At 42.4% G+C, this 144,179-nt stretch overlaps 1 protein-coding gene across 1 annotated transcript; it reads right to left on the bottom strand.

Annotated features, from left to right (window-relative positions):
* Positions 1–24,548: 24,548 nt before the first annotated feature.
* On the bottom strand, positions 24,549–130,886 carry LOC124788659. The gene is made up of 4 exons (XM_047255934.1): positions 130,735–130,886; positions 54,769–55,001; positions 36,073–36,341; positions 24,549–24,734 (listed from the first exon to the last, which is right to left on the bottom strand). The coding sequence occupies exons 1-4, from the start codon at positions 130,884–130,886 to the stop codon at positions 24,549–24,551; spliced, it is 840 nt and encodes a 279-aa protein (XP_047111890.1).
* Positions 130,887–144,179: the final 13,293 nt, after the last annotated feature.

The raw sequence follows: 144,179 nt of genomic DNA, 5'->3' as shown, positions 1-144,179 counted from the left end.
CCTAAGATTCCGGCCCTAACGACCTTGAAAATTTTCTACACATCTTTATCCGTTTCCAAGACATAGAGCGTCGATGTTACCCTAATTGTACACGTAAAATTTGCACTTAAAACTCAGCGTGAGGCGAAAACGTAGTTTACAAAGTATAAAGTGACATAACATGGAGAAAGATAATGCAAATTGTTTCCGTTACCATTATAAGGGATCTGGGAACTACATATTGTAGCACTGAAGCACACGCAAAATTTTTGTGCAGGTAATATCCGGTCTGAGATGTAATATTAGTTTTGCGTTATTTCAGTTTCACATAAGTATCAAAATTATATTGCCCCATCAGTTTCTTTTGATATGAGTGACATGCCAGAATGTGCGGGGAAAGGAGGGAACCAATGGAAAAATTCTGTTGGAGCATAATAAAGACGAATATGTTCATCTTTATTAAAAGACTCAGACTGAGAAGTTGGGTACCAGCTGCCTTATACAACATTCCTCACTACCTTTAAAAATCTTTCCAAAAATACTGGCATATGGACTTATTCACACGTTTTTATTTTGAGAGGAGACAATGACAATGGGGAAGAGACAGAGAAGTAATAATTAACAGAAGATAGTAGACAGTGGTTGTCGTACGAACGACCGAAGAAGACAATGACAGTGTGAGACAAAGAGAGGGACACAGTGGCAGTGGAACATAGTAGTGAGAGAACAGTGCTAAGGAAAGAGTGAACGAGACAGTGACAGGAGGAGAGAAATGAAGAGAAGGAGGAAGTGGAAGAGGGTTAAAGCTAGCGATAGTGAGAAACAGTCAGGTGAGAACGAGGAAACGAGAGATAGTGACAAAAGGCAGCAGCAGGGAAGGAACGAATGAGATAGTAGCGGTTAAAGAGAACGAGATGGAGACTGTGACAGTAGTAGTAGTAGCAGTAGTAAGACAGAACGAAGCCGACTATGGCTGTGAGACAGAAGACATTAATAGCTGGAGAGCCGCAAAGAGATATTGACAGTGAGTTTGGGTGAATGAGTGAGTGAGTGAGGATGGGCAAGTGGGAGAGAGTGACCATGAGCAATCTGCAGCCGTGGACTACTGGGAGTGGGTGAGTTACAGTTAGGGCAGATTGTGGGAGTGACAGGTGGGTTGCACGGTAGAAAGAGGGCCAGTTTGTTCGCATGGGAATATTGTTGCAAAAATTCTTGAAATTTCTGAGGAAGGTAGAAGGAGACAGCTGATATCCAACTTTTTAGTCAGAGTCTCCTAATTTTAGAGAAGATTATTCGTTTCTTTTGTGCTCTGATAGGTGCACTTTTCCGCTGGTATTGTTATTATTATTGGATATTTTTGTTAATATGAAATAATGTAAAGAACTCTGACATGTTACACATTCATAAATATCTGCTGAGTTCGGATCCATAAAACGAAAGTTCATCATATAAAAAAAAGGGGGTGGTGGGTTCACCTTACTGATTTCAGTGTCCCCAAAGCTGGTAACTATGCTTATGGCACAGGTATCTGAACCAAAACGTTTGAGCAGGTCTACTAGACAGGGTGCCGACAATAACTGTTGATACCGCACCACAGTTTGATGCACTTGGGGTCCAGCATCAGGAAAACAGCCTGACACTGGCCAATAAAAACGCATGCGCATGCATGGCGATAGATTCTGAGTCTCCTCTCGCCCTCTTACGCCGCCGGCTCAGTCGGTCTGAACGGTTTGTAGCTCGCTTCTTTCTCTAGCTAAAAACGTTCTTGAACACTAAATATACATATTTCTTGTAAAATTTGCGTTTGTACAATTTTTTCTCGAAATTATTGACTTTTAATACGTTAAAATTAACAATTATATCGATCTGTGCCTTTTGTCGTCTTACTACGAGTCTATTGTACTTGTAAGGGGTAAGCTCTCACCATTTTCAAATTTTTGGGATGAAATTTGCACAAACATCAAGTTTGCAATTTTCATATTCATGCTGGTTTTAGCGAGAAAAAGAAATCAGCTTCACACTTCGAAGTACGACTAATATGGTGGCGGAAAAGACAAGAGGGTATTCGAACGGTCTCTCGGTGAGCGTGGGCTGTAACTTACGTGCTCCTTATAGGCTGATTTGGGGTAGTTTCCCGGGTTGGGAGACGAGTGTACTATATCAAATTATTCGCCTCGACTTAACCTACACTACCCCTTATATCTCTTTTTGTTGCAGTTGTTTGGGTTCCGTACCTCACTCGGTAAAAATGGAGCCCTAGTAGAATCAGTTTGTTATCCGTCCGTCCGTTTGTCTGTCCGCGCGACTGTTAAGACCACTTTTTCTCAGAAACGGCTGGAAGTGTCAAGTTGAAATTTATGTCATATGCTGAGGTATACGGTCCCTTGTTGGTGTAAAAAAAATTCAGTTTTTAGGTAAATGCAGTCAAAAGGTAATATATTTTATAATGGTAAACTGACTCATCACAACCTATACATGAACGTTCTGCAAAAATGTCGGTTCTAGAGGTCGTCTGGTGGTATAGGTCGTGCCTGAAAATAGAAAGATCGCAGGATCGAATCTTGGTCGGACCGCGGATTTTTCAGTCTTCGTGTTAACCAAGCCTTCCCCTCTCAATGATCTGAGAAATCGTCAGAAACAATCGGTGGTTCGGACTCCCCGTTAAACTGTAGATCCGCTTTCCCTGGCTGGATAACTGGAGGAGGTTAATGACATGCAAGTCACCGAAAGGACTGACTATGGAAAGCCTTGCGCCAGACTATTTAGAAAAACGAAATTATTATTATTATTACCTATGTATACAATTAAGTTTGTACCGAAGCCTCAGAGAGGAAGTCCTCACACCTGTATAGCTCTTTTTTTTCCCTTCAGAACTACGCACACCCAAGAACTTATGTTCTACTCTTTACATTACCTTTTGTTGGTAACCAACATTCATAGAATGTGGCTTTCCTTTACAGTATAAAAGTGGATGAACAATGTTTAAAATAAGTCCATTTGTGCAAAACAAAAACATCATTCCAATGGCTTTGCTTCATCGTATTGGGCATGTTAATTTGATGTGTTTGTGATGTTTACATAATTTTGTACACCCCTTATGTATTCATATAATACAGAACAGCATATTAGCTCAGGTCTTTACTTCTCATGATAGTAGCTCTGTCTCATATTGCAGCATACAGCTTACAAGCTGTGGCTAAACGAACCTTCTTTGATCGGCCTGACAATACTTACATCAACAAGAAAGGACTTATTTTAGATCCTCATTAAAACAGGGCTGAAATCGAAAACTGACCCGTGCCTTTTAGGGCAAAGCCCTAAATGCTGTAAGCTCTTCACGTGCCAATGTTTGGGCAAACATTCAGGACGGCACGTCGGAGACTGCAGCTGGGGCAATTTCGGTACACTCGCCTGCGTATTGAATTTCGAGCGGCCCCACATATTGCAGTAGCCTGAAAAAGACGGGGTAACTGCATTTCCCAGGGATCGAATCTGGGAACTCGGCGGGAGCACGGGAGCGCCGGCCGCGCCCTCCACATATAAAGATGTAAATGCGATTCCGGCGGACGTAGCAACAGGGCGAGTCCCGTAGCGCGCCCTCTGGCGTCCCGGCGCCGCTCAGTCCCTCCTCTTCCTCCCGCCTGCCGCCGCTTCCTTCCCGTCTCCCCTTCCTTCGCCCTCCTTCCTTTTTATTTTCTTATTCTTACCCTCGACAAGGCAGCCGGTGTTTATTGGAATTCATTCCTGCCCTCGCCCAAATTCTCCATGAATTATGTATCATATCAGTTTTCATCCACCCAATTTATCCTTATTTCTTTTGGAGTCGGGCCATTTATTTATGTTCAGTGCTCTTTCAACTGGCGTCAGACGTCAGCCACTGGTTAGAAACGTCCTTTAATCACTCGTTTTCGCGGCATGCATAATGCCTGTCACAGACACTGCGAAAATTTCGCATCTTTTATTTTTCCTTTATTGCTATGACAGTAGAACATCATTATTTATCCTCTGAAGAAATCTCAGATCAAGCGTAAACAAACGATCGTGATTGCTGAATAAATCTGTTCCTACAGACGTGGATGTAGCTGTCAATTCGAATAACTGCGGTTTTATATTCTTTGTTATACTTCTCAGCTCTTCAACAAACCAATGTTCAAAATACGACCATGAACTCTGATGTTTCCTGTTTAACAACCTTTTAAAACAGTCTTCTAAACCCAAAGTTTATTAGTATACAAAGAGAAACTATAATTAAATTCTTAATTAGTAATTATAGTAATAAATATTTTCAGCTGCTTTGCAGAGACCATGAAGTGTCTAAAGACGTATTCGTCGTTGATTTTTGCTTGTATTTGTTGCCAACACGCATTTTTTTACTCATGATCTGCCAGTTTCGCCTTTAAGACATTTTCAAGTGGTCAGAAAAACGTACGTCAAGCAACATAATTATGACGTTCTTTCTATGTGATAAGAGATTTTCTTGGCGTTTATATAACTAATTTAGTCACTGGAGTTCTGCTGAGGTGGATCGCTGGTCTTCTGCGAATATTTGCCAACGAAACTTTCTTTCTGTAATCTTCATGAGAATACAACTTGAAATGGCCAAGTCAATATTGAACTGAATCCTAATATCATCACGAAATATGAACGGTAATAAATAAAATAAGTAATAACAATCAATGAGGTTTTACCTGAAACCAACACAAATGTAAAAAATCAAAATAGTGACTTTACGGTTGTCCTTGTGTTCAGGGATGCGCAAAACGTAAGGACCAAAGTAACAACTTTGCTACGATGCAGCAAAGAAGGTAACTGAAAGAAACAAGCAATGAGACGAAAAGAAATGAGACTTTTATTCAGAGACAGTAATTATACTGAAAATGGAGTTTTGAACATTTTTCCTAGTAGGACGTGTGGTCACCACAGACGGAAAAGCATACTCATCGATGTGCTAACATGTTGGTCACGGATTTGGTAAGGAGTTCTTGTGACGGGGCGTTCCGTTCCGTTCCTCTGCCAGCCCTGTTAAAAACTGCTGAATTATCTTTGGTTCATGTGAATTTCCTGCAATACGTTTCCCCAATGCATCCCATACGTGATTGGTGTAACTTGAGGGAACAGGTAGGCTTGCAAGTTCGCCACATATTCTTCCACTCCAAGAGGTCCCACACCTGCGGTGTCCCATGCAATCACACATAGTCATCCATAAAAATGAAGTTAGGGGTGAATGCATTCCTGAAAAGATGCAGATGGGAAAGGAGTACGGCGTTGACCGGTGAGCGTAGTTCAACGATTTGGAGATCAATATGTCAAGGCCACATTACGCCTCCCCACAGCATAACATCCAGACTCACAAAACGATCGTGCTTCACAATGTCCCTGGGTGCATTACGTACCTTCATATAGCTTGAGGTGGCAACACATAATACACCCATGGACAGAGGGGTACTGACCCTCAAACCTTTGAGCACATTACATACACTATAAGTACGTAAAAATGTACGAAGTGACCTACAAAAACGTTATTCTCGAATAACTCGAAAACCCTGGCCTCTAGATAAAACGTATCCCAGTACAAAGTTTAATTACATTAAATGTCCTCCAAAAAGATCCTGTTCATTTTTTCTCTAGGGCTAATAGTTAGCGCATAGCAAGCGAAAGATTATGAAAATTTTGCGCTTGGTTTTCGAAGTCGTTACGAATTTCATACAACCGATACGTGGCAGCAGCTGAATCGCCCTGTATAGGTGGAGGCTATACTCGTACAATAATTATTGCTGTCCTGTTATCATATATCTCGCTTATAATGAGCACATATAGAGACTATTCAGTAACAAAATAGTTGGATTGTATTCAATATCTGGAAAGAAAACCTAGTCACCGTCGCAACATAGATGCTGAAATATATAAAATATTGTCTAAATAGGAGGATTATTCTAAGTTCATGATGTTAGGGAACCAGTCGCTCTTACAGTACAGAACAGTCAGATAGCAAGTATACTGGGTGATTACACTGAAACGTACAGGGAGACCAATTCAATCATTCTCGCAACAGGCGAAAGAGACATATAAACACTAATTAAGCGGTGAAATTTAGTAAGTTCATGAAGGGGCAGACAAAGCAGCAGTGAGGAGAAACATAATAACTAAAGTTATATCGAAACGGACTGCCTCCCTAGCCGATGTTACCTATTACGCTGCAGAATTTAAATGTCATATTTTTATTGCTGTTAATTTGTTTTTTACGTTATTCTGGTACTCTTCAGGATATTGCGGTCAGGAAGGCTCTACTCTATAAAGCTTAGAATGCAATAGTTTCACTCGCATAAGATTTACTTAAAGCCTAGCCTGAAAAATGTTATCTTTTCGCATGTTGCTTATGGTAGAAATAAATATAGGGGGTGCAACGAGTATAAGTGTACATGTTTTTTGGTGGCTGAGAACAGTGTACTGAACAACATTACATCGGCATTTATCTCATTTCCAGGCTAATAATTAAACCTATTAGGAGTAGTATGATTTTAGATTGGTTAGTACCTCCAGGTACATGTGACAAGAGCAACCGATTAATGCTGATTTTCCATTGGGCAGCAGGGCAGGTGGGGACGTGTGGGCGATAAACGGGTAGCCTGTACTGATAGGCGTACTCCACTTCGTATTGCAGTTACGACTGTTCTGAAAACAGCTGGTTCGCTGATCGATAAAGAGAAAAAACAGAAACAAGACACTGACGTCTGTACATTCTAATTTTCGACATATAAAATTATCTGCACTGATACCCATTACACCCTGCGTAATTATTGTTCTGGTAACTAAAACTCAAGCAGCCACCAATATCCTTTTATCCTACACTACTCGCCACTAAAATTTCTACAAAAAAAAAAAAATGCAGTTGAAAAACGGGTATTCACTGGACAGATATATTATACTAGAACTGACATGTGAGTACATTTTCACGCAATTTGGGTGCATAGATGCTGAGAAATCAGTACCCAGAATCAGTAGCCGTAATAATGGCCTTGATACGCTTGGGCATTGAGTCAAACAGAGCTTGGATGGCGTGTACAGGTACAGCTGCCCATGCAGCTTCAATACGATACCACCTTTCATCAAGAGTAGTGACTGGCGTATTGTGACGAGCCAGTTGCTAGGCCACCATTGACCAGACGTTTTCAATTGGTGAGAGATCTGGAGAATGTGCTGGTCAGGGCAACTGTCGAACATTTTCTGTATCCAGAAAGGCCCGTACAGGACCTGCAACATGCGGTCGTGCGTTATCCTGCTGAAATGTAGGGTTTCGGAGGTATCGAATGAAGGGTAGAGCCACGGGTCGTAACACATCTGAAATGTAACGGCCACTGTTCAAAGTGCCGTCAATGCGAACAAGAGGTGACCGAGACGTGTAACCAATGGCACCCCATACCATCACGCTGGGTGATACGACTGTATGGCGATGACGAATACACGCTTCCAATGTGCATTCATCGCGATGTCGTCAAACACGGATGCGGCCATCATGATGCTGTAAACAGAACCTGGATTCATCCGAAAAAATGACATTTTGCCATTTGTGCACCCATGTTCGTCGTTGAGTACACCATCGCAGACACTCCTGCCTGTGATGCAGCGTCAAGGGTAACCGCAGCCATGGTCTCCGAGCTGATATTCCATGCTGCTGCAAGCGTCGACGAACTGTTCGTGCAGATGGTTGTCTTGCAAACGTCCCCGTCAGTTGACTGGGATCGAGACGTTGTTGCACGATCCGTTACAGCCATGTGGATAAGATGGTTCAAAATGGCTCTGAGCACTTAGGTCATCAGTGCCCCAGAACTTAGATCTACTTAAACCTAACTGACCTAAGGACATCACACACATCCATGCCCGAGGCAGGATTCGAACCTGCGACCGTAGCAATCCCGCGGTTCCGGACTGCAGCGCCTAGAACCGCACGGCCACCGCGGCCGGCTGGATAAGATGCCGGTCACCTCGACTGCTAGTGATACGAGGTCGTTGGGATCCAGCACGGCGTTCAGTAGTACCCTCCTGAACCCACAGATTCCGTATTCTGCTAACAGTCATTGGATCTCGACTAACGCGAGCAGCAATGTCGCGATACGATAAACCTCAATCGCGATAGGCTACAATCCGACATTTATCAAAATCGGAAACATGATGGTACGCATTTCTCCTCCTTACACGAGACATCGCAACAACGTTTCACCAGGCAACGCCGGACAACTGCTGTTTGCGTATGAGAAATCGGTTGCAAACTTTCCCTATGTCAGCACGTTGTAGGTGTCGCCACCGCGCCAGCCTTGTGTGAATACTCTGAAAAGCTAATCATTTGCATATCAAAGCATCTACTTCCTGTCGGTTAAATTTCGCGTCTGTAGCACGTCATCTTCGTGGTGTAGCAATTTTAATGGTCAGTAGTGTAATTATGACGTTCTCTCTATGTGATTCGTGATTTTATTGGCAAATATGTAACTAATTTATTGGGTGTAGTTCTGCTAAGGTGGATCGCTGGTTTCCTGCGAATATTTGCCAACGAAACTTTCTGTAATCTTCATGAGAATTCGACTTGAAATGGCCAAATCAATACTGAACTGAATCCTAGTATCATCACGAAATGTGAGCGGCAATAAATAAAATAAGTAATTACAAGCAATGAGGTTTTACCTGAACCAAATACAAATTTTAAAAAAAATCAAAATACTAACTTTACGGTTGTTCTTATGTTCAGGGGCGCGCAAAACTTAAGGACCAAAGTAACGTCCTCATGATGTGTCACTGCCAAGTAACGCATACCGTCAAAACTTGGATCACAAGTACGAAGAACTGCTAAAATGCAGCAAAGGAGGTAACTGAAAGAAACACGCAATGAGACGAAAAGAAATCAGACTTTTATTCAGAGACAGTAATTATACAGAAAATGGAGTTTTGGACATTTTTCCTAATAGGACGTGTGGTCACCATAGACGGAAAAGCATACTCAGCGATGTGCTAACATGTTGGTGACAGGTTTGGTGGGGAGTTCTTGTGACGGGGCGTTCCATTCCTCTGCCAGCGCTGAATTATCGTTGCTGCATGTGGATTTCCTGCAATACGTTTCCCCAATGCGTCCCACACGTGATTGGTGTAACCTGAGGCAACAGTAGGCTTGCCCGTTCGCCACATATCCTTCCGCTCCAAGAGGTCTTTCACCTGCGGTGTCCCATGCAATCACACATTGTGATCCATAAAATGAAGTCAGGGGCGAATGCATTCCTGAAAAGACTCAAATGGGAAAGGAGTACAGTGCTGACCGGTGAGCATAGTTCAAAGATTTGGAGGTCAGTATGTCCAGACCACATTACGCCTCCCCACACCGTAACGCCCAGACTCACAAAACGATCGTGCTCCACAATGTCCCTGGGTGCATTACGTACCTTCATGTAGCTTGAGGTGCGAACACATAATATACCCAGGGACGGAGGCGTACTGATCCTCAAACCTTTGAGAACGATACATACAGTAGAAGTAAGTAAAATGTACAAAGTGACCTACAAAAGCGTTATTCTCGAATAACTCAAAAACCCCGGCCTCTAGATAGTACAAAATTTAACTGCATTAAATGTCCTCCAAAAAGAACCTGTTGATTTTTTCTCTGGGGCTAATAGTTAACGCCTAGCAAGTGAAAGATTATGAAAATTTTGCGCTTGGTTTTCGAAATCGTTACGAATTTCATACAATCGATAGGTGGGAGCAGCTGAATCGCCCAGTATAGGTGGAGGCCATAATCATACAATAATTATTGCTGACCTGTTACCATCTATCTCTCTAATAATGAGGAGCACATATACAGCCGATTCGGTAACTAAACAGTTGTATTCTATTCAATACCTGGAGAGAAAACGTAGTCACCTACACAACATAGATGCAGAAGTATATAAAATACTATCTAAACAAGAGGGTTATTCTAAGATTATGATGTTAGGGAGCCAGTCGCTCTTGCAGTACAGAACAGAGAGATAGCAAGTATACTGGGCGATTACATTGAAACGTACAGGGAGATCAATCAATTCAATCATTCTCGCAACAGGCGACATATATATATATATATATATATATATATATATATATATATAAACACTAATTAAGCGGTGAAATTTATTAAGTTCATGAAGGGACGGACAAAGCAGCAGTGAGAAGAAATATAATAACTGAAGTTATATATAACCGGACTGCCTCCCTAGCCGATGTTCCCTGTTACGCTCCAGATTTGAAATGTCATAATTTTATTGCTGTTAATTGGTTTTTTAAATTATTCTGGTACTGTTCAGGATTTTGTGGTCAGGAAGGCTCTGCTCTATAAAGCTTAGAATGCAATAGTTTTGCTCGTATCAGATCTACTTAAAGCCTAGCCTGAAAAATGTTATCTTTTCACATGTTGCTTATGGTAGAAATAAATATAGGGGGTGTAACGAGTGTAAGTATAAATGTTTTATTGGTGGCTGAAAATAGTGTACTGAATACATCAGCATTTATCTCATTTTCAGGCTAATGATTATACCTATTAGGAGTAGTATGATTTTAGGTTGGTTAGTACCTCCAGGTACATGTGACAAGAGCAAGCCATTAACGCTGATTTTCCCTTGGGCAGCAGAACAAGTGGGGACGTGTGGGCGCAAAACGTGTAGCCTACACTGATAGGCGTACTCCACTTCGTCGTGCAGTTACGACTGTACATAAAACAGCTGGTATCCTGTTCTATACAGAGAAAAAACAAAAACAAGACACTGACGTCTCTAAATTCTATTGTACGACGTATAAAATTATCTGCTCTTGTACCCACTACACTCTGCGTAATTAGTGTTCTGGTAACTAAAACTCAAGCAGCCACCCATATCCATCCATCCTATTCGTAAGTACTTCCGCACGAGGCCCGGTATGGGGCATATCATTGTCACTCTCGCAGCAAGTCGGCCACCGTTACCGTAAGACCAGCGCTTAAGCTAAGGCCTTATTTAAGGGTCATGGCGTAAGGCGACGGAGAGCGCCTAGATGTGCAGGAAACATCAGAGCAAGGCCTGCGAACTGACCACGAGGAGACGTGGTGTAAGAAAACCAAACGGCGTGCATCTCATCTTGCGTACATTACTAGCGAACCGATGCTAAAAAGTGGCGGTACAGTGTGTACGAAGAATAAATGCCACCAGACATCGAGTAGGGTCTCTAGAGGAAGCAGCTGTCTGCAAATCACATGAAAGGATTTTCGTCCTACGTCGGACGCTATTCGCGCCATTCTGCTCTGTCCTCATACACGCCAGAAGACGGGCTGCAGGTCACGGCCCTTATTTATAGATCACGGTGTAAGGCGACGGAGGACGGCCAGACGCGGAGATAGTATCGGAGGAAGGAGGCCCGTAAAACAAACAAGAAGAGCGGGCGGCCGCTCGCATCGGAGGATCGCCCGACGCCGGGCAGGCCAGCGCGGCAGCGATAAGCGCTCTCCGGGGCCGCGCGGGGCACGGAGAGGGCGGCGCGCGTGGAGTGGGCGGCATTTGCATAATGCGACACGCCGATATACGGGCGCGCTGCCCGCAGAAATAAACTGCCGGAAGAGGACGGCCAGGGATTTACCGTGACAGCGCGGCGCCGCGCCGCCGACTGCTAAGTGCGCCCAGAGATACGCATCCAGCGGCGGGCAATTTGCGTGCCGACGCCAAGGTATTCGGGGAGAAGGACTGCGGGCCGCGACAGCGCCGACGAGAAATGTACACCCGCCGGCGCGCACAGAAATGCAAAGTGGATTTGAATAAAATTATGCCCTAACAACCGGGCTCGAACGGCACCGCTAGCTCCCGCGCTTTACCGTCGATGGCAGAGCGGTCGTGAGCCCGGAAGGAGGGCGCGGCGACTTTACAAATATATCCATCTTCTCTTCCCTCCACAGGAGACTTACGAGGAAACGATTACAAACTTAAATTGCGGGCTGAATATACAACAAATTGTTCTCATGAAATCTGTTTCCGTAAACCTATTTACATGTCGGGGGAAGCCAACAGCAAATCGCCTCTTCCACCACTTTACCTAGAGCGGCGATTCAGGATTCATAGCTCTGCTCCACAGGCACATTCACTCGGGTATGCGACTACTGTGTCTTTTGAACTAGTACTGTTACTGAGGTGGTAATTCATGGGATACCTTCTAATATCGTGTCGGGCCCCCTTTTGCCCAGAGAGAGCAGCAGTTCGACGTCGCATGGACTCAACAGGTCGCTGGAAGTCCCATGCAGAAATATCGAGCCACGCTGCCTCTATAGCCGTACATCACTGCGGAAGTGTTACCGGTGCAAGATTTTGTGCACGAACTAACCTCTCGATCAGGTCTCATAAATGTTCGATTGGAGTAATGTCAGGCGATCTGGATGACCAAATTATTCACTCGAACTCTCCAGAATCTTCTTCAAGCCAATCGCAAACACTTGTGACGTGACGTGACGTATTATCACCCATAAAAATTCCATCCTTGTTTGGGAACACGACGTCCGTGAATGGGTGCAAATGGTCTCCAAGAAGCCGAAGGTAACCATGTGGAGCAAGTATTGGTCTCACCGCGGACTTCTGTTACTCAGCCACACACAACTGATATCATCAAAATGAACGGGCCTGAAGACGGCGTTGACGAAACGTCGAAACTAATAGCCAAATAAATATGAAGCTGGAGGAGTTTCATTTTTAATAAAAAAAAAGAAAAAACCATTTCCAATGAATGATCTTCATCTGGCTCAGAGGACCTAGTACGTTACATGTTAACACAGCTCACACCATTATGGAGCCACCTCAGCTTGGACAGTGCCTTGTTGACAACTTGGGACCATGGCTACGTGGGGCCCACACCACACTCGAACGCTACCATTAACTTTTACCAACTGAAATCTGAGTGGTCCGTCCAGCCCACAGTTTTCCAGTCGCCTAGGGTCCAACCGAGATTGTCACAAGTCCAGGAGAGACGCTGCAGGCGATGTTGTGCTGTTTGCAAAGGCACTCGTGTCGGTCGTCCGCTGCCCATTAACGCCAGATTTCACTACACTCTTCTAACTGATACGTCTGTCGTACGTCTCACATCGGTTTCTGCGGTTATTTGACGCAGTGTTGCTTATTTATTAGCACATAAACTCTACGCAAACGCCGCTGCTCTCGGTATTTAAGTGAAGGCTGTCGGCCACTGACTTGTCTCTCCTGAGAAGTAATGACTGAAATTCGGTACTCTTGGCACACTCTTGAGACTGTGGATCTCTGAATATTGAATTACCTAACGATTTACGAAATAGAATGTCCAATGTCTCTAGCTCCAAGTGCCACTCCGAAATTCTCATCGTGCGGCCATAATCGCGTCGGAAACTTTTTCACATGAATCACTTGAGTACAAATGACCGCGTCGCCAGTGCAGTGTCCATTCATAGGTTGTGCGGGCAATACTACCTCCATCTGCATATGTGCATGTCGCTATCCCATAAGTTTTGTCACAGTGTATTTTATGATGGCTAATCGGAGAGTAAGGTCCGATCGGTCGCGAAACGGAAAACACTGAAAATCACCAATGTTTTATTTACGACAGTTAGCTACACCTTTCAGCTACTTTTCTACATAGTCGAAGCTCCGATGTAGACATTTGTCTTATCGTTGTGCCAGCTTTCCAATACTCTCGATGTTTTTTTGTTGTTTTTTGTCACCTCAGTGGGGCAGTGGCTGTTGTGTATTTTACTAGCTGTATCTGTGAAGCAGCAGAACTGTGGCCCAGTTGCCACACAAACAGCGGGAGAACACGCTATCCTATGTGTCAAAAAAGTTTGGAGATAACCATCGCTTGCTCTTCCAAAGAAACATGGATTGCAGACATAACGGGAATAGCCTCGTATATGGCTTCCTAATTTCAGGGGACCTCTTATACCAGGCTATTGCTGCTCGCAGAAACTTGCGATATGTGAATCAGTTACTCACGTCATGAAGACAGAGCTGAAGTGACTGTTTTTTAGAAATGGGAAGGCGATTTGCAATAAGATAGGATTAGTTTTCTGATGCGTTGTTTTGACGGAATCCACATTACAGGGCCACCATGTACACTTTTTTAGCTGCTGACTGTCATATGAGGATTGGCAAGAAAATATTGCTGGGCATAGGAAGACGATAGAAAATAACGGAGGCCATGGAGAGAGTTTGAAGGGGCGTAGTTTGGAGGGGGAGGTCGGGATGCAGAAGTCGTGGTCCGGCGAGTGCATTTTAGCGAGCGACTGGGGTTTGGAGTTTCACCCACCATCCCCTACAGCACTGCCACCCACACATCAATGGCGCCTGGCACAGCTATACGAGAATAACTGCGGCGAGCGCACACAGCTCACAGATACTGCTTTATGACCATGATGATACAAACAGTCACTGTCTCCGAACCGTTCCTCTACTGCACGAAGTGCACCATTCTGCAAAATGTTTTCATAGGAGTTATGTGAGAAAAGTACTGAGACGGAAGCACTACGAGTGATCTGGCAACGCTGTGTTGTTCTACTTGTTTAGACCGGTACATTCATCCCTTCCAGATGCTCAGTCCGAATTTCAGCTCCTTCGAGGTGATTTTTGAGAGCACCATCAGACAAATTGTCTTTTTATTGTGTGTTATGTAAATGAAAGAGCATAATTGACAGCATCTTTATGCCATCAAGTTTTTTGTTAAATTTAGGAATACGTGAATGTGACCTCTGAAGAGAACAAATAGGCCTATGGAGAACATTCCTTATCAAGAGATCAAGTTTTTCGCTAGCAAAAATCACTTTCGAAAGACTGAAGACCCGTTGAAGACAGACCGGACTCAGAGAGACCTTAAACTTCAGAAACTGATGAAAACGTTGAATGTGTGCAGGCTCTGGTGAGATGCAATCGACGTTCAACAATAAGGATGATGAGTGACCTGTTAAACTCGAACATTCCACCTTTCATCAAATTATGACCGAAAGTTTTAACATACGAAAAGTTTGTGCCAAGATGGTGCCAGAGGACCTGAGAAACGCGTGTGGTAATCTTCTTCAGGGAACTGCCAACGACCACTAATGGTTCAGTAGTGTGATCAGTGTTGATGAATGCTGGATTGTCAGGATGATGCTGAGACAAAGTGGCAAGATAATAAGTGGCACACCGAAACGTCTCTTCGACCGAATAGCTCGAATGAACAAATCAAAACAATGTTGATTTGCTTTTTTGACAGTAGGGGTGTGGTGCATAAAGAATTTGCTCCTCCAGGACAAACTGTTAACCAAGTGTTTTACAAAGACATCCTTGAAAGGCTGGGGAAAAGGGTGAATCGAGTGAGGCTGGAAATTGGAGACAAGTGGATGCTGCATCATGACAACGTCTCGTGTCACACGGCCACTTCTATGAGGGAACTTTTGATCTTAAAAGGCATTCCTGTTGTTCCATAGGCTTCTTGTTCATCTGATCTGAGTCCTTGTGACTTTTTTCTTTTCCCAAATTTGAAAAATATCTTAAAAGGACGTAATTTTGGGACTCTGGAGATCATTCCAAAGACCCTACCAATTTAAGTCTTTCAGCGCTACAACAAAAAGTGGGAACAAAGAGCTGGTATCATTTTGCATACAGCGTTGCATATAGCGTGCAATAAGGGGACCACACTCTAACCGCGAGAAACACCCCCATATCGTAACCGCAACTCCTCTGTACTACACTGTTGGCTCTATAGACTGTGGCAGTTAACGTTCTCCAGGCATTTGCCAAACCCAAACCCTTCCATGAGTTTTGCCGCAGAGTGTAGTGTGATCCAAATCTCTCGTTTCCACTCATCTACTGCACAATGGCGTCACTCTTTACATCACCACAAGCGTGGCTTATCACCAACTATACTAAGTGTGGCTGCTCGACCATTGTACTCCATTTTTTTTTAAATTCTCAGCGCATAGTCATTGTTCTAGATGGGCTGCTGGTAACCCTTTGGAACTCACGAGTGATTCATTTCGCCTGATCAAGTTAAATAAATAAATAAATAAATATTTCGTGCAATTTTTGTACAACCACTCTCCGCAGTACTCGACTGTCTTTGTCCGTCAGTTCATGAATCTGTCTGGTCTTTTATTTTTTAGATGTGGTTGTTCCTCCACGTTTCCATTCCGCAGGCACATCACTATCGACTCCACATTACGTAGGAGTAGCCGGATACTTTTAATCAGATTGTTTGTTTATTTACGTACAAGCATTTTCGGCCAAACTTTTATCTTCACATCACGTACAGGCATTATATTAGATTAAAGGAAGGTTGTTAAATTTCAGTATCTTCAGATCTAATAAAAATAAACTTAAGACAAAACAAAATGACATAAGAAAAGGTACCGCAGGTTATTGCTCGTCGCCATCGGGCGGTATGGCGGGCGACATTTAGGGTTGTAGGCCACCGCTGTCTGAAGCATCTCCAGACACGTCTTGGCTGAAGTCGAAGCGGAACTCATCACTGAAGACAATACCATTCCAGTCAACAAGATTCCAGGTCGAAGACGTGTCTGGAGACGCACTGGACAGCGGTGGGATAACAGCATGAGTGTCATCTACCATACGGCCCGACAACCAGGAATAATGGTCTGGGGTGCCATTTCACTTCATAGCATGAACCATTTGGTTGTCACCTGTCGCACCCTTACAGCACAGCAGTACGTCGATGATGTTGTGACCCCCTTTTTGTTGCCCTTCATGGGAAGACATCCTGGGTTTACATTTCAGCAAGACAGTGCCCTCCCGCACAAGGCGAGAATGTCTACTGCCTGTCTTCGTGCTTGCAAAATCCTACCTTGGCCAGCAAGGTCGCCGGATCTCTCCCCAACAGAGAACGTGTGGACCATTATGGGTAGGGCCCTAAAACCAGCTAATGATTTTGATGATGTAACATGCCACTTGGACATAATTTGGGATGATATCCATCAGGAGAACATCTAGCGTCTCTATTAACCAATGCAAAGCCGAATAACAGCTTGCATAAGGGCCAGAGATGGATCAACGCGTTATTGACTTTTTCAGTTAGTGAAACTTTCTCTTTATTAAAACACGAAATTTTTCTGACATTGTTATTCGTTTTTCTGTACGTGCTCATCACATCTACTGATTTCCATCCCACTCGGGTCATGCTTACGTGCTGCGAGGCTTTGTTTCTTCTTTTTTTGTTGTAGAGTTTATTGAAACAACTTACGGGTATGCAGCCTTTGACGTCTTCTCCAACAGCCAATATTTCGACAAGAGAACACTCCTTCATTTTCAAGGCACAAATGTAGCTAGACAGCTCTGTGCAAGGAAATTTGAACACGTGACAGGCGGGACTACATCGACCGAGAATCATGAAACAGCAGATGAAAGTAGAAAACACAGACACACCGTAAACAAGTAATGCCACCACACAACCAAAGTTGACGAACGTCAGAAGTTACTGATAATACTCATTAACTACCAACGGGTGAGCCAGTAGCAGTAGCTCTATCCCTCTGTTGTTCCACCAAGAAGAGATCAGGATTCCAATACCTTCGTCCCCATTTGTAAGGTCACTTGCCACTTTAATCTCTACTGCTTCCCGAATGACAGTATCGTAGTAGGTGGAGGGGTACACCAAATCTCTACGTTGGTATACTCCATAGGATGACCCATAAATATCAATGTTTCGCAACAACTTATTTGTTCGGCTGTTGTAAGCATGCGCGACGCTTATGCTCTGCACATTGGTCCTGATGGTTCAAGTAATGTATCACATGATACAACTGCATGGGATACATAATCCTAAGGAATATAACACGGAAGCTTTCGCGTGCACTTACAGTTATTGTGAAAGTGTTATTGTGTATTGATGTTTGTTAGTACTCGTAACTTTTTCTCTACCGGTATATTAAGGCTACTAACGTAATCAGATTACTACGTATATTTTTATTTATAAGTTAGCGGCTTGATACGATGGCAAAAACATCGATGCGCATAATTTAGAAATAACACAAAAATAACACAAGGGATTTTCGACGAAAATCTGGACTGTAGAATTCCATCAATAACTACTGAATCAAAAGAAAATGACGAAAGAACTAAATCTCTCAGAAATGTACTAAGTATGGAGCAGTGTGCCAATTTAACGATTTCTATGAGTTTACAAAGATAAAAGAACTCTTTGTTAAGTTGGGACCCTGATAATTGGAAGTTTATTAGTGAAGGGAATTGCCGCTTTCTGTTCAAATAATACTTTTGAAATAGTCCAATGGTGACTTTACCAAAAGTTGGACTGTTTTATAATCGTCAGGAACTATTCGCTATACTTCTTTAGAATATGGACAACCATCAGGTGTATAATGGAATAAAGACAAAGAAAACGGGGCTCGAAGCCGCATTTCCCGCTTATCACGCGAGGTCGCCTTACCATTCTTTTTTTTTTTGTACAAAATAATTAAGTACGCATTCTCATGACAAATGAAAATAACTAACTTTCAACGTTATGCCAAATAAAAGAACTTCCGAATCTCAAGCTCTCAAACAGAGAAGGGTCAGTCGAAACCACTAGGCTATCCAAACACACCCCAGGACCAGACCCAATCTTCCGTATGTCGTCAACCATTTGTCTACAACCTGTACTGGTAAATTCATTATATATATTTCCATGCAGGGGAGAAATTTTAATCGAATGTCACTTGCCCGATGTTGACGAATAAATAAGATTTTCTAGCTGTACCTGTGTTGTTCAGAATTACGATGTAGCGTTCCTTCGGACATATATGCATGGCCGAAGTAACATTGCATCGTAATTCTGAACAACACAGGCACCACGGTATCGTATTTCGGGAAGACTGTGGACGGGGAACGGAACACAGATCGTCCAGTTCGTCGTCTTAAGCTCGACGCCACCTCGCTCCTACGGTGCCGACACAGGAATGTAGCGTAGCGAAGCACTGCGTCATGACAGTAATACGTTACAAACCACACTGTGCTGCTAACCTGATAGGTGTCACGGCGTGTTTTCGCGTTTGTGACTAAGAACTCATTTTGGAGCAGAAAATGACTGAATATCTGGATGATTCAGTAGGGGAGACCATCTGTCCGATGCCAGTAATATGCGAGCATATTTTTCAGAAGCTGCTTTTTGACCGCATTATTTAAATACATAACGTCTCTTCCATATTTATCCCGCTTAAGAGTATGGTAATGCCGCTTGTAGGCAGCGATATTCGTAACTGCTGTCACCAGAAGAAAATTATTAGCTCATATTTCGTAGTAAATGCACAGGACCAGAATGCGCTACACCTGATGCTGCATTTATTTTGTCTTCATTTGTGAGAGTCTGATAAAAATGTTCAGCGCACAACGAAAAATAACTGCAGCAACTTAGATGACCAGTGACGCTTCGTTGCTCAGTTTGCGATTCTATTGCTCAATGCATTTTTGATCAGAGTTCCAGAACGCTGTAATGTGAAAGTCTAAAAAATCCTGAGCTCTTTTAATGCACTAAATACACCTTGTGAAAGAAGTGATTTGCATCTGGTTTGTTTTTAATACCAAAATATCCTCAGTGGTTCTTGCAAAAGATCATATTTTATTTCGTGTTTGTAGTAAGATATTAAATAGTCCTAGGGCTTAGGTCGCCGATTTGTGTTCATTACAGATATTATTCTCTTACTTCGCCCAAGTAAGTTATTTCTCAATATAAGTTTCAGTTTTTCGTCTCACACTATACTGTATTAAAATTCTGTCATAGTGTTACGTTGTAAAAACTCCGTTCCACACAAAGATGTAAAACAGTCATTGCGATATTGCTGTGCCTCTCGCTTGATTTTCTTTTTGAACAGATGGCTTATGGTCGTTTTATTTGTGAAATATGACCGTGGAGTCGTGAAAAACACAAAATATCTTGGATGGGTTGTGATTATCTTGTGTGTGAACTATGCGTGTGGAGTCAAAACAAACACAAAATATCCATGGTTAGAAAATACATTGTCTCTTCCATTTTTGGGCGTAGATAAATTTGGCAACTAAAATTTAATTCAGTAAGATACTTTTTATCATCGTGCTTACATGCTTTATTTGTATGCGCTTATTCGATGCCATTACGTGCTTCAATATAATAAGCCTCGAAACATTTGATTGCGAAGTAGGCTTTCCATATCCATTAGTTGTATTAAGCTATATACGTCATTTCGATTTGGGAATGAAAAATTATTCGTCGAATTTTGTTGTACCATGTTTTAGGGCAACGTGGAGATTTATGAATCTCCCTAACGAAATGTAAGACTGCCTGACTCCTCTCTCATATAATACTTCCTTTAATAATTCGCTTAGCCTCAGTTAATAGAATGATGTATGCGCATAAATTTTTTGTGTCTCATAGTTGCATAATTATTGAACTAACCCACTCCTTCTATGGGGACGTGATTATTTCCAGAATTTTTCTCTTGAAAAACGCTAAAAGATCTCCTACGATACGTGCTTTAATTTTTCTCCTTTCTTGTTTAAATTATTCCAAATCCGGCACTTACAAAATTTCTTCGTTATCAATGAGTTGTCTGTTGTCACGAGTTACTGTTCTACGCAAGTAGAAGGGCTTTACTTGCTTTAGAGATATAGCTAACGTCTTATATGAGGGTTGGAACTTAAATATTGGCAACTACTTATTCACAATCGATACATAGAGTTGCATGTTTGCACCTGTTACTGTCCTTCAAAGAAGTCACCAGCGTTGTGTAGAACCCGTTGCCAGCGATTTGGAAGGCGTAGTATACCGTTAGCAGAGCCTGTTCTGTTGATGGTGCGAATGGAGCGGTCTACTGTCTGTCGAATCTCTGGAACAGTTCTGAAGCAAATGCCACGAAGTGGTTCCTTCATCTTCGGAATCAAATCAAACTCACAAGGACTTAAGTTCGGGGAATGGTGGATGGTACATTACTTCCCAGTCCCATCGAACGAAAAGAGTAGCCACAGCTTGCTCTGTATGCGCCCACGCATTGTCGTGCAAAATGATGGGTGGGTTGCGCAGGAAGTGTCGCCGCTTCTTTCGCAAAGCTGGTCACAGGTGATGGTGACTTTGATTTGATTCCGAAGATGAAGGAACCACTTCATGACATTCGCTTCAAGACTGTTGAGATTCGACAGGCAGTTGACCGCTCCATTCGCATCATCAACAGAACAGGCTCTGCTAACGGTATACTACGGCTTCCACATCTGTGGCAACGGGTTCTACACAACGCTGGTGACTACAATGATGGACAGTAACAGGTGTATACATGTAACTTTTTTGTATCGGTTGTGAATAAATAGTTGCCACTATTTAAGTTCCAACCCTCGTATTTCGCCCTTGCTTGCCGGTGAAATATTATCTACCAACATCGTTTTGTTTTTGTGTTTTTCCTTAGCTAAAGGTTTTGTACATATTTATGACAGTTGCTACTGATCTCTTCAGCGGGTATAAAATATGTCTTCAGTGGGTATAAAGTAGATAAAAGGATATTACAATAATTCCGCGTGCAGAAGGAATAATGTTCTAGCACCACGCTGTAGACTATTATCTTCCCATTGATTTTTCTAATTTTTATAGGTATCTTACCTGGGAATAGCCGTGTCGGTGATCAGATTCTTTTGCATATCGATCATTAGTTCTACTACGGATGAAGGACCTAATATTTTATTCCAGTACCATAGTAACACCGTGAATTTCTTTTCACTCGAGATAAACTAAAAATTGCGTCTTCCTGCATTCGCATTCTGATCTTCCATTAGCACTTTGCGCTCCAGTTCGATGTATCATCGTGTTTCATAATTCATCCGGTAAGTATCTGTTTTTAACGTTATGAGAGCCGATGAAATAGTAGAAAACTGGCACCACAAAGGCATGCATAAGAGAGAAAAAGTATAGTTACGCGCTTGCTATTCCAGGGAAGTAAAAAATACTCCTGGAGTGTTGTTGTTTTTGTGTTCGGCACGCAACTACGACAGAAAATTTGTACTTCCGTCAACGACTTGCGAATTCTACACTTTTTATGGCCGGACGTTTTTCAGCGCTGTGTGGCGTGCGATCTGGAGGGCAGCTGACAGCCGTTGATTGTTGGTGACAGATATAGGGGCCCGCTTTCGTCAAAGTAAACACAGGGACGACGTGTTAATTGGGCGTTGGCGTGATGGTGAGCGATAGCGGGTCACGAGTTTGAGTCCAAGTTGGACTATCAGCACGGAATATCGCGTCCACACCATGCGAGCATAGGGTCTCTGCTCAAAGCGCACGAGACGCTGTATTATTGGTGACCAACATCTCCAAACACAGCGTATCGGCATGGTCAAATGTTTTGAGACTTAGGTTCTCTTTTGTGAGAAATACATAACCTTGCTGGTTGGAACGCGATGGAATCTATCGTTACGAAGTAGAAGCCAATAGCCGTGTGCTTTACAGCTGCTGTTTCTTTTTTCTTTTGTTTTTGTTTATTCGTCCCCGTAGTCGCCCAAGAGACGTAGGGGAAGGGGGATCAAATGGCTCTGAGCACTATAGGACAACTTCTGAGGTGATCAGTCCCCTAGAATGTAGAACTACTTAAACCTAACTAACCTGAGGACATCACACACACCCAAACCCGAGGCAGGATTCGAACCTGTGACCGTAGAGGTCGCGCGATTCCAGACTGTAGCGCCTAGAACCGCTCGGCCACTCCGGCCGGCCCGGGATGGGGGGCCGGGTAGTATGTCAAGAGTAATACTTATACCCATTCTTTGGAAATGATTTAAAAACGTCAAAATGAAGTTAAAATACGTATAATTTATAAGTTAAAATAAAGATGAATTTGATCGCTCCCCTATATTTATGCTTCCTATATTTATGAGGCATCTTCAGTGGACTGCAATACATGTTTCTTTTAAGACATATATAATAAATGTATTATATAGTGATCACAAATATTTTACTATGTAATTTTTCTCATGATTTTCTCCTGCTTTTTAGATTACAAACAACTTTTGTACCTAGTTTCGTGACGTTTATCATTTTGCCTTATTTACGATTTCCAGTGTTGCTAGTCAATGTGTGTAGTCCTTGAGATGTGTTTATTCGATCCCTATCATCCAGTTAGCCGAGTTTTTCACCCACTAAGTACTGCCACTGTGATGTTAGATAGTAGTTTTTCTTCTACAATCAGATTTTCTATATAGAAACCCTTAGGCATTACAACACACACAGAAACATAAATCATTAACATTCATGACATGACGAACAGAAAAAATGCAACACTTTAACATACAAAAACAAATCAACACACGGGATGGCAAAACAAGCCGAATAAAGAGGGATTACACATTGCATACAGAACAAGAAACTCACTCCAATAACATTTACAAACAACAACAGAGAAACCAAATAAATACCAAGGAGCAGGTATATACAAATTAGAATGCCAAGAATGTGAATCAGTATGTCTGGGAATGACAGGCAGGAATTTCACTAGGTATAAAGCTCATATAAAAAGCTGGCAGTATGAAAAAAGCCATTCTACCTTTGCTGAACATCCGACAAAACATGGGCGTGTACCATCTGACATGAAACGAGGCATGAAAATTATTAGAGTGAACAATCACAACAAAAAATTCCTGACATTACAGGAAAACTTTCATTTAGATAGAGCTCTTGCAACGAAAAAGAAAGTAATTAATGACCTAATCAATACAAGCAGTAACTTAGTGATCAGGTTAGCCAACACTATAACAATAAGACACAGAGATCTGAAACATAAATAGAATAAATAATTAATGAAACTTGCCCTCTACCCGATTCTCTCTCTCTCTCTCTCTCTCTCTCTCTCTCTATCTATCTATCTATCTCCCCGCCCCTCCCACAAGCACAAAACAGATAAAAGCTACCATACCACATGTACAACAAGAAAAAAAGATGAAAAATAAACGTACAAAGCGACAGTTGGCAACACTACGCACAGCAAACACACAAGTTTTGTTCACACAATGGAAGTGCAAGGGATGTGTTGCAATAAATATGGGTTAAGAAGTTGGCCAACTGGATTATGGAAACCGAATGTGCGCATCTACAGGACCACACACATGGACTAGCAGCTCTGGAACTCGTAAGTAACACGAAAATGTTAATTTAACCTCACTAAACTAACGCTACAGAACTTGTTTGTAAACTGAAAAACAAGAGAAAGCATGAGAAAATTTCACGTAGTAACATATTTGTAACTAATACTTAATACATTTATTATATATATGTTAAAAGTGTATTACAGGCCCCTGAAAATGCTTTATAAATAACAGAAGCGAAACGCTTATGGCAAAAACAAACTACCTTTCCTTTAGTTGCAAAGACAGAGCATACCTCCACGATATTTGAAGCAACTGAGGAACGACGGAAAACGGAAAAAAACGCGAAAAAGACATATTCCCTGCTATTACTTCTATAATTTCGCTCCCAACGGCGAGGCGTAGGTGGTGACAGTATTTAACACTCTCGGAGTAGCAGGAAGAGCGGCAACACGAGCGGCAGCAGTGCTGCGCTGGTCGGCGCGGTAACGTTTCACGGATTGCCCTTTAGCGGTGCGCCCCGGGGAACAACAGGTCCCCGCGAGAATCGGCGGGTGCCCTAATCCCGGGTTTAGCGGACGAGTGTGGCCCGGCTCTGCCCTGCGCCTGCGCCTGCGCTGCCGGCATTAGGGCGGCACGTGTTGGCCGCCGGCCGTGCCCTCGAATGGAACTCAAAGCGCGCACCCAGCGCTCCTAGAGCAAACACGCGCTGTGTCCGGACAGGGAACTCTTTGCCTACTCTAGCCTACACTGATCTTCACTTTAAAAGCAATACAATATGTAAACACACTGCAGTACAACTACACAACTGGCCATTAAAATTACTATACCACGAAAATGACGTGCTACAGACGCGAAATTTAACCGACAGGAAGAAGATGCTGAGATATGCAAATGATTAGCTTTTCAGAACATTCACACAAGGTTGGCTCCGGTGGCGATACCTACAACGTGCTGACATGAGGAAAGTTTCCAACCGATTTCTCTTACTCAAACAGCAGTTGACCGGCGTTGCCTGGTGAAACGTTGTTGTGATGCCTCGTGTAAGGAGGAAAAATGCGTACCATCACGTTTCCGACTTTGATAAAGGTCGGATTGTAGCCTATTGCGATTGCGGTTTATCTTATAGCGACATTGCTGCTCGCGTTGATCGAGATCCAATGACTGTTAGCAGAATATGATATCGGTGGTTTCCGGAGGGTAATACGGAACGCCGTGGTGGATCCCAAAGGCCTGGTACCACTAGCAGGCGAGATGACAGGAATCTTATCCGCATGGCTGTAACGGATCGTGCAGTCACGTCTCGATCCCTGAGTCAACAGATGCGGACGTTGGCAAGACAACAACTATCTGCACGAACAGTTCGGCGCCGTTTGCAGCAGCATGGACTATCAGCTCGGAGACCGTGGCTCCGGTTACTCTTGACGCTGGATCACAGACAGGAGTGCCTGTGATGGTGTACTCAACGACGAACCTGGGTGCACAAATGGCAAAACGTCATTTTTTCGGATGAATCCAGGTTCTGTTTATAGCATCATGATGGTCGCATCCGTGTTTGGCGACATCGCGGATAACGCACATTGGAATCGTGTATTCGTCATCGCCATACTGGCATATCACCCGGGGTGATGGTATGGGGTGCCATTGGTTACACGTCACGGTCACCTCTTGTTCGCATTGACTGCACTTTGAACAGTGGACGTTACATTACAGATATGTTACGACCCGTGGCTCTACCCTTCATTCGATCCCTGCGAAACCCTACATTGCAGCAGGATAATGCACGACCGCATGTTGCAGGTCCTGTACGTGTCTTTCTGGATGCAAAAAATGTTTAACTGCCTGGCCAGCACATTCTCCAGATCTCTCCCCAATTGAAAACGTCTGGTCAATGGTGGCCGAGCAACGGGCTCGTCACAATACTCCAGTCACTACTCTTGATGAACTGTGGTATCGCGTTGAAGCTGCATGGGCAGCTGTACCTGTACACGCCATCCAAGCTCTCTCTGACTCAATGCCCAGGCGCATCAAGGCCGTTATTACGGCCAGAGGTGGTTTCTCTGGGTACTGATTTCTCAGGATCTATGAACCCAAATTGCGTGAAAATGTAATCACATGTCAGTTCTAGTATAATATATTTGTCCAATGAATACCAGTTTATCATCTGCATTTCTTCTTGGTGTAGCAATTTTAATGGCCAGTAGTGTATTTTATATAGAAGAGCCGGTTATAACATGTTAATAAAGTAAACGTCAGAGTTACGTTGAGATGTGTGCAACATCACGCACTTTTTTGGAAAATTTCATGATTGCTGCATTGCTTTATTGAACACCCAAAAAATGGCTCTGAGCACTATGGGACTCAACTGCTGTGGTCATAAGTCCCCTAGAACTTAGAACTACTTAAACCTAACCAACCTAAGGACATCACACTCATCCATGCCCGAGGCAGGATTCGAACCTGCGGTCGTGCGGTTCCAGACTGTAGCGCCTTTAACCGCTCGGCCACTCCTGCCCCCCGTTGAACACCCAGCTACGTTCGGCAGACACTAATTGTGTTACTACACTGATGCACCAAAGAGACTGGTACACCTGTCTAATGTCGCGAAGGGCCCCGCGAGCACGCAGAAGTGCCGCAACACGACGTGGCATGGACCCCACTAATGTCTGAAGTAGTGCTGGAGGGAACAGACACCATGAGTCCTGCAGGACTGTCCGTAAATCCGTAAAGGACGAGGGGTTGACGATCTCTTCAGGACAGCACAAGGTAAGGCATCCCAGATACGCTCAATGATGTTCATGCTCGGGGAGTTTGGTGGCTATCGGAGTGTTCCTGGAGCCACTCTGTAGCAACTCTGGATTTGTGGGGCGTCGCATTGTCCAACTGGAGTTGTCCAAGTCCTCGGAATGTGCAGTGCACAGGAACAGACACAGGTGTCAGATTCGTACCTAGACGTATCGGGGGTCGTTCCAACTGAATACGCCCTACACAATTACAGAGCCTCCACCAGCTTGAACAGTCCTCTGCTGATATTTAGGGTCGATGGATTGTTGATGTTGTCTTGTTGATGGACCGGTACTGAAATCTGCAACACTTTGCGGAATGGTTGCACTTCTGTCACTTCAACGATTCTCTTCAGTCGTCGTTGGTCTCATTCTTGCAGGATCTTTTTTTGTCAGCAGAGTGGGAGACTTGAAGTTCTACGGTATTTCTGATACTAACGTTACATTCGTGAAATGGTTGTATGGTAAAATCACCATCTCATCGCTACCTCGGAGATGCTGCGACCCATCGCTCGTGCGCCGACTATAGCACCACATTCAAGCCCATTTAAATATTGATAAACTGCCATTGTAGCTTTGTAGCATAAACAAAACAAAATTTCACTATTATGTAATTCTTTTTAACGCGCTGAAGACATCATACAATTTTTTTATCTGATATAAACTATCAGCACACCAAGAAATGCAGACAATTTCACAGATTTTCTAACGCAGATTGCCACGTAATCATCAGTCAACTAGTTTCATTATCGAAAAAAGTCTTTAACACAGATATGGTTATGTTCATAAAAATTCTGTAGCAGTTTGGCAACCTCGTTATGGATACGTGAAGGCATCGTGGACAGTTGTCTTTAAAATGGGAATTGCCTAAAAGATCAGTTGATTCTGCACATGCACGGGAGTGCTTTCAGTTGAAACGGCAAACGATATCGAAAGCAGCTCAAAAACGATTGACAGTGTCCTATCCTTGTAATTCTTTCAACGCCACGACGAATTCTTCAAATGTGTTTCCTTTCATGCTAAGAGAAATGGTTTGTCAGTGTCAAAATGTGTCCCTTCTACAAAGAGATTTTCCTTTTAAATGCACCCCTGTCAAATCACAAATAAGTTCTCACCTTACAATGTCTTACTGTGGACAGTGTGCAATGAATTGCAATTAAAATGTGAAATCCTCACTATATTTTGGATGTTCTGATTATCGTTTCTGTGTTACTTTCACCTTTATAAATTCTATAGTAGTGAGCTTTAAATCTAAAAATGGTTCCAGGCATGAATCTTGACTTAACCAAAGAAATTTACGGTCGTATATTCACTGAAGCGCCACAGAAACTGGTATAGGCATGTGTATTGGAATACAGAGATATGTTAACAGGCACGCCAATGTAAGACACCAAGTTGCAATTGTTAGATCGGTTCCTGCGGCTACAATGGCGGGTTATCAACATTTAAATGAGTTTGAACGTGGTGTTACAATCGGTGCACGAGCGATGGGACACACCATCTCCGAGGTAGCGATGAAGTGTAGTGTACAGTTAATATCAGGAATCCGGTAAAACATCAAATGTGCGACATCGCTGATGCCGGAAAAAGATCTTGCAAGAACGGGGCCAACGACGACTGAAGAGAATCGTTCAACATGACAGAAGTGCAACCCTTCCGCAAATTGTTGCAGATTTAAGTGCTGGGCCATCAACGTGTGTCAGCGTGTGAACCATCCAACTAAACCTTATCGATATGGGATTTCGTGTACCTTTGATGACTGCACAACACAAAGCTTTACGCATTGCCTGGGCCCGTAAACACCGGCATTGGACTGTTGATGACTGGAAATATGTTGCCTGGTCGGACGAGTCTCTTTTGAGATTGTATCGAGTGGATGGACGTGCACAGGTATGGAGACAACCTCATGAATCCATGGACCCTACACGTCATTAGGAGACTGTTCAAGCTGATGGAGGCTCTGTAATGATGTGGGCCGCGTGCAGTTGGAGTGATATGGACCCCTGATACGTCTAGGTACGACTCTGACAGGTAAGTAAGCATCCTCTCTGGTCCACTGCATCCATTCATCACCATTGTGGATTCCGGCGGACTTGGGCAGCAGAACAATGCGACGACATTCCACACGTTCAGAATTGCAACAGAGTGGCTCCAGGAACACTCTTCTGAGTTTAAACACTTCCGCTGGCAACCAAACTCCACAGACTTTATCATTATTTAGCATATTTTGGATGCCTTGCAACGTGGTGTTCAGAACAGATGTCCACCCCCTCGTACCCTTACAGCCCTGCTGGATTCATGGTACCAGTTCTCTCCAGCACTACTTCAGGAATTAGTCGAGTCCAGGCCACGTCGAGCTGCGGCAGTGCGTGCTCGCGGGTGCCCTACACGGTATTAGCCAGGTGTACCAGTTTCTTTGGCTCCTTAGTGTAAAGTCTCCATTCTGTTCCTTCAGTTCCACGGAAAGCTGTTGCAACTGAGAATAAATAATGCGTGCGACTTCAGAAATTTTACTATTCGTACCAAGAATTCTACCACGTGCTCCATGCCTGGCAATTTAGTACAAAGTGCTTCTTGGTGTATCAAATAATGAATCCTTTTTAGTGATCGTTGCAGTATTTTGATGTTTCATCAAAATCTAAATCTTTCATTTTTTCTGCATGCAATCATAATGTTTTCATAGCAAATTTGCATTACCCTTCGCTTATGCGAGAGTTCTCATACCTCTCTTTTGTTATTCACATTCATTTTTAGAATCTTATGACGATAGATAGCCAGACTCCTACTTTTTGTGCAAACAGCCACTGGACCTGTGAACGTCGCTCAAATGACAAAGAAACATCGAAGATTAAACTCCGCTGACCCTAGGATTCTGCCGAACTAAAGACTTGCGCCAACCCAAAAGTACCAAACAGCAATACTGAATCAAATGTCGCATTATGCATAGTGCTTCCGAGAAGGGTCGAGTAATGCTCAGCCCCGGACTGCACGCAGCGTGCACGCCAGCCATTTGTGAGATCTGGCACATCGTGGACGGCCCTGACGTAGAGCATTGTATTAGGCGAATATAAAATCGTTAACTTCAGATAACAGAACCGTTAATATGTCTCTTGTGTCACACTCACACCTCTCAGGCCACATAACGCAAATATAATGAAAAAATGCCTCTAACGTTGATAGTGGTTTCAATTCGGCGAGTAGGGAATCCACAAGTTTCCTCATCATGCCTTGTACAGCCGAAAAAATACATTCATGACTGGATCCCATAAAGCTAGTAAACTGCGTTGATACTGATTTTTGCGTTTCATGCTGTGTTCCAAATAGTCGCACACAGGTGACTTAGAGGGTCAGTGGAGGTGTGATTTCGTGCCTTTGTGTTCGTCAAACGCCGGCCGCGGTGGCCGAACGGTTCTAGGCGCTTCAGTCCGGAACCGCGTGACTGCTGAGGTCGCAGGTTCTAATCCTGCCTCGGGCATGGATGTGTGTGATGTCCTTAGGTTAGTTAGGTTTAACTAGTTCTAAGTTCTAGGGGACTGATGACCTCAGATGTTAAGTCCCACATTGCTCAGAGCCATTTCATTTGTTCATCAAACCTGGAGTGTGTGCAGTACCTCTCTCCTATGAAGTTCGAGTCCCGGATGGGCTCACATTTGTCAGGAATTTTCTGTTTAAGGGAAGACTACAACAAAAAATTTAACTTTTTTTCTCATTTTCATTTTTCAACCGGGTTTTCAAATCATGTCTCTCACGCAAAGGCTTAGCAATACCTAAATTTTTAAGCCCAGAACTTAAATGGTTTTTGAACTTAGAATTTTAATACGATTTTAACGGTATTTTTGAAAACCATATTTTGGCACACATACCTAAATTTTCAAATTACAAGATTTTGCTTACATTCACAAAGCATAATTCAATAGTTCTATGCTTCCATTTTGTGAAGAATGTTATTAATTTACTTTCTGTATTTTCTTAAAATTGCAAACTTAAAAATTCTTTAATTTTCGGTGTATAGACTTGATAAAATACACAGTCCACATCTACATAATATTAATATTGCAAATACCTCAACACTACTTTCTGCAACAATTCCTTTGAGGCTAGTTACTATTTAGGACAAAAAAGTTGGCACTGAACTTAGAAAAACAAACGGGAAAATGAATTTTGAAATTTCATTAAAAATGAATGCTAGTGCGAGACACATACGCACAAAAATTCACCAGCACAATACGTTTTCCCTTTCTGCTCTTGTAAGGCTTCTTCTTCTTCTTCTTTTTCTTGTAATTTCAAGAACAGGGCGCCACTCATCTTGAGTTTCTCCTTCTGTAGGAGGCATCTTGCGGACTGATTGATTTGTCGTTGATTTCTAGATTATCATATTTTCTTTTGGGAGGGTGATAAGGTAGTGCTGGAACTATTGCCTTCCTCTATCTTCAAAAATTTCATACTACACCAAGAAGCAGTTTCTGTAAGACAGATAAGCATTGTTTTTCTTTATTTCTTCTCCATTTACTTTGGAGCCCTTGGACGAAATACTGCTGTACAAACTTTCATTTCCATTTGTGTCCTGCCGTCAGCGTGCATCAGATGCAAGACTATGACAGATATATACTGTCTTGGCTACTTCGGCAGCTATCAGTGTGCCACGGCCCCTCGCGCAGTCGATATTTCAAATATTTCTTAGGCGTATTTGTAATTCTAATACAACCAAATCGTTTTGGGATATATGAGCAAACACTCAAAAGATGTGAAATAGCTATTAAAGTTTTATAGAAAAATATTAGTTTTGGGATGGAGTCCCCCTTAATTTAGAAATTAAGTGTGTAACTGTATAACGATCAACAATCTTGGAGATGAAGCGATGTGGTTCAGTGGTTACCACACTTGACTGATGTGCGGTAATAGCAGATTAAACTCCTTCGAAACCTTCTTGCGTTATGTTTTTGCGGTGTTTCTGAAGTATTATGTAAATCTTGTGATTACTCGTACTAAAAGCCTCCCTCTATCATTATCCAGTTGGGTTAGTTTTTCACGTTTGCGACAGGTCGAGATATCAGATCTTGTACTGTCTCATGTATCTCTTTCATTCTTTCATTTTCCGTAATTAAATCATAGGACATAGCTACGTCTGCTGCGCTTATTCACTCATTTCAAGTAGAGAAATAAAATATTTTCCTACACGGCTTGATCTGGTGTTCATTTGATGAACGCAGCCTCGAAAATTTGACATTTCATTCCATAACTTATGGAAATGAGTTTCGACAAAATACGTAATTTGAGAAGTTGTTTTTTGCTGCGCTTCCCTGTGATATTTATTCGTGTTTCGAATACATCTCTTTTGGATCGCGGGACCGTTCTCGTTAACTGCAGGCCGCCAAGTTTTATAAGTCATCGCAGAGCGCTGCGATTTATCACGCCAAAACTTGCAGCTACACGGTTTCCTCACATAACCAAATTTATATTTCGCAATTTGTAACTTCTAAGTATCTCGCACAATCGATCAACACGACTCTTAACTTTGCCCAACAGGAGAGAGAACTGTCAGAAGAATTTTAAATTAAGTGGAGACGATGATAACCCTGCGTAGTACGTATCTTTCACAGTCCGACGAACGTAAAATATGATGCACTTTTCGCTGGAGGCAACCATAAAACGTCTTTTAGATGCAATGCAGAGATTCGTCATGGAATCTGTTTGAAAGAAGATAGCGGCGTTACTACAAGACAAATAACTGTGGCAAATCAATCTGTTTCAGGTAGGGGAACGACTGCTTTGAATTTGTCTACAGGGACCAAAACTGGCAGAAACTGTCTGAATAATACAGGATGTTTCTGTAAAAGCGTGGAAAAATCTAACAGTTACAACTAATAAGCGTACATGTTCACAAGCACGGGGCTATTTATTTACATGTACGCTCTTTATTTCCTGCAAGAAAACAAGGAGTACGAGCCTGATTACAAGGAAGTCATGTTGTGGGCTTTGTTTACTTGTCCATAAGGCGGCTCTGTTGTACTGTATTTACATTGTCCAATGAGAGAAAGTGCTATGAATCAACGAGAGACGCCGGCCGGAATGACCGAGCGGTTCTAGGCGCTACAGTCTGGAATCGCGCGACCGCTACGGTCGCAGGTTCGAATAATGCCTCGGGCATGGATGTGTGTGATGTCCTTAGGTTAGTTAGGTTTAAGTAGTTCTATGTACTAGGGGACTGATGACCTCAGAAGTTAAGTCCCATAGTGCTCAGAGCCATTTGAACCATTTCAACGAGAGACTTATTCATTACTCATTGCTATTCAGAGACTTACAATACAATACGATGGAGCAGTGCCGGTACAGTTTCGGAGAACTCACGTGCATCTTGCGTACGTTGAAATGCTCTCGCTGCTGAAAGGCTGTACAGGGAACGGTTTCCCAACAGGCATCATCCGTCACAACGAGTGTTTATTTCTCTCTATCGAGGAATACGCGAGAGTGGTTCATTGGAAAGAAGAAAGGAGGGACCTGGCAACATGGGCACCATTGGCACACCCAATATTGAAGAGGAGGTGCTGGAACATGTTTCAGCGGTCCTCACTACATGTATTCTTAGTATTGCACATGACGTGGGTGCTGCACATACTAATGTGTGGCCAGTACTCGACGAACAGCAATTACACCCGTATCACCCACAACGAGTCTATGCAATGCTTGTGACTGACTTTGCATCGAGAGCCGAATTGTGTCAGTGGGTGCTCGAGCAATGGATTGTCGACCAGTTTTCCTCTTAATCGTGCTGTTTATTGACAAGGCCTCATTTGATCATGGTGATATTTCGAACAGGAGGAATAGCCATGTGTGAGATGAGGAAAACCCTCAAGCTGTGGTAGTCACACCATCAAGTACTTTTTGCTGTGAATATCTGGGCCTGCACTGTAGGCGACAGTCTAATTGGGCCGTATCTTCTACCGGTCCCTCTGAAAGGCCACCTGTACTTGAGATTCGTGCAAAGAGTTCAACCTGAGCTGTTGTAGAACGTACCATTGGTTGTTCTTGAAAGTATGTGGATACAACATGACGGTGCACACTACCATCTCAGTGCTGTATTTACAGGTCGCTGGATTGGAAGGGAAGATCCTATTCCATGGGCTGCGAGGTCACCTGAGCTGAATCCACTTGATTATTTCCTACGGGGATATTTAACGTCACTTGTATATGAGACCCCAGAGGATACGGAGATGGAATTACCTGCCAGAATTGTAGCTGTCTGTGGTATAATTCGAAACACGCCAGTGAAATTTATCAGGATCCGTCAGAATCTTGGTCGCCGATGTCCTGCTTGCATTGAGGTTGATGGCCGTCTGTTTCAGCACATTTTGTAAGATACATTAAAAATGGTACGTTCATCGTGCCAATGATGGTATTTACAATTAACAGTAACTAATGTAAATAGAAAAAGTACACAGTAATGTAATTTATTCCTATTATTTCCTTAACATGGCTTTTACGACCAGGTTCCCTGCTTCAAATTTCTCAGTGGAGGTCATCAGTCCCCTAGAACTTAGAACTACTTAAACCTAACTAACCTAAGGACATCACGCACATCCATGCCCGAGATAGGATTCGAACCTGCGACCGTAGCAGCAGCGCGTTTCTGAAGCGCCTAGAACCGCACGGCCACAGCGGCCTAGTGGAACCATTAACCGCAGTCTCGATTAAGCCAGAGACCTGACGCTGTCGGATTCCTATTTTTTCTTGTACCTGTTTCTCCTTTGTTACAAATAACATACCACGATATTCACACATACACTCAAAATTCAAATGACATATTGGAATGAGAAACCAGCTGCATCATCTTTCCTTCCATATCACAGACGGATGTCGGGGCTTCCACCTACATTGTGCGATTGCGCTGAAATGCGAATCATTTACTTATCAAACCTGACAATACATTTCATAGCAATTTGTTGGATGCTGCCTTCATGTTTTTGCATTTTTAACGTCCAGCAGTGTAGTTAATGAATAATTACGTGAATGGAAAACAATTTAAATATTGGACGCTTTTAAATCGCACTAAAAAGCATAATATAATTTCTTCTGGCCTAATACAGATTTCGGAACCCATATAGATAGTCCGGAAATTTTGTGCTTGTGAATCTGTAACAGCTCAGAGAATACTTGTGAGAATTGTGGTGAACAATGTGGGGCACTTTCATTACATAAATAAAGCATGGAAAGTTCATTCCCTATTATCTGTTGAATGTGATCCATGTTTTTCCTTACAAATCTAACATGCATTGTCATAATTCACAAACACAAATTTTCAGGGTTATCTGTTTGGTGTTAGGAATCAGTATGGGGTTAGGAGAAATTATTTTTAGTCTGATATTGTATTAAAAATTTATTCTCATTTGAATAACTATTTTCTCTTTTCTTTGTCTTAAAATTTCTCAATAGAATTTAAACATTTTTTTGATGAGATTATACATTTTTATCTAAATAAAATTAAATAGTAGTTTTCACCTGTTTGTTTGTGTGTGTGTGTGTGCGTGTGTGTGTGTGTGTGTGTGTGTGTGTGTGTGTGTGTGTGTGTGTCTGGTTGTGTGTACGCATTAGGCGTATTGAACACGTCTGTTCCTCCCCCATAGGGCCTGGAACACATTCTGATACTACCTGCGCAACATGCCAGTCATGCAGAATAGTCGTAATGTCAGGTGTCGCAAAAATTTTCAGTCTCTCCTGCATCCCTACCGAAAAGACTGGTGACAAAGCGAGTTAATATTGCATTGTCTCAACCTGATGTCAAGTCTCCAGTTCACTGGGAAGTTAGTTTCAAAACGCCCAAAATTTGTACCAAATAGACAGGCATGCACAATAGACATATAGACAAGAAACTGACCTGATAAAAGCGCGTTAAAATAAAGAAGTATTTGTAATTGTATTTCATAAGAGAGTTGGAGGAATGTACCCTTTTGACATTTGGCATTCAGTGGGTATCTGCTGCAGAACCTTAATTATCTCATCGCCTACTGTGTCATTCACGAAAGATATCTCAGGAGGATGTAGGCTTCCTTCCTTCAGCGTCGCCAGTAGTCGGAAGAACACCAGTCTCTACTCTCTCCTATCGGACGAAAAAATGTTTGGAGATGGCGGTGAAAGGGGACTCATCTCGGCGATGCTGAATGCCGATTCCCGATGGACGAAGCCAGTAAATGCGAGCACGGCGGCGACTCGAGGTGTAATTATGACGTCGGCCCTGGCGGAGGACAACAGACGAGGAGGCAGTCGGAGGCGGCGGCGGTGGCTTGATTAGTGGAGGCGCTGCGCAGCTGGCGCGGCCGGCAACCAGCAGCCGTGTCCGTCACGGCGCATTTCCGTCGCGGCGGAGGCGTCGGAGGGGGAGGAGGCTGCAGATGGCTCCGGGGCGTGGCCGGGGCGGAGGAGGGAAGAGCAGGGACCACACAGGGCGACGCCCGCGCCCACAGGCCCACATTGTTCCTGCCGCCAAGGCGCCCGCCGGATGCCGACGGCGAGAAAGGCTTACCTGCCCCACAACGGGCGCTACGGAGTGACAGGTCGCTTGTACGACCAGCGTGGGTTTCTTTGTGAACAGAGGTGACATGTGGCGGACAGAGAGACGTGGAAGTTGTCCGTAACGAATACTGGTACAAATGAGAGCCGGGTAGCCAGTATGCACCCTCTGGACCCCGAATATCTGAGTAGCTAAATAACTCTCCTGCACGTTGCACATCAAAAGGAGGCATCGTATAGGGAGTTCCCCTCACTTTTTTTACGTTGGCTACAATGCTCCTTAGACCACACCAGCAACAATACTCTTCATCTTGAGAGTTGGTTCTTAAACGGCAACTTCCACATTTAATTTTCTGTTCTACAGTTAAGAATTAAAATAGGATTTAGTGTACCATTATACTCTGTTATATGCTCATGACAAGATAATTAAAAAGGAAAAAGAAAATAATTTACCAAGAGCAGTATATAGTTACTTTACTTTACTTTACATGTGGCAAGGGCCTTATCGATCATACGCCTGCTCTATGAGCCTTTTCCACTTCTGCCTGTGCAATGCGCTGTTTGTCCAGTTGCTGTTGCTGTTCATCCTAGTTGTGTCCTCTCGAATGTTATCCCGCCATCTGATACTGGGTCTCCCTCTTCCTCTCGTTCCATCTATTGTTCAGCTGAATGCCATTCTAGGTAGTCTATTCTCTGTCATTGTTGCTATATGGCCTGCCCAATTCAACCTTCTCCTCTTGAGCACTTCGACGATGTTACGGTGTTTGTATAGCCCTCTTAATTCTTCATTTCTTCTTTTTCTCCATTCCACGTTATTTTCGTCGTATGCAAGTCCAAAAATTTTCCTTAGTACTTTTCTTTCAAATATTAACAGTTTCTCTTCATCTTTCTTTCTAAGCAAAAATGCAATATATTGTAACTTAACTATGACTGATTATATGAGTTTTAACTATGACAAAGATATTGAGAAGAAACTTAATATCAAACTATATGCGGAACAATTGGAAGAAATTCAGGATGGAAATCAAGGAAAGAAACAAAAATTATATACAGTTATAGCTATACCTATTCTTGATGGTTCCGAATCGTGGACAGTAATAAAAAAGGAAAAAAATTACATATAGAAGCAAATGAGATGAAGTCCATAAGATACGTAAGAGTCTGTAATAAAATGGATAAAACTAAGGAATGAAACAATAAGGTAAGGTTCAAAAATCTTTTCAGTTAAAGACAAGATAGAAGAAAATAGAATAAAAAGGAAGGTGTATGTTGATAGCATGACAGAAAAAGATACTGATGTATCGTTCTACGGGAAATAGAGAATTAGGTAGACTTCGTAAGAGGTGGATAGATGGATGGATGACTGAGACCGGAACAGCTGATTACAACACCTAACCCTTGGAAGAAGAAGAAGAAGAAGAAGAAGAAGAGGAAGAAGATGATGATCTATAATTCATTCATTTTCGAGTAGTGCTTACGCAGTTATGCACCTGGTATCCACTATAAAAGATTCAGTTACCTTTGGAGTTACTCTCTGAGGCTTTCAAGAAGTCACGTTTGTGATTCAGGCGTGCTGACCAACCAGGTCACGGCCCACGTGCCTTGAATAACGGGTCATGAGTTTGAATAGGCACTCTCGTTCCGTGCAGTTGAAGGAGGACATGCTTGCTATTGAATGCCGAGTTGTCGGATGGTGGACAGTGAAGTCAGCTGTAGCTGGGCTCCCTGCGGGAAGTGCGCACTTTCTATGCAATATCGTCATTCGTTTACGCCGTATATGTGATTCATGCTTAAATATCTCTTTATTCGCATCGTGAGATTTTCATACGCTGGACTGGTGTTGACATGTCGTGCGTAGAACAGGTTTCGAGTCTCGGTGCAGAATCTGAGTGCTATTAATTCACCCGAATGGTAACGCACTCAATTTAATGGAATTCTCTATCAGTCAACCTTTGCGAGTGCTTCGCGATTTAAATGGATCATAGTTTCTTTGCTGACACCGTTCCTCACAACAACCGATTTCTCACCAAATTGCATGGTTTCGGATTATTGTCTCAGTTGTGGGACTGGACTTACATGTCTGATCGTAACGGTCAGATTTCGGTGTAATAGACGGACGGTCATAGAATAAAACACAAATAATATCTGCCATTCTCCAGAGAAATTATATAAGAAATCTGCTACTCCTAATTTGTATTCACGATTTAGGAGACAATTCGAGCAGCTCTCTTAAATTGTATGCAATTTAACGTCTACCAAAACCGTCAGAATTGGAAAACGATTTAGACAAAATATCTTTGTGGTGTAAAACCTCACAATAGACTCTACATAACGAAAAGTGTGAAGTTTATCAATGTGAGTAGTAAAAGAAATACGTTAAATTTCGGTTATGTGATAAATAATATAAATCTAAAGGCTGTCAATAATTACGAACAACTTAAATTGGAACAGTCATATACATAATGTCGTGGGGAAGGTGAACCAAAGACTGCGTTTCCTCGGCAGAATACTTGGAAGATGCAGCAGGTCTACTAAAGAGACTGCCTACACTACTCTTGTCTGCCCTCGTCTGGAGTACTGTTAAACGGGATGGGATCTTTACCAGATACGACTGACCGAGGACATCGGAAAAGTTCAAAGCAGGGCAGCTTGTTTTGTATTATCGTAAAATATGGGAGAGGGTGTCACGGATATAATCGCGTATTGGGGTGGCAATAACTAAAATAAGATATTTTTCGTTCCGGAGAGAAATTTTTCAGGAAATTTCAGTCACCATCTTTCTCCTCCGAATATTAAAATATTTTGTGTACGGCCATCTAAATAGAGAGAAATCGTAATAAAATGAGAGAAGGCTTCGCACGGAAAGAATTTAAGTGTTCGTTCTTACAGCGCGCTGTTCGGGAGCGGAACGGTAGGAAAAAAATCTCTCAAAGTTGTTCGATGAACGCCCCTGCCAGATACTTATGTGTGAGCTGAAGGCTAGTCATATACAGGTATATGTAGTTATCGGTTGATTCTGTTACGTTTTGGACTCTATGTGCCATGCGTTACTGGGCGAGAGTGATATGTGATATAAGTGTTATTATGATCGACTTGCTTTTACATATCAGTTATAGGTATTTACATTCAAACATTCTTTACAAGCTTCGTCCTTGCCAAACATTTTCCTGCTTAGTTTAGGACGACTTGCGCTCAGTAGCTTGGTACATGATAAATTGATCTGAAACCTGTCACTTGCCCAGCTGGTAGAATTTTCCGATTTTCACTCTTCAGTTTACGTCAACAACAGTAGTAACGACAACGAATACTTTACTTCACAGTTATATGCATGTTTTTCAGCAGGCAAGGTAGGTTATGGTGCTGATGGTGGCAAAGAATCGGTGCTTTGTCATACATGAAGTGTGTCTATTCGATGCTTTATAGTTGAGCATTCTTATACAACTGGTCCCGCATATCATTTGAACTGTAGCTGGTTATAAGCCACGTTAACCACTTTTATACTTGGTGAGATATCATATTTATTTATGTTCAGTTTTCCTTTTGCTATGCCCAACGTAAAAAGTTGTAGTATAAAACGTAAGTGTTCACTGCCTAAATAAATTTCTACATAATCTTGCATTAAGATCACGTTGCTAAAACTGATTCATGGATGAAAATTTTGTATATGAGAGGAGATATTTTTCAAATAACGGCATATTAGGATTTAGTTTCGCGAGTAATCCATTTTATAAAACTAACTGGAACCTTACAAGCTCACACCAAGGATATTTCTAAGTGACGCATGAGAGCAGCCTCTTGGAGCCAGACGTTAATCACCTTTTCATACCTCGACAGCCATGTTTTCACTGACTTCTTCTGGGTGGGCACCAAAGGCTTGATGTTTTTTAAGAAAGACATCTTATCCACAAGGGTATTTTGAAATATTGCTCTATTAAGCTCTACTAGCTAGTCACGATCATTGCTTGTTATCAAGTGCATAGTAGTTGGAGATACATTAGCTTAGTAAAGTAGCAAAAATTAGCAGCGAGCGTGGCATGTGATTCGTTTTTTACTCCTTACGAGGATTATTTATCGCTATTCTCTACGCACAAAGAGAAACGCTCGAGACTAGGTAGCATCACTGTATTAAGATAACCCGGTGGTAGTTACATCGTTAGTCATTGTATGCACACACATATATGATATTTATGTACGTTGAACCATAAGTTAGAAGCAATAATTACGTAAGTCTGGAAGTCGTCTGGAGTAGAGACCATTCTTGCTATATGCTCTTGTGCATATGGATAGACACTTGTCTGTCTCAAGGCTAGAGTAACTTATCTTTGCATGGGAACACCAAAGGCATGTCTTAATCAATTCGCCTAAACTCTGAGGTGAGCAGATCAATATAATTGTTTGACGGGGAGAATCGGATAGCAAGGGTCGAATGGCCAATCGAGCTTGGGACTCACACTGCTCTTCTGCTTGTCGCTATCAACACACACTGTCCGCATATTGCTGTAAGTTTGTGTTTATCTGTTTAGTATAGACGCTTTGTCTTGTGTAAAGAAATGGTCTGACTGCAGATGACGTTGTTCTAGCTTATGGTGGGATAGTTGCCTGATTGCGCTGCCTTCAGCTTAATTTTACTTAGCGGCACATCAGATGCATTTATCGATGAAAGACTGCAGTCGTATTGAACGTGGACAATATTCCTCCTTTGCTCAAGTTTACAGTTTCGTTATAACACGCGGGATCAGTATCCAATTTCAATTCAGTCATCCGACATTACAAGTGACTTATTCCATCACTTTTTCACTCACTAATGTTAATGTATTATACGCTTACTATCTTTTGCAAATGTTTGATCAAGTAAAGTCACGTCGTCCGTTGAAAAGCACTTGTGTGTGAAAATTGAGATGCTATATTCATTTTCTAAATACTACAAGAATATATTATTCAGTAATCGTATAATTTGGAATTCTCACCTACTTATTTTTCACACCTATGACTCCATTCATCTCTTTCGATTGTCTGGCCCCGGAAGCTGAATGGTTAGCGTGACGGATTGTCAGTCCTCTGGACCCGGGTTCGATTCCAGGCTGGGTCGGGGACTTTTCTCCGCCCAGGGGCTGGGTGTTGTGCTATCCTCGTCATCATCCTATCATCCTCACTGACTGCAGGTCGCCGAAGTGGCGTCAAATCGAAAGACAGGCACCCGGCGAACGGCATGCTCGACTGGGGGCCCTAGCCATACGATTAAATAAATAAATCTCTTTAGATGTGTTCAGTTAATAAATACGATCTCAAATGAACTACGTTTCGACTGCACTACATTTCAAGCAGAGAGAGAGAACAAATTGCAGAACACAGCGTGAAAACACATTTTCATTGCACGAACTGCACCTGTAAGATGCATTTCTCATACACACATGTTGTGTAGCTGCATGATGTCTGTTGTAAGGATTTTACTTCCAGTTTTATCTTGATTTAACTAATGTTAAATCCCCCTTTAATCACTCCGTTGCAGTATGAGAAAGTTCTGCCTCTACGTAGTCCGAAATAAATTTAGTCAGATAGCGTTTGTTTCGCGTGTGGGTCATATTCTACATAAACGGGTGAACTTTCGGTGTTTTTAAAGCCGCGGGCCAACTCCCAGGTTAAAGATTACAGGAGTGACAGGCTTTCAAGTTAACGGATTTTGGGTTATTCCTGTCCCAGGGAGAAATATGATTTGATGGACAAATTGATACAACACCCGCAGCAGTAATGCTACATGTATTTCCTATAACGCACACATATACCTCTTTTACCATTGCAAATACTCATGTAAGAATTAAGATGTGTAAGAATCATGAAGGACCGTTGGTGCAATAAAAAAATGACTAACTACCAGCTTCGATCAACCGAACATCATACAGTTATTTGCATTATTCCGTACGGCATAATTCTTACCTAAAATAATAAAAAAAAACGCGCGACAAACTTCGGTCAACAGTAAAATACAAGGTGTTCATAAAGTCCCTTTACAACTTCAAAATTTTATTACAATGGCAGTTGCTGAAATATTTTAACAAAATTTCTTTTATTGTAATCACTGTTTACTAATGTTTTTATGTATACTAAACTTTTGTGTTTCAGATACTCTGTTGATGGAAGGAACTGAACCTCTATAAAAAGGCAATTCCTCAAGAGAAGGTAAAGTGTGTGTTCTGGTTTATTGAGACAAAATCGGATGTTTAGACTCAACAAAACTTGAAAACGAAGTATGGAAGAGATCCACCATCGCGCCCCTCAATCTGTTTGTGGCAGAAAAAAATTATGAATACAGAGACAGTATTGAATAAAGGGAGGAGCGGGCGATCAAGAACATTCAAGGAAAACATCGATCGCGTTTTAAACGTCTTCACTCGTTCACTCACGAAGTCATCCACACTGCTGCCAGACAGTTGCAACTACACGTTCAACCATGAGTAAGGTCCTCCACAAGAACTTAAGGTTGTACGCTTACAAAGTGAAACTGTTACAGACACTTGAGCCAAACGACAAGCCAAAACGGACAGAGTTTGCACGCAACATGCTGGAACGCCTTTCGGAGGATGAAGAATTACTCAAGCGACTTTGTTACAGTGACGAGTCAACTTTCTGTGTCATTAAACAGACACAATGTGAGAATCTGGTGATCTGAACACCCTCCATGTGACTAGGGAGTTCACCAGCATAGTCTAAAAGTGAACGTGTGGTGTGGAATCACGTGCAACCGAATAATTGGTCCATTTTTCTTCGACAAGTCAACAATTACTGCAGACGTTTACCTCGACCTTCTGACCAAATATGTAACACCGTAACTGATTGACTTACAACCAACTATCATTTTCCAGCAAGATGGTGCACCACCACATTGGGGACTGCATGTTCGTCGGTTCCTCAATGAAGAATTTCCAACCAGACGGATTGGTTGGGATGGGCTGATTCCTTGGCCACCGTGCTCGCCAGATATTATTGCCTTGGACTTTTTTTATGGGGGTATGTAAAAGATAACGTGTATCAAACTCAGGTACGCGACATTGCTGACTTGAAGCAAAGGATTCGTAATGCCATTGCCACCATTGATGACGCTATGCTACAGCGAACATACTAATAAATCGAGTACCCTCTTGACGTGCTTCGTGCAACTAAAGACGCCCATATAGAGGTCTATTAAACATTGTAAAAAACTTTTATAAACACCGATTACAATAAAAGAAATGTTGTTAAAATATTTCAATAACTGTTATTGTAATAAGATTATGAAGTTGTAATGGGACCTTATGGACACCCTGTACGCTAGGGCAGTTTAGTAATCTTAGTTCAGATTCCATCATCCTCTGGGGAGTGCCTTCTGCATGCTAAGATGGTTACGTCCCGCACAGTCCTATGGAAACTGAGTGCAAACGATATAATTTGCTTTATTTTTTCTTCCTATTAAGTCTTAATTAGTCTATTTATTTTAAGATCTTCTATCCATATCGAATTTTGTCGGAAAGTCTTCACAGCAAATTTGTGTTTGGAAATTCATCAGACATCTGACTGTTCTGACGCAGTTCTGACACCAGGTTACAATGCTGGTGCAGACAGAAGTGTTTCGGAGTAGAAGGGTTTCGTGTACATTGTTGAAAACTAGGCAAGGCAGAAAACGAACCATACACGTTCCCATGTTGACCCAACGAGATCGTCAATTAAAAACGCAGTGGCCATGGGGTAACCGAGATTGGACCATGGATCAGTGCAAACGTGTTGGCTCTGACGGACGAAGAACGTTTTTTGCTGCACTAGGACTATGATCGTGCTCTACTACATTGTCACTTAGGCGAATGGCTTCTCGAAACCACGGAAACAGTCTGTCGGAGGTAGTATTATGCCACAGGAGACATTCACATGGGCTTCCATGGAACCTTTGTTGGTAATCGAAGGAACCATTATATCTGTGGACTACTTAAAAAACATGGACCAACCGCAACCATTCACCGAATGAGGTGGTGCAGTGGTTAGCACACTGGACTCGAATTCTGGAGGAAGACGGTTCAAACCCGCGTCCGGCCATCCGGATTTAGGTTTTCTGTGATTTTGCTAAATCGCTCCAGGCAAATGCCGGGATGGTTCCTTTGAAAGGGAAAAGCCGAGTTCCTTCCCCATCCTTGACACAATCCGAGCTTGTGATCTATCTCTAATGACCGCGATATCTACGGGAGCTTAAACCTAATCTCCCTTCCTTCCTTACTGCAACCACTCATGATACACGTCTTCCCTTAGGGCGACGCCATCTTCCAGCAGAATAGCTGCACGTATCACGAGGCCACTACAGTGCTATTGTGGTTTGAGAAGCGTGATAGTTATCTCCCGTTGAAGTCCTAGCCACTGAATTCATCTTTTTGCTTAAACGTGTATGTTAATAAGAAGCCTGCACCCAAAAGTGTGGGACCTCTACCAGATTGGAGTAACTAGGAATACTGAGTGTGTACAGAGAAGGCCAATACAAAGCGTCACGTTTGTTTGCGGGAAAGCATCGCCGGAAACCGGAAAACCTTGAACGATAACTGTTAATAATGAATGTCAACTGACCTGTGGAAGCCAGCAAAGTTTTATAGAGCTGACTCGGGGAATATACTGTAATCTTTTACGTATCACTTGCGGATCCCGTCGATAAGATTAAACTAAGTGCAGTGCACAAAGCCGCGTTTAAGGTGTTATTCTTCCCGTGCTCCATATGGGTGTGGACAGGGAAGATGTGGTACAATGGGAGGGGCCGTCCTCCATACCCTTCATAATCGTTTTCACAGTGTGTAGCCTATGTAGATATAGGTGGAAAATACATTTTAATAATTCAGCACGGTCCAAAATGTGCAGGTGACAGAGGAAACAGTCAGAAAATTGGAAACGATATTGTGGGATGGTAATTCGCAGAATAGAGACGAAGAACCGCAAGCAGCACGGCAGGTGGACGAGCTGCATGCGCCATTGGGTCTGGCGGGTCGCTGCGGGCAGAGTACTGTGTGTGTGTGTGTGTGTGTGTGTGTGTGTGTGTGTGTGTCTCGCCGCGCTGTCGGCTCGCGACATTAGCGAAGCGCGCGTCGTGTTGGACAGCGGGCCGCGGTCTCGCAATTAACATCGGCGAGCCGGGGGACTGGTGCTGCGGTGGCGCGGCGTACCGTACGGTACGTCTGGATTAGCGACCGGCGTAGGGGCACGAGGTGAAGGGGGGGGGGGGGGGAGGTGGAGGGTGACACGTGCAGTGAGGCCGCGCACCACGTGACTAAGCTCCGCCTCCGTCGTTATTCCGAGGCCTTACACGTTGCGGCCACTACTGCACCTCGTCCCGCAGGGAAAATGCAGTACACAATGCCATATCAAACCGGTTACCTGCACCTTATTGTGACCGCCATCTTCAAATGATTGCCTTTGGGAACGAATATACCGATCCCAATGTAGCTGCCACTTTTGAAATACATTCTGGAAGCCGCCCTTTGTTTCGGTGTTTAGTACCCTATGCACCTCAGTACCCTCGGTATCATCCAGATAAGAGAAAGAAGTCTTGTCTTTACCGAAAAGATAGACGACTCCATACACATCTGTGACGTGTTCACACAAACTCTGATCAGTTTCATGATGATGTATAAATCGAAAAGCGTAATTAAAAAAAGACAGTTACCATACACCTGTGACTGTCACGTCTTTTATAGCGTTCGTTGTAGCACCGATACAACCTTCAAATTACGCAAAAATGGGCGCTTGCGTCGTCTGTGACTTCACATCTGTTACAATGGTTGCCACACGAACGTAAACAAAATCGCGTTACGTGATTTTTTTTTAACCTTTCATTTTCTTCGAAGTTGCTTGATTACATATTAAATAATATTAAAACTGCGATTAAATATGACAACTCAACAGATGTTAGAAGGTGCTCATTTAGAAAAGAAAGTGGAGTAGCTGCGATATGAACCGAGGGCATCCTGCGTGCGAAACAGACAATGAAAACACTTTATTTTTTATAACTTTAAGTCTGTCTGTGGAACTGCGGTGATTACAACAATCTGATTGTAAAATGGAAAAAAAATCTTAAACACGTTTGTTTACTGTTGTGGGTGCTTTCAGTCAGTAAGTCATAGACAAATTTGAAGGAACGTGGAAAGCAATACCAAATCATATCTCTCAATGGTGAGCAAGGCCGTTGTTCAGCATTTGACAGATGCTATTCGGAATCACTTCGATGCTCAAGTCACTCTTGCCTAAAATTTGTCTGATTACGGTGAACAGACCGAATGTCACAACAGTTAATTAATTTCGATTTTTTTCAAGCGTCTTTCATTCTGCAGAACAAATAACGAGAAGAAAGTTATTTGTTACTGATTTTGTATCACGTCCAACGCGGCGCACTTCTTAGTTCCTCTTTTGCGTGCGTCGGGAAGTTTGTGTTTTCTAAGCGTAAAATGTACCGTTTTTGTTGTTAGCCAGTTTATTAGCTTACGGCACATGCGCGAAGCTGTAGCACCCTATCTCATTTAGCTGTCAAGGATTTTCTCTGGCAGAACGGATTATAATAAACAGACACTCTACCAGGTGTAGAAGTATGAAACCCGTATTTCCCTATAGATGGTGCTAGCCGTGAGTGTAGGGCCCGTAAGACCGCGTCTGCAGCGTCGTCTGCTTCGTGTAACGGCTGACGTGGAAAGTCAACACACAGTAACCCCAAGTTCCATACATCGGTATGTGTTTCAAACCCGTAAACATATCGAGTTTTGTGCGTACGAGAAAGGATTTGCGGACAGCATAGGTTTTCCGTTATCATTTGAAGAAAATTGCGGCTGAATCGCATCGAATGCTTGTCGAAGCTTTCGGCGAACATGCTCTTGGGAAAACACAGTGTTTCGAGTGGATCAAAAAATTCAAAGGTTGTGATTTTGACGTGAGAAACGACGCGCGCGGATAACCACCGAAGAAAGTTCGAAGATAACGAACTGCAGGCCTTATTGGATGGAGATGATACTCAAACTCAACAGGAAATCGCGGAACAATTGAATGTAACACAGAAAGCCGTTTCTCTTCGGTTGAAAGCTACGGGAAAGTTGCAGAAGGGAGAGGAGGAGGAGAATGGGTCCCGCATGAACTGAATGAAGGACAGCAAGCACTTCAAGAGACCACTTGTGGAATTATGCTCGCCAGACACAAAAGAAAGTTGTTTCTCCATCGAATAGTGACAACGATGAAAAGTGGATATATTTTGAGAATCATAAGCGTCGTAAATCATGGATGAATCACGGCAAACCATCGATATCCACTGCCAGATCAAATCGCTTTGGAAGTAAGACAATAGTCTATGTTTGGTAGGATAAAAAGGCTGTCATCTATTATGAGCTGCTAAAACCTGGTGAAACCGTTAACACTGATCGCTACCAACAGCAAAAGATCGATTTAAATCGAGCATTACGTGAGAAATGACGGGAATATGGAAAAAGGCAACATTGCTCCAGGACAACACCCCATCACTCACAGCAAAATCGAGGAGATCAATACTAGGGCATGCGGCTGATTGTCAAATGTTCAAATGTGTGTGAAATCTTATGGGAGTTAGTTGCTAAGCTGTTCAGTCCCTAAGCTTACACACTACTCAACCTAAATTATCCTAAGGGCAAACACACACACCCATACCCGAGGGAGGACTCGAACCTCCGCCGGGACCAGCCGCACAGTCCATGATTGCAGCGCCACAGACCGCACGGCTAATCGCGCGCGGCTGCTTGTTGTCCAGACTTGGCAGCGTTCGATTATCATCTGCATCACTGAGACACGCTCTCGCTGTGCCACGCTTCAATTCGTATGAAAATGTACGAAAATGGCTCGCTGACTGGTTCGCTTCAAAAGAAGAACTTTTATTTTGGAGTGGCATTCACAGCCTTCCGGAGAGATTAGAGAAATACATAAATAGCAATGGAGATTATTTCGAATGAAATATTGCTTATCAGTTTCAAACAACAGTCGTGTAATTATTGCAACCAAATTCCTATTTCATACTTTTACATCTGGTATGGAGGTAGTATTCCACTACTCGCATATACGCAAATTTCACGAAAGTCACATGTCACACCAAGAGATGCTGATAAAATACGCTGTTAGACACTGTTTCGATCAGCTGATCGTCTTCAGGTACGACAAAATTATTTATATCATGCAGTATGGGTAGTTTCTTAGTGCAGCATTCTTACCATTGTCAGTAGTTTCTGTGACGCAAGGTGCCCTTTATTTTATGTGACGCCACAGTAACAACACATGCATACAGGATGATGTAAATAATTTTATGACACCTGATGATGATGGTCGATTGATTCAAACTAGCAGTTAATAAAGATTTATTGAAACTCTTGAGGACTTTGTCCAAAAAAGAACATACACATATCGCTTTTTTGTAGAACATGTGGATACAAAATTGAAAAGACGAGGATATTTATTTTGTGGCTGACTCGTGGGTCTGTGGCTCCTACAACCGTCGCAGAAGACCTTGTGCCATACAGGCCACCGCGGCGGTTATTGGCGCGCAGGCCAGCACGTCGCACTGCGCGCCGGATGCCGGCGCGCGACTCTCGGTTCGTCCGTTTTTTCTAGCGCAGCGCGTGGGAAGCCGTCTGGGATGCCGAGCGAGGGCGGGGTGTGGCGCGGAGCTGCGCTAATAGGCGTTGGATTCCATTCCGGCTGCGTGCCGCGCCGCGCCGTGCCAGCACCTGAATAGCACACATCGCCAGTCGCCGCGCGTCGGCAGCCGGCTGCGACGCCCGGACCTCGCGGCAGCTGCGACAGCGCGGGCTGGGCGTTTGTGGGGTGGGGAGGGGAGCGCGCGGTAGCTGCGCTGCCGTCGCCCCATACCGTCTATTCTCCTACTATTATGGATATACATGATGTTCCATTTATCTTCACCACCACAATAAGAAAATGTATCAAGCAAATGTTGTCAGCTTCCAGGGTGACATTAACAAGCATGATTGTCCTCCTCGTACCTTTGTCCGTTACGAATAGTAGTTCTTTTTTTAACAGTATCCTTTATATATTTTATTAGGTTTTTCACTTTTGTCTTCTCATGACCTTTTCGAAAACGTAGCCGCGACACTATTAACAACATATCACGAAAGTTCCTTTGACTCAAATGTACTGCCAATGACAAGAGCCGGCCGCAGTGGCCGAGCGGTTCTAGGCGCTTCAGTCTGGGGACTGATGACCTCAGTTGTTAAGTCCCATAGTGCTCAGAGCCACTTGAACCAATAACAAGAATGGATGCCAGAGCTAAATTTTGTACTAAATTATTATTAGTAAAATCTGCGAGGCGACATAATACTGTAGATACAGGCGTGAAAATAAATGAAGCATGGATCCTCGTACTGTGGCACAGTCTCATGAGGGTCTTCACCTTTCTCTTTTTCTTTGGAGGGGACTCTCGTAGAGACAAAACCTGGTTAGACATACGGCAAATGTTTTTTAAGTAATAGAGATTTTGGTCGGTTACAAAAATGTTCCGCTCAGATTATCTTGTAACAAACATCACGAGAAAAGTTTGTTACGTTACGAAAACTCGGTCTGAGTACAAAAAATCATCACAGTCCCAGACCGAATCTTACCATAAGCAGTCATCTCCATGAGCTGTTCACTGCCTCTGATAAGGCCCAAATCTGAGGGAGCTGACAACAGTCTGCTGTTATTATTATTGCGCAGTGATGACTGTTGATGGGCAGTAATCGATGTATTTAACACCATGAACCTCTTTACTACGTTCGCTAGTTGTCACATACACGGGAAGGCGAACTGTGATATGGAGAACAATATGGTACTAATCTGAAAGTGTTAAACATCTTCAGGAACATACTTCAGTTTGGCAGGTGCGTCGAATACCTCTTGCACGCTAATGTGTTTTAGGACGCTAACAATTGTTAGTTGATGATTAGCTAATAAGTCGAGAATCGGTTAGAATTAAATAAACATTTGTGGGAGAAAGAGCAGTAAATTTGAAGCTCAACTTTAAATACGCAGTTGGACCTAAAAACTACTTTTTTATCTTGAGAAAAAGTCGTCTCATGCCTCGTGTAACAACGAGAAACGTCTAACAGCGTGATACGGAATTCTATAGCGGAAATATCTTGTTATTTACGGAGAAGTTTATAGTTCCCATTACGAGATATTGCTATTTGTATTGGTTCACATCCCACGACATAAACTATGAATTCAGGAAGTCCAAATTCAAGTCCACAGCTCGTGGTCTCGCGGTCGTGTCCTCGCATCCCAAACACGGGGTCCTGGGTTCGTTTCCCGGCGGGGTCAGGAATTTTCACCTGCCTTGAGATGTCTGGGTGTTTGTATTGTGCTCATCATTTCATCATCATTCATGATAGTGGCGAGATTGGACTGATCAAAGGGTAATTTTTACGGGCGCTGATAACAGCGCAGTTGAGCGCCCCACAAACCAATCATCATCATCACCCATGTTCAACACCATGCATTATCTCAGCAGTGGAGAGCTCATCTATGACCATGGACACAGAAGCAGTGCCGCATCTTCTTTCCAAATAGGTACCATTTCTGTGAACAGCATCACGATGAACGTATCCATGTGTGGAGAAAAGGAGGAGAACGAAAGTTGTCAGATCGTATCAATCATCGCTGTAAGAGTCCAGCACCGGGATTGATGGTAGACAGTGCTGTTGGATGCACAATACTGTAACCTCTGGTTGGCCATGCCCTTAATTTGGACAGCAAGAGTTACATATCTGAACTGTTTAGAGCGGTAACCGAGCCCTATCTTCGAAGTCTGTATGACATTTTCTTTCAACAAGACAATACAATAACGGAGTTCTCTGTGCTGTCCTGACCTACCTTGATACAGAGAGCATTGACGTAATTCCCTGGTCATCGTGTCCTCCAGCTCTCTCACCCAGTGAAGATATCTGCTCGAGGACTGGCAAGACACAGGCCCGTCGCCATTCGCTAACCACTACGAGTGGCGGACTCTAGTATAAAGCTGAAGCTACAAGGAACGACGTAGCTGTACCAACTGTTATCCATGCTCATTTTGATTCATTTCTCAGCTAGATTAGAGCTATTGTTGTGGCCAGAGGTGTACTGAACGTTGCAGCCTGTATATTCCGCAAATTTATTAATATGCAGGATTATTCGTAAGCACATCCCGGGTTTAAAAGACTACTGCATAAAAACTTCAGACATACAGAAAATAGACGTAGATCAGTGATTAGCGTGTCTTTCCACGATTTTAATTAATATTACAGATGCTCAACAAGGGCACTCTTTGTGACACTGCAAACGTCAGTATGTGTGTGAAATTCATTGAAATCACTGACACGAATTGTCCAGTGCGGTACTGCCGGAGACGCTTTGGAAAAACGTTGGTTCGGTTCCTATGTGCAGGTGCAAACTAATACGATGCGACAATACGAAGCGGTTGATTTGCATGAATTGGCGCTGACCAACATTTTAACATACCTGAGGCGCATTGGAAGAAGACGAGTGTCTTTGGGCCACGTGTAATGGATCATTCAGAGGAAAACATGGTGTGGCAGGAGTTTCAAATTGAAAATATTCAATTTATCATAACTTTACATAAGCAGAATTTTATAGATTTTCTTTGTTTTATTTTTTCACCAGTCGTGTGACGGATGCTCACTCTTCGGGCCGCACTTATAATTGCTTTGGGCCGCATGCGGCCCGCTGATTGTATACCCCTAGTCCACTTCTCCTGACACACCTGCTTACTCCTCTACGTCACAAAACAAACATAGCAAGATGATCTATCTATGGTAACTGTCCTTTTTGTGTATGTCTAGTAGTTCTTGCGGAATTGCCGTCTGAAATCGCGGAGGTAGTTATGAATGAGTCAGTGATCTTTAACTCATGATGACGATAGCGCATACAGCTATTGAAAGCTCGAGGGCTTTATTCGAAGAGATGCGGCTTTCGGAAGTTAGAAGGCTTTACTAAAGTATGCCAGTCGAAAGACTTCGAGGAGACATGCTCATGAACAGACCAAAATTCATTCCACTATACTGCATACGCACAATACGTACAGTTTTGTCACTTGCTATTTCCTCTCTCTTCTTGCAGTTTTAATGGCCAGCAGCAAGTATTGGACTTCATCTGTTTGTCTAAAATATTCTGAGGAACTGAAGTGGACGCGTTTCTAACTCATCTACAGGATGGTTGTAATTAAACATTCGTTACTTGAGAGGGCCCAAATAATAAACGTGGGAGCCAAAGACAATAAAACTTTGTGGAAAATTTGTAAGGGCACGTGGAAGAGAAATAACGAATAAACCATTGAAAGAAACACATTTATATTTCCATCTGTTAATTACGTACTAATTTTACGATCCAGATTACAGACGTTGTTCAGTGTGACGACCAATAGCATCTACAACAGTCAGGAACTTTGCACGGAGATGATTTTACATTTGTTCACAACCCTTCTTGAACGATGGATCATGGAAAGTTTACTTGTCGAGAAACAGCAAGTGCATCGCTCGACGATCAAACATTGCGTCCAACATTCTCAATCATGGCAACAGTAATTTATTCAACAATTTGTGGCGCAATTGGTCATCGGTCTCCCCCAGGAAAATTTCCCCTTCCGAATCATGTTCTTCACCTTTGATGGCTAGATACTCACAAGGATTAACAACGCTATTGCTGTTGTGAATAACGATAACAACCCTAAGCACTCAATAATCATTCAAATTATCTTAAAATTATCGTAAGTATTATAGCAATTAAAAAGACAACAATGAAGAGGTGTTTCCAAAAGTCGCATAGCTGTATGAAGGCGCTTTATTCGCAACAACCAATTTCACGTAAGTGTAGGCGCATCTTCATGTTTATAATGGTTATAGTTCCACAAGGTAGATGAATAATTACAGTGTCCCAGGTTTCGAGAAGCTGTGCACGTTAAGAGTCAAACCACATTGGTAGGCTCAAATGGCTCTGAGCACCATGGGACTTAACATCTGAGGTCATCAGTCCCCTAGACTTAGAACTACTTAAACCTAGCTAACCTAAGGACAGCACACACATCCATGCCCAGGCAGGATTGGAGGGGCCCACAGTGGTGGGGTGTCAAAATAAAATTTATTACCCCCCAAAAGATTCTTGTTAGAATCACACGGGATTTTAAGTTTTACTTATACTGGTATTATACAGCTGGTGTCTGCTGGATCTTGTAATAGATTCTACGGGGTTTATTCGGCCTGGATAATTCAGCTGTCATCCTTTGCACATATTGATCTCTTTTGGTTGTACTCAGTTGCCATTCACGGTGGCCGAGTGGTTCTAGGCGCCGCTACTGCTACGGTCGCAGGTTCGAATCCTGCCTCGGGCTGGATGTGTGATGTCCTTAGGTTAGTTAGGTTTAAGTAGTTGTAAGTTCTAGGGGACTGATGACCTGAGATGTTAAGTCTCATAGTGCTCAGAGCCATTTGAACCATTTTTGTGCTCAATTTTATTATGATAACACACCAACGTGGTTTGACTCTTAACGCATGTAACTCCCTGAAAACTGAGACCCCGAAATCGTCAATTTTCGATGTATAAATATAAACATTTCAAAGTGAAGATGAATTATACTGACGTGAAACCGGTAGTTGCGAATGAATTATCTTCATATAGCTGCTTGGCTCTTCGAAACATCTCAACAGTTTTGACTTTTTAATTGTTATAATTCTAATGATAATGTGGATGCTGATTGAGTGTTGTCATTGTTGTTAATGTTATTCTCAGAATCTCTGAGCTCTGGTTGCCCTCTCCAGAAAGCTATAGCTGTTGTTGTGAGAAAACAACTTTATTAGTATAGCCCCTTGTTGATTGCCTGCTACTGTAATACACACTGATGCTTGTGTTTCAGCCCTACGTCGCCGTACGACGAGTACCGTCTCCTAACGGCACATCATGGGCCGGCCGGAGTGGCCGTGCGGCTCTAGGCGCTGCAGTCTGGAGCCGAGCGACCGCTACGGTCGCAGGTTCGAACTCTGCCTCGGGCATGGATGTGTGTGATGTTCTTAGGTTAGTTAGGTTTAATTAGTTCTAAGTTCTAGGCGACTGATGACCTCAGAAGTTAAGTCGCGTAGTGCTCAGAACCGTTTGGCACATCATGGCTCTAACACTACTAATAACGCAAATCCTGCAGCGCACAGGCTGAACATCATTCCTATGAAGTTGGGTACCTTTCGACGTAAATAGTTTTCCGCCTATACTGTCTCAAGTAGCGAAAGATTAATTATAACTATCCTGTACTTTAATGGAGAGGCTGGCAACTCGATAACACACTGTCAAGAATCGCTGTAGGCTTCCATTCAGTGCTGCCTAGAAACTGAGCAGACTGCGCGGGTTTCCAGGCGATATTACCCACGCCGCTGTAATTTCCGCCGCTAGCACAAGTAGCTCACATAGGCCGGTATCGGGGGCGGCGCCCTCGAACGGGCGGTAATAGCTGGAAGCACAGCAGACGGGAGAGGCGGTCCTCGACGGCCACTGCAGACGGTGGCCCCGCTCCGCCTCTCGTCTCTCGGCGCGGCCACTTAAGGCGCCGGAGCACACTTTGTTTTTAATCGAGTTGAGGCGGGCTTCAAAGTGTCTCCAGGCCTGGAGGGCCGCCCCCGAGCCCTGGGTCGCGGCCGCTCTTCAAAGGCCACGTGTCATCGAAACCGTTTTTCATCTACCCCGCCGCCATTCCACTCTTCGCGACCCTCAGACTACCTCTGGACTTGTTTCGTGAGCAACTCGTTTCGCCCCCATACTTCACCTTTCCCAGACCGTATCTACTGCCTTAGCCCCTCTTTCGCTATTTGTAGATAGTGTCGTGTTTTAATTTAAAAAACATGTAAGATACTCTGTTCATATGAAAAGTACACCGATTGTAAAGCACAGTCAATACATTCACTACGCGATCGCAATGGTGCTGCTACTGATGACAGTACCACTGAAGCAGACTTGCTAAAAAAGTTTTTCCGGAATCTTTTCACGCCGGTCGGTGTGGCCGAGCGGTTCTAGGCGCTTCAGTCTGGAACCGCACGACCGCTACGGTCGCAGGTTGGAATCCTGCCTCGGGCATGGATGTGTGTAATGTTCTTAGGTTAGTTAGGTTTAAGGGGGGTAGGACGTCAAATGGGGCGACTTGGAGCAGGAGAGGCACCACAAGACATTTTAATTTCCACTTTCTTTACTTTTACAAATACATTCATAAAACTTTGTCAGCATGACCAGGAAGGATTCAGGATTCACACTCATAGCAGTGGAAGTTCAAAAACATAACAAAATAAATTTTATTACATGGGAAATTTCATCATTTTTTCGCTTGCTATTGACTGCTATTGTTGCTATAGGTACACTTTTCTTCATAAGTAAGGGAGATTCTTCGATGAATTTTGCACAGAATACAAACCATACTTATAGGTGTATGAAACTCTAGAACTTACTTAATCAACGAGCTGTTACATCTTAAGCTTCATGTTTAGAAAAAACTCAAATTTTATAGTTAACTATGTCAATTTTTACCACAGCTTTTAATAGATTTGTAGGATTCTAGAGTTTCATACATCTGTAAGTATGGTTTTCATGCTGTGCAAAATTCATCGAAGAATCTCTTTTACTTATGAAGAAAAGTGTACCTATAGCAACAAATGCAGCCAATAGTAAGTGATAAAATGATGAAATTTGACATGTAAAAAAAATGTATTTGTTATGTTTCTGAGCTTCCACTGCTGTCAGTGTCACTCTTGAATCCTTCCTGGTCATGCTGACAAAGTTTTATGAATTTGTTTATAAAAGTGTAGACAGTGGAAATTAAAATGTCCTGTGGTGCCTCTCCTGCTCCAGGTCGGCCCGTTTGACGTCCTACCCCCTTAAGTAGTTCTAGATTCTAGGGGACTGATGACCACAGATGTTAAGTCCCATAGTTCAAAAATGGTTCAAATGGCTCTGAGCACTATGGGACTTAACAGCTGTGGTCAACAGTCCCCTAGAACTTAGAACCACTTAAACCTAACTAACCTACGGACAGCACACACATCCATGCCCGAGGCAAGCTTCGAACCTGCGACCGTAGCAGTCGCGCGGTTCCGGACTGCGCGCCTAGAACCGCGAGACCACCGCTGCCGGCAAGTCTCATAGTGCTCAGAGCCATTTGAACCAATCTTTTCACCAAAAAGTAAATATTCCACAATTCGAATCAAGAACAACTGTCAACGGGAATATACAGGGAGTATCAAAAAGAGTAATCTGATTAAAAAAATCATAACTATTATGTTGTTTGAGATATTTGAGATATTGGAAAGAGCAAACTGTTTTACATGAGTCCCGCTAGTTAGCAACAGTGTGCGCCCACTTAAGTACTAGTAAAAATGGTGTCAGGATAACAGAGTGTTTTCTGTTCTATGTTTTGCGCAGTGCGGGTCAGTAATAACTGTTCAGCGTGACTTACGTACTGAGTATGGTGTGAATCCTCCTATAGCACAGAGCATTAGACGATGGCATGAACATTTCCGAAAAACAGGTTCTTTGCGTAAAGGCAAATCGTTGCGCCGTCCCCGAGTATATGACACAGACGTCGAACGCATCCACCATAGTTTCGCGAGTAATCCGCAGAAATTAGTTCGCCATGCAGCTCGACAGCTCAACATGCCCTCGATGTCAGTCTGGCATGTGCCGCGCCGACGTTTACACATGAAGCCGTACAAAAGTCAGATACTGCAAGCTCTTCGTGAAGGTGACAAACAACAACGTGTGGAGTTCTGTACTTACGTTCTTGGCAAGATGGAGGATGACAGTTTCCTTCCACGCTTAGTGTTTACTGACGAGGCAACACTTCATTTAAATGGAAAGGTGTACCGTCATAATGTGAGAATATGAGGTAAGGAGCACCGATATGAGAGAGGGACTCACGGAAAAAGGTGCGTGATCCATTTTGCTTTGCTGAGAACACTGTTACAGGAAGCACATATCTCGATTTGCTTCAGAACTTTCTTTTCCCACAGTTGGCGACTGATTCGAACGACTTCATTTACCAACAGGATGTGGCACCGCCACATTTCCATCTGGAAGTGCGGGAATTTTTAAACCAAAGAATTACTGAACGATGGATCGCTCGCACTGGATTCAGCCTTACATTACTGGCCTCCAAGGTCACCGGACCTGACTGTATGTGATTATTTCTTGTGGGATTTTATAAAAGACTCTATTTATGTGCCCACATTACCAACAACGATTAATGAACTGGGACATCACATAACAGCAGCTGTGGAAGCTGTAACTCAAGACATGCATGCTGCAGTGTGGGAACAATCTGAATACCGCATTGACATATGCCGTGCATCTCAAGGGGAGCATATTGAATACCTATGAAAAGGTGTGAAAAAATCGTTTCTGAGTTTCCATTTCATCAAAAGACAAAATTCATTGTATATGTTTATTTGTTTCAGAAGTATAGACGTGCCAATGAGTCTTTCTGATACACCCCGTATTAGAAGTAACACCTTCGGTGTGGCGAAGGGGCTTAAAACACTCAAGGGGGCAAAGTCAACGGTTCAGATTGTATGCCATTAAGGTTCCTTTCAGTGTATGCTGATACAATAGCTCCAAACTTAGCAATTGTATACAAACTTTCTCTTCTAAAGAGATCCGTATCCAAAGGCTGAACAGTTGTGCAAATCACACTAATATTCAAGTAAGATAGTTGAAGTAATACACTAAATTACAGTCCCATATCATTAATGTCGATATGCAGCAGGATTCGCTGAATTACAGACCCATATCATGTCAATTTGCAGCAAGATTTTGGAACATATACCTTTCGAACTTCATCGTATAGTCAAGGAAAACGATTTATTTACAAAAAATGTTGAAATGCGTGTGAAATCTTATGGGAGTTATCCGCTAAGGTCATCAGTCCCTAAGCTTACACACTGCTTAACCTAATTATCCTAAGGACAAACACACACTCATGCCCGAGGGAGGACTCGAACCTCCGCCGGGACCAGCCGCACGGTCCATGACTGCACCGGCTTAGAACGATCGGCTAAACCCACGCGGATATTTACAAGTAATACCGATTCAGAAAATATCGTTCCTGTGAAACACAACTAGTTCTTTACTCTCACGAACTAATGAGTGTTACCGACAGGAGATGTCAAGTCGATTCCATTTTCCTAGAATTCCATAAGGCTTTTGCACCATCCTTCTCAAGCGACTTCTAATCAAATTGCGTGTTTGCATGGAATTGTGTCACGTGTGTAACGGGGGTTCGTGATTTCCTGTCAGAAAGGTCACAATTCGTAGTAAGTGACAGAAAGTCTTATAGTAAAACAGGCGTGATATCTGGCGTTCCCCAAGGAAGTGTTATACGTCTTCTGCCGTTCCTACTCTGTATAAACGATTTAGCAGACAATATGAGCAGCCCTCTTAGATTGTTCGAAGATGATGATGTCATTCATCGTCTCGTAAATTCATCAGATGAAAAACAATTCCAAAATAATTTAGACAATAGATGTGCATGGAGATGAAAGTGGTAATTGACTATAAATAATGAAATGTATAACATGGACAACATGAGTACTAAAAGGAATCCGCTAAATTTCGTTTACTCGATAAATCACACAAATATAAAGGCTATGAATTCAACTGAATACTTGAGGGATTACAATTATGAATAATTTAAATTGGAACTATCACACAGATAGTGTTGTGGGGAAAGCAAAGCGAAGATTGCGTTTTGCATTAATGAGAAATAGGGGTGAAACTGTCACTGATATGATACGCGAGTAGGTGCTGCAATCATTAAAATAAAGGCGTTTCTCGTTGCAGCGGGGACTTTTCATGAAATTTCAGTCACCGGCTTTCTCCTCCGAACGCAAAAATATTTTGTTGGTGGCCACCTACTGAGAGAGAAACAACCGCCTTAAATAAAATACGAGAAATATGGTCTAGGCGGAAAAGTTCTCCTGCGCGCAGTTTGAGAATGAAAAGGTAGAGAAATAGCTTGAAGGTGGTTCAATGAAGCAGGCACTTGATTGTGAATTGCAGATTAGCTATTTGGATACAGACGTAGAGATAATGGACATTTCGAAAGTTTCGTGTTGTAGTTGTCAACTTCGAATTTGTCATGTTTTACACACCTTTTAAGCCAGGAACATTTATTGTTACGATAATATGTCCTCATTGGTGGATACCTCTGAAGTAGTCAGTTATTGTGAAGAAGTCAGTGGCCATGGTTTCATATATTATTCAGTATCTGGGATCCCACTGTGATCATTCGCCTTCAGTATGTTTAATTATTCAGTAAAACTGCTTTTCATATGGTGCATTCATTCAGTCAGCGGACGATTGCATGCGTCACTTTTCGTAAGATTCTTTCAGGTTCCAGAAGGCAAGTTTTCATCGAGATCTTCGGAGCAGCATATACTGTGCTATGATCCTTGTAGTTTTCTTCGAACGTTGAATATCTTCAAGTTGTCCATTGAAATTTGAATTCTCTTGACTCCATCGTAGTGGATGGGGGGGGGGGGGGGACGTAGCCGTATATGATAAGTAATGAAAGGACCTCTGGCTGCAAAGTTGGTTTTATAAGTTTTTTAGAACGCAATAGACTTCGGTACCGCTGGTCACATCCTCAGATGCATACAAGGGCACAATTTTGCTGTGCGCACAGATGCATCCGAGGACGTCCAAAGCAGGCTGGAAAACGATCTTTCATTAAAAAACGTTGTATAACCAACTGTGTAGCCAGAGGCATTGTCATTTATAATCGTTTTGAATTACAAATGTGAGCTAACAGTGCAAATGCTTTGCTTTGTAAGTAGGCTGTTTAGGTTTTTTATTGGTAACGCCACCTCTGTATGAAAATCACTGGCTGTGCTGTGTGCAGTCTGTGGCTAGTTTGCATTGTTGTCTGCCACTGTAGTGTTGGGCAGCGGCAGCTGGAAGTGAACAGCGCGTAGCGTTGCGCAGTTGGAGGTGAGCCGCCAGCGGTGGTGGATGTGGGGAGAGAGATGGCGGAGTTTTGTAATTTGTCATGAACTGCTACATATATAATGACTATTAAGGTAAATATATTGTTTGTTCTCTATTAATATCTTTCATTTGCTAACTATCCCTATCAGTAGTTAGTGCCTTCCGTAGTTTGAATCTTTTATTTAGCTGGCAGTAGTGGTGCTCGCTGTATTGCAGTAGTTCGAGTAACCAAGATTTTTGTGAGGTAAGTGATTTGTGAAACGTATAGGTTAATGTTAGTCAGGGCCATTCTTTTGTAGGGATTTTTGAAAGTCAGATTGCGTTGTGCTAAAAAAAATATTGTGTTTCAGTTTAAGGACAGTCGTGTATAATTGTTCAAAGGGGACGTTTCATATCAGGATAAGCACAGTCTTGTACAATTTTTCTAAGGGGACGTTTCATATGTCGTCCCTTAGCTTAGGATACCTCACTGGAATCTTCTGATTTTTTTCTTGTAGTTTGTGTAATTAGTGTAGCTATTGTTTATTGCTAGCGCGTAATTATAGAGAGAATTTCCATTGTAGTTGTAGTTTTTCATTCTTGTACAGTAAAACAGTTGTGGCATGCATGTAGATTTGCAGCAAGTATTTCGCAGCTGCGCTTGCAATTAACTAGACATTTTCAGTGCTATGTTAATGTGTTCTCTTATTTTTTCTCTTCAAACTGTGTTTTTCTGTGTTGTTGTGTGAAATATTGTGACAATAATGGCGTGTGAAAAACGTAACACTAGGCTCCAAAGTAAACTGAGAAATAATAGTGACGACGAGCGTAGCTTATCAGCACCGCTGTGTAATGAATTAACAGACATTCAAAGTAGTAATTTGGTAACTGTGCATAGGGAAATGGAGCGGGCGTCAAATAAAGGTGTAGACAGTGAAACAGGTAGTGAACAGGGAAGCATTGTCGATCGATCGGTCGGCAACAGCTCGCCTCAGGAATCAGGAATGACAGAGCACAATATTGCAAATACTGTAGACTCAGGTTTTGGGTTCTCACCGTTTTCTCAAATGAGTCAACACACATTTTCTGCTTGTCAAAATGTGAATGTTGCCGGTGCAACTTCACTGCCTAAAAGCACTGAGGAACATGTTTCAGACACCAGTGCATTGTTATTACAGTTAATGCAACAAATGGGACAAAAGCTACAAAAGTTAGACACAACACTTGAACAAAATCAGAAACAAATGGGACAAAATCTTCAAAAGTTAGACACAATGGAACAAAATCAGAGACAAACACAGCAAAAGCTTCAAAAGTTAGACATTACACTTGAAAAAACACGTGAAGATTTAACTACTGAGTTACATAACATTGAATCGAAATGTCAAAAAGTCTGTAATGACGTAAAAACACAAATTTGTGAGCGTTTTCAGCCTATTTTTTCGCGGCATGAAAATGCATTACAGAATCACGAAGCAGCCATAAAAGAACTGCAAACCATTGTTCATGAAAATCATGAGACCTTGTCGGCTAAAATTGACTCAGTTGCATCTACCGATTCGGTTATGCAACTTGCAAAAACTCAGGAAAACTTAAAGGACACAGTAGATTCGATTTCAACACAAATGGACACTCTGAAACTTGGTTCAGAAAAACACAATGAGGAAATACACTCCTGGAAATGGAAAAAAGAACACATTGACACCGGTGTGTCAGACCCACCATACTTGCTCCGGACACTGCGAGAGGGCTGTACAAGCAATGATCACACGCACGGCACAGCGGACACACCAGGAACCGCGGTGTTGGCCGTCGAATGGCGCTAGCTGCGCAGCATTTGTGCACCGCCGCCGTCAGTGTCAGCCAGTTTGCCGTGGCATACGGAGCTCCATCGCAGTCTTTAACACTGGTAGCATGCCGCGACAGCGTGGACGTGAACCGTATGTGCAGTTGACGGACTTTGAGCGAGGGCGTATAGTGGGCATGCGGGAGGCCGGGTGGACGTACCGCCGAATTGCTCAACACGTGGGGCGTGAGGTCTCCACAGTACATCGATGTTGTCGCCAGTGGTCGGCGGAAGGTGCACGTGCCCGTCGACCTGGGACCGGACCGCAGCGACGCACGGATGCACGCCAAGACCGTAGGATCCTACGCAGTGCCGTAGGGGACCGCACCGCCACTTCCCAGCAAATTAGGGACACTGTTGCTCCTGGGGTATCGGCGAGGACCATTCGCAACCGTCTCCATGAAGCTGGGCTACGGTCCCGCACACCGTTAGGCCGTCTTCCGCTCACGCCCCAACATCGTGCAGCCCGCCTCCAGTGGTGTCGCGACAGGCGTGAATGGAGGGACGAATGGAGACGTGTCGTCTTCAGCGATGAGAGTCGCTTCTGCCTTGGTGCCAATGATGGTCGTATGCGTGTTTGGCGCCGTGCAGGTGAGCGCCACAATCAGGACTGCATACGACCGAGGCACACAGGGCCAACACCCGGCATCATGGTGTGGGGAGCGATCTCCTACACTGGCCGTACATCACTGGTGATCGTCGAGGGGACACTGAATAGTGCACGGTACATCCAAACCGTCATCGAACCCATCGTTCTACCATTCCTAGACCGGCAAGGGAACTTGCTGTTCCAACAGGACAATGCACGTCCGCATGTATCCCGTGCCACCCAACGTGCTCTAGAAGGTGTAAGTCAACTACCCTGGCCAGCAAGATCTCCGGATCTGTCCCCCATTGAGCATGTTTGGGACTGGATGAAGCGTCGTCTCACGCGGTCTGCACGTCCAGCACGAACGCTGGTCCAACTGAGGCGCCAGGTGGAAATGGCATGGCAAGCCGTTCCACAGGACTACATCCAGCATCTCTACGATCGTCTCCATGGGAGAATAGCAGCCTGCATTGCTGCGAAAGGTGGATATACACTGTACTAGTGCCGACATTGTGCATGCTCTGTTGCCTGTGTCTATGTGCCTGTGGTTCTGTCAGTGTGATCATGTGATGTATCTGACCCCAGGAATGTGTCAATAAAGTTTCCCCTTCCTGGGACAATGAATTCACGGTGTTCTTATTTCAATTTCCAGGAGTGTATGTTCACTGTCGGAGAAAGTAGCCGAACTTTCGGATCAGTTCACTAACTTATCTACGAAGGTAGATGATAATCTGAACGACACAAAACCGGTAGTCTTTAATGACACAGAAGAGTGCGAACAAATTAGGAAATTCAAACAAAATCAGAATCAAATTAATACGCAACACCAAAGAGAAATCCGGGAAGTACAAGATCAGTTGGCGCAAGTAATACAAAAATTTCATATTTCAGAGGACATTCGCGCTCCAACACGGGAAGAGGAACTTAGAAATACGGAAAAACCACAAAATAATAACACAGCGCATTTCGGAAATTATGAAACAAATTGGCAAGGTGCACCGAATTTTGAAATGGAACCGCCGAAACGACGTAACAATGACCGATATGCGACTCGCCGACATGATGACTTTGACTATAAGTTGTTCATTACTACACGTAAATTCAAAACGTTTAAGAATTCTGGCAACGACATTCATCCACAAGCGTGGCTCCATCAATTCTCTCATTGTTTTCCTCCCAACTGGTCATTAGAGCACAGATTAGAATTTATGTGTGGCTACTTAGAGAATGAACCAGCTATATGAATGCGGTCGGTCATTCACGATTGCCACAGTGAAGGAGAGTTTTACCATGCCTTCCTCTCAGCATATTGGTCTCCAGTCTTGTGAAATATTTTGAAGACATGTTGCAAAAGAATCAGTATCTTTCAAACCCATACAGCCCCTCAGAACTCATCCGCATTTGCTTAATGAAATTGCCTGAACATTTACGACATATTATTTTGGCAGAACGTTGCAAAGACGACATTGAAGCTTTTCAAGGACTCTTACAAGAATTAGAAATTGACACAGACAGTCGCCGGATGCGAAAACAGGAAAATAATCACTACAGGTCACATACGTCACAATTCCGTGACGACAGAAACAATAACTGGACACGACAAGGCTATTCTTACAACGCAAATCGTGACCCAAACAGACACCACCCATATGACAACCACTGGCAGAGTAATAATAGTTACAGAGAAAGATTGCATTTCCGTAGTAATGAATATGACAGAGACAATCATAGAAACAGACAATATGATAACCAGAACTATTTTTATCAAGGGAGACAGAATACTTTCAGACGCAACAGTTCAGCGCGCAGTTACGATTCAGGAAGAAATTCTCCACCACATGACCGACAAGAAAGAAATTATGAAATCTACCGACATGACGACAGACGAGACAATCATAACGACAGACCTGAATTTCATCAGAACTGGCGGGATTCAAACAGAGCAGGGCACTTTCGACAACGTGAATTTGTAGAAGTTAGGTCTCCAAATCCCAATAACGACGCTCGCCAACAAAGAGACCGACAATGACTCGCACCCAGGCAGGTAGCCGCGTGCACCGGCTGGCTCAGAGAAAAATAACATAGACGCTAACTTTGAGAGAATTTCCAGTATTCTTTACCGACGTATACCGTATGATAATTGCGTTGAAGTTGAAACTCTGCGTACTAGGAAGAGTAAAGGTTTACACCACATTTCACATGTAAAACCGTTTATTGAAAGATAATCTGCTTTTTAACTTTGTCTTTGCCATATAACTTTTCACTTTACATTGCTAGTATGCTTTGTCAGACTTAGAATCTGTTAATATGCAACAATGTTTGAAGTTAAATATCCAGTCAAGAACCAAGAGAACTTATTTAAACAGAAATTACGAAGGCATTGTTATTGTGAACAGACGACACAGTGTTATTCTGTGTGTACATTCTTGCTTGTTGGTTGCACGGTTACGTAATGACTATAAGGCTCAAATACTTAGAACATTTACCAGTACTGCTAATGAGATTTTAATGCAACATTTTGGTTTACTTGAAAATACATTCTGGATTTAAAGTACTTTCTGTGAGATACCAGATGACACAGTGGTTAGTTTATGTGACAGCTACACGATTTCATCATGACGCTACTAATGAGTGACAATTTACAATGTTGCTTCTGCGGTGTTTCTGTTTTATATCTGCACAGTTTTCTGAATTCTTCTGGAAAGGAAAACATGTTTTAGTAGTAACTTTTGTGGTATAGCAACAATGAGACAGCCTTTTTCGTGGCACAACAATACGTTACTGTACAGTAGTTTCTCCATCACGCCAATAAGCATAATAACTACGATATCTATACGCAAAGCATTTCACTTTTGTTTATCATGAGGTAAGTACATTGACTTCTGCAGAACTTAGCTTTCGGAGGACGATAACTACGACACTTCCACAGAGATTATGTTACAAGACGCACAGTTTAACGCTACAGTACACGTATTTGAGTGATTAATTTTATACTTAAAACATTTATTTTTAAAGATTTTTGAATTACAAAGAAAGTTTTGCGTGATACATTTCATTCCATTGGTGTAATCTGTAACACCTGAGGGTATAATTACATTAATCCTCAGGGGGGTACACGCTTACTTTGTGTATCATGTGTTTGGCAAGCACAAGGAGTCCTAGCTAACATGGTATTTGCTTATACAACTTTACACATCGGTACCTTATTTCTGTAACACACAAATTACACAGCTATCTGATCATTTAACTGAGAGCTAAACATTTTTTTTACTACATCAGTGACACATGTTTACGCAATTTCACAGTTGGGTAACTTCACACTTATGAAATTGTATTTTGTCTGTACTTCGTGAAATGCTCATATTTTTCGGAACCATTGTGATACTATGAGAGCTTTGAATGTCGTATTTCTTATGGGATCATGATTTTTACAGTACATTTGAGGTAGATGACACTATTGAAATGAGCAGAGAATTTTTTTTAGGTTTTGAAATTATTGGAGGAAGCTACGACGATTTTGAGAGTTGACTGAGGTGTTATGATGTTATTATTACGATGACTATGTGTATTATGCTGTTGCGGTATGTTTATGATCAGTAAGCTGATGCTATATGAGTTATTTGATTATGCTACATATCAGTAATGATGAAATATTGAAGAAGTGTCGACGAATAAGGTAAGGAATAATGAGTAGTGGTTAGGGACTCTGGTTTGTGAAAAAGGTTGTTGGAAACCAAGAATCGTACTTTAAGAGTTATGAAATGTGTGTATATGCGTGAATGTATCACAATGCTGGCGAAAAGTTTTTGGACGCTGTTATATTTATAGGATTTTGTTTCTACTGATTTGTAATCCAAATTCTTGACCTGTGAAATATTTTTATATGAGACTGTCACTGTGGCGGAAACTGGTGTCGTAAATATTTTGGTAAGAAAGTTAAGTGACCACCTGCACCTAATGCGTCGTGGGCACCCAGCTGGGCGACAGTCGCCTTGAAAAAACCCATTAGCGTGTGCCTTCCAGTGGCACAGGTGGAAAAAAAAGGGAGGCCATTATCCTCGCTACTGACGTTCCTTTGTAGAAAGCATCGGAAAAACGACACGGTCGAACTTGATAACATATGATTACACTGTGGAGCTCTTAATTTATGATTTACTGAAATGCCTGATGAAATGACGAGAAATATTTTTATGTCTATACACCTGATTATGACTACTGTCTCTCTAGTTGAGAGATTTTTCTACTAACTTATGAAATGCCTAATGACTACTGAATGATGTTCTTATGCTTTACTTTGTACATAGTTGCTTATTTCATTTGATATCTAGTTTCTAGCTGCACTGCAGCATTGGTCAAAATAAAATTTTATAGATGTACTAATATAAATATTTTCTGTCTACAGACCGAGTGAATAATAATTTTTTTCAAAAAAATGAGGGAGCACAATAAGACATTTACCTTCACAGGAACTGCAATTATAGTTTTCTTTTCAAGTACTTGGTAATTTCTTTTGTAGAATAAATCGTGATGCATCACTCTAGTGTTAAGATGTGACATAGGTATTAGACATGGCCATTTTTAGTGTAATATTTTTTTCTGCTTGAGGTCTAGGTTTAAATTATTTCATTTGCTGCTGCTGTTTGCCAGGCATAGTGCTACTGAATTTTAATTTGTGTTTCTCCGCTAAGCCAGTTTACTACTGATTTATTTTTCTTGTTTACTGCTCATTGCCTTATATTAGTTGTAATTTATGCTGCTTGCTTTGCCATTTGTATTTTTATCATTGCTGTTTGTGTGAATTCTTTTGTGCTGCTGCATTGTCTCGTCCCTTAGTTTAGCATCTGAGCTCAGTAGATTTAAGTTAGCTTAAGAGGTGGTAGACTATATAAGAAACTAACTATGATGAATTGGAAGAAATGCATTTAGAAGCTATAAGAAAATGGTTTGGCCAAAAAAAAAGTATTTTGAAAGAGGATATGAACCAAAAAAGTAGGGTTTAGGGACAACAGGTTTAGGTAGGATTTTCTTGGAAATAAATGATGAGGTAAGATAATGGAAAATAAATAATGAGGTAAGAAATGTGTGAACATATAAATACAGAAAGCATGCTGGGATAGAATTTTTTGGTGGAAACAAATATTGAAATAAGAGGAAAGATATATGGAATGAAGTTCTGGGTTGGACTGCAGTACAACAAACCCTGTTCTTTCCTTTTGTATTATTCTGCTATATGTTTGTGTACCCTTGTGTATTTGTGTTTTTCCTGTCTTTATGTGTTTAGCTAATAAGATTTATGTCATAGAATTTTTCCAATACTATGTTATTTTCTTCATAAAGGTGTTTAGACATTATTTATTCTGTTTTGTTTTAATGCTCATGTCTGAAGTTGATATTCCGAAAGATATTCTGATCTTTTATCTACGTACTTATATCATAATTCCTGCAACACTGATGTATATGTTATTTCGATTCTTCTGTAAAGCCTGTGTCATAATTCCCGTAACACTGATGTATATGTTATTTCAATTCATTTGTAAAGCCTGTACTACAAATGTTATCTGTATTGTTATGTTCTTTAATGATGTATTTTGTACCTTTGTAATTGTATTTTCATGTTGTAAATTTATAATTGTATAGACACCAGTTCTTCAAATTAAGTTACATTTCACTGCACACTTTTCTGTTGGTCATAGTATATGGACAATATGTGAGAAGTAGGGACTGTTAGTGTTTGCACGTGTGTTAATAATTCAGCAAGGGACTGCATAACAGCATTGCTGGTTCTAAGGACATTTCAAAAAAATTTTTCTGTGCGTGCACAAGTGATGGTTTATGGACTTGCTATATTCTCTGCAAGACTCTTCGATGGTGATTGTGCACCTGCACAGTCGCAACAAGTGGCTGCTGGCCATCTCTACATGGACTACAGTGGGTCTGAATCTTTGATGGTCCACCAATACCATTAATTATACAAGGACTGCAGTGGGTCTGCACCCCTGGTGGCCCACCAATACTGTAATCTCTACCAGGACTACAGTGGGTCTACTCTGTGATGACCTACCTACCAATATTCTTCAAAATTTCGACTGACTCTGCTGTGGGTTTGCTCTGTTGTGGCCCATTACCTGTCTGCATGTCAAGAGTCAGCACTGTCTTTCCGTTGGAAGAACAACGCTACTTATTCAAGACTGCATGGAAATCCACTACTTCCGTGTGCATTTTCTTTTACTGCTCAGACTTTGAGAAAAACACTGCTATTTTACTGTGATAAATGATCAGGACTGTCTTTATGGACTGTGAGAAAATTTTAGCTTTTGACCAACATTGTATCAATAAGTGTGTGCATTTGATATCTTTGTTATTGTAATTATGAAAAATTTTATCAAATCATTATTGGCCACTGCCCAAAACAATTTGTATTGTTGTCTGCCATTGTAGCGTTGGGCAGCGGCAGCTGGAAGTGAACAGCGCGTAGCGATGCGCAGTTGGAGGTGAGCCGCCAGCGGTGGTGGATGTGGGGAGAGAGATGGCGGAGTTTTGTAATTTGTCATGAACTGCTATATATATTATGACTATTAAGGTAAATACATTGTTTATTCTCTATTAATATCTTTCATTTGCTAACTATCCCTATCAGTAGTTAGTGCCTTCCGTAGTTTGAATCTTTTATTTAGCTGGCAGTAGTGGTGCTCGCTGTATTGCAGTAGTTCGAGTAACCAAGATTTTTGTGAGGTAAGTGATTTGTGAAACGTATAGGTTAATGTTAGTCAGGGCCATTCTTTTGTAGGGATTTTTGAAAGTCAGATTGCGTTGTGCTAAAAAAAATATTGTGTTTCAGTTTAAGGACAGTCGTGTATAATTGTTCAAAGGGGACGTTTCATATCAGGATAAGCACAGTCTTGTACAATTTTTCTAAGGGGACGTTTCAGCTTATAAGGTGAGGAATTTTAAATTTTTGTAAGGTCAAATGGTAGTGCTTTTGTGAATCTTTAAAGTGTAATTAAACATTACGTAGACATAATTTAACCATCCGGCAATATAGGTGTTGCCTGTGTTCACTTATTCAGGAATTAAAGTGAGATAGCGCCATAATAGTGTCACAGAATTATAGTATTTTAAGGGTCAACATTCATAGAGAACAAAGGGCGGAATATTTGTCCCATTCTTCGTTTTCTAAGCAGGCGCAAATATAAACAACAACGCATATTGCTAAACATACTGTCTTTTGTTACATTCATACGAACGTCCCACAATGTTCTAACAACATTGAGATGCAACTAGCATACAGCAGGACACGATTCTAATTCCTTCGACTCTGTAACCTACGACGTTGTCAATTATGTTACGCCAGAATCTTGTGATTTCTTTATTCGTTTGGGTATTCCAGTATCTAATGAAGACTTACATCGTTAATGAATGATTACTTGACATTTAACGATAGGGGTAGTGATAAATTTTCGATGTGCCGTTGCCTTGAAACGACATACTTCAAGTTATACGTACAAAACAACTGAATACGGCGTCTGCCGCATCGATCACTTCCTTTCAGAGCAGATGAGTGTTGTAGGCTTAACACCTTCACACAACAAGGGGAGTGAAAAGAAACTGGGGTAGCCCATTGTTAAGGGGTAACATCACTGTAGAATTTTCAGATAATCATTGTTTTTATTGGCATGAAAGATGATTTGGACTTACTAAAATATAAAACAAAAAGTCCAATCCCTGAAAAAGAAATAGTTCTGTGGACTCTGAGCTCCTCCTCTAGCGCCTCGGAGGACCCAAAACAGCCTACTTGCGCCAACTCGATACCCCCTGTAGCGTCCGGTTATAGTTAAAGACATTTTAAAACAATTATAATATGTTAACTTGAGTCCGCAAGCATCAGTAAGAGTACGAAAAAGAAAATACTTTGGCTTCAGCTCTTGATTTTTGTGTGCCATATTGACTTTTGATAGTTTACTTGGATCTTATAGTAAACAGTTTTGTCTCTCAAGTAAGAATGAATGATAAAAAAGTGAAATCGAGCAGACACGGTACGAAAACATTGTACACAACGCGGTATGTCACCAATGCGTCCAAAGAACAGGTTTGAGGCTGACAGCAATTCAGATGGAGTCAGTGCCTCTTCTAAGAAACCGAAAGACGGTGACCTAGATTTTGTTGTGAATTACGGATTGAACTATTTGATTAAAAATATTTTTGTCGTTTTCTTTTTTATTTCTCAACACGTGAAATGAGAACGTGCGATGCAGACGTTCGGCTTCACAATAATTATTGTTTGTCGAAACTGCCCAGAAGTTATTATACCAAGTAGTAAGTTTATACAGAACGCATATGAAGTCGAATCGTCGTAACAACGCCCCTGCTTGAGTAGTGCTAAACGGAACTGCAAACTTTTATGCATTCATGGAATTGGCATACCGATATTTCAGTCTTTTTCTGATAAACTATTGAATATGATTTTGATCGCAGCGGGAACAGTACAACAGGGCAGTCCTGAGGTGGCGGATTAGTGGTAAGAGTTTCCTAAAAGTAGAACTTTTTTATTTGTTCGTTTCTATAATACATTTCAAAACTTCAGAGAAGTTTTTCTCGGAATATGACTTTCCTAAACGCTACGCAGAATAATCCCAACAATTACCAATCTTTTTATTTGGGAACTTTAAAACAACTCTGACATAAATTTTTAAAGTGAAACACTTCAGAGATTTTCGAGTAGCTATTTTGACAATATTTATTAACAAATGAGTGCCCTTTTTTGGTGAAAGCACTTGCCAGTTACACAAAAATAAATGTTTCTAAAATTCACTATGTGGTTCACTAGCTACATTGGCGTATATTATATAGACCTATTTCCTTTTTTCCAGATTCAAACTGGCATCAGTTGTGGTGCGTGCCTCAGATCGTGTCAAATTCAACATACCTCGAAGAAATGCTACAGTGTCACCATTTTGTAATATTTTGCCAAAAGTTCTTTGTTTAAATATATGCTCAACAGCTACCCCAAGTATTATTTCTTTATCACCTTTCCCTCCACAAAAACAATTGCTGGTAATTGCCTGTGCAAGAAACGAGTGCCTTTATTTTTAAAGACTGCACAGGGCAAAACTTTCTCGCATTTAGTTACAACTCCGGGTGCGGAGGTCACCTATTGGGAGTAGTTATAAAGTTTTTAGCATCACATCGAAGAAATGAGGTTACGTTATTACTTTCTGTTTGCACACATTTACATGTCTCGAGTCCTGAGGCACACTGGCATCCGCGCACCATATTACTGCAGCACACCACTAGTGGCGTCAAGACTATATGGCGCTGTCCAGCTGTAGTTACGGGGCCACACCACTGAACGACCTTAAAGAAAAGCGATTACTGACAATGGGTTTGGGCAGAAGGAAAGGCGATGGAGAATTAGTACTTAGGGTAGTTATTGAGCATGTGTTTAAGTATATCAGAAAGAAGATTGTCGGAAAATATTACAAAATGACACTGTAGAAATTCTCCCGAGATATGTTGAATTTGACGCGATCTGTGGCACTCACTGTAACTGTGGTGCCAGTATGATTCTGGAAAAAAGAAAAAAAGGCCTATGTAATATACATCAGTGTAGCTAGTGAACCACGTAGGGAATTTTAGAAACATTTATTTTTGTGTAACTGGCAAGTGTATGAATAAAGTCGTTCAGTTTTCACCAACTTAAAGTATTGTGATCTAACCTTTTCATCATAATGGCACTTCTACACTCAACATATTCTATAATACGTTTTGCCTGCTCTAACATTCGACTGCCCCAACTAATTTTCCTTTCTGCCACTCGTTCCATCGCCAAGTAAATCTTTCCTGGATATCTTGTCACATGTCCCACTTATCTGTCCTGGTAAGGTTCTTCCACAGACAGTTTTCCTCACCTATTCTTTGACACACTTCATCATTTTATTCTTTATCCTTGAATAGTACTACCCTTCAAATGCCAGCCCTTTTTTCTGTTCCGGATCTCCCATAGTTCGCGCTGCACCTGCACAAAACGCCGAACTTCAGACCTACACTTTCAGGAATATTATTTATCCTCAGTTCCGTATCAATAACTAATATTAGTAGACTTCCTTTGTTTGAAGAACGTTTTCTTTACCTATGTCAGTCTACTTTTGATGCTTTTCTTGCTTGTTTCAACCTGTGTAGTCTTGCTTCCTATGTAGGAGACTGACTTCATCCAGTAGTGAGTCGTTCCCTAATTTTATTTAAATCTAATGGTGAATCTTCTTTGCACTAGATCATTTTCGTTCCTGATTTCTTTAGGCTCCAATACTTCATTAATTTACTGGTCATCGTTTCTTACAATTTAATGTGTTTCTAACCTACACATTACAAAGAGTAACATCGCCTTACGGAAAAAAAAGAAAAGTGCGGTTTGTGAGGGCACGTACATTGTCGCTTGTGAGATACAGTAGCGTTTAATGACTCAGAATTAAGCAATTACACTAAGGTGACAAAATTCATGGGATAGCGACATGCACATATACAGATGGCGGTAGTATCGCGTAGAAAACGTACGAAAAGGACAGTGAAATGGCGGAGCTGTCATTGGTACTCAGGTAATTCATGTGAAAAGTATTTCGACGTGATTATGGCCGCACGACTGGAGTTAATATCCTTTGAACGGTACTTGAAGCTAGGCGCATGGGGCATCCCATTTCGGAAATCGTTAGGGAATTCAACATTTACAGGTCCACAGCGTCAAGACTATGTCGAAAATACTAAGTTTCAGGCATTGCCTCACACCACGGACAACGCAAATGCCGACGGCCTCCACCACTGAGAATAGCCGCGTTTGCGCAGAGTTTTGAGTGCTAACGGACAGGCAGCTCTGCTCGAAATAATCCCAGAAATCAAAGCCAGACGTGCGAAGAACATATCAATTAGGACAGTGGAATGAAATGTGTCGTTAATGGGCAATGGAGGCAGACGACCGAAGCGAGTGACTTTGCTAATGGCATGACATCGCCTGCAGCACCTCTCGTGGGCCCTCGTCCACATCGGTTGGACCTTAGACGACTGGAGAAACATAGCCTGGTCATACAAACCTCGATTACAGCTAGTAAGAGCTGATGGTAGGGTTCGAGTGTAGCGCAGACCCCACGAAGCCATGGACCCAAGTAGCCAACAAGGCACGGGGCAGTCTTGGCTCCACAATGGTGTGGGATGTGTTTACATGGAATGCACTGCGTCCTCTGGTGCAACTGAACCTATCATTGACTGGAAACGGTAATGATCGGGCGGTTGGAGATCTTTTGCAGCCATTCAAGGACTACCTGTTCCCAAGCAAGGATGGAATTTTTATGGATGGCAACGGGCCATATCACCGGGCCACAACTGTTCGTAATTGGTTTGCTTTAGTCACCCAGATCGTTAGACATAAATCCGATCGAACATTTACACTACTGGGCATTAAAATTGCTACATCACGAAGATGACATGCTACAGATGCGAAATTTAACCGACAGGAAGAAGATGCTGTGATATGCAAATCATTAGCTTTTCAGAACATTCACACAAGGTTGGCACCAGTGGCGACACCTACAACGTGCTGACATGAGGAAAGTTTCCAACCGATTTCTCATATACAAGCAGCAGTTGACCGGCGTTGACTGGTGAAATGTTGTTGTGATGCCTCGTGTAAGGAGGAGAAATGCGTACCATCACGTTTCAGACTTTGATAAATGTCGGATTGTAGCCTATCACGATTGCGGTTTATCGTATCGCGACATTGCTGCTCGCGTTGGTCGAGATCCAATGGCTGTTAGCAGAATATAGAATCGGTGGGTTCAGGAGGGTAATACGGAACGCCGTGCTGGATCCCAACGGCCTCGTATCACTAGCAGTCGACATGAAAGGCGTCTTATCCGCATGGCTGTAACGGATCGTGCAGCCAAGTCTCGATCCCTGAGTCAACAGATGGGGACCTTTGCAAGACAACAACCAGCTGCACGAACAGTTCGACGACGTTTACAGCAGCATGGACTGTCAGCTCGGAGATCATGGCTGCGGTTATCCTTGACGCTGCATCACAGACAAGAGCGCCTGCGATGTTGCACTCAACGACGAACCTGGGTGCACGATTGGCAAAACGTCATTTTTTCGAATGAATCCCGGTTCTGTTTACATCACCATGATGGTCGCATAGGTGTTTGGTGACATCGCGGTGAACGCACATTGGAAGCGTGTATTCGGCATCGCCATACCGGCGTACCACCCGGCGTGATGGAATGGTGTGCCATTGGTTACACGTCTCGGTCACTTCTTGTTCGCACTGACGGCACCCCGAACCAGTGGACGTTACAATTCAGATGTGTTACGACCCGTGGCTCTACCCTTCATTCGATCCCTGCGAAACCCTACATTTCAGCAGGATGAAGCACGACCGTATGTTGCAGGTAGTGCACGGGCCTTTCTGGATACAGAAAATGTTCAACTGCTGCCCTGGCCAGCACATTCTTCAGATCTCTCACCCACTGAAAACGTCTGGTCAATGGTGGCTGAGCAACTGGCTTGTCACAATACGCCAGTCACTACTCTTGATTAACTGTGGAATCGTGTTGAAGCTGCGTGGTCAGCTGTACCTGTACACGCCATTCAAGCTCTGACTAAATGCCCAGGCGTATCAAGGCCGTTATTACTGCCAGAGGTGGTTGTTCTGGGTACTGATTTCTCAGGATCTATGCACCCAAATTGCGTGAAAATGTAATCACATGTCAGTTCTAGTATAATATATTTGTTTAATGAATACCCGTTTATGATCTGCATTTCTTCTTGGTGTAGCAATTTTATTGATCAGTAGAGTACGACACGTAATTGAGAGGGCAGTTTATGCACAAAATCCTGCACCGGTAACAATTTCGCAAATACGGACGGACGTAGAGGCAGCACGGCTCAATATTTCTGCGGGAGACTTCAGCGACTTTTTGAGTCCACGCCACGCCGAGTTGCTGGATTACGCCGGGCAAAAAGAGGTCCGGTACGATATTAGGAGGTATCCGGTGACTTCTGTCACATTAGAGTATGTCTGCTGAAAATTCGGAATGTTTAGTCTCTCCTAGCAATGCGACACTCTTGTTGCGCAATGGTCTTAGCCCGAGACGACATGCGTAATTTACCTCTTGATACGCTGCGTTCCTCGGCATCGGTGGAACGATCACATTTCTAGACGATCAGCCATCCCCGCTGCACGACGTGCCGCAGGCTCCGGCGACGTTGGCTGTTGGAGTCGGGAGGAAACCCGACCGCGAGGGCGCAGATTCGCGCACTGTGGCCTTGACCGCCCACCGCCAGCAGGAGCACAGGGCGCGGTTTAAACACCGCGGCGGCCAGCGCCTCTCGCCCAGGGTCCGACCGCCCCCGCGGCCGCTGGTTATTTGCATTTTTAAGGCGGGGGTGCATAACTTAACGGCCGCTATTGTTGCGGGCGCCCATTGTCACAACCTTGGCTGACCCGGTCGGCCGCAGATTAGGGACAAAAGCGGCCCGGGGCTGTTTTCTGCGGCGCTGGAGCCATTGTGCCACTGGGGAAAAGCGGGCGAGGCGCCGTTAATATTGCATCGCCTTCGGGCGATTATTTATTTAGAGCAATGCCGTCAAACAGCGTTCGCGGTTCCGGAGTCAACGGGAGGAAAAGGAGTGCCGAGAAAAAAGGAACCATTTGATTTTGCGGTTCGTTAACGGTAATTACACGGGCCTGTGCTCAAATGTTTTCTAGCTGGTGAAGCCGACGCACCAACAACTGTCACTAAGTTTTCAAATGTTTCTTAAATGAAAAGTGAGTGCAATATTTTTTTTTTATTGGTGGCCGGTTGCACCCTCATTCATTAGTCCTTAACTGAATAAAAGCTCCAGAGTTCAACAAGACACAGCATGGATAAAATAACTTTTTACTGTTGAAGAACACTTTCTTTATGCTCACTCGAGACACGGTAACAAAACAGAATCGAGAAATGTCTTCACAAGATTATTCTACCATCAGTGTGAGTTTAACCCATTTTTCTAAGTGACTGCAGCAGGTTTACTGAATGACAGTTAGTCAATATAATCTTATTCTACTTCGAATGAACGTAATGATCCTGATGCAGTGTACTATTGTTAGATTTCCTAATATGCTGAAGTGTCATAATAGGCTGTGCGCGTAATTCAGATGTTTTGCGCAAGTCACTGGTTAAAAAATGGTATCAGTTTAGTAGGGAACGAAATTTGGATACTCGTACGATCACCATGATTTACTCGAATGAAATCCTTATGGTTTTGAGACCGCACCACATGTTCTAGAATTGCATGCGGGTTGGCTGCTGTTGGAGGCTGCCTTCAGCAGCGAGGGAGCAGTTACAACCGAAACCTTGACGCTTTTATTACATAGACGCTTTCGTGCAAGCAGAAGGATTTTTATCGAAATGAACTCTGACAGCGAAAGACTACGCTTGTATACCCCGATTTAGTTTTCCTGTATTTTCCTAGACAACATCTGAAAATAGCTCCAACTTCCTGGGCGTTTAACCCTACTGTAAGGACATCGGGGGGCTGCAGTCACGTTGACCGTGACCTGACGTCTGTGGAGTGTAGCATAACAGCAGGTTTTACTCCGGTATACGGGGTGGCGCCACTAGGAACTGTTCAAAACCATCCGACGATTCTTTCACGTGTCCTGAATCAGCAAATCGTGTTTACGCCTTTTCAGCCCTCCTGTTTTGTACCCTCCTGTGACGTGATCACGAGGGGGGAGGGGCAGCTGCAATATTCACACATGCATTAATGTTAAGCAGTTATTTCAGCTTGAAGTGCCTATGACTTCTGGAAATCAAAGATGGAAAGGCGCAGTCCCAGTCTTTAATAGTAATCTGGATTTGATTATTATTCAGGGAATTAATTCTCTTTCTCATCATATTGGATATTTTATTTGAAAACTTAATAGACACCCTCTATGACTCCCCAGTTTGGCAACATACTCACACGTTTGCTGGACACTTAAAAAACGTACCTGTAGAGAAACTTGAACAGCCATTCACTTGATTAGCGATGTAGCGCCTGAGGGTAGGCAACAACATCGACACCTCTTCGAAGGGGTTGCCTGCTCTCAGGCGCTAGAGCAGCAGCGGAGTATCACTTTGGTGACTGGGTGTTGAAGTCTCTGTAAAGGCACATTTTTAAAGTGTGCAACTTAGCTGAGTGTGTGGGACCGATAGAGTCGCCCAAACGAGGGATCTTATTGGGACTATTTCCCGTTTCATTCACGTTTTAATTTTCACTCCCCTCCCCCTTTCCCATGATTATGCCACAGGAGTGCGCGAAAAAAGGAGGACTGAGTAAGTGTAAGCACCCTTCGCTGCTTAGGTTTTGAACGATCCTTAGTGGTTCTGTGCTGTAAACCAGACCAAATATTGTGGTCGCACTACTCTCGAAAGAGGTCAGATCATTATCAGTGGGGTTGCAGCTCTACGATATCCTTAGAGAAGGTTTGAATCGTTCGTGGGTTGTCAGCAGTGTCGATCTTCTTACTGTTGCTCATCGCACTGCGAACTATCGTTTTCAACTGCAAAATGTGTGGGAATCAATGCGACATGGGTATAGGTGGTTTCATTGACGCCCTTTATACCACCTCCTGAGGCTTTTCCTTGTAGATCTGAAATGTTTTCTTCGGCCGTCCATTGACCTCGTGATTTTATTGCTTTTTATTCTGATCTATATCGCAGAGGGTCAAAAGACGGGGTGAAATATGAGTAAGAGTCTGTGTGACGACCTTCCCACAGTGAGAAAAGCCCACGATGGCGTTGGACAGATTTGTGGTGCAATTTGGTGCCAATGTGACGTAATTAACTCACTTTACTCATCATATGAACTTCTGAGCTCCGGACTTTTTTCGCATGTGTCGACGCCTTGCTGTTTGAAGCGCAGCCGAGCCCTAGGGTGATGTCGTAGGGCAGCACGCTTGTGCAGCCCTACAGAGCAAGGTTGGAGGCAGCTTTGAGTTAAATTTCAAAATTTCGTATCGTATCAGACAGTTTTTGGGGTTTCTAAAAGTGATCATTTAATTGTGTTGTGCAGTGTAATTTAACCACATGTCCTGCCGGACATAGTAAATAGTGAAATTGCAGACAATACAAGAGTAGCACTGACACTACTTTCGTTATATTTAAGTTAATTACTTTCAGATAATCGGTTTCAGCTTTATAGCCACACTGAGATACAAAAAGAAAAGAAAGCTACACAGATTACGACTAGTCGCGAAGGACTATAGTTCCTCCTATTACTGCCTAACTCAGTATAAGGCTAAGAGGAAATTAAAGGCTTAATTGCTACATAGGCTGTGGTTAAAAAAGAGCTGGAGTCTTCAAAAACCCTACCACTGAGGACATCTTTTCTTTAGTAAGAACTGTAAGAAACAAAACTTGTGAAAATAATGCTATTTTTAAAACTTGAAAATAGCGTTCTATGAAAACTAAAGCCTAAGAACCGATTTCTGATCGTTTAGAAAGAACAATACAACTTTCTCACGTTCTTCATGCTTTTTTCAGTGTATGTGCAGATGTTTCTTACACAGCTACACAATAGCAAGCGGGAACAACGTCCCGGAGTGGCCGCGTGGTTCGAGGCGGCATGTCACGGATTGCGCGGCCCCTCCCGCCGGAGGTACGAGTCCTCCCTCGGGCATAGGTGCGTGTCTTGTTCTTAGCATAAGTTAGTTTAAGTAGTGTGTAAGTCCAGGGACCGATGACCTCAGAAGTTTGGTCCCTTAGGAATTCACACATTTTTAACTACACGGTGAGCCGATACCACGTATCAATCTTCCTACAGCTGTTGTGCTAACTCAGTACCCCGCTAAACTGTGATGCCGATTGTCCTGAGGCTACATTCCTGTCGGAAACCTCCTAACCTTATCATAAAGAAGACACTTTTGGAAACTAAAACCAGGACTACAACTAGCCCCTCTAAATGGTACTTACTGCTTCAAAGAATTTCTTGCATTCTATTTGACTGTGATAAATCAGCCCACCTTTGGAACACTCGACTCATAAAATGGGGGTGTTTCCGAAGAGAAGTGACCAAAAAGAAAGATCAGAGTTTAACGGTTCGGCGATAAGGTTATCATAGGAACTCTAGCCCGGTAGGACGGATAAGGAAATAGGCAGTGCTCTTTCAGAGGAACCTCCCCGGTGTTTGTCTTAACCGGTTTAGCGAAACCAAGGAAAATTTTAATTTGGATGGTCGAACGGGGATACAAATCTCCGATCACCCAGGTACGAGTCCAGCGCCTGAACCGCTGCGTCACCTCTTTCGAACGCAAGAGTAGGAGATGATTCTCAATTTTAACAAATATTTCTCTAATGCGAATCTTACCAACACTTTTCTCGAGGAACAGAATTGAATGGCCATTTAAGCTGACAGTTTCTTCATCACTGCACACTAATTTCGTTGATTAAAATATGTGTAGTCCGAAAATATTTGAAGAGTAAATTATATTTAAATACATTTGCAAGCTGAACTGTGTAGGTGCCCATCTCACAAAAGAGCCGTCTCCTGTCTGCAAGTTTTATGTAAAAACCATTAAGAATTATTAACCCTTTCTTGCGAACACAACCGACATCTCGTGTGCTTCTTTGACCGTAGTGAATGTTCGGGGAAGAGAGACTAGAGGGAGAAGGTTCTCATTCAGAGTACGCGGAGAAATCCCCGTCTTGCAGATCAAATTTGGCGAGCGCTACTACAGGGTGTTTCAAAAATGACCGGTATATTTGAAACGGCAATAAAAACTAAACGAGCAGCGACAGAAATACACCGTTTGTTGCAATATGCTTGGGACAACAGTACATTTTCAGGCGGACAAACTTTCGAAATTACAGTAGTTACAGTTTTCAACAACAGATGGCGCTGCAAGTGATGTGAAAGATATAGAAGACAACGCAGTCTGTGGGTGCGCCATTCTGTACGTCGTCTTTCTGCTGTAAGCGTGTGCGTACGGCAACCACAGAGGGCAACGCGCAGCTAGTGCAGCAGGTGATCCAACAGCGACCTCGGGTTTCCGTTCGCCGTGTTGCAGCTGCGGTCCAAATGACGCCAACGTCCACGTATCGTCTCATGCGCCAGAGTTTACACCTCTATCCATACAAAATTCAAACGCGGCAACCCCTCAGCGCCGCTACCATTGCTGCACGAGAGACATTCGCTAACGATATAGTGCACAGGATTGATGACGGCGATATGCATGTGGGCAGCATTTGGTTTACTGACGAAGCTTATTTTTACCTGGACGGCTTCGTCAATAAACAGAACTGGCGCATATGGGGAACCGAAAAGCCCCATGTTGCAGTCCCATCGTCCCTGCATCCTCAAAAAGTACTGGTCTGGGCCACCATTTCTTCCAAAGGAATCATTGACCCATTTATCAGATCCGAAACGATTACTGCATCTCGCTATCTGGACATTCTTCGTGAATTTGTGGCTGTACAAACTGCCTTAGACGACACTGCGAACACCTCGTGGTTTATGCAAGATGGTGCCCGGCCACATCGCACGGCCGACGTCTTTAATTTCCTGAATGAATATTTCGATGATCGTGTGATTGCTTTGGGCTATCCGAAACATACAGGAGGCGGCGTGGATTGGCCTCCCTATTCGCCAGACATGAACCCCTGTGACTTCTTTCTGTGGGGACACGTGAAAGACCAGGTGTACCGCCAGAATCCAGAAACAATTGAACAGCTGAAGCAGTACATCTCATCTGCATGTGAAGCCATTCCGCCAGACACGTTGTCAAAGGTTTCTGGTAATTTCATTCAGAGACTACGCCATATTATTGCTACGCATGGTGGATATGTGGAAAATATCGTACTATAGAGTTTCCCAGACCGCAGCGCCATCTGTTGTTGACAATTGTAACTACTGTAATTTCGAAAGTTTGTCTGCCTGAAAATGTACTGTTGTCCCAAGAATATTGCAACAAACGGTGTATTTCTATCGCTGCTCGTTTAGTTTGTATTGCCGTTTCAAATATACCGGTCATTTTTGAAACACCCTGTACATATCAGTTACAGGATTTCGACTTGCGCTCATGTAAAGGCTTTCTCTCTCTCTCTCTCTCTCTCTCTCTCTCTCTCTCTCTCTCACACACACACACTCTCTCTCACACACACACACACACACACACACACACACAGAGAGAGAGAGAGAGAGAGATTAGGGGGGGGAGGGAAGAAGGAGAATAGCAGCTGAGAAAAGACAATCACAGACCATAAGCTTTGGATGGATGGTTCAAAGCACTATGGGACTTAACATCTGAGGTCATCAGTCCCCTAGACTTAGAACTACTTAAACCTAGCTAACCTAAGGACATCACACACATCCATGCCCTAGTCAGGATTCGAACCTGCGACCGTAGCAGCAGCGCAGTTCTGGACTGCAGCGCCTAGAACCGCTAGGCCACAGCTGCCAGCTATACCATAAGCCACCACACTTTCCTGTAGTGAAACGCAAATTCTTCGGCTGCGGCGTGAAGAGAGCTCAATCTGGTGGGTTTAGAAATGTCCACCTTCCTAATTATTTCACAGCTGTCGCATCTTTCCGAGAGGCAATGAAGTTAATACTTTTCTTAGAACAAGTTTCGATACTACGTGAGGTGGTATAAGATATAGAAAAAAGAAAATTAATGTCTTGGTCGATTATGTAAGTCCAAAGGACTTACTTTTAACATAGTCGATGCTGTGTACCTCTTCTTCCTACAGCTGCACCAATTTCGCCACCCTTTTAATTAAGGTAATGTATAAGAAAACGACAGAACTATTCGGTCTAAGGAAAAGGCTTTAACTTTATACTTGCAGACTAAAGATGCCGTAGATGTATAATTGCTACATCTTAGTAATATAAATGTTATAATATCAGCAAATGTCGAAATGACGTTAAGTTGCCAATTTAACTCTAAGAGAAATTGGAATTTATTTAATGGTATTTTTCTGTTTCAGAATGATTGTTATCCATTATTTTGAAATTCTCCCAATAGCAACGAAACAATACTGCATGGCTCCACTACAGTACGTTAAGATCACATACCGTCATTACGGAAGGTTGATTAAGCTAATTTCACGCAATTACTTGTACATTTGCAGCATGTAATTTCCTTCTGTCGCACAGAGCATGGGGTCCCGAAGTAATGAAGGCTTATAGCTGAGATTACTGCAAGTACAATAACCCAGCCCGTAATACATGTAAAATCACAACGCACGCTATTCAGTGGCTTTCGTGGTTTATGTGTACATGCTGTAAAAATTACTCCATTCCGTCGTGTCAGAGTGCTACTACAACCACTTTCGAATTACTTCAGTATAAAAACACTCCTGTCTGCGAAATTATTTAATATCAGTGACGCTTTTACCCTTTTGGGCATCATTATATTGTGTTAAAGTAGTTACATATGTAACCCACCCGTCATAAAGCCATATAAAGTGGAAGATGGACGAAACAGTAATCACATTACACATCTAGTTACTGTTGCGTCCATTTCCCATTTTATATGGATTTATGGCGGATGGGTTACATATACAGCTACTTCAACATTTGATGGTGCCCCAAAATGTCGAAACGCGTCATTGATATTATGAGTAAATAATTTCGCAACCAAGATTGTTTTTATTCTGTAACTGTAGCATTTGCTACAGGAAATTACTGCTTGTACGACGAGAAAATGAAAAAGGAAACTATGTCCTGTACCTTAACTTCGTCAGAGCTGTGCGTAAAGGAATACACAAGGAAACATTCATGACGCATGAACTGTTACCAAATGGTATGGCCTCTCAAAACATCTCTGACCTTAAAATCTCGTATTCATGACTCGCGAAGTTACGTAATCCATTACAGGGCGACACATAAAAACTTGTGCCGTAATTCCGTAATGGCCGGTCTGCAAATTTAGGTTCCCGTATTCATGGCAGTCGCCGTTAAATCTTCATGCTTGCTCAAGCACTGTCAACATTTCCGCGTTAACGGCCTGGTGATTTCGGCAGCAGATTTATCGGCCGGCCAGCCCGGTACACGGAACTGCGGCAACTCGAACACACTGTTGGCGTCAGTGTAAAGCATTGTTTGCCAACTCTCACACTCATATTATTAATTTTTTTCGTAAAATCAGCCACACTATTTCAACGATATTCAAAACGTAAAAGCTGACGCGCAAGCACACACACACACACACACACACACACACACACACACACACACACACACACACATGGGAAAATGGAAAATATTGTCCCAGAAATAAAAATAGTTCCGGTCCCTGGCCCAATCCAAGGTTTTTTGGGACGTTTCCCTTGGTGGTAAGGAAAATGCCGAAACCTTCAAACCATTTCCCTAATTGAACTATCAGCTTGCCTGAAAATTAGCTGAAAAAACACGCAAGTCAAACATCCAGTTCTGCTCTTTCCACCTGAGACTTCAGGAGAACGAAAGTATTGCTAGTCGCCAAGAGTTTTTCCTCAGGTATACTTCAGCACAAGTCGGGCGAGTTACCTTACTCTATTAAATAAAATGGCTCTGAGCGCTATGGGACTTAACTACTGTGGTCATCAGTCCCCTAGAACTTAGAACTACTTAAACCTAACTAAACTAAGGACATCACACACATCCATGCCCGAGGCAGGATTCGAACCTGCGACCGTAGCGGTCACGCGGTTCCAGACTGTAGCGCCTATAACCGCACGGCCACTCCGGCCGGCCTCTATTAAATACATCAGCATACACACATACAGGCGTTTTGCTGAGCTCTGTTGTCCGTAAAACGTTAAAGAAAAATATAATCCACCTAGTGGGTTAGCTTTGCTATGGGGTAAACGCCAGGATTAGATATCCTCTCCAGAACCCTTTGGCCCCATACCATTCGATGAGACACGACTGCTGGAAAGAACCCAGGCAGATAAAGGACAGAATTCCGAACAGTTCTCTCTCTCTCTCTTTCTCTTTCTTTCTCACACACACACACACACACACACACACACACACACACACACACAGAGAGAGAGAGAGAGAGAGAGAGAGAGAGAGAGAGAGAAAGAGAGAGAGACGCACGGTTAGACTACAATGATTTAAATCTCCTAGTTTCGACCGTGAATTTTGGGAGGTTTTTCTTGGTTGTTCTCAAATGCTGGTGCTGGAGAACGACTGCCGATCGGTGCAGTTAGGGAGCCCTCTCGTACTTTCACCTCGTTCTTCCTCTGTCCCAAGCTACGGAGATACTAAGGCTTCTTACCCTTTGAGTGGAATGCTGAAACCTCTCTGAACGGATCCGACCTTTAAAATGTGTGGAGATCTCAAACAGCTCGGAATAAAAATTGCTAAAATAGTTTACATAATTCTTACTGAAAACTTTCATTACGAAGTCTGTTTATTAGAGAAAGAATTCGGTAACATAAAGTTCTCAGCGACAAGATAAACTGAGTCGTTTTATTGTTCGAAAACCGGAGCTTGGCGTTTGTCCATGTTGTGTGGATAATCAGTAGCGCAATAGATACATTAGTATCTGTAATCTACGAACGGAAAGAAAGAAAAATGCTATCGAAGTGATGCCAACATTTGTTGTCGGGTTAGTTTTTCGTGATTACTTTTGCCTTTCTACTTGATCTTTTGCGCTAATGTTTAGTCAGAAATTTAATTTAGCTAGGTTACCCTTGTGGACATCATATTAAACGCTATTATCTTGGAGGTTGAGATACTGAGGAGGCTGTAACGGTAAGTGAAGTAAAAATAGGTGACATAGTTACATATTTCTCATTTTTTTGTTTTTTCCTGATGCTTATTTCGTTGCACGAAGGCTAGGGAAAAATATTGTTTCAATTCAATTGACATCGTGATATGATAAACAGAGGAAAAACACTGTATATGTGCTGGTGGTAACTAGGGAAAGTTTTCGCAATGCTACGGAAGGTAATGTTATAGCGAGGAAGAGAACGAAATTAAAAGAACAGAATAACTTCACAAGGTAAAATATGGATGTAGACCCGCAAAACAAAGAGAAAAGTAGGGATTGTGGGCATTGTGATAATTAAAACGAATATCAGAGCTCGTCTTAGTGAAAGTGGTTCCGTTTTATTGGCTTCTAGAACCTCCTTCATTTTTACAGTGTCTTTAATTAGAAGATAAAGTCGACCGAAGTTAGCAAGAACAACGAAGTTCAGCAAGGTGTTATCCTAGATGGATCCCTTTTTTCATGGAATTATTATTCTCAATATCGTTTCAGAAACTTCTCGTCTGTGACTGCTCATGTGTATACCACTAAAAGTTCGTATGTCAGCTTTTAAAAACAAATTTTAGAACTCGATTTTGTTGAAATTGCGGAGTGGACCCTATAAACGGCGTGTCACTTTTTTTTTGTTATAGAGTCGAAAGACAGTTGTATACGTTACTTCCCTGGCATCATTTTGCTGTTCCATCTACAATAAACATTTTTAAATTTTGTTTTTGTGGCGGTCCACAGCCTCCACATGTTTTGAGAAGGAAACCGTGGTCCACATATGCTGTAATATTTTTATTATCTAAACGATCGGCTAGTTTCAACTTTGGGTCATTTTCAAGTACGTATCTTAGGCTTCCAGTTTCATTTCACATTGTAATACATTGCTTGTACATGTGGGCAGGAATACGTCTTACTTCTGTGCGTAATTACATTATTTCTGTGCCACTTACGCCCAGAAGTAAGACAGTTTCCTGTCCACATATACCAGCGATGTATTCTAAACATTTTCTTAGCTGTCCACACTTGGTTGTATTCTGTATAGTTACTAGTAACGGGTTAAACAATATTTTAATTAGACTTACATATTCCTGACTTGGCTTTCATTGTGCTGTTAAAAACAGCGCATAGTAATAAAACTGATTAGTGTCAATTGTTTATCACAAAGGTAGTGACATTAATTAGGATGATTTGTTAAATAGGTGGAATAACTTTCCGACATGGTTAATATAGACTCCCAGAAACTACTGGATGTTGATGACCTGTATTTAATAATACCTGATCCAATACAAAATGATGACTGTGGCCGGCCAGAGTGGCCGAGCGGTTCTAGGCGCTACAGTCTGGAACTGCGCGACCGATACAGTCGCAGGTTCGAATCCTGCCTCGGGCATGGATGTGTGTGATGTCCTTAGGTTAGTTAGGTTTAAGTAGTTCTAAGTTCTAGGGGACTGATGACCTCAGAAATTAAGTCCCATAGTGCTCAGAGCCATCTGAACCATTTTTTTTTGAAGACTGTGTTGTTTGAGGTTTTTTAAAAAAATGATAAGAAGTGTAGTTTGGCACGTCGAACAGGGCTGACAATTCCACACAGCAAGTGAACTGTCTCCTGGCTGTGCAGATAACTTCGATTTAATTGTTAGGGGATGTCAAGCCGAGAACTGAATTAGTAGCCCACATGGAAAGCTACTACTTCCGAGTCCTTCATTCATCCCTTCAGGGATGTGGTAACATCATATAAACATAATCCGTGCTCTGTGTTAACAAAAAATTGTCACTGTACTGCTTCATAGTTTTCAAGCTTATACTAACAACATTTAACCTATTAATTAAAAGGATATGCCGGCCGGTGTGGCCGTGCGGTTAAAGGCGCTTCAGTCTGGAACCGCGTGGCCGCTACGGTCGCAGGTTCGAATCCTGCCTCGGGCATGGATGTGTGTGATGTCCTTAGGTTAGTTAGGTTTAATTAGTTCTAAGTTCTAGGGGACTGATGACCACAGATGTTAAGTCCCATAGTGCTCAGAGCCATTTGAACCATTTGAAAAGGATATCCAGATAGGTGCTATCCACTGCTGGTAGCTTAATATTTACTTGATTACAACTTTATTCCGAAGAAAGAATTTACCCATGTCTGCACTTAATGAGTTCTATTTACTGTTTATTATTACTTGTGCAGCTTTGCACAAATACTGTTACTAGGAATGCATCTAAAACGACTTTTGGATACCTGAATCAAGTAATTTGCGTCAGTCATGGGAATAACTATTCTCAAAAAAATGAAACTTTCAGAGTAAGTAGAGTAGAAAAATCGAAAAAGAATACTTCGAAGGTTTGTTGGACGGTGAAGTATTTAACGATCAACGTGAAATTTTCTATATCTACATCAATGCGCCGCAAGCCAAATTACGGTGTGTGGCTGAGAGTACTTTGTGTTCCACTTTGACTCCCCACTTTTCCTGTTCCAGTCGCGTATGGTTCGTGGGAAGATCGATTGTTCGAATCTCTCTAATTTCATTTTGGTGGTCTTTCCGCGATATGTATTTAGGAGGAAGCAATATACTGGCTGACTTTTCCAGGAAATGTCGGAATTTGAATAATATACCGCATCGTGATGCAGAACACCTCTGGCACAGGAGCTGACTGACGATCACCATGACAGTTTAGCACTTACTAAAAGACCAGCAACGTAACGTGGATCTCTATTCCCTCTATTCTATCTAGTACCGATTTCATACCGAAAAGCAGTGTTCGAGTACTGGTCGAGCGAGTGTTTTGTGAGCTACTTCGTCTATTGATGGTCTAAGCTTTCTCAGGATTATTCCAATGAATCTCAGTCTGACATCTGCGTTGCTAGCAATTAATTTTATGTGGTAGTTCCACTTAAAATCAGCCAATACACCTAGATATATTACGGAAGTGACTGGTTCCAGTGACAGTTCCGCATTTTTTTAATCTTAAAAAGGTTTTGTAGCCATGCTTTGCATTTGTTTATGTTGAGTTTCAATTGAAACTCCCTGCATCAAGTATCGATCTTCTGCCGTGCCGGCCGCTGTGGCCATGTTGTTCTAGGCGATTCAGTCCGGAACCGCGCTGCTGCTACGGTCACAGGTTCGAATCCTGCCTCGGGCATTGATGTGTGTAATGTCCTTAGGTTAGTTACGTTTAAGTAGTTCTAAGTCTAGGGGACTGATGACCTCAGATGTTAAGTTCCATAGTGCTTAGAACCATTTGAACCAATTTGAATCCTCTGCCGGGCCTCCTGCATTTCAGTACAATTTCTAGTGTCGCAACGTCTCAGTATACAACAGCATCATCCGTGAAAAGGTCATAGAGCTTCCTAAGTTATCTACTAGGTAAAAAATATATAGTGTGAAAAGTAATGGTCTTGTAACACTCCCCTGAGGCACGTTGGAAGTTACTTTTTCGTCTGAAAGCTTTTCTCCGTTCTGAATGATATGCTGTGTTCCATTTGCTAGAATCTCTTCAATCCAGTCTCACACCCGGTCTGATATTTCTTACGTTCGTATTTCCTTCATCATGTGACGGCATCTAGCTGGGGTCTGTATTTACTGCTTTTTGTATCTCTGGGACGAATGGAACGAGCAGGGTTTTACAAGTCACACAATTGTCGTTTTCGGAAGCCATGTTGCTTCCTACAGATGAACCTATAGGCGAGGATAAAACCTGGTCCGAAATTCTACAAGAGACTGACATCAGAGATAGTTCTGTGCGACTGTTCGACAATCGTTTTGAAAAAGATATTTACCTATGCTTTTTCCCAAACATGTAATGCTTCACTTCTCTAGAATCCTACGGTACACTGCTGAAAGAAGATGGGAGGTTCTTTCACATGTTCTGTGTAGAATCGTATTGACATCCTGTCAGTTCCAGCGGACTGCCTTCTGCTGAGTGATTTTAATTGCTTTCCTATCCCATGGACACTCGGTATCTGTCGTTTCGTTGTTCGTGCTACGATTTGAAGGACAAAGTACAATGTCATTTTCTTGTGTGAAACAGTCTGAAAAAAAGACGTTTGCTATTTCGGTCTTTTCCGCTTCATTCTACTTCAGTGTTGGTATTGTCAGAGTGTCTAGATAGATGGCTTCGACCTGTTTACTGACTTAACATAAGACGAGAACTTTCTGAGATTCCTTTCAAGCTGGTGGGTAGTTCCATTCTCGTATCCGTTGAGCGCTTCTCGCAAAGCCTTCCCTGGGTTAATTTTGGCTTCGTATTTCTTCTATTGGGTTTTGGATACGTTTAAATTTTTAGTAAAGTTTCTTTTATTCCCTTTCGTAGCAGATTTCTAACACAGTTGGAAAACCTTGGTGAGGCTTTTTCATCCATCACAATTGTCATCAGTACATACATATGTGTCTAAAGCATGATGTACGATGCTCTTGATCTTTGTCCATTCATGATGAACACTGTCAGTGCTGGAGGTGAGATTTTCGTGATCACCTGTCAAGTGTCACTCTTGCTAAACAGCAGTATATGCCTGCCTTTCTTTCTATTCGTATTCATAGCGGTATTCAGTGATCCTGTAACGGCCTCATGATCACTGGTCCTCTCTTCTACGCTAACCGAGTCGAAAAGTTCAGATGTATTTGTCACCAACAATTCTAAGATGTTATCTTCATGAATCGGGTCTCTAATTAACTACTCAAGGTAATTTTTGGCTAAGGCATTCAAAACGATTTCACACGATTCTCCGTCTCTAATGTCCATCCTAAACACTTTAGCCTCCCAGTCTGTAGTTGGTGTGCTAAATTTCCACTTCAAACTGTAACATGACCAGGAAATTTCGCTAAATATTTTCTATGTTTCCTCTCAGCTGTTCCGCCGCTACTCTTTCTGAGGCAGGTGGTCTACAAAAGCATCTGATTACCGTGTTTAAATCACATTTAACAATTTATTTTTGCTCAAATAATTTGGCATTTTGGGTCTGTAATTACCTCATAAGAAATTATCGTATTTTTGATTGTTATAAACACCCCTCCACCACCAGCGTTCAGCCTATTTAGGCGATATACATTCAACTCTGAGATTGTAATTTCTTTTCTATTAACCTCTAGTATCATCCATCATTCTGTCCATGGTGCTATGTGGGCGTTGTTACCATTTACAAGCGAGGTTACTTCTGGGACCTTTCCGCAGATGGTCCTCCGCTTAAGAAATACTGTATTAACATTTTCTTTTAGCAGTATGCTGTGACGAATGTTACTCTGTCTGGACCCAGACTTGTTTAAACACACTGAATTTAATTGCTGCAGCAAATTTTACTGTACAGCTGAACATAAACTGCGTGTCTTCAGTGTCACGACAAAAGGGAAAATTGCTACTTGGACTACCTGCTTCTCAACAGAATAAGTACTTATATCCTCTGAAATTCAGTCGGTCGGCTCTTGCCACACAGGGCTCGTAGTAAGTTTCGTGCTGAAGGGCAAGAGTCACATCGTCGCTCATACTTTGTGGCAGTTCATTAGCACTGGTACAGTTCCCCGCTTTTCACCTTTCGTCTCAACGTCGCTTTAAGCCGGCCGTATCTCGACGAGCCAGGTCAAGTCTTCCCTCTCGACTCCCACTCTTGAAGCTTTTTGATGTACGACTTCTCCCCCCCCCTTTCCCACCACCTCTCTCCCATGCCAGCTTCATCAAGACCTACACAGTCCTGTGAACTCTCTCCACACCCACCTATCTATCCTTCCCCCAGCCGACACACACACACACACACACACACACACACACACACACACACACACATACATACAAGCCCGAGCGAAGCACAGGTGCCACGTAAGCTCCTCTCAGTTGAACACTTACCCTGTTCTTGACAATCTTTTCGGGAAACTTAATGACATTGCTAATATAAATTTTTATCCTAGAAGGAGCGAAGAACAACAGAGCGGAAATTACAGGAAGTTATAGTACCGCCGATTAACTTTCTAGCAACTCTTCAGCTAGTATCAGGAACCATTTTATTCAGATGTGACATAGCGTACAGACGAAGCACACGCAAGCGGTAACCAAACGAGAATACGGATAAATCTAGCGCCGCTACTTTGCTGGCAACACAATGTAATAACTATGGCACTACATTAATAAGGTTACACGAATAATGCATGCGCCAGCCTCGTTCATTACCTTGTCCTATCCGTGAAAGAGAATAATGCCCTTTTCCATTTTCGGGGTGGAATTAATTTGATATTCATAGCGTGCTCTACCAGTATTTTGTTCATAATGCTTTATATTAAAACACAATAGGATCTGTGCTCTATGGAGACATAATCCGTGACCCATAACAAATTCATTACCTGGTTTTTGTTTATCAGCACGTAGTTGCACCGGAAGCTTATTTCACGGAAGAGGCGGGAACACTCCACGCGCCCCTCCATCTTAATCCGCTTAGAAAGGCTAAATTACAATTAAGTCCTCCTCGGCGTCGCTGTAAATAGAACTCACACGATCTCTTCCGCCGCAGTACTGAGAATTAGCAGAAGCAAGGTTAGCCGTGAAGTGTACTTTCCTCGTATCTGCCTCCAGTGGTGTCGATGCTGTTCGTTTCGCTGTGTAGCATCATACATCAGCGAATGTTGTAATGACAGCGTTTCCCCACCACCCCTCCCCTACTTTTACAGTTGTACTATAAACTTTAAACAGTGTGGAATAGCACAGGGGTTAAAGCACTGGCTCCCGCATTTGAGACGTACGGGTTCTGTCCCTGTCTCCACTTGCAGTTTTAGGGTCCCATGAAATCCTGAAATCGCTAAAGGCGCCTATCAGGGTAGTTTCCGTGACAGTGAGTCCACTTGTTTCCTTTTTCGTTCTACCCCAATCAATGTATAATCTTTGTCTGTAATCCCATTGTCGACGACACGACGAACTCTAACCGTCCTCTGTTTCATTCGTAAATTTTGAGAACTCATTCTAAATTTTGCGAAAGCACAGATGTTAAAGAAGTGATAAGAGCTCTAAATTAATTAAGCCCACAGGTGATAATTACACAAAATAAAGATAAATGAACAGGGAGTTCAGAAACAGTCTGATAAGCTTGTAAGGGTGCTGCAAATTAGGTTATGCTGACAAATAATTTTTAAAGGAAAAAAAGTGGAAACGTTGCGCCGTTTCCACGTTAGTTAACATTTCGCGCGCAAATTAAAGTGGCCCCATTGTCAGTTTGCCAAAGGTGTTTTTATTTGGTTTCCTAAAACCGAAGAAGAAAGCGATACGAAAACTGGACATGGGATGGTAGTCAGGATCTAACCAGAGCCCAAGACTCAGCAGTCTCGTGCGCATTCTCTACAGTATGACAACAACTCACACTGACCTGGCGTGCCGCTTCAGTTTGCACGCGCAACAGCGCGCTTGCCTAACATCAATGTTAAATAACTCTGAAACGGCCCAAGGTATCGAATTTTTTTTTCTTAATATTATTTCTCAACATAATCTACCCTGAAACACCCTCACAAGCTTTTCAAACTGTTTCAGGCCAACCCTGCATAATAAAAAGCGAAATCTGACATAGGTGAAAGTGAATGACAATAGAAATAAGAACTTTAGAGAATACACGAGTATGCAAATGAGCCGCTTGTGAAATAATTCCGAATGTGTGGTTCCTAGACGCCACTCTCTTCAGTATGAAATACCATACTAAATAGCAAAACTTTATTTACCGTTTAAAATTTTCAATTAATTCCCTCCTCTAGTTATGCTCAAATTTCACCTGTTGACTACCTTAACAAGAAATACGATACTGCTTCAGCATGTTACATGTTACAATTTACCGTACATTCGTACATATTAAATGAGGTGTTCCACGAGCCATCCTTGGATATAGGTCTCACAGTGTGCTCATCTTTGCAATGAATTACCGATTCTATCGAACATAGTGGGCCACCTCGTAAATGGATAATATTATACATTTCGCTGTTACAGATTTGCAACCGTGCTATCGGTGCTATCGAGAGTGCTCCAAATTTCACTTCTGAAATGATCCCAGACAGGGATATCGAGAGGGCAGAGGTCAGATGATTCTGGAGACCAAGACGGAGTTTCGGTTCTATGTATCTTTCTTGGACCATACTGGGGCCTTTGTTACGGGCTTACATCAACAGCAAAGTGAGCCACATGCTCTGAGGTGACAAAAGTTACGGGATACCGTCTAATGTCGTTCCGGAGCTTCTTTTGTCCTGCGTAGTGCAGGAACTCAACAACGTGGCATGGACTCAACAAGTCGTTGGAAATCCCCTGCAGAAATATTTAGCCATGCTGCCACTACAGCCGTCCATAATTGCGGTGCAGGTCTTTGTGCACGGACGGACCTCTCGATTGTGTCCCATAATTGTTAGGTGGGATTCATGTCGGGCGATCTGGGTGGCCAAAGCATTTTCTCGAACTGTCGAGAATCTTCTTCAAACCAATTGCGCACTAGTGTGCCCCGATGACATGTTTTGGAACGTGAATGACTGTAAATGGTCTCCAAATAGCCGGACATAACTATTCCCTGTCAATGATCGGTTCAGTTGGACCAGAGGACCTAATCAATTTCTTGAAAACACAGCACACAACATTATGGAGGTACCACCAGCTTGCACAGTGCCTTGTCTACAACTTGGGTCCATAGCTTCGTGTGGTTTGCGCCATATTCGAACATTACCATCAGCTATTCCCAGCTGAAATCGGGACTCATCTGACCAGGGTAAGGTTCTTCAGTCGTCTAAGGTTCAACCATATAGTCACGAGCCGAGGAGAGACGTTGCAGGCGATGTCGTGCTGTTAGCAAAGACACTCCTTCGTACGTCCCACATAGATTTCAGCGATTATTTCAGGCAGTGTTGTTTGTCTGTTAGCACTGACAACTCTACGCAAACACCGCTGCTCTCGGTCTTTAAGTGAAGGATGACGGCCACTGACATGTCTCTGCTGAGAAGTAATGCCTGAAATTCGGTACTCTTGGCACACTCTTGAGACTGTGGATCTCTGAATATTGAATTCCCTAACGATTTACGAAATATGTCCAATGTCTCTAGCTCCAAGTGCCATTCCACAATTCTCATCGTGCGGCCGTAATCGCATCGGAAACTTTTTCGCATGAATCACCTGAGTAGAAATGGCAGCGTCGCCAGTGCATTGTCCATTCAAACGTTGTGCAGGCGATACTACCGCGATCTGCATATTTCCTTGTCGCTATCCCATGACTTCTGTCACCTCAGTGTATTTTATGATGGCTAATCGGAAAGCAGGGTCCGATCGGTCGTGAAATGCCGTCCTTCTTGGTCGTCAAGTGAAGGCTGTCGTAGACTGCGTTGTCGGTGGTGAGAGCTAGCACCTGAAATTTGGTATTCTCGGCACACGCATGACACTGTGGACTCGGAATGTTGAATTACCAAACGATTTTCGAAATGGAATGTCCCATGCGTCTTGCTCCACCTACCATTCCGCCCTCAGAGTCTTTTAATTTCCGTCGTGCGGACATAATCGCATCGGACAGCTTTTCACACGAATCACCTGGGTACATATGACAGCTCCGCCAATGCACTGCGCTTTTATACTTTGTGTACGCGATACTGCTGCTATTTGAATATGTGCATACCACTGTCCCATTGACTTTTGTCACCTCAGCGTATACCTACCACATACTCCAATCATGGACCACTAGCGAAATTTGAGACCAATTAGTCGAGACGTCGAGACTTAATTAGAAAGTTGACACTATAAACATATGTGGACTAATTATTCCGAATTTCGTACATAACCATACATTAACAATTATCTGTGTACTCTTGTTTATTAATTTTTTTTTGCTTAGGTTATCGTAATCCTCCCCTCGTACCAGCAAGGAAACCTAATGGTTTGCACCCTGATGAATCAACCGGTACCGACCGACCGCCGTGTCATCCTCTGCGAATGGCTGTCACTATATGCTGTATGGAGGGGCGTGACTACAGCACACCGCTCACCCGGCCTTTGTCGGCTTTCTTAATCTTGGGGACATCACTTCTCACTCAAGTAGCTCCTCAATTGGCATCATGAGGCTGAGTTTATACTGCTCCAGTCCTCCCACCAAGGAAGGATTGCCTGGCAGTACCAGGAATCGAAGCCAGGTCCTCTGCACAGCTGCCAGTCAGGCTTACCACTGGGCTACTGAGGCGGAGCACCCATATCAACTTTTGCTGTTAATTATGATACAACAAGCAGCTTTTCCCCATTTAGCTGCGACTGGCATTAATATTGCGATATTTTAATTCTGACTGAACGATCTTCACGGTTGTTAAATGCTGATTTCAGTCTTTAATATTATTCAAATGGGCAATGATTTCGGCATTAAAGGGACGTAAAAGTTAAGCTTCCATGTCTGCAGGGTTAAGTAACTACTGAATCGTCTTCCGGTGACAGTTTTCTAATTACTGTTTAACACTTTATACAGTTGTCCATTGTGCCGGGCATGTGTTAATGGTGCTTCTTTCGCTTTTTTAATCAATTCTGCGGCTGCAAATACACTCAGGGCACAAAACTAGTCGGTAGCATCTACTGAAGTGGGCTGTGTGCATTTACAGCCACAGGACTGACCAGAAACCCCAAAGAAGCGACATTAACAGTTGTCAACCGCAGTGGCAAACTACACCTCGGGGTTAAGGGATACGACAAATTTGACCTTATCAGAAATTCCTTATTATAAAATGATATTGAAATTTAAGCATCATGGAGCACAATTAGGATACGGTTTATCACACAAAATCAGTAGATACCACATCTTTAGGCAAAAATTTTTCGTCATGCTGGATATACTCATTCTATCACAGTTTGTGTGTGTGTGTGTGTGTGTGTGTGTGTGTGTGTGTGTGTGTGTGTGTGTGTATGCGTGCGTGCGAGTCCGCACGAGGCTGAAACGGGTGACAACTTTAGAACACTGATTTTCAAGAGGATTCTCGGAGACCTACGCAGCATATCCTGATCCGGGAGTTAAGAAAAATTATAATTATACTTGAGTTTGTTGTTGTTATGTTTCACTGAGAGGTACCTCAGTTCAGACATTAAAACATCTTTTAGCGTTTCTACATATACTTAAAGAAATCTTTCGGCAGATGTTTCACGTCTGCTTTCTCGCCACAAATTTCGTACAATGAAAAAGCTTCCCAAATACCTGACTTCATATTCTCGATGCTTAGTGCAATCATGAACTAACTGAACGTGATGTTTGAGATCTCTCATAGTACATCGTTAGTACTCAAGAGATTTTCCTTTCACTTTTATCCATCTATAGTAGTCCACAGCACTTACCAGTTCCATGTTTTCTGTCAAATTAGGTTTATCTTCCCTCTCTGATATCAAACAGCAGGTTTTCTTAAATTTCCGAGTTTACGGTAGTTAGCTATTTTTCCACGTTACCGTATCGTATCTTCGTGTGATCGACGTGTAAAGCTCTAGGAATATGTTCCATAACCTGAGTACAGCACAGAAACGTACGTCTAGTATGTGGGCCATTGCTTCCTTCACTTCCATTCATGAAATTTCTCTTTGACTGGAAATTAGGCGTTATGATAATAGAATTTATTTGTTCGTTGTGTAGCATTTTAACATTGTAAGCTTATCCCGTTTCATTTTTTGGTAAATTTCGTAAGTTTTCCTTTATTTCCTTAGTGTTTCTCTATCGTACATGTGTAACATCTGCAAAGACCCTTTTAGACCAGTCCCATTCTCTTTGCATTTCTCCTCCTTGATCTTCTGCGACATTTAACGCTCAACATTTATGAAAGTATAGCATGTTACTCATCTGCCAATATTCCTGTAATTATGTCTAGAAACCAAGGAACAGTATGAGGTATTCTTTTAGACAACAGGAAAACAGTTGTTAAAAAAGGTAGAATAATTACAAAATTCAAACAGCTGAACTTGGAAATTGCATTGAACTTTACGGCCAGTTTGCAGTGTAATGGGTATGAGTGAACAGTTAGTATCCAGCGTCATTAATGGAAACTTAACGTGCTATATAATACAACGTGTGTGATGTAATTTAAACTTTGCTTTGCTGCAAATGTGTTCTGACAGGAAGTTACTGGGAGCTAACTGTACCTTAATAAGATAAAATTCTCGAAATGAGACTCTGTTTTACTCTCTCTTCGAGATTGTGGTGATCAGCAGAGGAGCACAAGAAGTGATTAGACAGTGACAGGCAATGGAATTGAATATTTAACGAGGTGTCGAAGCAGAAAAAAAACCTTAAAAAAGAATTAGTGTTTAACGTTTCATCGAACAAGAGAGCAGTAAAGACGGAGGAAAACTCAAGTTGAACAAGAGAGGGGGAAGGAAACATGACATGTTGTAAGGGTATATGTGTAGAAACCGCTACGATGTATCGAATATTACTCTGTCCCATCACAGATCACTAGTGATGATAGGATGCTCCATCAGCTAGAGGATGAGGCCAGCTTTTCACGCCTGCAGAAAAGGCGCGTAGAAGTTACGCCACCGGCACATGGACCATGCAGTCGATCGCTGGGTGTTGAGGGTGTAGGATAGAAAAAGCACATTAGGGAGTCTTTCCGAATGTGCGGAGCAATATCTAGCATGCCAGATACTCTGAATGTGTATTTGAACGTAGACCAATGAGATGAAATATGAGATGAAAGAACGCCATCTACGTCACATCCCCGCCAACTCTCTCTAGTAAATAATTACGAGAGGCCATATTGGTTTTCATTTGAAGCTCTTATGTATATATGACGTTTGTAAGCACCAGAAAACTGAGGATCTCTCGAAAACCTGTTTTGATTTATTGTGATAAAATGGCGGGAAACGTCGTATTGGTGAGTAAAAAATTGTTGCGTATTATAAAAGAATGCCGTATGAAGACAGCGGCGCACTGACGATTCATCAAAAATGCATTGTTCTTGTTATAATTAGATATAATTAAATGTCACGTAAGGACATATCTACGAATAAAGCTTTTAGGAGACAGTTAAATGCAAGGTATGGCCATAAATCACTGATGGGTGGCGTAACGCAATGAGTAGTCGCAGAGCTGGAAAGTAACAGATGACGTATTGCTGGGTAGCATCTCGTTGGCTGAAACAATCGTTTGTGTATGTGAATTCCTAAGGGACCAAACTGTTGAAGTCATCGGTCCCTAGACGTACACACTACTTAAACTAACTTATGCTAATAACAACACACACATACTCATGCCCGAGGGAGGACTCGAACCTTCGGCGGGAGGGGTCACGCAATTATGTAGTGACACAGCGCCTCTAACCACGCGGCCACTCCGCGCGGCTAACAATTGTTTGGCTTGTGTCCTATCTTTTGTCAAGATCTTTGTGACAAACAACAATTGTATAGCACATGCTGGATGCTAGTAAAGTTTCGCTATCACTGTGTAAATGTCTACAGATTGTGTAAGAGTGTGTGAAGTGATGTACAACCTGGCCATCTAAATGGAATCATACATAATGTCGCAGTAAGTGCAAAACTAAATTCCATATAGACAGATAAACAGTACTCATGGCGATAAAGTAAAGCACGTTCCATCTTTGTCACAGAGCCAGCACCTAGCATTATGCTAGAAATAGTGGTGTGAGTCTAGAAAACCATCTGAAGATGAACCGGAAAAGGTTCGAAAACCGGTTCATGGAATGATAAATAACTATTCAAAAGTGACAGGTCGCAGTTTTATATATTTACATTCAGTTAACAGACACACAAGTTCTAAAATATCTGTAACTGATCAGCATAATCAATTGTTTTACTACAGTTCGCGTTTTCTAGTAGGTTCAGATAGTTTCTTATTAGTCTGATAATAGTGCATTCTGCAACATTCGATAATACGGAAATAAAAGTGCGCTTTTCCTGAGGAGTGCGTTTTTTCGACTGGCGTAATCTACAAGACAACTTACATTATTTGCATTATTGCGCTAAGACATTACGTACGTTCTTCTTTTAAGTTTTGCATTGGACATGTTGTAAAGATACTGGATAGGAACGGCGATCAAGTAAAAAAGACCTTAGATGTTTTACTAAAAAATGAGAATGATAAATAATTTTTATCTTATGTGGAGAAGTATTGTACATCTGTATCCCACATCTTGCAATGGAAATTTTATAAAGTATGTCCTTATTGACTGGACCTGGTAATTTCCTTATTGCAATTTGACATGTTCATGGATACTGAAGTATTTATTTATGTAAGTTACAGAAAGAACAAAGAACAACATCAGTAGCATAAGGACAAGGGCGGAAATGTTTTGACAAAGCTAACGTAGGAATTTTACGGTCGTCCATATCATTTCATAAGCATTGTGATTTGCGAGTCACATATAGACGACAACTGCACGTGGAGTGCGCTGCGATCGCTTATAGCGCGTTGAGGCACACGTGTCGCAAGCATACGTCACATCGTATCTGAGCATCTAGCTGCACATTCAACTAGGCACGCTCAACGTTGACGCTTGAAAGCATGGACCGTGTACCGACGGCTCTAGTCTGCAAGTTCAGATCATGGCGGCCACACACTGGCGCGAATAGGGGCTGCACAGCAAAATATTTATTTTATGAATAATATTGGCGCATTGAATTACTATGTTTCTTTACGGCGACGGAACTGAATCGTAAACAGCAACTGGCGACTCAAGTGAAAATGAGAACAGTGTGTGCTTCCATGTAAGTTAAGTGGATTCTAGATAGACTTCGGGACTTTCGGGACTTTCTTTATACAATGCAGCAAGCACGAATCATTAAGTAGTATCAAGATCCTTTTTAAACATGCTATGCTTTTTTTTGGCTTACTTATATTGAAGATTGGAAGTAGTTGAACTACTAGGGTCTCAGAAAAGATCGGACAACTTACAATTTCGTCTTCAAAGGAAGCATTCGTGAATTCACTTAAAGTGAGTCAATGCAGTATTGAAATCTGTAAATTCATAAACATCTGACACTGTCGGGAGAGCGATCAATTAATTCAGTGTAGAGGAAGCGTCTGGTGTGAAGTTTTTTATTGCTTTGATTGCGTGTATGTGCACTGGATTACTAAGCTTCCATCTTCAGATCTGCAGGGCACAGGTTATGAAATAATGCTGTGTGATAAGCCAGGCTAACTTCATCCTGCCGTATGTAGCAGTATGTAGCCAGCCCAGGTACAAGCGGCACTTCTTGATGTGCCACACTTGTATGACTGCCTTACTACGAAGACGCAGCTATAATTTTTAATGTTGTACTCTCTTTTTGCTATGTGTCTGTTTCGATGGCACGGAAATAAACGTGCGGGTTATTGCACAGTATGATTTCTGATCCCTGTGCTCTGTCGATCTGAAGATGGCACCTTAGCTCTCACGAAATTAGCAGTTAAGCATAACCACACGCGATCAACGCAAGAAAAACTTCGTATCACATGCTTTCTTTACATACCTAAAGTTTTTTGGCCCTATAGGTATTTGAACTCCGTTTTGGAATGGCACACAATGAATCTGTGGAAAACTCGAATTATTAGGATCTTGTAAGCAGTTATAGGGATTTCGAGTTAAGAACTGGACACTGGCACTGCAATATCCTCTGAGACGACAGTCACATACCGCAGTGCGATATTTGATGATTTTTCTACTTATATACCAGCTGGTTTTGAGAAGAGTACATGCTTTACTAACTAGGGAAGAAGGCTTCACATTTTCCTGTTACAAACGAGTGGGCCCAGGTGTTTGACCCGTGACCACAGCAGGTCGGTGTCAGAGGCTCTACACGAGGGACTCGGGCAGAGCAGAGCACTGCATTTCGCAGAAGTCGTTTGTGGTAAGGCCCTGCTCTGCACTTTGTCGGCAAATGCGTGTCACTGAGCACGAGGAAATCATCTCCCTGTTCGTTGAGACTCAGTTTGCCCATCATGAGAAAATTCGTAGCCTCGCACTACAGATTTTGTTATCCAATGAAATCCATACCTCGGCACGAAGGGATCGAGCAACAAGTGGAAGACGGCTAACAGCTGTTATCAACATCCTGCATTTTAAGATACATTCAGTAAGCCAAGAAATCCATACCTCGGCACGAAGGGATCGAGCAACAAGTGGAAGACGGCTAACAGCTGTTATCAACATCCTGCATTTTAAGATACATTCAGTAAGCCAAGAATGTGAAATTTCTGCAGGGTTCTCCTGTATTCACGTAAATAAAGCAACATTTAGTTGGTTCCATAGGCAGTAAGTAGCATTCATTTACCCTTTCCATGCAGAGTTTTCAAAAAGTGGGGAGTTAGGTTTAAAGGCGCTTTAGAGGAGGATATTTTGCGGATACTTGCGGTCTTGCCGTAGAGAGAGAGAGAGAGAGAGAGAGAGAGAGAGAGAGAGAGAGAGAGAGAGTGACTTCTGGTCCTGACGCCGAATGGGGCACATGCTTGCTCACACCGACTGCGGCGATCTTTATCCTGTGACGATCAGTGTACTTTGGCGGCGTTTGTCAAGTTTCGGCATTTCGCGTCAGCGCTGTCCACTTTCTGAGCAGCTCAAAAATTGTTCGAGTGGCTATGCAACTTGTGTTGCTGATTAATTATGCTGTCTTCTCGGTGTAGGAGTGGTTTAGTTTGGATTTTGCGAGCTGCACTTTATTAGGAAACTTGCAGCGTTTCTCATGCAATCTTGTACGTAAATAAGGCAGTTCCTCACAAAGTTTACAGGCCCCTTTTTTGTCATCAACCTTTTGACTGGTTTGATGCGGCCCGCCACGAGTTACTCTCCCGTGCCAACCTCTTCATCTCGGAGTAGCGGTTGCAACGTACGTCACCAATTATTTACCCCATGTATTACTCTACAGTCTTTACCACCGCGGATCATTCTAGTATCGTGGAAGTTATTCAGTGATGACTTAACAAATGTCCTACCATCTTATCCCCTCTTGTTATCAATTTTCCCATATATTTCTTTCCTCGGCGATTCTTCGGAAAACTTCTAATTGCTTGTCTTAGCAGTCCACCTAATTTTCAGTATTTTTCTGTAGTGCCTCATCTCAAATAATTCGATTCTCTTCTGTTCCGGTTTCTCCACAGTCCATGTTTCACTAGCATTCAATGCTGTGCTCCAGGCGTACATTCTCAGATATTTATTCCTCAAATTAAGGCCTGTGTTTCATTCTGGTAGGCCCTTTTTGCCTGTGCTAATCTGCTTTTTATGTTCTTCTTGCTCCGTCTGTCATGAGTTATTTTGCTGCCTAGGTAGCAGAGTTCTTTAGCTTCTTCGACTTCGTGATAACCAATCCTGATGTTAAGTTTCTCGCTGTTCTCATTTCTGCTACTTCCCGTTACTTTCGTCTTTCTTGGATTTACTCTGACTCCGTGTTCTGCACTCGTTAGACTGTTCATTCCATTCAACAGACCCTTGTACTTCTTCACTTTCACCGAGGATAGCAATGTCATCAGCGAATCTTATCACTGATATCCTTTCACCTTGAGTTTCAGTTCCACTCTTTTGCCTTTTTTTTATTTCCGTCATTGCTTCTTCAACGTATAGATTCAACAGTAACGGCGAAAGAATACATCCCTGTCTTACACAGTTTTTAATACGAGCACTTCGTTATTGGTCTTACTGTACATATCGTACGTTACCCGTTCTTCCCTATAGCTTACTCCTATTCTTCTGAGAATTTCAAGCATCTTGCACCATTTGAAATTGTCGAACACTTTTCCTGGTTGACGAATCCTACTAACGTGTCTTGATTTTTATTCCGTCTTGTTTCCATTATCAACCGCAACGTCAGAACTGCCTCTCTGATGTCTTTACCTTTCCTAAAGCCAAACTGATCATCTAACACATCCTCAATTTTATTTTCCCTTCTTCTGTGTATTAGTCTTGTCAGAAACTTGGATGCAAGAGCTGTTAAGTTAATTGCGCGGTAATTCTCACACGTGTCGGATTTTATACCGCCAGACTCATACATTCTATCCCCTAAAGTGAATGGCCGTTTTGTTGCCACTTCCTCCAGTTATTTACGGGATATTCTGGATTAAAGTGAGCTTCTAGAGAGATTTGTGTTTAAATATTTCAGATTAATGAGTGCTCGTTGTGTTGAAGAAATTTCTTAGCCAATTTTACAAGTCTGCATTCATTTTGTTGGAAACTTATTCCATCATTTTAATATGAAATACGTCGACATCGTAGGGTAAATAAACGACTTATTAAACTCTGACTTGATCTGAATCTCAGAACCAAACTGTTATCCTACCACTGATCCTGACTGGGCGATCCTCTAAAAAAATAAAAATAGTCAATTGATCTGCATTTGTAAGTAACTTTCTCTCATTGTGACGGTGTTCCGAAGCAATACATTGGCCAAACCATCTAATCAATGAGTATGTACGCACATCTTATGATCAGTTGTTCAGCTGATGCGTACCGTGCATTGCACTCGCTCGTCTAACATGTTGTTAATGCTATTGTACGTCAAGTCAGTTTGCATCAACAAGCAACAAACAGAAACAGACGACGCATACAATTTATCTCAATCCTGATCCAAGGAGTCACAATTGTACATTTTAATCAGCAATGAATGTCTTTAAGCTCGCTCTTTGTAAAAAGTTCTCGACATCTAAGAAACATTAATTCTACTTCTCCAAAGAATCAATTTCCTTTTCTTTCATCTAGATGGATCTGACACGAAAGCACTTTTACCTCCCAAGGCTGACACGTTCAAAGCTGAAGAGAATTCAAGGCGCAAACTTTCGGACCTAAGTTCGCGGGAATTCTTGAAGAGAATCTGAGAGCTATGTAAATTTCAAGAAAGGCTTCTGATTCAAACGTTAATGTAAGGTAGAGTATAACATTGTTCCCTGCAGCCGTCAGTTCCTTTGTAGAAAGAATCTGGTTACATTCACATACAGCAGGAGACAAACAATATGTTCTCTATTTTAGAACATTTATCATCAATTTAACACTATTATGTAACTTCATTCGCCTTTTACTTCTGAAAGAATTCGTCATATTTCCCATTTCCTCTAGCTGCTTTGAAGACAAAATAAATTTCTCGTGATAAATTGCCATGAAGAACAAAAAGTACAGAAATTTGGCAATCGATAGCTGTCTTTAGCGAAATATTCTAGTATTTTTGTACATAAACACTACATGATCTACCAGTAACCTATTGCAAATAAAATGAAATCGTGGTGATATGTTTCGGCATCCTGAAGCCATCTTAAGAGTCTACACATAAGTAATCAATGTAAAAAGTGAAACTCTGAATCAGTGAAATTTCAGTAGCTGTTAGCCTCGTCCAGGCGGAGTTATCGAATCTGTAGAATATGCCAGTGGAAGACGATTGCTCTCTGCTCCGACAACGTCATCAACCTCCAATAAAAGGGTCCAAATTTTGGCGGATAAATGTCATACAGAGCGCCTCCTACTTTGTGCTCCTCAGTAATATTCGAGTGTGTCGCAGGAATGATGACATGCCTTTCCACTTTTAACTTGTACGTAAATAGCCTAATCACACTATGAGTGCATCTAGTTCTGCAGCAAAACTTCTTGTAACACACAGACATTCCATGAAAACAGCATGAAACTCAATACCGAGCTTCCTTTGTTACATCACAACATCATCAGCACTTTTATCTCATCATCTCATAACTTGCGCTATTGGATTTTTTACTTCTGTATGAATGAAGTAAGTACATAGTGGCAATTAACCATTCCACTAAAGAAGAGGCCACCATACTAAGGCCCGTGGACCTGATACGACCTGCGAAGTCACTTGATTCGGTCCGCTGACGGTACATGAATTAGCTCGATAAAATTATGGAACACAAGACATATGTGCCCCACAACTGGTGTTACTAGGGCCACGTGCAGCCGCTAAACCTGATAGTGGGGCTTTTTCAGCGTTGTTCTTGTACAGTGAACAACTTAAACTCCTTCGTAATTTTTCCAGGAACAACGTGACTTCCCGAGAACCTCCGTTCCCACTGCACCAAGTCAGGAGCTCCATTTCTAATTTTCACCCGTCGTTGGCATCCCGACATACAGACATGGATATCTTCGTACACATTTCAACTCAAGTTACCTAAGGACTGTGTCAAATCACCGTTATGAACACTGTACATGGTCCCTTATCCCGTATTAACACGAAAAGAACACACACAATTCAGAGTGACATCCTGTTTCAGAATGCGTTTAATTACAACCTCGATAATGTCCCAGTAAGACTACATTTGCCGCTCAATGATGTCAAGTAAATGCCTTGTTCAAAGAGAAGAAAACCTGTTGAATTTTACTGCTGTTCACCTACTGATAAGCTTCCGAGATCGAAGAAATTTTGCCGCTTGTATGGCACCAGTGTGTGGAACAACTTTTGTCTGTGAGCAAAAATCAGCACATCGAACTAGACTGAATGTTGAAGATTGGAGAGTTACTCTCTTGATTGGATGCAGAAATGTCAAATCAAACATTAATGATATCTTGAAAGCTAAACATAAGTTTCTTCAAATCTTATTAACGTGTATTCCTGCTTAATCTGTGAGATTCAGATAGTGTGATGTAACTATCTTTTTGCTAATGTCGCTCTCTTTAATAACGTTTCTAGTTATAAATATGTATGTTGGTTGTGCTTGTTTCCTTTGAAGTGCATGCTACTCATCCATGATTAACATGGAACGATGAACTTAGTTTTTTCTTCTTTTTTTCCAAGAGCTTGCAGGTTTAGTACTGAAAGAAGATGGGACCCGCTCTTGTCATTTTCTCAGTTATCCTGCCAGTTATAAAAGAAGTTAGGCGACCTTTGCTCCAGATGAACATCAGATTGTGACAAGTCGATGTTTCATTCAACTGTCGAATGATGAAGTGTGCCTTCTTGAGCTAATTTTGAAAGTTCATACTATGGTAAGTGTACTCGAGCTACCTGATCGCGATTTCAATAGTAACGTACTGCGCAAATTACATTTTTTTCCATATAGAGCTTTTCAGGAATATACTCTAATTTTGAAATGATGTTAGATGTTAGAGGCTCTGAATAAAAATCAATCCTTAAATATGAATGAAATGTACTCATCATGTTCAAAGCTCACTGAAGAGCCGATGCTCTGCCTATACCAAGACGGAGGGTGAGCTCTTTTAACACGTTGAATGAAATGTTCTCTTTGTTGCAGGCTATGAATAATTCAAAAGTGAATGCTTGCTTCAACAGCCATACTAATCTTGACAGTGTCCAAAGGTAGGTTAGGTATTCCCAGATTCACATTTTATATCATTTTCGTCATAGTTTTGAAGAATAATCACGTCCCTAAATATTATTAATCAACTTCGATATACTCTTTATACCCTTGTACAATCCGCCTAGGTAGCCATGATCTTTAACGTAGGATTGTTATGAGGTACTCAGCTGCAACAGCTGCAAGCTAGCCGAATAGCATCCTGCTGGCGAGGAAGACAGAGGAGGTAACAAGACTCTCCTGACAGTCGGACTTCCCTGCAATATCCTGGATTCAGTTCCAAGAAGCGAGGACATGTAGCTCCGTTGATGACAGTCCGTCGACCGGCGATGTTAAGTTCGGCTATCCCCATGGTTTATTCGAGAGGAACTGCGCTACTACACCTTCTTCCTTCTCTCATCCACACTATCACAATCGTCATCATCATCATCGACAACAACAACAGAAGTATTACGCACTGTATACACGAATTGTAGTCACCTACACGAAGATACTGAGACGTCATTGACCTAAGTTTTAAAACGAGCCAAATGATCCAGCAGTTAGGAGATGGTATTTCGGAACAAGAACTCCGTTTTAAAGCACATTTTCCCCAGGGGCTTCTGGCCGGTACAAATATTGTGAATTTTTTTGTTCATACTAACAGTGGTAGCCTGCAAACAGAACTCATGATGATGAAACTGTTAAATACCACCTCTCATTACAACCCTTACCCTTGACTGTATGAGCTTGTGTAAAACATCGACTTCGATAGGACGATAAATTGAAACCTAGACAATTTCAGGTTTAAGATAAGTACGGAATGGTCTCCTGGTGATAGCTCTTCGGTTACTATTGGAAGTACACACATTGACAAATTTAAAAGAATTTGTCGGATACTGAAGGTATTATTTAAAAAGTAAATTAAAATTTAACAATCACGATGCCCAAGCTTCATATTGGTCATTAAGAAAATGGATTTTACATGTTAAGTTAAATATGTAGTTATAATTCTCCTTATCTCACGACGGGTGAAATGAGTAACAACTTAAAGGTACTGCATTCAAAGGTTCGAAGTTTCTCTACTCTTCTGAAACATTTACAATTCCTTATCTACGAACTGAGGCAGATTATAGTGTGAAGGTGTTTTGAATATAAGTCACGCAAATAGCTTCAGTTTGGATTGCACCAAGACATGACTCACAGAATTTGTTTTCTTTTTACCTTGTACAGGCAGTTGTACAAACTATAAAATATGTGCTGTACTAGAACATAATACCTGTCTGTCTCATAACGAGTCACGAACATACTGTCTGTGTTGTGGACGACCAGCGTTACATCCCCCCCACCCACGCACATGTTACATCTAGATCATAGGTTGCCAACCACTTCGCCTGTCGGAATATTTTGAGAACCGTGGTACTCTGAGAAACACCTTGTTTATTTTGAAGATTAATAAAATTTTGGAGCAAGAGAATATTTTTTTCTATTCAGTGATTACTTCAATTCTAGATCAGAACGAATGACCCAAAACTCGTAACAAAATTTTAAAAAAATTGTTGTCGTAAGCACGAAAACAAATCGTCGTATTATTAATAGTTCTTGACGGACCACTTATTCGCTGCCCGTTCCGTGGAACACAGTTTTAAAAACCCTGATCCAGACGGTCCATCTAGACTCGACGAGACCAATGTTAGCCGTCGGCACACGTTGAGTGGTGAGTATGTCTAGTTTCTGACGTCACAGCGTGGGAAAGGCACGTTGGAGAGTCTTTCCGAACATGCAGAGCAATTTTTAGCATGTCGGGTATTCTGAACGTTCGTTTGATCGTAGATCACCAAGACGGAGGTACGCCACCCAAGTCGCGTGCACGCCATCTCTTCAGTAAAGGAGACTTACGAAACCCCGCATTGGCTTTCAGCTGAAGCCGATATGTTTACAGGGTGATTCAGCGGTTTCTACCGGTGCCGTTTTATGCAACCCACATTGTTATAGCTGGCCTTCATAAACAACGCGCGAGTTTTTCATATTCTCTCACTCGCAACGTGCAAACTATTAGTCCTACAGAAAAACAAACAGGACCTTTCTATAGGAAATTTAATGTAGTTCAATTTTGTACTGGGATACGTTTTCGCTAGTGGCCTTATTTTTGGAGTTATTAAAAGAAAAGTCACCTTACATACAATACTGGCCATTAAAATTGCTACACCAAGAAGAAATTCAGATGATAAACGGGTATTCGTTGGACAAATATATTATACTAGAACTGACATGTGATTACATTTTCATGCTATTTGGGTGCATAGATCCTGAGAAATCAGTACCCAGAACAACCACCTCTGGCAGTAATAACGGCCTTGATACGCCTGGGCATTGAGTCGAACAGAGCTTGGATGGCGTGTACAGGTACAGCTGCCCATACAGCATCAACACGATACCACAGTTCATCAGGAGTAGTAACTGGCGTATTGTGACGAGCCAGTTGCTCGGCCACCATTGACCAGACGTTTTCAATTGGTGAGAGATCTGGAGAATGGGCTGGCCAGGGCAGCAGTCGAACATTTTCTGTATCCGGAAAGGCCCGTACAGGACCTGCAACATGCGGTCGTGCGTTATCCTGCTGAACTGCAGGGTTTCGCTGGGATCGAATGAAGGGTAGAGTAACGGGTCGTAATACATCTGAAATGTAGCGTCCACTACTCAAAGTGCCGTCAATGCGATCAAGAGGTGACCGAGACGTATAACCAATAGCACTCCATACTATCACGCCGGTTGATACGCCAGTATGGCGATGACGAATATACGCTTCCAATGTGCATTCACCAAGATGTCGCGAAACATGGATGCCACCATCAGGATGCTGTAAACAGAACCTGGATTCATCCGAAAAAATGACATTTTGCCATTCGTGCACCCAGGTTCGTCGTTGAGTACACCATTGCAGGCGCTCCTGTCTGTGATGCAGCGTCAAGGGTAACCTAAGCTGCTGCAAACGTCGTCGAATTGTTCGTGCAGATGGTTGTTGTTTTGAAACGTCCCCATCTGTTGACTCAGGGATCGAGACGCGGCTGCACGAACCTTTACAGCCATGCGCATAAGATGCCTGTCATCTCGACTGCTAGTGATACGAGGCCGTTGGCATCCAGCACGGCGTTCCGTATTGCCCTCCTGAACCCACCGAATCCATATTCTGCTAATAGACATTGCATCTCGACCAACGCGAGCAGCATTGTCGCGATACGATAAACCGCAATCGCGATAGGCTACAATCCGACCTTTATCAAAGTTGGAAACATGATGGTACGCACTTTTCCTCCTTACACGAGGCTTCACAACGTTTCACCAGGCAACGCCGGTCAACTGCTGTCTGTGTATGAGAAATCGGTTGGAAACTCTCCTCATGTCAGCACGTTGTAGGTGTCGCCACCGGCACAAACCTTGCGTGAATGCTCTGAAAAGCTAATCATTTGCAAATCACAGCATCTTTTTCCTGTCGGTTATATTTCGCGTCTGTAGCACGTCATCTTCGTGGTGTAGCAATTTTAATGGCCAGTAGTGTAGGTAACCTTAAAATGCTCTCTCACTCCCAGACTCAGCCCCCACCGGCGGTCAGGATACCTAGTACGTTGCTCATGGCACTCCCTTCTACCACCGTACAAATCTGAACAACCATTTGCGACTGCATGAATTCGATTTCACATTCGACCTTTTTCGGTATTAACTGAATGGTCTTATTACGCTTCTGGCTTAGTCGAGGAATTACAAATTGTAAAATTGGTGTTTTTGTAAGTCTTATGTAACAATTATGTGAATTTTAGCAGCATAAAATAAACAATTACATCATTCTATTCGTCACGCCTTTCGACTGCGAAAAAATGTGCTTGTAAGTGTTAATTTTGGTCCACATTTTCAACGTTGTTTTAGCGTAACGTTCACAAAAGCCGTTTTTCGTTACTTACCCTCATGGACACGTTTAAATTAATAATGTTAACGATGAAGCTAACGATGTTGGTGACATAATAATCTAATCAATAGAGACCAAAAAAGGTCGGATATTGGGAATAGTTCCGGTAGTCGGAAATTTTTCTACAGTGGTAGGAGGGAGTGACACGAAGAATATGTTAGAAATCCTGACCTGGTGAGGGATGAGTGTGGGGTGGAACTGCGTTCGAAGGTCACTTTTGTACGTTTTTCTGGCATGACTCGGAGCTGTGGCCTCCAGCAAAAAAGGAACGCCGTACAAAATTTAACTCTGTTAAATTTCCTACAGAAAAGTGGCGCTCATTTTTTTTCCGTAGGAATAATAGTTTGCGCATAGCGAGAGAGAGGGGATATGACAGTCTCTCGCTCTTGGTTTATGAAAGCCAGCTGTATCACTTCGGGTTGCATAAAACAGTAGCGGTAGGGACAGCTGAATCACCCTGTGTATGTCATTTCTGACGCTCAAACCTCCAGATGTCAGACAAATCATTGATACCAAACGTCGTACGTCGATAGGGTATGAACCAAAACTCGGATATAGTTCGTACTACGTGCTACCGTGCAGCAGAACGGGCGTAAACTTTAATTAAAAGTAACACCATAACTACACAGCACATCAAAAGCATAACCGTGAAACACATATAGTTGCTTGCGTTGAAAAGTTGGTAAAGCTTTAGATTCTCGTACCAAAGGCCCAGGAATCAAACCCCAATGACGATAACTTTTTTTGTTGTACTGTACATGGAAGTGTTATATGAAACAACTTGTTTGTGACATGTAAAAAGGCTGTTTGGAGTTTACAGTAATGTTCTCTTGGTAGTCTGCTTTCCATTCATTTCTTTGAAAGTAGTAAACCTCTAGAGCACATTTGTAATTTCACAGAATGCAAAATCGAAACAGAAAAATAAAGAAAAAATTGCATCACGGGTGCGGAAGTAATAGTTATAATAATACTTACTAGTAAGTAAAATAATAAGATCGATAAAAAGTACATACCGAAGTGGAAGTAGACTGCCAAAAGAACATTGCTATCAACCTCGAAAAGTCCTTTTACACGTCAGGAAAATGTTCTCCCATACAGCAGGTTCACGCGTAAACAGATTTAAAAAAAAAAAGTTGTCATCACTGGTGTCTGAAAACTGTACCTTCTCACCCACACGAGATTACCAATACGATCACTCGCAGGTACGCTTTTCCTGTCATACGTAGCTCTGGTGATACTTTTAATTACCGTTTACGCATGTTCCACGGAATAACAGCATACAACACGCACTAAGTCGTTGTTTTGGTTCATACTCTATCGACATACAACGTTTAGTATCGATCTGAGTGTCTGACATCTGGAGGTTTGGGTGTAAACACCGCCAAAATGAAGATCTCTCGAAAACTCGTCATCAGTTGTCCGACTTGTTGTAGTAAAATGACTGGACTCTTCATGTTGGTGGTTAAATAATTACAGTCATTTGCGTATTATAGATATAGTGCAGTTTGAGGGTAATGGCACAATGAGGATCCACCAGAAACGCTTTGTAGTTGGTAAAATTTGTTTTGATTAGATGTCAGTTAATAATATGTACAAGATCGAAGCTTTCAAGAGATAGTAAGACGGTGACTATGACTGCTTACCGTTCATGGTTGGCGTAGCGTACTGAGTAGAGGTATCAAGTTGGCATTTTCTAGTAGGTTCTGATACTTTGTTATTAGTTTAATGAAAGTATATTCTGTAATATTCGATGTCATGTAATTATGAGTGCAACTGCGAATTTTCTGGGAAGTGAGTTTGTTCAACTGGGTTAAGCTACGAGACGGGTTGCACTACTCGCAGTAAGATACTTTCACTTTCTTGTTTTAAGTTTTGCATTTCACATGTTGCAAAGATTCTGATACTGAATATGAACAGTAACCTAGTAAGAGTGACGTTAGGGTTTTATTAAAAATGGAAACGATGAAATAATTTTTATCTCATGTGCAGAAATATCGCCAATTTGTTCCCACTGTTTGAAACGGAACTTTTATTAGTCGGTATCCTTATTGGCTGGACGCGGTACTTCCCTGTCTGTCTTTTAACATGTTCATGAATACTTATGTTTTTTCGTCATTTATTCTGTTTCCCGTCTTTCCTTAGTTGCTTCAAATTCGTGGAGGTATGTTCCATCTATGAAACTAATTGGAGGCAGTTTGTTTTTTTCCATACTCGTTTCGCTTCTTTTATTTGGGAAGCATCTTCAGTGGCCTGTCATACATGTTATTTTTACACATACAATAAACATAAAATACAGATACAATAATCTGCTATGTTACATTTTTCAGTGTTTTGCTTTGTTTTTTAGGTTAGAATCAACTTTTGTAGCACAAATTTCGTAATGTGAAATTGTCGTTCGGTATTACGATTTCCAGCGCTGTTCACTCGTGCGTGTAGTCTTGGGGATGTATTCGTTACTTCCCACGCTGCAGCTGGCCAATTTCTGGCGATCTTTCACCCACGTTTGTCACATCGCATATATCACTTGCACTTTCCATTTTGTGATCAACATACGTGTGTTTTCGGTGTGTAGTGTTTCCAACTGTTGTTATGTGTTTGTCTGTCGTCTTTTGTTTGTGTTGTGGGTGTGGTTTAATATTTTTCATTTGTTGTGTGTGTGTGTGTTTTGTTACGTGTTTGTCTGCCGTCTTTTGTTTGTGTTGTGGGTGTGGTTTAATTTTTTCATTTGTTGTGTGTGTGTGTGTGTGTGTGTGTGTGTGTGTGTGTGTGTGTGTGTGTATGTGTGTTTGTGTATGTATGTATTTCCTGTGTGCAGTTGTGTCGTTCTTTCTTAGGATGATTTTTTTAAATGGACATTTGCGTGTGTGTGTGTGTGTGTGTGTGTGTGGATGTATCATCGTAAGTAACACCGAACGATAATTTCATATTACGAAATTGGTGCTACAAAAGTTGATTCTAACCTAAAAAACATCAGCCAAACGCGGCAAAATGTAACATAGCAGCATATTGTATCTACCTCACAATAGTTTTATTGTATGTATAAAAAGAATAATACACTCCTGGAAATGGAAAAAAGAACACATTGACACCGGTGTGTCACACCCACCATACTTGCTCCGGACACTGCGAGAGGGCTGTACAAGCAATGATCACACGCACGGCACAGCGGACACACCAGGAACCGCGGTGTTGGCCGTCGAATGGCGCTAGCTGCGCAGCATTTGTGCACCGCCGCCGTCAGTGTCAGCCAGTTTGCCGTGGCATACGGAGCTCCATCGCAGTCTTTAACACTGGTAGCATGCCGCGACAGCGTGGACGTGAACCGTATGTGCAGTTGACGGACTTTGAGCGAGGGCGTATAGTGGGCATGCGGGAGGCCGGGTGGACGTACCGCCGAATGGCTCAACACGTGGGGCGTGAGGTCTCCACAGTACATCGATGTTGTCGCCAGTGGTCGGCGGAAGGTGCACGTGCCCGTCGACCTGGGACCGGACCGCAGCGACGCACGGATGCACGCCAAGACCGTAGGATCCTACGCAGTGCCGTAGGGGACCGCACCGCCACTTCCCAGCAAATTAGGGACACTGTTGCCCCTGGGGTATCGGCGAGGACCATTCGCAACCGTCTCCATGAAGCTGGGCTACGGTCCCGCACACCGTTAGGCCGTCTTCCGCTCACGCCCCAACATCGTGCAGCCCGCCTCCAGTGGCGTCGCGACAGGCGTGAATGGAGGGACGAATGGAGACGTGTCGTCTTCAGCGATGGGAGTCGCTTCTGCCTTGGTGCCAATGATGGTCGTATGCGTGTTTGGCGCCGTGCAGGTGAGCGCCACAATCAGGACTGCATACGACCGAGGCACACAGGGCCAACACCCGGCATCATGGTGTGGGGAGCGATCTCCTACACTGGCCGTACACCACTGGTGATCGTCGAGGGGACACTGAATAGTGCACGGTACATCCAAACCGTCATCGAACCCATCGTTCTACCATTCCTAGACCGGCAAGGGAACTTGCTGTTCCAACAGGACAATGCACGTCCGCATGTATCCCGTGCCACCCAACGTGCTCTAGAAGGTGTAAGTCAACTACCCTGGCCAGCAAGATCTCCGGATCTGTCCCCCATTGAGCATGTTTGGGACTGGATGAAGCGTCGTCTCACGCGGTCTGCACGTCCAGCACGAACGCTGCTCGAACTGAGGCGCCAGGTGGAAATGGCATGGCAAGCCATTCCACAGGACTACATCCAGCATCTCTACGATCGTCTCCATGGGAGAATAGCAGCCTGCATTGCTGCGAAAGGTGGATATACACTGTACTAGTGCCGACATTGTGCATGCTCTGTTGCCTGTGTGTATGTGCCTGTGGTTCTGTCAGTGTGATCATGTGATGTATCTGACCCCAGGAATGTGTCAATAAAGTTTTCCCTTCCTGGGACAATGAATTCATGGTGTTCTTATTTCGATTTCCAGGAGTGTATATTACAGCGCATTGAAGATACTTCCCCCCCCCCCCCCCCCCCAAAAAAAAAGGCGAAAAGCGTATGGCAATAAATAAACTGCCTTCAATTAGTTGCATAGACGGAATATACATCCATGAATTGATGCTTTTATTTGTATTCTACAGACAGAACAACATGAGTAGCATATGGGCAAGGGAGGGAATGTGCGTTTTAATAGAGGTGATGTAGGGATTTTACGCCTTTCCATTACAGTGTGGCCTACGAGTCCTGATACAGCTGACAACTACCGCTGGAGCATTCTGCGATCGCGTATACCACGCTGAGGCATGCGAACCGTAAGTACCACTCGCTTCGTTCCTGGGCGTTCAGCAGCACACTGAACTCGGCACGCTCAACGTTGGCGCTGGAGAGCACGTTCTGTGTGCCGACGGCCTTACAGTTCTAGAGGCAAGCTTCGGCCTGGAGTCTCAGGCGTCTGGACCGACTGGCGGGGTCGTTGTGGGTAGGGGTAGGAGGTGCCAGAAAGGCGGCTGAGCGGTTTTAATTAAGTTTCGCCAGCAAGTTTGGACACGGGTTCGGCAGGTTGGCGCGTCAGTGAACACCGCTCAGCAACAGGCAGCAGTCCGCAGACTTGCATCCGAGCCACTGCCGAACACTCACAACTTACGTTTATCAGGGAACTGCTGTTTGGATGTTCCGCTCGTGTTGTATCAGTTAATGGAACTTGACTGACACTGAGAAAAAGAAAAAAGATTTAATTTTGGACGCATAATGATGTAATGTCTGTAGTGCAACTTTCTTTGTAAAATTGATTGTCAGCCGTTGTGTGATGAGAGCGACATCGTGGTGTAATTTTTCAGTTTAAGAGAGTATTTCGGGGTAGTCATCCTCACAACTGTGATCCGCTGCTTTGCATCGCTACGTTTAAGCTGCGCCTCAACATGTTGTTAAGGTTAGGCAGCTGACTTCGACTGATGTGTGTTTTAGTAAAGCCTTCAGCGATGTGACGGAACGAACCATCTCCTCTTTCATTAAATTTCAGGACGTTATTAGGTGGAGTAATTTAGAGGAAACTTTGAGATGAAACAGCTTTTACAGACATTGTGCCAAAATATTTTCAGAAAGTGATGCCCCACAGCTTTTATATATTTGAAAAATGTCGTATTACCGCCTTGAGCTGCTGGTAAAATATTTTATTTACACAACGAATTTCCGTCGTCTTGAACGTGTTATTGCTGTTAGAAGCAACATATAGGACATCTGTTATGACTGTCACATGTGCTTATGATAGATACTAGTCAGTATCGATGTATGTAGACCTCTATGTTCATCTTTGGATCTACCAGTTTACAGTGATCGGCTGCGCAGTTGTCTCTGTGTGACATGAACCTGCTCACAACGTTAAGTGTAATCGCTGCCATGGTCTCCGAGGTGATTGTCCATGCTCCTGCGAACGTCGTCGAACTGTTCATGCAGTTGGTTGTTGTCGTGCAAACGTCCCCATCTGTCGACTCATGGATCGAGACGTGGCTGCACGATCCGTTACAGCCATGCTGATAAGTGGCCTGTCATCTCTACTGCTAGTGATACAAGGCCGTTGGGATGCAGCACGGCGTTGCGTATTGACCTCCTGAACCCACCGATTCCAACCGTTCTGCTAACAGTCATTGGATCTCGACCAACGCGAGCAGCAATGTTGCGATACGGTAAACCGCAATAGCGATAGGCCACAATCTGATCTTTATAAAAGTCGGAAACGTGATGATAGGCATTTGTCCTCCTTACACGAGGCATCACAACAACGTTTCACCAGGCAACGCCGGCCAACTGCTCTTTGTGTATGAGAAAACGGTTGGAAACTTTCCTCATGTCAACACGTTCTAGGTGTCGCCACCGGCGCCAAGCTTGCGTGAATTCTCTGAAAAGCTAATCATTTGCATATCACAGCATCTTTTTCCTGTCGGTTAAATTTCGCGTAGGTAGCACCTCATCTTCGTGGTGTAGGAATTTTAATGACCAGTAGTGCATTTTAAATTCGAAGGAGAATTTTATGTTTTACGAACTATACAGTTTTATTTTTAACAAAGAAGTTTTTATAATTTTTTTGTTATTTTTGTGATGGAACGTTTTCTGTTTTTGGAAAGAAAATTAATGGGGGAAATGAACATGTCATCTCAAAATAGCAAGCAGATTTTACATTCAAGGACATTTTTTAAAAGCACGGATTTTATGTTTGTTTTAAAAAAAGGAATAACTTTCGGTTAGTAAAAAATAATAATACTTTACCAATGATGAAAGCCGCTCCTTTCTTTTCACGGTGATTTAATAATTGCTGTTTAAAACAATGTCTCTCTCTCTCTCTCTCTCTCTCTCTCTCTCTCTCTCTCTCTCTCACACACACACACACACACACACACACACACACACACATAAATAATTATACTTCTAGCCGTTGCATGTCACTTGTATCGTAACTAAGGAAATCAAAATATTTTATCTTAGTAGACAAGAACAAATAGGCCTTATTAGTTGTTCACCAGATAAAGAGAGCGAATGTAATATGTATTTTGGCGAAACAATACAAAATTTACAGCGGAAAAAATTCTCAGATGATAAATAGAAGAGCTGGTTCAGAAATGAATATTTGCATCTAGAGCTGCAGATCTGCAGCAAAGCAATTTCACACTGAGTTAAGATGGTTGTGATACTGGAAACTGCTTTGTTCTCACTGTGTTTCGTCTGAAGAATAAACCATTTTATTGGTCGACTGTACTGCTACGAGAGCAAGCTGGTGCGCTTGGAGGCGCCAGCGAGATGAAATGCGACAGGAAATGTTGCCAGCTTCATAGGGAAGAAGACGTGATGGAGTGACGGGTCGCGGGATTTGAAGGGACCCTGATGCGCGCCGTGTTTGCGTTCCGGCGCGCCACTTACAGTGAAACTGGGAACACACATACGTCACGTTCTAGTTTTGATATCATACAGCATATTAAAACTTGAATTACTTGCTGTTGTTGGCACAGCTGACTGCGCTGGCTGAGATGAGATAGCGGAGGGTCGCAGGCCTTAGTATCGTCATAAGAGTCGCTGTTAAAGATCTCGATAAACTCGAAGAGGCTTTGTCAGGTAACTATGGTGCAGTTGATGCACCCTGTCGAGAGAAAAATATAGATCGATCTTTGCTTAAAAAGTAACCAGGTGGACGGATCTGGTATTCACACAAATTAATAAACGGTCTGCAAGGTGTGTGGTCATTGATTGGAATGGTACGAGCACCTACTCGACAATGCTATGTCTGCGTGTTATGCATACTTCCCAGGGAACCTAAAAACTAGAAACCAAGCTCCAAGTTAACAGGCAAATCATCTTCCCCCTTTCATGTCCAAAGACAAATAAGAAACTTTTACAAGCCGCTACATGATCGCGACAAAGACAGTGCGCCGGAAAGCACAGAATTTGTTTCTTTGATTCCAGTCGATGATCATAAAAGTTGGGGTTAGGTTACCAATTTCGACCAATAGTGACTACCTTCAGATCTGATTAAAACATACGACGCCTTTTGTTATCCTAATGTAAATACGCTAAAGTGGCATCGTCAAGAGATAGCTCCTGACGGCAGGTTTTGCGATCGTCGATTAGAATTAAAGAAACAAGTTAGAAATTGGCAAGGAAAGGAACTGTTCCAAACTGGGAAACTAGGAGAGAGGTACTGGCACAATAGAAGGTATGAGGCTGCATCCTGAGACTTGGCTGAACAGCTCGTTGGCTAAGATTATTATCTACGACAGGCATTGTTACGTTTTCGAACAAACATCTGGCACACGGTTTTAACATGCCTTGATGTATCAATGGCACATGAGCTGTAAATACTCTGTTTTGTTGTTGTTGCATAGCAGCGTTCAGCCTGCATTTTCTTAGATTTGCTTGTTGAAAACCGGTGGTTTGATATGTCTAGGTGACGTATCACTAAATCAATATTATTTGGCGAAAGGGATATACTGGTAGCTGTGGATCATTTTATGGGGTGTAGAGAGCATCAAATACGTTTCTCTCTAAGTAGGGTTTCGTTGTCGGACAAGACGCTGTAAAGTAAACAGAAATTAGAAAATGAGAATCTTATAAGATACAGTAGTGTGCATGTTATAAAGCGGGTGCATGATGTGGTTTGTGCGGAAAACGCCTAATTTGTTAACTGATAACGCTGGAGTAGACGTCACACTGGGTCACTGTATCGACTTTTGCCTCTCGCTGGATAAAGTTATCTGCTGGGAAAACTATCCCTGTAGCCTCTTCACTTAATACTTGCATTGCGCCAACCACAATGAAGTCTTGGGACAGTCTAGGTCGGTGTTTCTAATATGTAACGTTTGAGTGTAGTGTTCCAATTTCATGACTGTGCAAGTTTCCGTACAGTGAGGGTCGATACTGAATGGATTTATTAGTATAAAGTTTGATTTTTATTTTTTCACTTGATGTCCGTCAGTGCCTTCTGCCTGGCGGTAAGTTGCAGCGTCTCAGTCACACTGCCCAGAACCGGATAGAACCACCCTGAAACTCACGTGTAGTTCCATCAGTAGTTAAACGTACGTGTTGCTGACGAAGTAACACTACCGAACTAAGCGTCTTACGATCTGACCGACCAATAGGGAGGCTTGGAGGTGGTCAAGTGGGGGTGGAGCAGCAGACGGCTGCCGGGAACGGACACGCCGTTCGCTCTCTGCTGATGGCAACTTCCAAACCGATCAGACGCCCTCCTCACCTGCAATCTTGGGCGGCCGCCCATTCAGTCTCGGCGGCTTCTCCAGGCCTGCCTCTCTTTACGGCATTAAAACATCACACAGTTTAAACTATGTTTTATTATTCACCCTCAATGGGTGCCTACTGCTTTCTCCTCCTGGCCAATCCTGACGCATTAACATTTTTAAAAAGTCAGCCTCGGTAGCTGCGCGGTCAGCGCGGCGAACTGCTAACCGACGCGGCACAGGCTCAATTCCCGGCCGGGGCGGAGATTTTCTCTGCTCGAGGACTGGCTGTTGTGCTATCATTACGTTCGTATCGTCAGAAATCTGTGAGTGATAACATGGTAACTATTGTTCGTTCACTCGAAAACTTATCAATCATTGCTATTCTGCCACTGTCAAAATCTGTACTAAAACTAAAACAACACAACCTAGTATCTGTTTGCCTATTCTCTTGAACTTAATTTCGTTGGACTGGAAAAAATAATTAGCGAGCTTTTCCTTGACTTTAACAATTAATAGTTTGAACATAAGAATTAACTGTCCGTAAAATACTCTAATCAGCTGTTTGCCCTGTTTACTGTCGTGAGATCAGTCAATGCATAGTTACTCCTTTAGAATTATATAGAAAATGATAAATGATCATTGCTCCCTTAACACGTCCAAGAATATGGCCGTAAAACTGTAACATGATCTGCGTAACGGGAGTTCTTCCCTACTCTGTCATAGCACCTGTAATAAATCATTGAATAGCTTGTAGACTTAAAGTGCAGTGCACTAACCAGAATTTTACCTCCGCGTGAAAATCAGCCTGAAGCATGTTGCGCCAATGTTAGCAATCGCAGCCAAATGCAAACTTTATGATACTGGGAACCTTACTATGCAGGTTGATACAGCTGCCACTAGCTTCGTGTTTTATGCAAACTGCAACGTCTTGAAAAACCACTCGCTACAGACAAACTTTTAGTCCAACCGAAAAAACAGGCAAGACCTTTCTGTTGGCAGTTTGATGTAGAAAAATTTTGTGCTGGGATACGTTTCCGCTGGAGACCATGGTTTTCAAGTTATTCAAGAAAAACGAGTTTGAATGTCACTTTCGTACATTTTTCTTGAATAATTCGAAAACCATGGCCTCTAGCGAAAAATTATTACAGAAAAAATTTAACTCTTTAAATTTACTGCAGAAATCTTTATTTTTTTCGGGACTAGTAGTTTACCTGTAGCGAGGAACAGGGTATGAAAATCTTGCTTGTGGCTTTTAAAGATGTTGCAGGTTGCACAAAACTCATAGGTAGGGACAGGCGAATCAACCCTGTATATTTCCACTGCCGGAAAGAAATTTAGTACGCCCTTTTAGGAGTGTCCAATTTGCTCAAGACCTATTGTTGCAACAATGCATATGGAGTACATGAAATGATTGTATTGACAGATCAATAGGACAGGTGGTTCTGTGGAACTACGTATTGACCCACACTGAAGCATCCATATTTGTACATGTTGTGGCCTCCATAGGCGGCAATGCAGGTGCTGACTCAGGCGTGCAGTCGATGGTAGAGGTGGCAAATTCTGTCCTGGGACATGTTATTCCACGACCTGTTCACGTAGTTCTTTAAGAGCTGTTGGTTGACAAATCACACGAGTCACGTTTCGTCCCATCACATCCCTCACGTGTTCGATTGGAGACAAGTCCAGAGATTGTGTTGGCTAGGGACGCTGCTGCACATCTTGCAGTGCAAGCTGAGTTTCACGGGCAGTGTGCGGACGACCATTATCATTTTGGAACAGCACCTCACATTCCTGTTGCAAGAACGACAGGAGAATGGACCTAACAATATTCTGCACGTACCAAGTGTTGGCTAGCGACCCTTCCAGAAACACCAAAGGTGAACGAGAGTTGTAGCTTATCGCACCTCAGACCAAAATGTCAGTGACGGGGCGAGTGTGTTGTGGACGAATGCACTCTACGAGACAGCGCTCACCAGGAGGCATAAATGGAAGACGGGTTAGAATTGCGCGTGCTCGTAGTTCCACTGTTAATAACCAGTTCACGACACGTCATGTTGACATGTCTGGTTTCAAAAGCCCTCTCACCTGTGCTGCGGTGGCTGTACGATCTGCCACTGCTGCCCATATAGTACCATGAATCTGGCGGTAGTCTGCGAAACGTGGTCGGTGTGGCAATTCTCAAAAATCACCATCCCGCCATTCTGAAGACCACAATTTTAGCCTTTTCAAACTCGCTCAGTTGGCTATAGAGAGCACGAGTGTATCTCCGTGGCAAGGTTGCCTGCATACTTCATATGTGTGCACCACACAGAGCGTTCAGGCTGTGAGCATTCCCTATTAAAGGGAAGAGACAGAGGACGTTCTGGTAGTTACGTTACTATGCTATCTGTTGGCGAACGACGTTCAAACCATTATCAGCACATGTGCTATCCCACAGATAGCGTATTCCGTCATCAGATCAATATCGACTTCGTCTTTCCAGGTGTACTAACATTTTCCGGCAGTAAATATACATACATGAAAGACAGCATCGCGAAAATAAGTCTTCACCCCATGGACGTTAACAGAGCAGGGTAAATAACTTGGTTGGTAAGACACAAGTGACTTCATCCACAAAAACATTAACTCTAGTTGTCATAGAGATTTATTCCACTCACGTGAACGTGTGTAGAATTCCATGTAGCAGAGAGAAGAAAAATTACAACCATTTCTCATTAACAACTTGTCTTACGCACTACACTGGCTGAATGTCTTCACCATATTTAAACTAGTCGAAACTCAACTTTAAATGTTCTACGCGTACGTCGAAGCGGCTGCTACAGTTGAAAGCGGTCGGGGCTGTCGAGATATGCTGGCCTTTTGGATTAGTCACAACAAGTAACACTACATGTCTTACAACTTCCAGTTAATGTCTCCGGCGGGGAGCGCGTAGCTATTTCACACCAATTTAATACTCTATAGCTGCGTGTTTAAATATAACGTAGACAAAGTTAAGGATCTCAGTGGGTACCTTTCATTCACATACTAGTTCTCTGCCAGGCCCCGGAAGTAGCCGAACGTTCATGATGTGTGTCAGGCGAGGAAACTGTGTGACATCACAAGTTCGTTGCTGGACACGCATTTGTAGTGGGCCCCGGAGGTGGTAAAACGCTGAACACAGTTTCTTGAAAATATTCTGGTATCAGTACAAAGAATTATCTATTTCCATAGTGTCTAAACAGACGAAGGAGTAACGAAATGTTAGGCTGCAAAATTTGTATCGTTCCGTGACCTAAATCCAGGATGCTCCGCTGGACAAAAATCATGCGATAGCGATATGCACAAAAACAGATGGCTGTAGTATCGTACACAAAGTAGAAAAGGGCAGCGCATTAGTGGGGCTGTCGTTCGTACCACGGTGATTCGTGTGAAAAGGTATCCGATGTGATTATGGCCGCACGACGAGGTTTAACAGACTTTGAACGTGGACTGGTAGTTGGAGCTGGACGAATGACACATTCTATTTCGGGAATCGTTAGGGAATCCAGTATTCCGTACCGCAATGTCAAGAGTATGCCAGGAATACCACGAACAACGCAGAGCTATCGGTATTCACTTAACGGCCGAGAGCAGCGGCATTTGCGTAGCGTTGGCAGTGCTAACAGACAAGCAACACTGCGTGAGATAGCCGCAGAAATCCACTGCGACGTACGACGATGATATCCTTAGGACAGTATAGTGAAATCTGACGTTAATGGGCTGTGGCAGCAGACGACCGACGCGAGTGCCTTTGCTAACAGCACGACATCGCCTGCAGTGCCTCTCCTGGTCTCGTGACCACATCGGTTGGACCCTTGACGACTGGAGAACCGTGGCCGGGTCAGATGAGTCTCGATATCAGTTGATAAAAGCTGTTGATAGTGTTCGCATGTGGCGCAGACCCGACGAAGTCATGAACTCAAATTATCAACAGGGCACCGTGCAAATTGGTGGTAGCTCCACGATGGTGTAGACTGTGTTTACATGGAATGAACTCCGTCGTACGGTCCAACTGAATCGATCACTGAATGAAAACGGTTACGTTGGGCTATTTGGAGACCATTTGCAGCCATTCATGGACATCATGTTCCCAAAAAATGGAGTTTTTATAGATGACACTGCACCATGTTACTGGACCACAATTGCTCTCGACTGGTTTTAAGAACATTCTGGACAATTCGAGGGAATGATCTGGCTACCTACGTCGCCCGATATGAATCACACAGAACATTTACGTAACATAATCAACAGGTCAGTTTGTGCACAAAATCCCGCTCTGGTAATACTTTCACAGTTATGGTCTGCTGTAGGGGCAGCATAGCTCATTGTTTTGCAGAGGACTTCCAACGACTTTTGGAGTCTATGCCACATCGAGCTTCCTCACTACGCCAGGCAAGAGGAAGGAAGGAAGATTCATTTAATGTCCCGTCGACATTGAGGTTCTAGGCGCTTCAGTCCGGAACCGCGCGACTGCTACGGTCGCAGGTTCGAATCCTGCCTCGGGCATGGATGTGTGTGATGTCCTTAGGTTAGTTAGGTTTAAGTAGTTCTAAGTTCTAGGGGACTAATGACCTCAGATGTTAAGTCCCATAGTGCTCAGAGGCATTTGAACCATTTGACATTGAGGTCATCAGAGACGGAGCACGATCTCGGATTGTGTCAAGGATGGGAAAGGAAATCGGCGTGCTGTTTCAGAGGAACCATCACGGCATTTGCTTGAAGCGATTTAGGGAAATATCGTAAAACCTATATCTGGATGGCTGGACGTGGGCTTCAACAGTCGTCCTCCCGAATGCGAGTTCAGTGCGGGCAAAAGGAGGTCAGACATGATAGTAACAGGTATCCTATGACTTTTGTCACCTCAGTGTGCAACGCAGTACGTGTGAGGCAAAAGTGCAAAAGAAGAAATTGAAACTAGAAAGTGTAGTACAGACGACCTCAGAAAAGAGTCTTGGCTGTGGGGCCTCCAGTGAATCCAGTGCGGCTCAGTCAACCCCCCAGCAGCGCCTCTCCCAGGGTGGCCTGCGGCTAAGAGATCTGTGTAAACAAGCCACGCCGGGCCGGGCCCACGGCAGGAGCCCACCTCGCTGTCCGGGCGCAAAAACAACGGACGCGCGATCGTTGTGTGTCCGGACCGAGCCGGGCGCGCCAGCCTGTGGGTGACAGATTGTCATGGCGCAGAGGTTGCGAAGTTTTTCTGCCAGGCAGCACTGGGTCGCGTGGACCTCCAGCCACTTCTAAGGGATGCCCACGCTAATCGAGACGGAAAGTGTGGAAGTACAAAGTAATCACAAATTCTGACAACTGGAAGGGTGATATTACTTTAAGACAAACAACAATCAGCCACTTTTTATGTACTTTTATAAATACAAATAAAAATACTTAGAATGTGGCCCATTGCTGTCTTTTTTAAAGCAGTATAATCTACAGTTATGGATCTCAGCCATCAGTAAAATAGATAAATTAATGTAACTGATGTTAAAATTGCCGCATAGCTGCATACGTCATTCAAATTACGTGCCGTCGTGGACACACCAGTTCCTATCATGTCACTGAAGTTAAGCACCGTTGGACTTGTTTGGCACTTGGATGGGTGACCAAGTGGCCTAACATGAACTGTTGACGTACTGGAGTGACTGCCTCTTGATGCCAACTGAGGGACTACCTGGCAGAGTTGGTCACAAAGACTGACAATGCCTGAGACAGCTGTCTGCTGACCTCACGCTCCTCCACATACGCATCCGATGACGCCAGTGTGCTGAGAATGATACGGCGATCGTTCGCTATCGTTGAACCTTCCGACGTCTGTTCTGAGAGAGAAAGTTTCCATACACCAGCTACACTCATGTTCATAAATTAAGGATAATTGCAGAATGTGGTACCACACAACGTGGCACTACACAAAACCGGCGCTAATAGCATAGGAATATATCGAACACACACGACACAGGTCTGTAAGTGCACGGTATTGGTGATACGTTGAGAAAACCGTCCCGAAACACATGTGCTACAAAACGCCACTGTTTCCTGCGCATGTACCGCGATATCAATATGGGATATGATCACCATGCACACGTGCACAGGCCGCACAACGAGTTGGCATACTCTGGATCAGGTGATCGAGCAGCTGTTGGGGTATAGTCTCCCATTCTTGCACCAGTGCCTGTCGGAGCTCCTGAAGTGTCCTAGGTGTTTGAAGACGTGCAGCAATACTTCGACCGAGAGCATCCCAGACGTTCTCGATGGGGTTTAGGTCTGGAGAACAGGCAGGCCACTCCATTCGCCTGATATCTTCTGTTTCAAGATACTCCTCCATGATGGCAGCTCGATCGGGCCGTGCGTTATAATTCATCAGGAGGAAGGTGGGACCCACTGCTTCCCTGAAAAGGTGGACATACTGGTGCAAAATGACGTCCCGATACACCTGACCTGTTGTAATTCCTCTGTCAAAGACATGCAGGGGTGCACATGCACCAAACATAATCCCACCCCACGCCATCAAACCACGACCTCCATACATTAAGGGGTTGGTATCTGGTTCCTGGTTCACGCCAGATGAAAACCCGACGAGAATCACTGCCCAGACTGTACCTGGACTCGTCCGTGAACATAACCTGGGACCACTGTTCCAATGATCTTGTACTGTGTTCTTGACACCAGGCTCTACGGGCTCTCCTGTGACCAGGGGTCAGTGAAATGCACCTTGCAGGTCTCCGAGTGAGTAAACCATGTCTGTTCAGTCGTCTGTAGACTGTGTGTCTGGACACAACTGTTCCAGTGGCTGCGGTAAGGTCCCTAGCAAGGCTACCTGCAGTACTCTGGGGCCGTCTGCGGGCACTGGTGAGATATCGGTCTTCTTGTGGCGCTGTAAACTGTGGACGTCCCGTACTGTAGCGCCTGGATACGTTTCCTGTCTGCTCGAATCGTTGCCATAATCTTGAGATCACATTTTGTGGCACACGGAGGGCCCGTCCTACGACCTGCTGTATTTGACGAGCCTCCAGTCACCCTAGTATTCTACCCCTCGTAACGTCCTCAATATGTGTTCTTTGAGCCATTTTCAACACACAGTCTCCATTAGCACGTCTGAAAACGTCTCCACACGTACTTGCTGCACCGCACTCTGACATGCACCAACAGACTTCTGCGTATGTGGTCTTCTGCCAGCGCCACCGTGCGACGACCGCAGGTCAAATGCACCGCATTGTCATACCCCGAGGTGATTTAAACCCGCAAACCGCCCACCAGAGCGTTGTTTCACCACGTATCAGCATTATCTTTAGTTTATGAGCATGAGTGTAGTTTATTTCCCAGCGTGAGTCAGTTATCCATTCTTCTATTAAACAGGCAAAGGAATCAAATGCAGCCATGATGTAAATATAAATTACTTATTCACAACAAAGTTTTATTGTCCGTCTAGATTTCATGCATGTCTGAGGGTACGACCAATGTCGGATCCACTGAGCCATCTTTAGCTCTATGGAAATAAGACATAAAATAACTGATCATCATGTACTCGTACTGTAATTAAAGCCAAACGTTCTGGACGTTTCGACTTACGCCACACTTGGATAATGCGAGACTTCTTTCTCAAAAGCCACAAAAAAAAAAAAGGTTACAGCTTAACTGATTTTCTTCGCTCTGAAAGTGATTTCCTACTTGAAGACTGACTGACAACTGACGGATGCGGCTGAGTACATAGCGCCAGAGACACTTGAGCAGGGGTTTGAAGGCATTCCCGTTATAAACAAACGGGTCTGTTGTTAGCTGCAACTTTCTTGATGGCACAGCTACAGTTAAAATCAGAATTAAGTTCTCGATATTTGGGATGATTTTATACACCTCTTCATCGTAAATGCTTATCTTCCAATTCAGGGGACCTGACGTATTTTAAAAATGATTGAGTAATTTTGTCAGAAGATAGGTAAATATTTGGGATAGTATTAACTGCCAGCAGCAAGATTATATGTCCCTGTTGCTCTTGCAGGATACAAATATGCTAATACCGTTAGCATCTACAAAGTGTGTGCAGTTGATTGACATAATTTCATTTGGGGTATCTTTTTGACGTCCAAAATTTATGTCACTAGTGGAAACTTTAAGGAGATCCCTACACCGATTCCCAAAAGTCAGCCACTTTCACCTTGCACATGACATGGAGCTAACAATCGAAACCTGAAAGTTTCATACATATTTCACTCTTTTAGGAAAAAGTCCAAGGATGCCATCACGAAGTATGAGTATTTTGCAGCTGGAGATTAACGGCATAATTTTGGTACTCTTTAAATCTCAAAGTACCCTCTTATTCGTTAATTGATACTCCCTACCCACAGTTATATTTCTTTGGTTTGTGTAACTTGTGTAGTTCAAATGTAGACTGAAAATATTCCTGAACATAGAAATGTTTGGGTCCAGTCTGCATGTTTATACTCGTATAAATAATGTCACCCTGGTTTGACGGGTATCCACTTTATTTAGGCACCCGAATAAAGGCGTCAAATCTCAGCTGCCTCCAACACCACCTACCATTAACACTATCTGCAATTAACAGGGTCACCAACCTATCAAATGTTTGACTCGTGTGAGAAGGGTAACTTCATAAATGTGAACCATAATGCCTTTCTGAGTGCCCACTTCTTCAAGATCCAGAATATACTCATAAGATCGGCGAACCATACGTATAACAAATTCATAAACATTGACAGTAAATGTAGCTAAATCAGCAATATAACCTACAAGAAATGGTAAATATGACCTCTTTCATTCGCTAACACCTGCAGCACATATTAGAATTATGGAGCACACAGGAACGCAGCGACGATATAAAAAAAACCTGAGAACACATTAAAATAATGAATAGACTAACTAACAAGAAGGACAAGCCATATAAAAGTGAATCTGTTTTTTTTACTTCTCAGTAATTCCTGACTCCATACGTTCACTCACATTGATACGCAAGATATATTCCTGACTCACTAGGGGAGGCCACGACATTCGGACCACGGATTCACCGTAAATTTTCTACACTTACAATAGTCCATTAGGATGACGTAATGTGCAAGCAGTAAGGCGTACCGCTTACGCTAATTCGAGAAAATCGCTGTTGAGCACTAGTTGGCCGTGGTGTGTGTGTGTGTGTGTGTGTGTGTGTGTGTGTGTGTGTGTGTAGCGTTCAAGCTCAGAAATCGGTGGATTGCTGGATCGAGTCCCGCTCATGCTTTTCTTTAATTTACATTTTTTCAACATTAGTTATATTATTTCGTACATAATTCATTTGAAAGGTAATATGATAAATATTGCATAATGCTGCTTTAGCCGGCGTGCTCTCGGTTCCTGTACTTGTCACTGCACCATGTACTTAGGTCTCCCTCTTTCGACAGGAGCCGTTACCCAGGGAGGTGATACTGTCACCGCGGCTGTAGTGCGATGGAGACTACTGTACATTTCGCATTAGATCTTCAACAATGTATGATATGTACTTACGAGGAGAACACGGCAAGTGCCATAACCTGGTTTCGCAGAAACTTCGGTGGAAGAGGTGTCAATCAACCGAACACGTGTCGCGGCTTATGCGCAGATATTCACAGTCTCTCAGAAAACTACGGTCAAAGTTTTCTAGGCGCTATATTTGCCTCTTCGAGAGTAAGTAGATCAACTAAACCGGTGGCACAGTGGCTAACGTCGCGATTTCACATTTTCGCTTCCTCCGTTCAAAATTCGCTTATTATTTTACTTCTACTTTGATTTTTCATTTATCTACGCACGTCCGTAGGAGATTAGTGCACAAATGTTTTCCAATTTAAACTGAAATAACGTCGTTCTTATTAGTCTACTAATTGTGTGTGTGGTGAATGAATTAAAAAATTACGAGAAAAGAAAAATAAATGAATAAATGGAGAAATTATTTGAACCTCTTTTCGGTGAAATTCCTGTAGTGTATCTTGATTCACAGTCAACTGCAAGCACCAGTTTTCGGAAAAGTGATCACTGTGCGTGGTTTGCCTCGAAATTATTGCCAACACGTGAAATCTTCAGCAATGTTAACGACGTTCCTTTCACGAGAGGATCATAAGAAGAAATGTCACTGTGGAAAAATTGCCATACTCGAAGCTCGTCGTGTATGGATCTTTTGTGTTCTGAATGTTTCTACGATCGGTATCATCCAAGGGAATGCACCACGTTAAGAGTAAAATATGGAAATATGAGAATTTAAAAGGGTTGTAATCCCCCAAAATACCATATACACATATATTGTATAGTAAATGTATGACACGTATTTTGCAACAATAATATTGATAAGAAACATTTAGCCTACCTTCTGTGGCCGAGCGGTTCTAGGCGCTTCAGTCCGGGACCGCGCTGCTGCTACGGTCCCAGGTTCGAATCCTGCCTCGGGCATGGATGTGTGTGATGTCCTTAGGTTAGTTAGGTTTAAGTAGTTCTAAGTGTAGGGGACTGATGACCTCAGATGTTAAGTCCCATAGTGCTTAGAGGCATTTGACCCATATTCAGAGAAACACTGTTGTAGAAATTTTCTGCGGACCCTGGTAGATAAATGAATGAAATAAAATAAAAACATTAATCAGGTTTCGAACAAGGGACGCAGAAGTGGTAAGCCGCGGCGCTAGCCATTATGCCGCCCGTTGAGCAAATCTTATCGCATTCTTAGTGACATCTAAAGTACGTCCAAACCTTTAAATGTTATTTTCTCAGAAACGGTCAAGTATCTACGGATACATGTTCGCTTATTTTGGCTCCTCCTCCACTGAGCGAAGTTTCTGAGAATTCGGATTAAGGCACTTGCGTGTTCCCTCGCTAGCTGAAACATACCAGCCAAGTAAATAAAATGTCGCTCATGGATGGGAGTTCAGCAGCCCGCTGGGAGAGTGTGCCAAACACAGGTACTCACCGGTGCTGGCTGGAGATGGTGTTGTTCTTGGAGGCGGCGATGCTGTCCGCCTGCAGGAAATCCTTGGCACCGGCGGCGGTGACGGCGGCGGCCGCTGCCCCCGCGGGGGACTTGGGCGGCTTGGCTGGGTACGTGCGCGGGCTGCCCGACATGAGGTACTCTGCGGACAGGCAAGCAACGTGCCACGTCAGCGACAGTTATCGCACAGGGTGATACTTGCATTATTTGCAACGTAAGTTTACAAGTTTTCTGCTTCATGACAACTAAGCCGTAGCCGGCCAAATGGAAAAAAAAAAAGCAGACAGAAACTGCAGCAGCAGTTCGCTGCTACATGTGTTGTGACAAACAAAGATAAGGTGATGGCATTCCAAGGATTAAAACCAATGAGCAAAAATTTCAATAAATGGACAAAAAATCAAATAATAACTCAATTTAAATATCTGAGGTATAATCTTGACAGTACAAAATCATTAGGTAAGGACAGAAGCTGAAGTAATGAATTAAAATTCGGTCTCAGGTCAGGACTTGATCCTAGATTTCCTGCTTATTAGGCAAATATGCTGTGACTACCATACCTGTATGGTCTAGTATATCAGCATATCAGCTGTTGTTCTTGTTAATAGCAGAGAAAGAAAAACCGAAGATGCTTTTCTAAGATTTGGCCACCTACAAAAACCGTCAGACAACGTAAAATGGTGACAAATGTTTGGAACATTCAGAAAAATTGGTATGTGCTATAGTAAAAGACGCGAATTTTGATGTTCTTTGTCCTGAAACAGGGTAATTCTTTTCAGTGTTTCAGAGACCCGCCTCAGGGTACTTTCATGGTACTAAAAAGAACGCATAGAGACTGTCAGGGATGATTATTACAGATGGGTAGTTTTCTGAGTCAATGAGTGACAATGTTGGCTTACTGTGTTATTAATCCTTGGACCACCACGAATTGTAACACTGGTTTCGTACTAATTCATTTTGACTGTCGAAAATAGATCTCGGTTATTGCTATTGAAAGCGTTAAGCTGTGTACGATGGATAGCTGTTACCTGTATATTGTGTTAAACATATGGTACTCATTCTTGATATAGTAACGATAGCAGGAGCACTGCCAAGTATTTAACTGCAAATCATAAACTAACCTTCTAATCTGGCCTTCTCTTCGACTTCAGTTGTGTACTATTATCACAGTGTTGTATTCTAACAAAAAATAGATTTACGGCGGTCATATCAAGCGATGCGCATATCCAATACTGTCTGTTAGCCTATGGTTCCAGCCGTTTAATAATCTATGCAATGAAATTACCACTCTGTTGTGAGGAGAGTAATAAACTTTTATAGTTTGAAACAGAAATCCGCATCCTAATCACCAGCTGTTCACTAATAGTAGCGGAATCGTTCTTTGGGAGACGTGGGCAAGCAGGTGTCGAGGGGGTGGGGAATTGGGAAGGGTGCTAAAGTGCGATGGCATCAGCACTGCTTTCGTTTAGCCGTCGTATTTACATGTAGATCTAGATTAATATTCAGTGGTTTATGTTTATGTAAGCCATGCAGATTACGCATCAACCATCCCAAATTCTAATGGGAAAGGGAGCATGTTGCAATTAATCGCACCAATACAGGATTTCGTTTCCCGCAGTTTGTAGCTTCTGTTATTCTCAGTGGAGCAAGAATGTGTTCACAGAATCAAAGTGAACCAGACAAACAACATGTTACCGGCGCTCCGAACACGATCATCCAAGTAGGAGAGCTGATTTTTCATTCATTGGACAACACAGTATCTTCTATCAACTTTTATGATACTTCAGAATTTGGAAGGAAAGGAAATTCACGTTCGTCTTTTGACAAAAGCACAACACGAACGATAAATCATACCTACAAAGTATTGCAGTTTTTGAAGATATAAGTAAATAATAGTGATGTATTTTACTGTTCATCCTTAGTACAATGTTTCGAATACAAACATTTGTTCTGGTACGGAAAACTGAACGATCCTTTTGTACGTCACTGCGTCGTTAACGAAAGGTGGAGTAAAAACAAATATAACTGAAAATAAAAGAGGACATTGTAACATTAAGTATTGGATTATAACACTAAGTAGTGGATTACCCTTGAAAATACTGTTATTCTCGTCTAGAAGTCAAGAGTGATTAATCTAATGGTTGCCGGATTTTAAAGAAGAAAAGTTGAGAAGAAGCGAAATTCTTTAAAGAGCTGTAATTATTTACAACTCAGGATAATGCTAGTAAAATACAAATAACGGAGAAGATCTAAATCCTACAAAATTTTAATTATTAACATCGACGAAAATAAAGACATTGATTAATACTATTCTGCACAAATGGGAGATGCAGCATTACGGCATTTTAGTCATTGTACAAAAATAATAAAATAAGCACCCGTACTGTAAGGACGGGGATAGACGGCCGATATTAATCAATGAGTCAGACAAGGCGCCCCACTCTTCCCCAACCTTTCCAATGTTTATATTGGCTATATCATTCGTAAACGATTGATTCTGTTGAATGAAGTATTAAGAAGTGATAACTTCAGTGCTATGACGATGATATTTCCTGATAATGGAATTATAATAGGAGAATATGGAGAAAAAGGTTCAAATTGCAGCCTAATATGGAATGAGAATATCAACAGATAAAAAAGTGATAGCATTTCAAGTGTTGGAACCCATGAGATACAAAACTGTTTTAGATGATGGTGGTGATGATGGCTATCCTATATGATGGTGTAACTATTTACTGAAATGGTAAAGATAAAAGTAGTAAGTGCATTAAACAAAAAATGAGAGCGTTTTTGAAGCCTGATTAGCTGCCTCAGTTAGTTTACTGAAGCATTTGCTTTGGTAACATTAGTATAATTACTGTTCAGAGGCTGAAGTATGCTTAAAGTTCTGGGAGGATAGAGCAAGTATACATCGCGAGTGTTGATTACACCATTCGTTACTAGTAATTACGTGTAGATGGTGTCATACCACGTCTAAATTGGTGGCATTGGGTAATGGATACAACAACGAAGGATACATTTATAAGAAAATAATGATTGTGGAAGAAAATTTAGTTTTTGTAATGTATTGTATACCTGATGTATACAATTTTAATTTCATAATAGCTTTTCGAAGACACTGAAATGCAATCAAAGCTCAAGTTTCCGTTGAGGCGGGGCCATCACAGACGGAAGATATTCTCGTATTGGAAGAGAACTTGACTGTGTTCTTTCCAAAATAACCAATTAGTAATGTTTCGTTCAGAGAGTGACGTAAAGAGAAAATTAATCGCAAATATAGGAAAACTATTTATGCTAACGTTTCTATCGGAGGTCTCTTATACCTATAGAAATCTGTGATTCATTTTATAGGTAGGAATTTAGAAAGAAGTAGGACACGGAAATAATGTGCCCCGTTCTTGCAAAAAGTATCGAGACTGTATTAATTTAAAAAAAGGGTTGGTGACTTTAATGCTCCACGCGCTTTACATGTCTCTCACAACTTGAATAGGGAAGAGTACTGTACTGGACCTATGAACACATAATGACGTTTTTGGTCGGAACTTCAGGCTAGTGGCTGATTTTAGAGTCACATAAAGGAATGCGTACGAGACAGCGCCCCAAGCAGTTTCCACCATTTTGTACAGTTTTTGTTGTTAGGCATGAAGTTGCGTCTTGCGTAGAATTTGTTAATATTTAGAGTTCTACACATTAAAGTTCTATATAATAAAGTATAATATAGTAAAGCTTTTCGTTAATTCTTATGTATAGACCGTTATGGCAAGTAAAATTTTACAAAATTTTAAGAAATACTTCGTTGAAACTTGTGATACTTGCAAATTAACTGATTTTCGTTAATGTCTAAGAATTTAACTATCTTGAAAATGGAAGTCTATTTCAGTTTCCAATGGCTTCAGTTTGGAAATGTATTTCGGTTTATATTGCTTTTTTGACACTACTTTGTCTACTTTTGATCTCACTTACCGATTATTGGTGTTTAGTGGGGTAATTAATGTGATGATTAAATGACGAAGTACAGTACTGATAAGATTTTTTTTTCTTACCGAAACGCTTTGAAGTATCAGGAGAATATTTGTTCCTGGTTACATGATCTTGTTGTGCGTTGGAACGTGTTTTCGCATGTGGAGAAACGTTAATTTTCCAGCGTAATTTTTTTAATTTCGGAAAGTGACTACAACAGATAAAAAGGAAATACTACCATTCCAAAGTGGTATAGGAGATTTTATTAAACTGCTGTTATAGTGTTAGCAAGAGGCGAATGTCTGCAAAGGATTCCAAGGAACAATACACTTCCCTACAACTTACAGAACGTTCATATTCATCCTTGTGAAAGTTTCAGAAGAGTACTTCTTTGGGATACTGAATTCGCATGTCGCATTACCTTAAACGTCGTTGTTTCTGTTCTGGAGTCAAGACATGCCTTACAAACTTTGCAAAACGTTCTGGAGGGTATCTTGTACACTTGATTTAGCGGTATGTTGCTACTTAGAGATTTGTAACTCAAGAACGTTAACACGCCACGGCGACACATCCACGACTTACGAGGAGAACATGGCAAGTACCATAACCTGATAACCCAGAAACTTCGTTCTGTGGAAGAGGGGTCAATGTAATCGATCACTTGTCTCGGCCTATCGGTAGATACTCGACCACATGAGAGAAAACAACGGCTAGTTTTTCATTTATGTACGCATGTCCATGGCAGATTAATACATGAACCTTATGTAATTTATACTGAAATAACGTTGTGTTTACTCGTCTACTAATTGTATGGCGAATGAATTAAAAAGAAAAAAGACAATAAATGAATGAAAAAATTGTATGAAATTGTTTCCGGGAAAATTTCTATGGTGCCTCGTGATTCATAAAGAATTGCAAGCCCCCGTTTTTGGAAAAGAGGCCCGTTATGTATTCTTTACCGAGTGAGATTCATACCGACGAATATTTCTACGATCGGTATCATCCAAGGAAATACACCAAATCTTCATACAGAATAAACATAAGACTAAGAATTAACATCTGATATAAGAATGAAATGTAAGAATACGAGAATTTATACAGATTGTAAACTCTTACAATAGCATAATACATATATAATAAACATATGACACTTCTCGTGAAACGCAGTTGTACCAGGTGTACCGGTATGAAATGAGCGTTACGATACACATGTATCGATAAGGAACATTTGTTATGAACGAGACTTAATTTATTTTTGTTTGGTTGGTATGACATCTGTCACAGATATTTAGTATTCATCAAGTCATGCAACAAACAACATCATATGTTTTCGTCGTGTTAACAAGTTCGAATTTTGTACCAGAAAGTGATGATTTGCTGAAAGCATTATTTTTGTTTTTGTTTTCCTTTGAAAATAGTGCTGCAGAGTCGCATCGAATGCTTGTCGAGGCTTATGGTGATCATGCTCTATAAGAAGCAACATGAAAAAGATGGTTTCAACGGTTCATAAATAATGATTTTGATGTAAGAAATGAAGAACGTGGAAGACCACCAAAAAAGTTCGAAGACGCCGAATTGCAAGCAATGTTGGATGAAGATGATACTTTGAGTCATAAGCAAATGGCAGCAATGCTAAATGTTGCACAACAAGTTCTGACTGTTCGAAAGCTATGGGAAAGATCCAAAAGTGTCGAAAATGGGTGCCACATGAATTGAATGAGAGACAGATGAAAACCGAAAAACTATTTGTAAAATTTAGCTTCAAAGACATGAAAGGAAATCAATTTTGCATCGAATTGTTCTGGTGATGAAAAGAATCCTAAACGGAAAAATCATGGGTTAATCTGGGACAACCATCAACATCGACTGCAAAACCAGATCGATTCGGCAAGAAGATAATGTTCTGTGTTTGGTGGGATCAGAAAGGTGTGGTGTATCATGAGCTTCTACAACCCGCTGAAATTGTGAATACTAATCGCTACAGACAACAAATGATCAATCTGAACTATGCATTGATCGAAAAAAGACCAGAATCGGCCAGAAGACATGGCAAAGTAATTTCTTAACACGACAATGCACCTGCACACAAAGCAAAACTGGTTCAGGATACAATCAAAGCACTTGGCTGGGAGCTGCTACCCCAACCGCCGTATTCACCAGACTTGGCCCCTTCCGACTACCATTTGTTTTCATCACTGGGACACGCATTGGCTGAGGAAGACTTCGATTCCTTCGAAGAAGTCGAAAATTGGGTGTCTGAATGGTTTGCTTGAAAAGACGAACATTTCTATTGGCGTTGTGTCCACAAATTGCCAGAAAGGTGGCCAAAATGTATAGAAAGCAATGGTCAGTACTTTGAATAAAATGTTTTTACTTTTCAATTCAATATTAGTGTTTCATTTTCACAAAAAGATTCTCATTTCATAACGGTACACCTGGTAATTTTACAATTAATTTAACGCCCTTTTATTCGCTAACGTGATACGTAACAGTCGTGTAGGCACCTTTTATGGACATGGGTAGATAAATGAAAAAATAAGATAAATAAAAATAATACTCTCGTTTAGATTACGGGACGCGAAAATGAGAGGCCGCGCCGCTAGCTACTGTGCCACCAGTTCGTCTGAGCACATCACGCGTTAAAAGATATCTACGGTACATCGGAAACATGGACGGCCCTTTTCAGAGAAGCGTCGAGTATCTACTGATAAGTCAAGACACCAGTTGGCTTAGTTTGACTCCTCTTCCAATAAGTGAAGTTTCTGGGAAATCGGATTATGGCGCTTTCCGTGTCCTCCTCGTTAGCATTGTCTGGTGACTGCCACTGACTGATCTCATGCACTGTGTTTTACTGCACTTACGTCGCTTGTACGCCAGGCCAGACGGTATGTACGTATTATGTGCTATTCGTCAAAGGATGAAGGCTTAATAGAATCTCACCGTGACGCCACTTACCCCCTATTCTGGATGGTGACTTCGCTGGCGTATATTTGCAATTGCGTCAGTGGATTCGTTGATGGAACAGTGTGGATCACTAATAGCAGCTGGCACATTAGCAGTAGTGGAACCCGCGCAATGTAATCTCAGCGGACACTGCCTCGATTCACTACTAGAACAGTTCAATTTGCTAATTAAAGTGTATACCTGTGTGGCCGGCTTGCCACTGCCCTTGCGCGATTCAGCGACGCAGCACACACACAGAAAGGCCGGAAGGCAACGCGCAGGGGTGCCGCGCTGGATCCTGCGGCTAGTAACATTAGCGCTAATGAAATGACGCCGTATTAACTGCCGGGGGCGCTCCCAGCTGCTTTTGACAGCCATGCGCCTCCAACAACGGCCGGTATTATCGCGCTATTGCAACCTGCATACCAGACGAGGATCATGGCGTGTAACGAAGGTCGGGTCCAGTGCGTGCCCACAGTGTGGTGGGCAACAACAGCGATCATCTGCTACATGCGTCACAACCAGCGGGTCACACACACTCCACAACTCTTCCTGCATGCAATATGGACGACCGCAGGATCGGCTGTCAACTTTTTAAGAAGGAGGAATATGAATATTATTGCTTCTCGATGGTTCGTCGCAGAGATCTAGTGAGTGTATCAGATTGTCGGATCATGCAGATGGTTGACAGCCGGCCACTGAGAAAGAAACCTAAGACATACCACATATCCGGGCGATAATGTTCTGATAAACTAAAGAATGAATGTCTAATTTACTATAGACCGTAAATCCAAAAAGTTGCGAGAATGATTTTATTCTCGGCGTATACACTGTCAGCCACTAACTACGGTGACAGCTTGAATTACCAATTGTAAACAACATAGGTGCATTCGACCATCAGCTGTGAGCAGTCAGTGTTAAGTAATGGACGTGTGACTGGTTTGTTAACATTGTTGTATCACAAACTGCAATGGAGCAACATCTCTAAATCAAGTGTGCAACTCATTCTCCAGAATGTCGTGAAGGAGAGAAAAGTGTGTGCAAAATCTGTCTCGTACCCCTTGACTCCCGAACAAGAACAACGAATTATGGATGCCTGCCGCGACTTGGCTGAAATGCAAAGCGAGAACAGTTCTTCGCAATAAGAATCGTCACGGGTGGCAAGACTTGGTGTTACTAATGCGAACCTACCACAAAACGACAAAACGAAGGAATTCGCTTGTAGGGTTAACTCTTTGAAAACATGCGAAAGGATGACTTTTTTACCGTTTCCGATGGTTCTATGAACATTCTGTACTGAAGGAGGGGGAAGAGGGTGAGGGCTATGTTGAGCATCTGAAGCATACGAACACCATCTTAGCGTTTCTCTATTTTTTAGTAAACGAGTTTCTGAACTTTTTGAATCGATGGGGCGGCATGGAATAAGTTGAACCTTTTATTACGTGGTCTATCGTCGTATACCTTTTGCGAAAATAAACTCAGTTTAATTGTTTGTCGTTATACCTTATGATCATTGAAAGACACATACAGCTTTGTACATCTACGAAGAAGATAGTTTCCTTAGCATATATGATGGAATTTTAATCAGTTGGTATAGGAACAAAGCTTTTAATTTTGTGAAGTGCTGAAAGTTAGAATTCTATCTTTGGTTTTGAAATAATCCGATGACGAGTACTTACAAAATAACATTTTGGTGTTTTAAGGATCGAAAAGAGCTTTAAACTGTTTGTAAATGATATGTATACGGTCCGAATACCTGAGAAATAACATTATGATATATTAATGATGGCAAGTATTAAGCTGAAGTATGACCGCTAGCGCAGAAAACAATGGGTCACCAATTTTTGTAATACTTGTTTCAACAGCATAGGTGTTTATCTGGGCATCGGAAAAAATCAGTAATTGAATTTTATGACAATTTTTGAAAGGAACTATGGAAAAGAATTTTCATTTCTTTACAATAGTCTCCCTCAAATGAGGCGAGCTCGCAAATATTTGCACCAAACATACAGCCAAACTGCATCAATTTTCCGACGAAGTTGTGGTTGCGACGTGGTAGTACATGCTCTTAACGTTATAATCTTTTCCAAAGATTCGTAATGAGAAGTGACCCGCTACACCGTCAAACTCACACCGCACATGCGGTGGACGAAACGGGACGCTAATTTAGTTTCATCATGTCGAAACCCAAGCGAATGAATCTAGCCACGAAATAGAGACAGTTACCATATGGCGTTTCAATACTGACGTAAGAGGGTTGGCTTATTCTCTTTCATCCGTTTCATTATGTTTCGCTCCATCACTGACACTTAAACGCTATTCTGCGTTTTGCACGATTACTGGTAAGATATTTTGTTATTCCCTAGTCTGATTTGTGGGAGAAATTTTTGAATTAATGTCATAAGTTGCAAATACACTGAAGAGCGCAAGAAACTGGTACACCTGCCTAATATCGTGCAGGGCCCGGCGAGCACGCAGAAGTGCTGCAGCACGACGTGGCATGGACTCGGCTAATGTCTGAAGTAGTGCTGGAGAGAACTGACAACATGAATCCTGCACGGCTGTCCATAAATCCGTAAGAGTACGAAGGGATGGTGATCTCTTCTGAACAGCACGTTGAAAGGCGTTAAAGATATGCTCAATAATGTTCATGTCTAGGGAGTCTGGTGGTCAATGGAAGGGTTTAAGCTCATTAAGATTGCTCCTGGAGCCACTCTATAGCAATTCTGGACTTATGGGGTGTCGCATTGTCCTGCTGTAATTGCCCAAGTCCTTCGGAATGCACAATGGACATGAATGGATGCAGGTGATCGGACAGGATACCTAAGTACGTGTTACCTGTCAAGAGTCGTGTGAAAAGGAGCAGAGAGAATGGAAAAGGGAAGGTGGCAGAAATCCAAGCGGACACCAGATAAAAAAGGTTGTTTTATCGGATGATTACTACAGTGCCTGATACATCTGTCAGACACGTTGAGTAGTTGTACGTGTGACGATGATTTCTCGGAGGCATTGTAAATAAATTTTTTGTGCTGTAGACATAGCCTTCTAGTGTTCATTCGGAATACAACAAATTATTTAATCCACTTGTGAATCTACATTTTTCTGCTGGTTATCCGAAAAATCTCGAGAATGTTGGAAACGCTAGGCAACCCAAACCTCTGATCAAGAAACTGTAAAATCCCAACTTTTCTGCTTCTTATACGAACAACAGAGCATTCACCGATCCTCCATCTTATTATCTCTAGACATAGTAAAGGCCAACGACCGTATATGTCATTGTGACGCTCTGTTCGAACTCTAGCTACCAGGAAACAACATCCTCCGAAATGCATTCTTTCTAACTAACTTTTGACCCTATGTCAAACTCTCTTATATCTTCCTCCCAACGGCAGATATGAACCTATGATCCACTTGTTACTTTTACTTTACCTTGTACACACAGCCGACATTCCTGAGTCATCCCTTCCCAAGTTTCAACTGCAATGCGCTGATAACACAGCTTTCCTAACTGTCCAACATCCTCCATTTGTCCCAACGATCCCTCGTATTTGCACCTCAATAATTAAATCTTCTGCAGTGAACAGCGACAAGGCAGAAACACATGTAATGGTTACAGGAAAAATACCTGAGATTTCGGTCCTCAAAACCTCTACTTTACACTCCACAACCGCACAGTTTACCTAACCAAAACACCAAAGCTCATTGGAGGAAAACTCGATTAAAAGTTTACTGGGAATCCATACTTACTACACATCTAAAACAAACCCCACTGTACTAAAACTATTTGTAAGCCTAACTCGGGCACTAGATCCCTCGACTGTAAGTCATGTCCACAAGACACACACAAGCTCCATCAACACCTATGCAAATACTTATGGATATCTGACCCTTCCAAACCTTACTACTTATCTGAAATTCTTGAAAGTCTTGCGCGCCGTCTCGCTTTCCGTATTCTTAGACCCCTCCCCAACAATATCCAATACCAGTTAATAAAGTTTCGACAACCCTTCAATCTGGAATACCTTCGCCAGTCCAATATCTTCCGCAAAAGTCTACACTCTGCACCACAATACATCCCCAATCGCTTATTACCCCGGCCGGTGTCATGCCTCTGTCACCACATTCCATGTTCTTTACTATTCCTCACATGTCCATTCCCATGATAATTTTCACCGCCTTTTCCACCTAGCGCATGAAATCATTCCCGACATCTATTGAATCTACTCCAGCCCATCATAACTTTTCTATTTCAGTTGAAGTCTCCAACCCATCTTTCCCTGTGAAACTGTAATGCTACCCGTCAACTACCGTATACATCCTCTCATTATCCAATAATCTTTTTCATATCGTCTCTTTTCCACTCCGATATTCATCCAAGTTCACCAAGTAAATCTTGCCTCAAGCCCACAGCTCCATCATCCGTACAGATTTTGAAGACTGTATTCATCACGTGATCAAACGCAAACTTCTTTTTTATTCTTGGCAATATTATTTTATGGTTTTATGTATTTTAATTGTTTTAATCAAAGACTGAGAATAGGCAACATGGACGCTAACAGACTGATCCTTCAAATGAGGAAACGCAGGAGACACATAAATAAAAATGTGGAAATGGTTTGTCCCTTCCCCTTAGGTACTCGAGGTAATTTTTGTAGTAAGGACGAGTAGCTGATGGAATATTCCTAGAGAGCATTCTTAAAAAAAAATTATAATTTTTTTTCTGAGCGTAGCAGAGAGATCTCTAACGTTGTAAACAGAGTTGTTGCCTACGACAGACCGTAACAATAAATATGGGTAGTATGAATAGCTCAAGTTTTACTATGACATATACTAGGATTATTTTTGCATATTCCGTTTTACTTAAATTTATTTTAATGAGGCGTCATTATACAGCTTCTAGGAGCAAACCTCAATTTTCGAGAGTTATTAGTGCGTAATTGCTTTGTGTGTTCGGGCTTTTGTTGTCCACATAATCGAATTTTTTTCTTTTGATTTTCGTTCTCGCAGAAGTTGAATGAAACTATGAATTATGACTTTTCACACAAAAATGCGAGAGAAACGATGCTTTTGCATTGGTTTGTGACTTGGTGTAATTTTGGTTAAACACAACCGCAACCAAGTGATTTCTTAACTATTTTTTAACATAGGCGTGACTGACATTTGTGAGAGAGATATTAATGAAAACACCAGCCTTTGAATCTGCTGTCATTGTGTGTTTACGTGCAGCAGATAGTATCAGCAGATCATCTTTACAAGCGGAATACTCGAAAGCCATAACAATCAAAACATTGATTTCCACAATGTAGCTAAACGTAATATATTTTTGCTGATTCCGCGTGGGGACCTTAAAGAAGATTACAGCAGTGTAAAACACACAGTGGTACAATTTCGCCTGCTGAACATATTGACTGAAAACATTAGTTTCCATTTTATTCTACTGTTATTTGGTTTCTCTCTATTTCGTCGTCAGCTTCATAGGTGATCTTCTCTTCGGGATGCCACAAGTTATTTGCGACTGACTTCCTACGGATGCTTAAAAAGATTGTCTCACTTGATGACAGGTTTAGATCCTAGCACAAAAAGATCGACTTCTTGGTCGCTAGTACTTGGTTTCGAATGTAGCGCTACTGTTCAAATTGCATTTCAGATGTCTTTAGGTCAAGCGATCCGGATCTAGTCTACCCATCAAAGAAAAACTGTTAATTATGTAAGAGGTACTGAATTACGATTATCCGAGTGGTTAATTAGTAACGATAATCGTGCGACCATGTTATTCAACAGCAGTTACAAAAGCAACAGCATTATGTCATACGGCTATTTGTCTGTTGCCTTTCTTATTACAGATACACGTAAAAAGAAAAGAAAAACACTCACAGATTAATATCTAATCTCTTAGTGCAACGTATCTAAACTTGTGAAATAAATAATACAATGATGACTATTAGAAGCTCGCAAACAATTATCCCTACAACATAGATTATCTCTGCGGGCGATACAAAGAGGATGTCATCTGCGTTTCTTAAGATCTGGTGAATCTCTTCCCTATTAAGTTATTTCTTGCTCTGATGCCAGGTTTCTCATTTTTTTAGAGAGCAAGCGCATTTACAGTACTTGATTCCGATTCCGTCGAACTTGCACCATGGCTTGCGTGATATGATGACGAGCAGTGGCTTTTCTCCTGATAAAGGAGAATTAATGGAATTCTGAGTTGAATTTTTTTTTCAATTCCTACCCGTGCGAATTTGGATGGTGGACATATGGAGCAGATCCTCATGTTACTGGTTTTTTTGATATCTAAATGGGTTAGTATTTATTTGTTATGCATTATCTTCTTATATTCCCGCATGGGAGAAACCGTCTGTAGAAAACGAGGAGCTGGAATGTGGCTTAAAATTCGGCAACAGTGGATTGGTGCTATTTTGGTAACGCCAGCAATTAGACTCATCAGGGATTTATGTATATAATACAAGATTCTCGGCAAGAATACTTTACTAACTTTAATAGTAGATTATCATAAACAAAGGTGA

The sequence above is a fragment of the Schistocerca piceifrons genome, chromosome 3 (assembly GCF_021461385.2).
Source record: "Schistocerca piceifrons isolate TAMUIC-IGC-003096 chromosome 3, iqSchPice1.1, whole genome shotgun sequence".
In the NCBI taxonomy this organism is placed as follows: Eukaryota; Metazoa; Arthropoda; class Insecta; order Orthoptera; family Acrididae; genus Schistocerca; species Schistocerca piceifrons.
Note: the sequence above shows the minus strand (reverse complement) of the source record. Positions and strands in the feature narration are given on the sequence as shown.

Excerpts from the sequence above, each read along its gene's own strand:
- LOC124788659 (XM_047255934.1), bottom strand. The coding sequence starts at position 130,886 with ATGTCGGGCAGCCCGCGCACGTACCCAGCCAAGCCGCCCAAGTCCCCC. Across the intron at positions 36,342-54,768 it reads CGCCCCCGATACCGGCCTAT|GTAAGCCTTTCTCGCCGTCG; the intron begins GTGAGCTACTTG and ends GTTGTGGGGCAG. Across the intron at positions 24,735-36,072 it reads CCGCCTCCGACTGCCTCCTC|GAGCGCTGGGTGCGCGCTTT; the intron begins GTCTGTTGTCCT and ends TGTTTGCTCTAG.